This window comes from Malaclemys terrapin, chromosome 1 (assembly GCF_027887155.1).
Source record: "Malaclemys terrapin pileata isolate rMalTer1 chromosome 1, rMalTer1.hap1, whole genome shotgun sequence".
Taxonomy (NCBI): domain Eukaryota; kingdom Metazoa; phylum Chordata; order Testudines; family Emydidae; genus Malaclemys; species Malaclemys terrapin.
In genome coordinates, this window is record NC_071505.1 from 41,831,837 (window position 1) to 41,972,183 (window position 140,347).

At 41.4% G+C, this 140,347-nt stretch overlaps 1 protein-coding gene and 1 long non-coding RNA gene across 3 annotated transcripts; one reads left to right on the forward strand and one right to left on the reverse strand.

Moving 5' to 3' along the window:
* Positions 1 to 27,192: 27,192 nt before the first annotated feature.
* Positions 27,193 to 36,177, reverse strand: LOC128834357 (uncharacterized). 2 transcript variants are annotated; one of them, XR_008444407.1, is made up of 4 exons: positions 36,116 to 36,177; positions 29,700 to 29,786; positions 29,043 to 29,150; positions 27,193 to 28,423 (listed from the first exon to the last, which is right to left on the reverse strand). It is a non-coding gene; the product is annotated as an uncharacterized LOC128834357 (long non-coding RNA). The 2 variants fall into 2 exon arrangements; XR_008444408.1 differs by having other exon boundaries at positions 36,085 to 36,152.
* Positions 35,173 to 116,708, forward strand: WASL (WASP like actin nucleation promoting factor). The gene is made up of 11 exons (XM_054022976.1): positions 35,173 to 35,371; positions 77,921 to 78,055; positions 80,680 to 80,766; positions 81,458 to 81,554; positions 87,391 to 87,414; positions 99,311 to 99,482; positions 103,253 to 103,295; positions 103,766 to 103,919; positions 111,692 to 112,212; positions 113,797 to 113,905; positions 115,584 to 116,708. The coding sequence occupies exons 1-11, from the start codon at positions 35,255 to 35,257 to the stop codon at positions 115,643 to 115,645; spliced, it is 1,521 nt and encodes a 506-aa protein (XP_053878951.1). The 5' UTR covers positions 35,173 to 35,254; the 3' UTR covers positions 115,646 to 116,708.
* Positions 116,709 to 140,347: the final 23,639 nt, after the last annotated feature.

Consider the following 140,347-nt stretch of genomic DNA (forward strand, 5'->3'; position numbering starts at 1 on the left):
GTGGCACAGTAGCTGCCCAGCAGGGTGGCAGTGTCAGAGCAAGAGCTAAGACAGCAGGGTAAGCAAGGTGCCTTCTCCCCCCAGGTTGGGAGGTGAACTCATGTAGATGCATCTCTGAACTCTGGGTCTTCGCCGACCAAGGACAACCACTGTGAGTGTGGTGTGGTAGAGGGAGAAGGGAGGGGCACGCTAAAGGAACTTGTGGTTGTTGGAATCAAGAACCTGAGGCAAAAAACACTGCCCAACTCACTCAGAGGTGGGTGTTTTGCTCACGGTTTTATGTTTATGAACCCTGCATACAGCATTTTTCCCAAATGAATGCTGGGTTACTTCCCTCCTTTCATTAAAAGTTTATTTTCTGCACTCAGATTCTGTACCTGTGAGAAGGGAAGTATTGCCTCTTAGAGGTGCCCAGGGGTAGAGTGTAATTTTCCAAGGTTACTGGGTGGGGTCTTGAGCTGGTTCTCTGTTGTATTATTGAAAAGGAACCCCTATATGTTGCTCCTGGCCCTGGTTGCTGCTGACTCCACCTGGCAGAAGAGTTACACCTATTTGTGCATGTATTAATAACTGGATGTATTAATTTGTGATGATTATTTTTAGTTTGGTGTTGTGTTATGTTTGCATTTGACTTTTGAAAATTGGACATGGGAAGGGAAATGTGATAGTAGTCATCAGAATCAGTAGATACCGAAACCTGCCATGTGACAAAGGTGTACCTGTAACCTTTTGTAACTCTGGCACATACCATGTGACTGGGACCAGGCAATAAAGGCCAGTCCCTTGCCAGCACTCATGTCTGTCATGCCTTTGTTACAACATCTGAAAGCCTGTGATGTCTTAAGACAGTTTCTCAGGACTCTTATTCTGAGTCACCATAAAGTCAGGTGCTAGTACCCTGAATAGAGACACATAGTAACGTCCGCTAACTCATAGTGGTAGGTGGATCTTGTGGGCTCCAGTCATGCTATAAAAGAGGTTGAAGCCTCTCTTGAAGCAGAGAGAATTAGGGGCTGAGTCAGAAGCATTTCTGCAGGGACAGTTGAGAGTCGGGTGATCATTTAGACTGAAGTTTATGTGTTGTTATTTGTATTTGAGTCACCAATAAAAGCAAACCCTTTGAGGGGCTAAATACATATGGTATTGGTATAATCTGTTCAGAGCAGGGTGGGAACTTCAGCTGTCTACGGGTTCTTTACAAATAGCAGAGGTATAAAATAAATAATGAGGGCAAGGTAGTTTGTTTTAAAGTATCTTTCCAAATAAATGCAATCTATCTCCTTCGGAATGCCTAAGGACACCTGGTAATTGTAGGAGGGAAACGATCTGCTACTTGAATAAAATTTAGACTGCCTTAAATTATTGGACCCCTTTATTAACTACCTGACAAATAAATTTAAATTTCTAAATTATGTCTCCTTAATTAATACACTTCACTAATTACTAATCCTGCTAAGGATTTAAGACCCTCAAGAAAATAAGAAATCCTGATGTATGAAAGTCCAGGTTCCAACCTGAGTCTCATACCTGTGTTGTACAACAAATACTGATAAAAATTGATCCTTTGTGAGATTACCTACATGGTCTACATGGTGCATAATACCCTTCTAAGGTAGAAATGATAGTTTCTTTTCTTAGACAAAATTCAATTTAGCCTTTACTATGAAGCCCCAACTGGTGGCTCCATAATTAGGAAAAACATTAATGAATACATTTGAGATAGTGCAGATTCATGAGATCTAAGATTTCCTCAGTTCTAATCCTAGCTCTGACAATGGCTCCCTCTATATTTTTGGTTTCAGAGTAGCAGCCATGTTAGTCTGTATCCGCAAAAAGAACAGGAGTACTTGTGGCACCTTAGAGACTAACAAATTTATTAGAGCATAAGCTTTCGTGGGCTACAGCCCACTTCTTCTGCTATATGCATCCGAAGAAGTGGGCTGTAGCCCACGAAAGCTTATGCTCTAATAAATTTGTTAGTCTCTAAGGTGCCACAAGTACTCCTGTTCTTTTTTCTATATTTTTGGTCAAGTTGATTAGCCTTCTCTGCATCCCACATATAAAATGAAGATAATATATACATATCCCTTTTGGGAGCATTGAAAGAGTTAATTACTGAATGTTTGTAAAGCATTTTAAAAATGAAAAGTGCAATATAGATGTTAAATATTAGTAACATATGGTGTAAAAATAAATAAGGACTAAATCATTCAGGAAATTGGTAATGGGATAGAGCCTTTCTAGTCAAGGTTGGTTTAATCTAGCTCAAGACAGTAGTCACCAAACTTTGCCACAATCCAACAGTTATTCAGTGAGTAGTACAGAATGAATTAGTGTTCTCAGACCAGCTCCTGTACAGCCACGCGCAAAACCTCACATAAACAGAACAGGAACATCAGGCTATATTCTACACCATCAACACATGCAACTCCCATGATTATATTCCAGTGGTGAATTTAACTCAGTATAGTCTGAAATTGTCCAAATCTACTGACCATCAGAGCATATCCATTTACATAGGCTGCTACAGAGGTAGGCTTTTAAGGGAAATCAGTTTTGTATGTTTGGGAAAGGGTGTTCTGTGGACAGCTTCATTTTATTTGTTTTTGCAGTTTATGCCAGGGGCATCTATGGCCAGATTTTCAAAGATATTTAGGCACCTAGTATGATTTTCAAAAGCTCCTAAATAGGCATTTAACCTCCTGGCATGCTTTTGAAAATCCCAGTAGGTGCTTATCTGCATCTTTAGGCACCTAAATTCCTTTGAAAATAGAACCTTGGGTAGGTGCCTCTTTTATTTTTTTGTATAAATCTAAATAGATAATTGTGGGAAACATGAATCCAGGATTAGATGTCCACAGAGCAAAATGAACTCTAAAAATATCTAGGTAACTGTAAAACAGAATAAATTCCCTTCATTCTGTGGGGAATATCACCCCATTGTGACCCTGCAGGAGTCAAGGATGCCAAATCTATCACCACTCTTCCACTAGCAAAGCATTCTCACTTAGTAGCAGGCCCACAACACAGCCTCCACCACTTGTGTCCTACCGCCATCACTCAAGCTATAGGCTCATATCCAACCTGACCCCGCTGATTTATCTTTTCCAACTGCCTGTTTTAGGCTGTTTCCTCCTCATTCTATAGCCTAGTCCAAAAGATGCCAGAACTGCATCCTGCTGAGTTACCAAAGCAGCCCCTGTATGTCACGCTTTGTAGCAGGGCTGAAGTTCTACCAGATGGGAGTGACTGATACAGAGATACTATGTATGACTGGCAGTTTTCCTCTGGACCTATATGGATAAGTAGAGTGAGCCTAAGCAAATCTGCTCCCAGGGAATGAACTGGAGTGGATTAAGGTGTGGATAATAATTAATGCATACCTGTCTCTGATGTAGCACTTTTTGTCAGTAGATTAGGAAATCAGTATAATTATTCCCATTTTGCACATGGAGAAACAGAGGCACCAATCTGGGATCAGCAATCAGAAGGCAGATTCAGTGCTGAATCTGAACAGCAGGTAGCAATGCAGTGCTTGGGTTTATTAAGATGCTTCATAAGGAGGAAGGTCAAGAATTCAAAGGTGGGAAGAAGAGATTAGCTGAAGAGGATGTTGAGTCTGCCCAAGGTAGGGTGACCAGATGTCCCGATTTTATAGGGACATACCCGATTTTTGTGTCTTTTTCTTATATAGCTCCTATTACCCCCACCCCCTGTCCCAATTTTTCACATTTGCTGTCTGGTCACCCTAGCCCAAGGGATCCTAATATGTTCCCATTTAGCCTGTACCCACCTCTGGGCACCTTTAAAGAATTAAAGGATAAAAACACTTCCTTAACTTTGCTTGTGTTTTCTATAGAACCTAAGAGCTATTTAAGACAGAATCTAATGTTAATTGTGCTTGGGTTAATACCTTTGTTTTTCTGTAAGTATTTATTTGCTCCACATGAATGTTTGATTTTGTGAATATCTGTAAACATAAGGCACTTTTATTTTAATTAGAATCTCTGGTTTGACTTTGTGGCTTCTTTTAATCCTAGTCACTGGAGAGGAAAGATCTGGAATGTAAGAGGTATATCATGTCTTTGAACCTAGAGAGCAGAGATCTTACTCTTACACTGATTAAGAGGGAATGTGCTTTGGGAATGCACAATGCATGATGGCCTTTGCAAGCTTAACTGGCACAGAGTGTGGATTTGGGAAAGGATAGATGGTTTTGTGAGAACGCATATTAAATTTGAAAGTATCCAGGGCTCCTCAGCTCCCCATAAACAGGTAAGATAGATAAGAGATAAGATGACTTCCTCTTCCAGAGTAAGTGTCTTTAGAGTTGAGGTTTCCCTGCATACTCTTTACTTTTGTGCGGATATTGCCATTGTCTTGCCATTCCCCAACAGTAAAGAGTTGTGAATTAACTTTCCCTGTAGTCTGTTGAATTTTTATTGTCATGTGGAAGCTACTTGAAGTATTAACTTTGTTTCAGCTCAGGGAATCCATAAAGATCATCATTCTCTTGTATGTTAGCATTGTGCTGGCTGAAAGAGAATAGGTAAGTGGCCTGGTTCCTAGTAGAACACAGGTATGGGTTTTTATGAATTTTTTTGTTCTGCTTCATGCAGGGAGCCTCCCTGGGCACAGACCCAGAAGCTGGTGGAGTTTTCAAAAGACAGCAGGTAACACATGGGAAAAAAATCAGTCAATATATATTTTCTGAAGATTAAGCTAAAGAAAAACCATGACTTCCTGTACATTTCTCCAAAGCAAGTGATGTGTTTATATCATGCAATGAGAAATCAAAAGGTAATTCCTATGGATAAATCATAACTAATCACTCTTTCTCAGACAACTTCTTAAACACTATACAACAGAGCTAGGATCCTACAAAACTCTTAAAATCAAGTTATCCCTGTGTATTCAGAAAGAATTCATTTCATTTTTAAAACCAAGAAATTAAATTAAATTAAATTAAAAGCCATAACAAGAAATTTGTATAAGTGGAAAAAGGTATTTGCCAATAAAACTAGCTGATTCACTCTGTTAATATTCTTGACTACTTTTATTGGTGAACTCTCAGGTGAGTAAAATTTTATTTGCAAGAATGTTCACAGACAGAAGAAACATCACATATACATGTTTGTGAGACTATTCATACTGGCAGTACTCCCTGGCCTTTTCTTTTAGGTGGAAAGTGGGAGGGAAAGGAAGGAATATAGTGGCTGAACTGGGAGATTATATCTTTAAAATGAGCAGCAGTAGCAAAAAACTACTGAGTACCAACACCATTAAGAGAGGTGCAAAGGGGGCCCTAGCCTGAATGTGCTCAATCTGACAGTATACGTGGAGTGCAATTGGGAAGTGAGGAGGGGAAATGATCACCCTGGGATACCCTCCCTCTGGAACCGCCTTTCAAAATGACATGCAGAGATCTATAGTGGTGTTCACCTGGATGGGTCACCACCAACATCCAGGCATAGGGGTGTTTGAACCCACAAGTTCATAGCATCCCAAGGAAGTAATGTGTAATCCACGCTCTGTTGACCACACATTACTTCCTTGGGATGCTATGAACAATCAGAAGAGGAGGCTGGTCCCCAGCAGCAAGCAATAGTGGTGGAAAAGGTCCTCTGATATTGGCATCTGCCAAATGATGACAGTCATTCAGCAAGGGAGCAAGACTTGGAACAATGTGCTGTGCTGATAGAATCATGCATAGGTGCCAATGTAAAATAATATTTTTACATAAGATATTGCCTATAAACCAAATTATGAAACTGTTTCACAGGTGCAGCAGTAGCGGCACTGAATCAGCTGGGCCATGCCACTACCATGACCCCCTGGTTCTATTCCTCTATCTTGTGCTTTTTTCACAATGCATGGAACTCTCTCTCAAATCATTTCCACCATTTCACCTGCTCTACAAAAAGGGAGTTAGTAAAAATAATGTTTAAAAATCTAATTGAATGGAGCCAACAAGATATGCACATTCATTACTGAGCAACTTTGTGATTTTACAATTGTAACCCTTATCTAGCTCTGCTCTTCTCCTCCTTTTTGACCATTTAGAACCCTGCACTTGTCATGTCCTGCATGAATTCTCCAGAGTAGGGACTGTGTCTTTCCATCTTCCTGTGAAGTATCTGTTCAACAAACGTAAACGATAATTTTTTAAAAGTACAAAGAGCAAAAACAAGTTCCCAGCTTCAAACCTAATGGCTTTTAATGTTGTGGGAGTAAAGACAGTAACAGGCCCCACAGAAATGAAAATCCAGTCAATTTCAACGGAAGATCCTCAGTGGCCAAAGAGTAGCTATTTAACAGAGAATTTAGCTCTTGATGCACACTTGCTAGGCTGTGTTGTGGGTGTAAATGTGGGAAACTGAATCACAAGTCTACCTAATTTAGGTTTAATCAATTTTCAATTGTATTTATATAATTTCAGATAGAATTATTGTCACTTAAGTATCTGAACATATATTTATGCCAGACAATAATAACAGACAAGATGGACTAGGTAGAGGGTCCAAGTTACCACATTCTCATTCTCCTGTACTTCATGAAGGTCGTGGCCTACTCTGATCCGTTGGAGTGGTCCTTCAGTCCTGTTCCTTCATTTTCTAGTCCAGTGGTGTCACGGAGTATTGGGGGACTCAGGGCCCTGCACCCCCGGCTTCCTGCAATTCACCATGACTCTCAGCCAGCCAGTAAAGCAGAAGGTTTATTTGGATGACAGGGATACAGTCCAAGACAGGTCTTGCAGGCACAGACAACAGGGCCCCCCTCAGTTAGGTCCAGCTTGGGGTCCCAGGGCATGCCAGCCCACCCCCCTTTGGGGGGTCAGAGCCATCTCTGCCTCCCAGCCATCTCTCCAGCCTCCTTCCAGCCTGCTTCCAGCCTGCTTCCAGCACTCTGCTTTCAGCGACCCCTCCCACCGCCTTTGTTCAGTTTCCCCGGGCTAAGGAGTCGCCTCGCCTTCAACCCCTTCCTGGGTTCTCATGTTACACACTCAGGTATGTGCCCTCGGGCGCCCTCGGGCAGATCCCATCCTGCAATGCAGACTATCCCAGCACACTCCCCTGTCAGCATTCACAGACCACAGTGAGAACAGGCCCAGTTCGTCACAAGTGGTTCTCCAGTTTGGCACTTGGATTTGTATACATTTTCACACCCCAGCTGGTTGCGGGGCGGGGAGCATGGACAGGGGCAAGTGGGGGCATGACCCTGAAAAGTTTGGGGGCCACTGCTTTAGCACACCAATCCATAGCTATATTTTAATGATTTGTAACTATAAAAGCTTTTAATCTTATCATTAGCAATCCTTCACTTTTATATTTCAATGTTATGTCAGTCTATATTATCCTACTTTACCCTTTAATCTGTTAAGGGGAGCGGGAGGGGCTGGAGAGCATGCTAGGATTCTCTAATGTCAACATTTCTTTATCGTCTGCAAATATGGATTTGTCAGGGGATTTTTGTTATCCAAAGTCCAAAGCCTTATATTTGTAATTACCAAATCTTGTCAGTGATTTTCCTGTTACAAATTTTGAAGTGCTTATGTTTTAGAGACTTAATATATAGTTGCTTTTAATAGTAATCCAACAGCTGTATGAAATTTTTGTTACTGTTCTTAAAACAAAAAATACTCTTTGTTAATTTTGAGATAATTTCAGTCTTCAGTTTAAATTTCACAAACGGCATGTATTTTCAGTAGGCCTAAGGCATGATCAGGAGAAATTGGAACTATCATAAGAAAACTGGACTATTCAGAAGGTGTGGAAACACATGTCCCTGTGACTGCAGCTAACCTAATTGAATACGAATACAGCTACGGGGCTGCTGAGAGTCATATAAATGATTGTAGTTGATGCAAATACTTGAAAAATAAGTTAACTGAATGTCTTTCAACATTTATTGGGATGACAATGTAGTTATATAAGGTCCATGTTTTGAATAGGTTCACTGTAAAATTAGATATGCAAAGATTAAAACATAGATGAGGCTTACTGAATCACTTGAGACAAGAAGAATTCCGGTGTGTGGGTGGGTAATTACCACAAGACAATAAGTTGCCTCATATTTGGAGTCACCCACATTTTTTAACCAAATTACCTCTTTCTGTTGTTCTGTTTCTATGATGTGTCATTATGCAACAGTATCACTGATACCAGTTTAGTCACTCTTTGCCTGTTTAGTTTCTCTATTATAGCTAATTATTGCCACGTGAGTAGAAGCAATTTGGATTTTACTCTCAAGTAAACTTTTAAGCGCCCATGAGACTGAGCCCTGGTCTACATTGGGGAAGGAGGAGGGGATCGACTTACCTGGCCGTGAGGACAGCAGTGAGTCGACCGCTGCCACTCCCCCGTCGACTCCACTTCCGCCTCTCACGAGCTGGAGTTCCGGAGTCGACGGGGAGTGAGTTCAGGGATCGATTTATCCGCGTCTACACGAGAGGTGATAAATTGATTCCCGATGGATCGATCACTACCCGCCGCTGAAGAACTGCCCTTAGGTGCTTAAATCATGGTGACCTGCAATAGGAGTTCGGCTCCCAAGTCATTTAAGCACTTATGAAAATGTTATCTCTCTAACTTAAATACACATTCGGTTCCCACTGGTAAAAGGTAGGGCTGTCAAGCGATTAAAAAAATTTATGGCTATTAACTGCGCAATTCAAAAAAATAGTTGCGATTAATTGCACTGTTAAACCATAATAGAATACCATTTATTTAAATATTTTTGGATGTTTTCTACATTTTCAAATATATTGATTTCAGTTACAACACAGAATACAAACTATACATTGCTCACTTTATATTTACTTTTGCTTACAAGTATTTGCACTGTAAAAAAAACAAAAGAAATAGTATTTTTCAATTCACTTCATAAAAGTACTGTAGTGCAATCTCTTTGTCATGAAAGTGCAACTTACAAATGTAGATTTTTTTTGTTACATAACTGCAATCAAACACAAAACAATGTAAAATTTTAGAGCCTGCAAGTCCACTCAGTCCTACTTCTTGTTCAGCCAATTGCTCAGACAAACAAGTTTGTTTATATTTGCAGGAGATAATGCTGCCCGCTTCTTGTTTACAATGTCACCTGAAAGTGAGAACAGGAGTTCTCATGGCACTGTTGTAGCCGGCGTCGCAAGATATTACGTGCCAGATGCACTAAAGATTCATATGTCCCTTCAGGCTTCAACCACAATTCCAGGGGACATTTTTGTCTATCATTTTTACAGCGCAAATCTTTTATTTCAATTATAACATAGAATACAATATATATGAAGATATAGAAAAACATCCAAAATATTTAATTTTTTTAATCACGATTTTTTTTTGTTAATTGCGTGAGTTAACTGCGATTAATTGACAGCTCTAGTAAAAAGTGAAAGAATTCTCCAATAGCCTTACCAAACCTGATCAGTGTTGTTATTTGAGTCAGAGCTGGTAACAATGCCTTCAGTTAAGTTTTCCCTACACTTTTCCATTATATGACCCTATTTTTAGTTGCTTATAACATTGCCAGACTTGAACCATTCAGGTTGAAAGTTTCCTTGCCAGAAGGCTGCCTCGGGATGATTATTTTTGGAAAGTTTCTTAAAACAATTCAACCGAGAGGAAGATTAGGGAAAAAATATGGTTTTGTTTGGGGTTTTTTTGCTCATATTAAGAAGATTTTTACAACCATTTCATTGACAAGCTCTGGGATCTCCTTGCTTGAAATGTGGCAAGGGGACAATGTTCCTTTATCAGGAACGGGCCTTTTGCCATCCCCTTGAAAATTCACCCACATTTGGCCAAGCTATAAAGCTCCAAAAAATCTCAGTTTGCACATGCTCAGCAGAGATTTGTTTGAGTTTGGCAGCTAAATTCTCCGAAAACCCCAACATCCATCTACACTGAGCATGCTCCAGCTGAGCAGAACATTCCTGCAATTGCTGCTCCCAGAGCCTGCTGTAGTGTCAGGCACCAGAGCAGAGTGTGGAGAGGCTCTCTCTCCTGTACTGTCAGTGCTCCCCTGCCCTGGCTGTTGCCCAGGCACAGTGTGAGAGGAAACGGTTACACTGGAAAGCAGTGTTGGGAAATGGTTAGACATAGGGAGAGTGGGTTGCAGAAGCCAGTGGGTGAGGAGAAGTAGAAGGGGAGGGTGGGGGAAGCAAAGGGAGAAGGGGACACTGGAGCTCGTGGAGGGTGGATAGGAGTTGAGGGGGTTGAGAGCCAAGGGGATAGATTGGCACAGAGAGGAAGGGGGACAGAAGCCAAGATGATGTGGCATGCATAGGAGCAGAGGTGAAAGGGGGCAGAAGCTAGGAGCAGCAGGGATGAATAGGTGCAGAGGGGCACTTGAGTTCTGGCATCTCCAAACTTTACAACCTTAATGTTCTTTTCACATCGTTTTTATGGATATAATATTGTCTATAATCAACTGGGACCATAGATTTATTAATCTTACATTTTTTTGTCTTGAATAATGAACTAATGTGCAACCATGACCAGCACTTAACATCCCGAAAGAGCCAAATGTGGTTTAGTTTGAAAAGTGACTAAAAATGGCATTGTGGGCGTATATATTTATTGCCTTTCAATTATTTCTATATTGTATGTACTCAATTTTTAAGTAAACATTTTTTCCTACTGCCAGCTTTGAAAACCCAGTAGGGATCTGAAAGTAAAGCTGGGTTCTTTCCACTTTATTAATCATCACCAATAATGACAATTCTATAAACCAAACTATGCCCTTGGTTACACATTACAGTCTCATTTTTTTTAAATTATACCATCAGTAATAGCTGTGCAGTTCTGCTGTCTTTGCACTGATATAATTCTTTAAAATTTGGTAAACAATTATTTTGGTGAAACATGGAAAGGAACAGAATCCAACTCACTTTTAGTTATGTTAACTCTCCAGGGCTAACAGAAACACAATGCAGTGAAGCTTATTTTTGTCATTCACGCCAAAAAATATGACTGAATTTTGCAGAGGGCCAGCACAAGGCCTACGCATTATTTAAATCCCTCTTAAACCCTATTCTGAAGGCTTACATGAGATTTATGTTGTCCATAGCCCTTTTCACAGGGATTAATTTAATAAAAGTATCATTTTTACATAGTTTTCAGAGTAAAATTGCATTCTAAATTAAGGAAGTGGCACCATCTTGTGGGTGATAGTAAAAAAATTTCTTAAAGTGAATTTAGAGTTCATTTAGTGTTTCATTCTACTCTTCTTTAATTTCTCTCTAATATTTCTTCAAGGCTCCACATAATTCTACAGAGAGGATTAACACAAGGTAAACATTTACTGTTGTCAGAGCCTTTAGAGAATAGCCACCCAAAAATTGATCAGACGTATGCCATTTTGGGAATTTGAACATGGTGTGTAGACTTACATGAGATACTTAGGATGATACACAAAATGATGTACAAAAATCCATTTTTAAGCTATCCCCAGTCTTACCAAAAATATTTAATGACTGCTGTTTAATATTTGACAAATATATTCACTTGATCTTCTGTTCTGTTTTATAAATGCTGTCAGATGAAACATGCCTATCGAGAAACTGTTGGTAGTCACACTGAGCCTAATAAAAATATAATTACAAAGACTTTCTGATCACCTACTCCACCCACTTTTTCACATGCTTCAGTGCTTCCTGGCATAAAGTGAGATTGAAACCATAAGGCTGCTCCTGTGGTATTTTCCGGCCTAATTGCAAACATGAAGCAATAGAAATTGTTCTATAAAACCTATTCTCAAGGGATTCCCAGCCTAACTTTGCACACCAGAGGGGTGTGAATAGTTCAGAAAATTCTTAGATAACCTTCTAGGCTTCCAAATTTTGCCCAAGTCAGTCTGAACAAAACAAGAATTGACCCACCTGAACCTTCATCCAGAATTCAAAGTGAACCAAATCCAAGCTGGTTTTGAAGTTCCCAAATGCTTGGTTAACTTCATTTGTCACCCTGCCTGTCATGTTTGTTAACTGTCACATTAATTGTCAGGTGTTCTGCATTTCCTCATTTTGGGCTACCCTAGAACTGGCACTGGGAAAATACAGCTTCTCTTGCAGTATTTTTGACTTGGCTTAAACCAGAAAGCAACAGAAACTTTGAGAGGAAATCTGTTCTTGTGAGACTACTTCCCAGACAGAAGAGATTTAAAGGTTTATAAACTAAAATTTGGATAAACTTTGCATAAGCCTCCAAACCCAACCAACCTATGAGCCTTTTGAGGTTTTCCCTTCATTAGTTACTGTATTTGAAAGGATCTTTATTATTTAAAAATGAATCGCCATCAGTCTGCCATTCAGATCAAATGCCATCCATCAGTCTAATGGATGGGCAACTTGATTGGATCTGCAAGGTCTTGCACAGCTTTAAGACAAAAGGTGAGTATATACACAGATAGGCCCGTCCTCCCCAAGTGCTCCCTTGCCATTGGCCAGCCTGAGAGATAAGAGCCAACTGGCTCTGGCTTCCCACAGTCATTTATTAAAACCCTGGTCTGGGGTTTTCAGACCTTTTGCCACACTTTTAGCTGAATCCACCCTCCCTCCCTGTAGTCATATAGTATATAACTGTGTTCTCAGGTTGCTATGGGTCTGACTGATCACTTGCTCAAGGAGTCTGGGGAAATGGACAAATAGTGCCCCTCTCCAATGTTAAATTTTTATAATGTTGTGGCCTGCCACTTAAAATCCATCCCTGTGTCTGTCCTCATTCACCTGCGTGTCCTGATCAAAAAGGCAGTACACCTTTTCTTTGACCTTCAGTGAAATGCTTTCAATGGTATTGATAGGTCCAGTTAGGAGTTCTAGATTTTATAATGGGCAGGGGTAGAGCAACTTGGTAGTGAGTGATCTTCAAGCACTGTTAACTGGACAACAACATAGGTCTCTATGGGCCCAAGCCTTTTCACTCAAGTCAATAGTAAAAATCCCATTTATTTCAATGAAAGCAAGATTAGGTTGTTTGGGACGGATGCTCAGCTCATGTAAATTGTCAAAGCTCCACTGAAGTCAGTTTATGCCAGTTGAAGGATCTGCCCCTTTTATCTGTTATATTTTGAATGGTTTGTCTTTCTCGATGAGCGATGACTTGCAACATGCTGCAGCTGTCATTTAATACATGGTTAAGCATCACTCAAAATTAAGAACATCATTCCTCCTGTACGTGGCTCTGATAATAAACTTCCAGAAGGAAACAGCATAATCGTCTGTTGTTGTTTCTCTTATTATAGTCCAAGGCATTTATCCAACGCCCATTGAAGCCAATCTTTCCATTAACTTTAATAGAACAAACCCTAAGGCAGCAAATTATCCTCTTTGGAATTTATGATCTAATGTCTTATTAGTACAATAAGGATTCCCTCCCTACCTCCTCCCTCCCCGATTTATCCTCAGCTAAATTCAAATAAATATTTACTAAATCCAGGAAGTGAAATAGCATGTTGAGTCTCTTCACAGAAAATCAATAGGAAGAAGTTGCTATGCCGGCATATGTACTGTAACAAAATTAAAAAATGGAATGCTGTCTTTAAACTTTTATGAAGGAGACAGTGAAGAAGGTTACTTTTCTTCTTCAGATAATGAATATAAAATAGAAATAATCTCACAACCTAAGCCAAAAACACTCGACTGAAACATTATGGCATTGCTAAAGCAGTCACTAAACTTGAAGATGGGCTTCCACTGTAGTCTCCTGGTTTTAGGTGTTTTCACTTTTTTCTCAGCCACAGCCTTTTCTTTTTTTCTTTTTAAATAAATAGAAATGAAACACAAGGAAACAAGAAAAAATGCTAATACTAGGGTAGGACATCAAATGCTAGAGTCGAGGTTTAAATTCCAATTGAAATCCATACTTCAAATTCAGTCTTGTTCAGATTTATTGTCCCAAGTGGCCTACTGTAGAGATACTATACACATGAGCTGTACTGTTTGGACCTACATCTTGACCTGAACTTCCCCTACAGTCTCATGAGCTCAGATCCAGTGTTCTACACTGAGCTCATCTCTAATTACAGTAACAAAAAGTGATTGAAATTTTGAATACACAAAAGTCAAGAAATTCAGTTATGGTTCCTTCCTGCAGCAGTTCAGTCACATCGCACATGTATTTTAGGGCTTTATCATAAACATTCTGCATAGAGAGACAAGTTACTACATATGGGCAAGGGGATTATTTACGTGTGCCTGGAGCCAAATTCTGATCACAGATACACTGGTGTAAATTTGGAGTGAAGCTAACTTCAGTAGAGTTACACCAACAACTACCGAATCTGTGAGCTGAATTTGGCCTGAGTATCTTTGAATGTCCCAACTTTTGTACGTTTAAAATCTCATCCACAATGATGCATTAAGATACTTATTTGCATTTTATTTATATATTTGTTTCAAATGAAGCTTGCAAAGGAAATAACATTATTTAAAAGAAAAAACAAACATTTTTTTCACTTGTCTTTTGCTGCTGCTCCACCCATTATTCCCACAGGCAAATGTTATTTAAATAATTGCAATTTGTTGGTTCATTCTGTACTATTAGATATCACATCTTTCTGATTAGCTATTAGACGTGCTCTAGCCCAACAACTCCCAACCTTATTAAATTTACATATGGTTATATACAATATGCAAAGGCTGTCCACCAAGATACTGCAGCTTAATGCCTACCCAGCCATAAAATTAAAAAATCCCTATTCTTTAGTCTTTAGAGAGGAAACATATTAGGATATTACATTTAATTTTCTGTAAATGTGGTCCATCCAACACTTATCACAGAGTAACAGATATTTCTTTCCATGGAGGAATGTATTCATCCCTTGGTTCTGGACCAGAAAAGTGAGTAGTGAGAAGAAAATAGACCAAGCTGGTAAACTGTAAATAGAAGATTTTCCTTGCAATTAAAAAAAAAAATGTTTAGCTAACCAAAATTAAGCTCTGCCTTCAATGGTATTATTTACTACAATGTTTATAGACACACTATAGTAAATAATACAGTATAGTATTGGTATTATGGGAAGGCACTTAATAGAATGACAAAAATATATCTAATATATCTGTCTTATATTATTTATATATCAATATATTTTTGCCATTCTATTATGTGCTTTCCAATAGTACCAGTTGTCCCACTGTGGCAGCTAAAGCCTTAATAATCTTAAACTTTTGAAACATTTGTTCAGAGACTAATTTTTCTCCAGGAGACCCAAAATCACTGAGTCATCCATATAATTTAAGACAGGGGACTCTGGACTCCTCCCATTTGTTAAATTAGAGCCTATTTATATTAATACCCTTCAAGCAACAAGAAATCAAAAGGGTAAATAACATTAGGATACAGTGACTAAGGCAGCTCATACATTTCATTGAAAAATTAACCAAAGTGCATATAATGGATTGCATCATGCTTTGATTAAATAAAAACATTATCATATAAAGCAAACAGACTTAAGGAGGCAAATGTTTAGGTAACATCCAAGTAACATGTTATAAATTAAGAGCAAGTTATCACTTATTTCAATAGATCCCTTTTTCAGTGTAAACGTTATGATTTTTATCTTCTCTGCAGAAAACTGCAGATTACAGCTTTAGAATTTGTGGGCCTGATCCTTGTTCCTTGCTTGCATTCTATCTGCTTTGCACCAGTCAGCAGATGAGCTAATCTCCTAGCGTGAGGAAGGTCCCCAGATGGCATAAACCTGATGTAATGACCCTATACTGCCCTCTTTTATAGACCTGTCCTAGCATATGGACATGGCCCGGGAAAAGGGAGGTGTGGCCGTAACACCACTCCACTCCAGTGACCCTAGGCTGTCAAAACGGCTCCTTGAGGCCCAATACAGCTGGACATAATTTAAAGCTGCCTTGAGGCATCTCTAAATTACATCAATGGACAAATGAGCCCCTGTCTGACAGCAAAATTGTTGAGTGGGAATGTGGCATAAAGATTGTATGAAGCTACATTTGCCTCCTACCACATCTATGCCAGACACAGCATCTATGCAGATGAGAATATGAACAAAGTCATGTGCATTCTAGCAAATAAATCTTAGCTAGACATTAATTAGAAACTTATATCTTTATTCCAGCAAAGTTCCATAGTCAAAGCTCTGCATGAGTGTAATTTGTGTTGGCTGTATTTTGGCTCTCCAGATGGCAGTCAATGGCACAAGGCAAATGGCAGCTGGCTAGAGACACAGGGCTTCCAACTTTCTTCTTCTGTTAATATTCAATTTCTCAGTTAATGATCTGAGACACTTTGTGTTTGGTCACTGGAACCAGCAGGAACAGTGGACAACACTCACATATCCAAAATTATCCTCTTAAGGTATAGAAATATCTTTCTCTTTAACTTAAGGATGATCCTATCTCTCATATAACTACCAAGTTACCAGTTCTTGGCTAACTAAATTCTTGGACATATGTTTCTATTTCCCAAACTAAATGTTTACACCTGGTATTTTCTTATGGTGATATTACCATCTACTTTAGCTGGGTGTATGGTTATACCTTTTACTCCACCTCACATTCTCACTCACTCAAAAGCTTACTTTTCTTCCCTTCTGACTTCCTTTTTATGTCTAACTTCATTCTCTATTTGAATGTGTCTCCCCTCTTTCCTTTTCTGCTACTCTGTGAATAAAAATATTTGGCAAACACAAATCTAAGAATACCTTTCCCAACATATACAACTATCATAAGGACTCTTTTGTCTTATGTGAGAAATTTTAGCAAGTTGCCTTCTCATATCTAGGAGTATTCAGCTCAGAATACTCCTTGTTCTTGTAGTAACGGGCTCTCTTCACTCCCCACCAAATCCAAGGACAAACTAGCTGACATAGTTAAAAATCCCATTAACCCTTAGTTCATCAGTTTTGAGCAAATGATTCCACACCACATAGAATGTAGACTTAGTTATTAGGAGGTTTATTGAACAAACATACTCCTCCTAAACAAATGCCACACAGGCTATACTTAAGGAAAATTATTCTCACAGTAATCAGCTGTAAATGCTGACAAACTGGTTCTCTTCTGGGTTTCCTATTTGTCTACCAAACCTCCCTCTGGCTCATTGCACTGACCTCTATGAAAAGGCAATATAGCAGCATTGATGTTTTCCCAGACAGCCTCATTGTCTCTGCTATATGTTTCTAGTCTCCAAGCAACTGCTTGTTTTAGTCTAATGAATTTTTAAATATTCTAAGTCAGCAAACTTGGTGTTATCTATTATACAGATGTGGAAAAATCCAAGGCCACAGAACATCATTGAATAAGTTAAGCTCAGTGTGCAGATTATGGAGTAGCAGCAAACACTTCATCGCTAATGTTCCAGATGAGTTTCCATTATAAATCCAATTCTGACACTCTTCTAAAATCCATAAAACAGTCATATCAGCTCAAAATTAGTAGGTTAGATCTGGGGCTGATTAGAATTTCTGTCAGATTTGAAGTTACTAAGATAAGGGTTTTATGAATTCTGACTCCCTAAAAATAGAGACTTTCACCACAGTTCAAAAGTGGTGTGACATTTATTAGACAATTTTTGGGAGAGGGACGAAGAGAGAGAAACTAATTGACAAGTCTGTCCATCTTGAGCACCCATGATTACTTAATTACTAGCACACTTGAAAAGTTTTAACATTTTAATAGGAAGATCACTGTGGATGTTCATCTACAACAAGCGTAATATTTAGGGCTTTTTGGGATGAACCTTGGCTCTCAAATGTGATTGTTTGTGACCTCTGGACATTACCGTAATACAAATAATAAATAACAATAAGAAGACAAAATAGCTAGACAGTTGCTTGAAAATAAAAAAGCCCCAACTTTTCCACCTCCTTCATGTTGTTTTGAATTAATTGGCAAGCATGTTAAGTGGGCATCTGCATACCACATACTCATTGATATGTGTCGTTTCATAACAATTGTTTATAATAGGGGAGACTAGTTAACCAAGTGTAGTGATAGAGTAGCTATGAAAACATTAGTTAGAATAATTTGGCTGTTTGTGTTAACATTCTTCTAGACATTCATAAGATCTTAAAAGAATTGTGTAATCTTCTTTAAATAAGAATCTTCTTTCTTTTGGAATCTAAACAAGTCTTCCTCAGAAAATGCAGATTTCTCAGACTCACTCAGACTTCACTTAATAACAAGAATGATTGTTGATTTTCTTGCCTCACAGCCCATTCATCCCCAGTACCTAGTAGTCAGCATAACATTTTTGCAAGTGATTTTCTTATATATCACTTTCATCTCCCTTTTCAAGATAGATGTTAATTTGTTTACTTCTTTCTTTTATCCACAGATGAAAAGCTGCCATATTTATTAAACATATTCTCTTTTTTCTACAAAAACGAAGACACAGGAAAGTGTATGTTCTATAGGCAAATTTTCTCTCCTAAATATGGATGTGAACATTTTATCCAATCTCTTGGAAAATATAGCATAGAAGTTAATGCAAAACCGGCCAGAGGTAGACAGTTATTAAAAACCCTTACAAAAATGTTTGAGCTAAATAATACTTAATTATTCTTCTGATATTTTATCAACAGTTCAGGTGAACTTATGTCACATTCAGGGCTGAAAACAGTGCCATTTTTCTTAAGATAAACATTAAAAAGAATTATAGTTACTGTAATGAATGATACCAACAAAGTCAACTATGAAGATCCAACCCGGGGGTGATACTTACTGACTGAACGTCATTACCATTTGACAGCTGTTCAGAGGCCTATGTGAATGAACTAGTGATAGTGAATCAGTACTTAATGGACGGTTTTCACATCATACTTAGTAGTCTCAGCAGAAGTGCTGAAGTTTGAATGGACATGAAGATTATACTACCCTGTCCCCCAACATGTTCCTTCCTGGTTAAGAGAGAGGCAGGTTGGGGTGAGGGGGTATGTGACATTACAAAAGAGAATCCACATTTCAAATCCAGTGGGAGCTCTTAGTTGTTAATGAAATCTTTTATAATATCAGTCTGACATTGGCAAACCAGGTGCCAGCTCTTTCCAAGACTGCTGGTATTAGCTAAGAACTAACAAACTCATAGCTGGAGAGCAGACCAGTTCACCTGTATGTTAGTTTTGCTCAAAACAGGTATTAGCCTTATAAGTATTTTGTGTTTAGACTCTATGAAATGCTAGTAAATTGCTGCATGCACTAATCTCACTTGTACTGTCAGTATTCTATGCAATAAGTAGGGCCCTACTAAATTCACAGTCCATTTTGGTTAATTTCACGGTCCTAGAATTTTAAAAATAATAAATACCAGGTGTTCAGGTATTTAAATATGAAATTTCACAGGGAGCAGTGGGGGGCACAAGGTTATTATACAGGGGATCATGGTATTGCCACCCTTACTTCTCTGCTCCTGATGGCAGTGCTGCCTTCAGAGCTGGGTAGCCGAAGAGTGGCAGCTGCTAGCCAGGAGCCCAGCTCTGAAGGTAGTTCTACCACCAGCAGCAGCGCAGAGGTAAGGATGGCATGGTATGGTATTGTGACCCTTACTTCTGTGCTGCTGCCTGCAGAGCTGGGCCCTCGGCCAGCAGCTGCCACTCGCCAGCCGCCCATTGCCACCCTTACTTCTGCACTGCTGCTGGTGGTTCTGCCTTCAGAGCTGGGTGCCTGGCCAGCAGCTGCCGCTTTCCAGCTACCCAGCTCTGAAGGCAGCGCAGAAGTAAGGGTGGCAATATCATGGCCGCCCTAAAATAACCTTGCAACCCCCCAAAACCTCCTATTGGGTCAGGACCCCTAGTTAGATAACAATAGTCTCCCCTATGAAATCTGTATAGTATAGAGTGAAAGTGCACAAAAGACCAGATTTCACGGTCTGTGATGCGTTTTTCATGGCCATGAATTTGGTAGGGCCCTAGCAATAAGAAAATCCTTATTGAGGTTGCAGGAACAAACCATCCCGATGTGTAGAAAGAATAGTAAATATGGCAGGCGACCAGCTTGGCTAAACAGTGAAATCCTTGCTGATCTTAAACGCAAAAAAGAGGCTTATAAGGAGTGGAAGATTGGACAAATGACCAGGGAGGAGTATAAAAATATTGCTCAGGCATGCAGGAGTGAAATCAGGAAGGCCAAATCACACTTGGAGTTGCAGTTAGCAAGAGATGTTAAGAGTAACAAGAAGGGTTTCTTCAGGTATGTTAGCAACAAGAAGAAAATCAAGGAAAGTGTGGGCCCCTTACTGAATGAGGGAGGCAACCTAGTGACCGAGGATGTGGAAAAAGCTAATGTACTCAATGATTTTTTTGCCTCTGTCTTCACGCACAAGGTCAGCTCCCAGATTGCTGCACTGGGCAGTACAGCATGGGGAGAAGGTGACCAACCCTCTGTGGAGAAAGAAGTGGTTCGGGACTATTTAGAAAAACTGGACGTGCACAAGTCCATGGGGCCGGATGCGCTGCATCCGAGGGTGCTAAAGGAGTTGGCGGGTGAGATTGCAGAGCCATTAGCCATTATTTTTGAAAACTCATGGCGATCGGGGGAGGTCCCAGATGACTGGAAAAAGGCTAATGTAGTGCCCATCTTTAAAAAAGGGAAGAAGGAGGATCCGGGGAACTACAGGCCAGTCAGCCTCACCTCAGTCCCTGGAAAAATCATGGAGCAGGTCCTCAAGGAATCAATTATGAAACATTTAGAGGAGAGGAAAGTGATCAGGAACAGTCAGCATGGATTCACGAAGGGGAAGTCGTGCCTGACTAACCTAATTGCCTTCTATGATGAGATAACTGTCTCTGTGGATGAGGGGAAAGCAGTGGATGTGTTATTTCTTGACTTTAGCAAAGCTTTTGATACTGTCTCCCACAGTATTCTTGCCACCAAGTTAAAGAAGTATGGGCTGGATGAATGGACTGTAAGGTGGATAGAAAGCTGGCTAGATCATCGGGCTCAACGGGTAGTGATCAATGGCTCCATGTCTAGTTGGCAGCCGGTTTCAAGTGGAGTGCCCCAAGGGTCGGTCCTGGGGCCGGTTTTGTTTAATATCTTTATTAATGATCTGGAGGATGGTGTGGACTGCACTCTCAGCAAGTTTGCAGATGACACTAAACTAGGAGGCGTGGTAGATACACTAGAGGGTAGGGATCGGATACAGAGGGACCTAGACAAATTAGAGGATTGGGCAGAAAAAAACCTGATGAGGTTCAACAAGGACAAGTGCAGAGTCCTGCACTTAGGACGGAAGAATCCCATGCACTGCTACAGACTAGGGACCGAATGGCTAGGTAGCAGTTCTGCTGAAAAGGACCTAGGGGTCACAGTGGATATGAAGCTGGATATGAGTCAACAGTGTGCTCTTGTTGCCAAGAAGGCTAACGGCATTTTGGGCTGTATAAGTAGGGGCATTGCCAGCAGATCGAGGAACGTGATCGTTCCCCTTTATTCGACATTGGTGAGGCCTCATCTGGAATACTGTGTCCAGTTTTGGTCCCCACACTACAAGAAGGATGTGGAAAAATTGGAAAGAGTCCAGCGGAGGGCAACAAAAATGATTAGGGGTCTGGAGCACATGACTTATGAGGAGAGGCTGAGAGAACTGGGATTGTTTAGTCTCCAGAAGAGAAGAATGAGGGGGGATTTGATAGCAGCCTTCAACTACCTGAAGGGGGGTTCCAAAGAGGATGGAGCTCGGCTGTTCTCAGTGGTGGCAGATGACAGAACAAGGAGCAATGGTCTCAAGTTGCAGTGGGGGAGGTCCAGGTTGGATATCAGGAAAAACTATTTCACTAGGAGGGTGGTGAAACACTGGAATGCGTTACCTAGGGAGGTGGTGGAGTCTCCTTCCTTGGAGGTTTTTAAGGCCCGGCTTGACAGAGCCCTGGCTGGGATGATTTAGCTGGGAATTGGTCCTGCTTTGAGCAGGGGGTTGGACTAGATGACCTCTTGAGGTCCCTTCCAACTCTGATATTCTATGATTCTATGAAAATATGTAAGTTTTGCTTTATAGCTTTAAAAATATTTGCTCTGAATTTGTGAACCCAGCATGGGAATCGTCTCCATCACTATCCCTCCCTTGCCCATCCAGAAGGACTATCAAAATCAGATGGGCCATCAAGGAACACCACAATACAAATGATTGGTTAATGCACCATTGAAATGCTATTGCAAAGAAGCTTATTCTGGGGACTTGGAAGCTGAATAAAGGAAATAAAACAAAGTTGCAGGAAAATTTTCCATCTCTCTTGGCTGTTTCCACACTCATAGACTCATAGACTTTAAGGTCAGAAGGGACCATTATGATCATCTGGTCTGACCCCCTGCATGCTGCAGGCCACAAAGCCGTCCCTACCCCTTCCCTTGATTCTGCTGTTGAAGTCCCCAAATCCTGTTGCTTAGTGACTGCAATTGGCAGAGAACCCTCCTGCTAGAGATCCCTGCCCCATGCTGCGGAGGAAGGCGAAAACCCTCCAGGGCCTCTGCCAATCTACCCTGGAGGAAAATTCCTTCCCGACCCCAAATATGGCGATCAGTAAAACCCCGAGCATGTAGGCAAGAGTCTCCAGCCTGACCCTTGTTAGCCATTATACTATTTACCTGCCATGGCTCAGTATTCCTTGGCTAAAATCATGTTTTTCCATTAAACCATTCCCTCCATAAACTTATCTAACTTAATCTTAAAACCAGACAAGTCCTTCGCCCCCACCATTTCCCTCAGAAGGCCGTTCCAATATTTCACCCCTCTGACGGTCAGAAACCTTCGTCTAATTTCAAGCCTAAACTTCCCCACGGCCAGTTTATATCCATTCGTTCTCGTGTCCACATTAGTACTAAGCTGAAATAATTCCTCTCCCTCCCTTGTATTTATCCCTCTGATATATTTAAAGAGAGCAATCATGTCCCACCTCAGCCTTCGTTTTGTCAGACTAAACAACCCGAGCTCCTCTAGTCTCCTTTCATATGACAGGTTTTCCATTCCTCTGATCATCCTAGTGGCCCTTCTCTGTACCCGTTCCAGTTTGAGTTCATCTTTTTTAAACATGGGAGACTAGAACTGCACACAGTACTCCAAATGAGGTCTCACCAGTGCCTTATGACTGACATGGCCAGAGACTCTAAACTGAGGCAGAGATCTCCACGAGTTACCCCTGGGTCCACTATGAATTGAATCGACAGATCTCTACAATTCTGCCACTCTTAGGATTGAGATAACTCATCTGTGTACATAAGTTTGCTTGCTTTAACCTGTAAATAACTCTCATTTCTTTTTCCTGGTTAATAAACCTTTAGATAGTTTATTACAGGATTGGCTATAAGTATTGTCCGTGGTGTAAGATCTAGGGTACCAATTGATCTGTGGTAATTGACTCGTCTCTTGGAACTGGAAGCAACCTAAAATTTGAGAGGTTTTTTTTGGTGAAAGTGACCATTTATCACTAAGTCCAGATTGTCCGGGTGGCAAGATAGACTGGAGAGTCTTAGGGGACTGTCTCTGACTCCATGGTAAGCATGTTAGCTTGATCAAGGAGTTTATATTTGTTACTGGCTTGGTGAAATCTAATTATAGAACACATCACCAGCTTGGGGTGTCTGCCCTGTTCGGACAGACTGCCCTGAAGTGAGCCACTCCAGACAATGTGACAATCAGTTTGAGGGATTATTAGACCTATCTGGGAAATTAAATGGCAGTATGCCAAATTTTTGCTGTGGGGTTTTTGGTTATTGTAAATATGCTGATTAGAGGCTGAAGAGGGATTTACAGGAAGGTCTATTTCATTTCTGTATTATTTAAGAATTGTCAACCTTATAGAGAGGAATAGATGCCCTTTTTCACAGATGTGTATATAAATCAAAATAAATATATACCATCAAGCACATAGTTATTGAGTGTTTCCAGGTTTAAAATCAGAAATCACACTTCCACCAAGGTATGAACCAACTAAACAAAATAAGCTGAAAATACAAACAATACGCCAACTGTCCAAAAAATCCAATGGTGGTGTGCTGATGTGTGGTGGGGCAGGGAAAGAAAAATACTTCCTTCCATGCTGTAGAGTGGCTGTTGAACTGCTCCGCAAAGGTTACTGCAGACCAATGGCCAGGACACTTGTGCAGCTCCTATGCAGGAAGGGTGTAGGAGCAGAGATAGGAGGTTCCTTCTAACATCAGATTTTCTGTTCTTTCCTTATCACTGAACAGGGGGCTCATGCAGGCCCAGGCTCCAGGCCATTCAGGGACTCCACATGGACTCTCCTGGGCTATGGAGAAGTGGGCTGGATTTGCCCCTTAGTGATTCTAGGGTCAAATCAGTATCCCCACTAGGTTTATTCTTCAACAGTACATTCCAAGTCAGTGAAATCTTCTGGCTCTATAGGTAAAACTAAATTGGTGTTGTCTTCTGCTGAGCAAACTGGAATGGGTACAAACATGGAAATTCCTCCTTCTTTATCTGAAAATAAACAGATCAAGGTTTAAAAGGTATAGCCAAAAGATACAGTAAGCAGGAAGAAATGAACAACAGGCACAATTAAAACTCAGCTCTAGCTAGCACCCCTAGCAGTATTAATGAAAGGTGATGAAAAACCCTATTGTCCTACCACACCGAGTCTCAGACTTCAGTCTGGATACTCTGCAGATCTGTCAATGTTCAAAAAGAAATGCTTCCTGCTAATAGTAACCCTGTCCAGGACTCTCAGAGAATTATCCATGGCTTTATTGACTAATTAAAAGAAAACATAACTGGCACCCATATTAACCCTGTATGGCTGTTTCATGTCTTTCTGTGACAGGAGTTTCTCTGAAATAAATTCAGTTAAGAGCGAAACCTGCATACCACAATCTACCCAACTTTTATTTCAAAGAAAGAAAATAAAATCTCCATGGGAAAAAGAATACAGTGATTATATCTGAACTGAACAATAAAATGGTAGATACTTCAGAGTTGCTTCTGCAACAAGCTGGCATTTCCTCATATATTTAAAGGTTCAGTACCCAGAGAGTAAAAAAGTGAATGAATTAATCTCCTGACAGTAAAATAACTATATACTCATCTATTCAATAGCCTCATTGATTCAATAGCCATTTGAATGACTAGCTCTGTCAGACAAATTCTCTCTTGGGGGAAAAACAATACTGTTTTCCTAAAAAGAGAAGTGTTTATTGTCACAGCTCAAACCGCATCTTCAACCACAACTGGAGTTTTTTCTTGGTTACCACAAGTGGTTTTGGAGGAAATGGAGTAACGTCCTCCACAAGGACGATGAGGGAAACATGGCCCCCCTTACACTCGCCCATTTTTTTACTATCCTGTTGATGTCCTCTTTCAATGTGGCTGCAATAATCATACATTCTCACTTCTGGTCTCCACCAATCATATTTATGTGGCAGCAACTATGATGTTCTTGCTCTTCATATGTTGTGTCATTTAGACTCTATCTTCTCTGAGATCTGAAGATGTGAGATTTGAACAAAAAATGTTTGTATTAAGATCTTCACTGGCCTTTGATTTTATTTGTTCTTGTGGCCAAATCACTTATCTCTTGGTCTGCTGGAAAAATTAAAAAACATTACTCTACCACATGTAGCAGTTACCTTGAATTCCTGCTTTAAAAAAATTACACTGCCATGTAGGGCTTTAACACATTTTGATAAAGTTCACTTTACCATTAGAGTAATGGGGGAAATGAAGTGAAGGGAAATTTGGCTGAATAATAAAAAAAAAAAATCCTCAGTGAGTTTCCAAAGGGATGTAATGGACGTCACTTTGGGCATTTAAAACTAGACCTGACAGAGCATTTAAAATATTCTATGAGTAGGTCCCTACCAAATTCATATTTTTGTAAATTTTACGGTCATAGCATTTTAAGAATCTTGAATTTCACGGTTTCAGATATTTAAATCTTAAATTTCACATTGTTGTAACAAACATGAATCTGTATTTTAAAATGGCAAAATATAAACATGTAAAGCCCTTAAGACTACGCATTTCTCAAACTGGGGGTCCTGACCCAAAAGGGAGTTGCAAGGCTACTGTAGGCGAGTCACGGTATTGCCACCTTTACTTCTGTGCTGCCTTCAGAGCTGGGTGGCTGGAGAGCAGTGGCCGCTGGCTGGATGCCCAGCTCTGAAAGCAGCACTGCCACTAGCAGCAGCAGCACAGAAGTAAGGGTGGCAATATTGTGACCACCCCACACAATAGCCTTCTGATCCTCTTTTGGGTCAGGATTCCCAGTGTTAGAAATGCTGTGTACTTTTGTATACTTTTACTCTATAGTATAGAGTACTTTTATAGTATAAAGTAAAAGTACACCTCTACCCCGATATAACGCTGTCCTCGGGAGCCAAAAAATCTTACCGCATTATAGGTGAAACCGCGTTATATCGAACTTGCTTTGATCTGCTGGAGTGCGCAGCCCCGCCCCCCAGGAGCGCTGCTTTACCGCGTTATATCCGAATTCGTGTTCTATTGGGTCGCGTTATATCGGGGTAGAGGTGTATGCAAAAGACCAGGTTTCATTGTCGGTGATGTGTTTTTCATGGTGTGAATTTGGAAGGGCCCTATTTATGAGACAATACACTGCAGGGAGATTGACTTTAATATTAAACAGGCTTCTCCATCTCTATTCTCTATGTATGTTTTCTTTAATGTTATTTATAATTTCAGATTAATTCTGACATTCAATTCACAACCAATGACAAGTCATAAAATATTTTGTGGAGATTAATAACCAGAATTCATAGAATCATAGAAATATAGGGCTGGAATGGATCTTGAGAAGTCATCAAGTCCATCCCCCTGCACTGTGACAGGACCAAGTAAACCTAGACCATCCCTGACAGATGTGTGACAGGTTGGGTCACAGAGACCCCCTTGGGACTGTCACCTGATGTGCTGAGACTACCTCTGAGCCCATTTTCCCTGCCAGTTTGGGACTTCAGTACCCTGTCTTGTTGAGCCAGACATGCTAGCCTGCTGCAAACACAGACCCAGGGTCTGAACCACGTCCCCCAAAAGCTGCAGACTTAATTGAAAACAGCTTAAGAAGTGCTCCTGTCTCTAACCCGACTCCCAATTGGGTCCAAACCACAAATAAATCTGTTTTACTCTGTATACAGTTTATACAGGGTAAACTCAAATTGTCCACCCTCTATAACCCTGATAGAGAGATATGCACAGCTGTTTGCTCCCCCAGGAATTACTTACTTACTCTGGGTTAATTTATAAGCAAAACGTGATTTTATTAAGTATAAAAAGTAGGATTTACATGGTTCCAAGTAATAACAGAGAGAACAAGCAAAATAAAATAAAATATACAAGTCTAAGCCTAATACAGTAGGAAACTGAATACAGATGAAATCTCACCCTCAGAGATGTTCCAATAAGTTTCTTTCACAGACTAGACTCCTTTCTAGTCTGGGCCCAATCCCTTCCCCTGGTACAGTCCTTGTTCCAGCTCAGGTGGTAGCTAGGGGATTTCTCATGGCTGCAGCCCACTTTGTTCTGTTCCACCCCCTTTATAGCTTTGGCACAAGGCAAGAATCTTTTGTCTCTCTGGGTCCCCACCCCTCCTTCTAATGGCAAAGCACCAAGTTTAAGATGGATTCCAGTACCAGGTGACATGGTCACGTGTCTTGGGAGACCCCAAGCCTTCATTCTTCCTGGCCTGACTCACAGGAAGGCTTGCAAGTAAACAGGGCCATCTTCAGTCAATTGTCCTGGTTAACGGGAGCCATCAAGATTCCAAACCACCATTAATGGCCCACACTTTGCATAATTGCAATAGGACCTCAGAGTTATATTTCATATTTCTAATTTCAGATACAAGAATGATACATTCATACAAATAGGATGAACAAACTCAGTAGTTTATAAACTTTGTAATGATACCTTACAAGAGAGCCTTTTGCATGAAGCATACTCCAGTTACATTATATTCACACTCATTAGCATATGTTCATAAAATCTTATGGAGTGCAACGTCACAAGATGTTTGTCCAAGTTTTTCTCAAAAACCTCCAATGATGAGGATACTTCTTGGACTATTCCAGAGCTTAACTACCCTTTTAGTTAGAAATTTTTTTCTAATATCTAACCTAAATCTCCCTTGTTGCAAATTAAGTCCATTATTTCTTGTCCTACTTTCAGTGGACATGGAAAACAATTGATGACCGTCCTTAATGATTACTAATGAAAGTCATTAATGAAAATATTTAATAGTACAGTGTTGCATGTTTTTTGTTCATTTCATGTTCAATATAGTCCTATGCACCTTTAGCTGTTTGTTATTACATTTACTGTTATTAGTACAGGTTAGACAGGTGTGTGTCTTTAAAAAGATTAAATTAGTCTGAGCAACCATTGCTCGGGGGATGTCCTTTATAGAGACAGTCAAGGTGCAGTCTTTTCTGTGCAGAGTCAGATCTTTGGATCAAGACCACCAGACCAGGCAATCGGATCAAGATGACCAGCAGCTGTAAAGACATTGAAGACTATTAACATCTAGCCACTTACCTTAAACACTGTGTTCCTGAGTTCCAACTGTGATGGGTTAGATCACAGAGCCCCCCCTTGGGAGCTGACACCTGATGTGCCAAGACTACTTCTGCCCCTGCTTTTCTGTCCTGTCAGCTTAGGACTTTAGTGCCCTGCCTGGTTTGAGCCAGACTCGCTAGCCTACTGCAAACCCAGACCCAGATTTGAATCACGTCCCCTAACAGCTGTAGGCTTACCTGAAAGCAGCTAACAGAGGTGTTCTTGTCCTTAACACTCAGATGCCCAACTCCCAATGGGGTCTAAACCCAAATAAATCCATTTTACCTTGTATAAAGCTTATACAGGGTAAGCTCATAAATTGTTCACCCTCTATAACACTGATAGAGAGATATGCACAGCTGTTTGCCCACCCAGATATTAACACATACTCTGGGTTACTTAATAAGTAAAAAGTGATTTTATTAAATACAGAAAGTAGGATTTAAGTGGTTCCAAGTAGTAACAGACAGAACAAAGTGAATTACCAAGTAAAATAAAATAAAACAAGCCAGTCTATGGCTAATACAGTAAGAAACTGAATACGGATAAGATCCTCACCAGTTCCAGAATGCTTCCTTTTACAGACTAATCTCCTTTTAGTCTGGGTCCAGCCATCACTCACACACTTTACAATCACTGTCCTTTGTTTCAGTTTCTTTCAGGTATCTGTGGGGGTGGAGAGGCCCTCTCTTTAGCCACCTGAAGACCACATGGAGGGGTCTCCCCTGGGCTTAAATAGACTTTCTCTTGTGAGTGGAGACCCCCTCCTTTCTCCTATGCAAAGTCCAGCTACAAAATGGAGTTTTGGAGTCACCTGGGCAAGTCACATGTCCATGCATGACTGAGTTCATTACCAGCCAAGCCACATTCCTAGGAAAGCCTAGATGTGGATTGGTGTTTCCAAGTTCATTGTTGGCTTAAGTGTTTCTTGATTGGGCAGTTACTGAGAATAGTCTTTTCTCAGGAAGCTGACCAACTGCTTCACTACAGCCTACTTAGAATCAAACAAGTATGAAGCCAATATTCATAACTTCAAATACAAAAATGATACATGCATAGCAATAGGATTAATAGATTCAGTAGATCATAAGCTTTACAGAGATATGTTATATGGCATATGTAGCATGAAACATATTCCAGTTGTGTCATATATATACACTCATAAGCATACATCCATAAAGCCTTATGGGGGGCACCATCACACCAACATCTTACCTTTGGGAATAGTCACCAGGATCCTGAGGGCTCTCACCTTTGGGTCCCACTACTTCAACTTCCACATCCCATGAGCCCATGGATTACCTGTGAAGACAAATGCATCTTAACCTCAATCCTGCTGGCTAAGAAAACCTAGAGACAGTAAAGTATCTTGGGGTATTCTTTTATTCAGTTGTTGCCAAGGTTCGGGTTAGTTGGGGCCTGAGCTTTATACTCGCCTCTGTTAAACCACAACTCAGTTGTTATTTGGTTATAGTTCATGATTTTCCCGTTCCCGTTGTTACTTCCCTTAAATAAATCTGTTGTTGTTTTGGAAAAGTCCTCTATCTCTTTTGTCCACTACACTTCACAAGGGAGGTAGGAGGCACACCAACTTCTATCTAACCCCAGGTGATATATCCTGAGGGGTGAAAAGATCCCGCTGCTGAAACTAGAATTGTAGCTGGCCTATTTACTCTGAGTTTCAGGTTAACAACTGGATATAAGCAGTGTTCCCTCTAATTTTTCCACAACATGTGTGGAATGAATTTTGTTATGTGCATCAATATGGAGGTGATTTGTGACCTTCATATTAGTGCACATAACAAAATTCATGTGGTGGGGCCAAGAGGTTCAGAGTGTGGGAGGGGGCCAGGGCTGGGGCAGATGGTTGGGATGGGGGTGCAGGCTCTGGGGTGGGGCCAGGGATGAGGGGTTTCGGGTGCAGGCTACCCCGGGGCTACAGCAGGGAGACAGGACTCCCCTCACCTCTCTCTCCCCTCCGCAGCAGCTCCAGGAGGGGGGTGACAGGATAGGCACCCTTCCCCTGGCCACGGCAGGTCAGGGGCTGGGTTGGGGCTGGGGCACGTCTCCCACAGCCGCGTCAGGTCTGGGTCGGGGCTGGGTTGGAGTCGGGGTGCCCTCCCCCGGCTGGTCTGGGGTTTGGGCTGGAGGAGGTGCACTCCTCCCCCAGCCATGGCAGGTCTGGACAGGAGCTGGGTTCGGGCCAGGGGAGGGGTGCCTCTCCCCCAGCCACAGCAGATCCCAGCTGGGCAAGTTCCCTAAGTGCCTGCATGGCGCTTAATAGGCTGCCGTGCAGCCGCACAGCTTGCAGGGAACTTAGGATATAAGACTGATCCCTGATGAACTCCCACTAGATACACCTTCCCAATCTGACAGCAAACCATTGATAACTATTCTTTGAGTAAGGTCTTTCAACCAATTGTACACCCACCCTATAGTAATCTCATCTGCACCATATTTCCCTAATTTGCCTATGAAAATGTCATGTGGGACTGTGTCAAATGTTTTACTAAAATCAAGATATACCTTACTACAATCAAGATATTAACAGATATGTTTTGTTTACAAAGATAAGTCCTCTAACAAGAAATAAAAAAATCACTAAAATTTCACATTTAGAAAAAGCCTACAAAAATAATTGAACTTGCTCATATTGAAGAATGTATGTCATGGTGTTATGCGATGGGCACTTTTATAAGTAGGTTCAAAAACAAATGCATTTGTATGACTCTAAGAACAGCCACCAGTTACCACAAACAGTGACAGAGTTGTAGTCACTGTCACCAGCAATCCACTCAGCTTGAATCTTAAGAGGACAAGGGAGAAATCTAGAACAAAGCCCAGCAGAAACAAGAATAGAACTTTTCAGGAAAAAAAATCTAAGGTTCAGAAGCCCACCTGGGCAGTATATAGAACAGCAATCCCCCTAAGAGCTTTTCTCAGCAGCCTTGCAACCTCTTAAAACAGTAGCCCATAATTCTGGTTGGTGACTTAGCTGGAGATTTATTTGGGACCGGGGAACAGCAGCTCTTTGTTGGTGGTGCTGCAAATGCCATTATCAGAGACAAAAAAGTGATCCCCTGATCCCCTGGCCAATTACTGATATTTTCTATCCCACTGCTATGCCAATGCGTCAGGAACAGAAGAGAATTTTGCATAGATGGGATTCACACAATGATAGTCATTTCCCCTCTGCCTATCTACTACAATTAAAACAGTAAGTAAGATCCTTTGGGTGAGGACCCTATAATAACAGAGGTGGAATATTGGAGTTTGAAGGTTCTATGACAGTTAGGAATGATTGCTGAACAGCTGGGTTGACCAAAGAGATGCATGTGGCGGGGAAGAAATAATGCCAGTAGCATCAGGACTCTCAGGTGTGGGAGTGGATGGAAGAAATACAGGAAATGAGGAACAGTCAATAGGAAGTGGAGAAAATGTCAGAACAGTCAGGCTGAACAAGGAACAATACAAAAGATGAATCTGCCAGGTTTTAATGGCCAGAGGTTTGTCCAATTTCCAGTACATGGTTTGGCCAGCAGTAAAGCCAGGTTTATGAATTTATCTACGGTAGCTATTGGCTACAAAACAGTGCACTATTTGTAAGACAGAAAAAAGCTGCAGTAGCTTGTAAAGTATTTCCATGTGTTATCATCTGTGTATATTTTCAGTCAATGTGATGCTGCCAACATTCTAATAAGGGGCTTCCACTAAAATGTTTCTCTCAGCATGTGTCTCAAGGGTGCATACGCTTACACAGAAGAGGGATGAGGAACTGCAGTATCTATATAATAAAATTCCAGGATCATCACCTGTCTGCATCACTCTGAAGCCTAGAATGTCTGTTGAGTCAGTGTGAAGTGATGGAAATAAGCAGGGCTGAGGGTTCTTTTTGTTCAGAACATCACCAGGTTCAATCATCACTGGGATTCACGGTTTGTTGCCGTCCATTTTTTAAGTTTTCAGCCATTTTGACTTTACCAGTTACACCCGTGCGACAGCAAGGCATGTATCGATGCCATGCCACATCCTAAGCCATTGTGATACAAGAAATAACTCAACCAATCACCACCCTTACTCTACAGCTAATTTGCATGCAAAATTTAATTGATTGTATGAAGGAGACTGCACAGATGGTGGATTACTTGGCCCAACTGCTACACCCATGCAACAGCACAGGCTTTCAGCTACAAGTTATTGAATGTTTTTGAAGGATCAGGGCCTAAGCTATTTGTTTTCCCTTTTAAAATAAATTACTTTCTCATAACCATGGCCCAGGTCATCTCCTCTTCCTCCAGAGATCTGCACTTCCCATGCATTGATCTCAATCTCTCCACATCGGAGACTCAGGACTTTCCACAATACTATGCCTCCCTCACATTCCCAGACGCCACGATAGGCTCTCTTAAATTTGAACCTATTAATTTTTTGTGGTTTTCCCCCAAGCCTCCTCAGTTCATTTTTATCCAGGCAAGTGCCAAACTCCAACAAAGAGAGGGAAGCTGACACAATATTCCCTTTAAAATGCAGAGAAAATTTTAGCTAGGGGCTCTGATTGACACCTGCTTTCATCTCAGCCCTGGTGGAGGCTTGACTGTTTCCCCTTTGCAATTGGGGGCTATGTGAATTGTTCTAAAGTGTGTCTATAGCTGTCTTAAGCCTCCATCTCACGAAGACACCCCACCCCTGCCATAGGGAGGGAGGAGAAGCCTAATTGAAAAAAGTAATGACTTGTGTATCCGTTTTATGATGATTTCTAATAGCTGGTCCACAGAGAACCTAAAGGATCTATTGCCATTACTACTAGCTAAAAGGAAAGTTTCTTTGCTTCAAATGGCCTGTGTTTCAGAGTCTAACATCCCATTATCCTACTTCCTCCTCTCCACATATGTGTGATTTATTATAGAGTTGTAATAGCCTCTCTACACTTAGGGTTTTATTGGGAAATGTATACAACCCTATTTTACCCACACTACAACTTTGGTTTGGGAAATTATATTGGCTTGAAAATTTGCCAGATGTATTCTGAAAAGAGAATTTTCCTACAATGAAAGAAAAAAAATCATAGGATTTTTAAGTTACAGGTCACTACAAAATTACCTTGAATTCAATTTTTGACTTCTATCTAATGTTCCCTTTCCCCCTTTCACTCAAAACCAATACCCCTTCAAATACTCTATAAAGTAAAACCTCCTTGAAAACTCAGACACCAATTATAGATAATGAAAATAAGTTACAACTAAGAAAATGTATCAAAGTCTTTTTAGTGAATAGTTCTTGATGCAATCACACTCCAGTTAATTTTAATGGGGCTTAAGGGTCAAATCTCTCTCCCTTGCTCCTTGGAGTTGTTGAGTTTTTGTTGTTGTTGTTGTGCATGCTATTGACATCAGTGGGAGCAAGATCAGGCATCCTGGGTTTGATTTACAGAGATGCTGAACAACCGCAGCAATCATTGACTTCAGAGAGAGTTGCCAAATCAGGCCCCAAACCTGTGTGTGATGTTACCTGCGACTGTCACATTGCAGATTAGAACCAATATATGGATAGTTCTATAGCAGAGAGCTAATACAGAGCTTCATTAGAAGAAGTGGCAGAAGTCATTAGCAACCCAGGTTCCCTCACCCCATACCCTCCCAGGGCATTTGCAACCCAGGCTTCCTCCATTGCCTGCCCCCCTTGTCATTTGCAACGCAGGTTCCACCATCCACCATTCCCTCCCCCCCAGACCATTCACAATCCCGCTTCCTCCATCCCCTGGCCCCTCCCCCCAGCCATTCACAACCCAGGGCTTCCTCATCCCCAGGCCACTCACAACGTATGACTTCCTCATCCCCTAGTTTCAGAGTAGCAGCCGTGTTAGTCTGTATCCGCAAAAAGAACAGGAGTACGTGTGGCATCTTAGAGACTAACATGCTCTAATAAATTTGTTAGTCTCTAAGGTGCCACAAGTACTCCTGTTCATCCCCTAGTGATTCTCAACCCAGACTCCCTCATCCCTTACCCCCTCCCCCTTGCCATCTGCAACCAAGGCTCCCCCTATCCCTTGCTCCCCAGGCTATTCGCAACCCCCCCCCCCCCCGCCCACAGAGGCAACTCACAACTGCTCCCCCCTCCCTGCCATTACCAACCCAAGCTACCCCATCATCTGTGCACCCACCCAGGCATTAGCAAAGCAGCAGGCTCCCCGCCCAACCCAGCCTATTTGCATCCCTGCAAGCGCCTTAGTCCCCGAGACAAGAGCCCAGCACCGCCCCAGGCCCCTCTCGGCTCCGCCGCGCTCGCCCGCCGCACCGGCTGAGCAGGTCGGACCAGGCGGCGGCGGCGGGGCAGGTATTTAAGGGGAAGGTGAGGGCGGCGCTGCTCACTAGCGGCACCAGTTCCCAGCCAGCCAGGCGCGGCCCAGCACAGGGGCTGCAGGCGGAGCCGGGCTCCGTCAGCGTGTGGCGGCAGCGGCGGCGCAAGTCCCGGCCTCCCCTCTTGCTCCGGTGCCGTGTGGTCTCGCCCGCCCCCGCTGCCATGTTGGATTGTGCGGCCGTGGGAGCCGGGGAGAAGTTGGAAGTTTAGTGCTGGTCCGACGGGGTGGGGGCGATCGGGCCGCGGGAGCCGGTGCTGCCCCGCCCCGTGCCGGGCTGCCGGGCGCCGCCAGCTGCCCCCAGAGGAGAGGAGACTTCGCTATGCAGCCGCTGTGAGGCCGCTGGGCCAGGGGACGCGGACGGCGAGTTGCGAGAGGCGAGGGCACCGCGGAGCCCCGGCGGCCGGCCCCGGCCATGAGCAACAGCCAGCAGCAGCCCCCGCCGCCGCGGAGGGTCTGCAACGTGGGCTCGCTGCTCCTCACCCCGCAGGAGAACGAGAGCCTCTTCGGCTTCCTGGGCAAGAAATGCGTGGTGAGCCCCGGGCGGCGAGGGCAGGGAGCGGCCCGGGGCAGTGGCAGCAGCCCCTGGGGAGGAGCCGAGCGCAGTGCTGGGGGCCAGGGGCTCGGGCGGGTTCATTCATCCCCCCCGAGAGGGGCCCGGCCCTGCCCGGCGGGCTCCCTGTGCTGGGTGCGGGCAGTTCCCTGCCGCGGCCTTTCCCCGGGCCCCTTGGGCAGCTGCCTCGCCGAGGTGCTCCCCCGTGTCCCAGGGAGCTGGCCCGAGGAGGCACCGGGACAGCTCGCTCCCTGGGCGGCTGGGTGCCCTGCTCAGGGGGCTTCCTGCCTCCCCCGAGGAGAACCGGGGGAAGGGGCGTGAGGAATGAATGAAGCTGGGGCGAGGGGCAGCCGCCGCCGCCCCCGCGCTACCCGCCTCCTAGCGCTCTGCGCTGCGGAGGTGCTGGGCGCAGGTGACTGGGCGCTTCTTGCCGCTCCCGGGGCTCTCGAAGTAGGAAATGCCGCTGCTCTGCTTCCCCCGAGCAGAGCACGGAGGGCTTGTTTCCCCGAAATTCTCCGCCAGGCCTCGCCCTCTCCCCCCCTTGTTGGCTCCTGGGATGCTGCCATGCGCAATGGAGCCAGCGTCTGCGCCTGCTGGTTCTGGAGGACTCGGGAGTTGGGCCAGATTTAGGGACTTGAACTGCTGAGGAGATGGCAATGTCATTATGGGAAAGGGGCAGGGGTATTCATTACACTGGCCTGGGTGGTGCAGATCTGCTCAGACCTGCTTTTTCAACGGCTGGTCTCGGAATGCTGTCGGCAGCTCAGTTCCTCCTCCCCTCTCCGTCTACCTGCTGCTGATTACTTTTGTAGGTGTGTGTGACCAGGGCTTGCCCAGTATGCAGTGCAGCTAATCTATGACTTGGTATGGGAGCTAGTCAACAATAGAGCTATTGCAGCATCCGGTAGAAAAGTTTAATCAGTTGACAAGGTTGAACAAATCTGGCAGATTGCACCTGTAGTAGGACAAAGCTACAGGAAAACTCTTAGCAGAGCTGGGTCTAACTTGTTTTTAGCTTGTCTGTCCACGTGACTTTGTTAGCCTAAATCAGGGGTCAGCAACCTTTCAGAAGTGGTGTGCCGAGTCTTCATTTATTCACTCTGTTTTAAGGTTTTGCGTGCCAGTAATACATTTTAACGTTTTTAGAAGGCCTCTTTCTATAAGTCTATAATATATATAACTAAACTATTGTTGTATGTAAAGTAAATAACATTTTTAAAATGTTTAAGGAGCTTCATTTAAAATTCAATTAAAATGCAGAGCGTCCCCTCCTCCCCCCGGACCGGTGGCCAGGACCCAGGCAGTGTGAGTGCCCCTGAAAATCCGCTCGTGTGCCGCCTTCAGCACGCGTGCCATAGGTTGCCTACCCTTGGCCTAAACAATGGATTCAAACTTGCAGATGCAGTAACTCCGTTGCTGCGTTCATCCCTGCAGGAAAAAAAATACAATAAAAAGATTTTAAAAGCCATTCATAGACCTGGTCCTAGCCACCTTAATTAGTTTCAGGTTTCCTAAATGACATCTTGTATTCTAAAGGTAGAGGATAAACTGCTTTGGGGCTACAAAAATGGAAAGGTTACTGTTCAGATCTTTGCCAAAGAGGAATCAGATCTATGGAATACGCCTCATAATTTTTGAAGGTTTTCAGAATCATCCCTTGTTAATCTGGTATAAAATTCATTGACAGGCTATAGTATAGTACATTGACTTGATGCTGTTCTTTGTATGTCGTGCCTAGAACATCAGTAATAGGCACCTAATATTTTTATAATATATTTTTATTGTATGTATGGTTTTATTGTAATTTAATACTTATTTTTAAACAGGGTATCATGCACAAGTCTTAGCAGAAGTCACAAAAGTTACACATTTTAAGTGAGGTCTGATCAAACTGACTACTTTCTAAATTGTAAGGAAAGTGTGGGAAATATGGTGATTGAACAGGAAGTATGCAATATTTGCATGTAGGCAGACTACATAAAATTATAGTAATTAAAGTACTATCACCTTATTCTAGGTGTTTAGATGGTTCAAAATGTGTAGTCATAAAGCATGAAAAGGAAGAGAAAAGACAAGAGAAAAGATTTATAGGGTTAACTTAGGGCCAGCTTCACCCAACTACTTGAGCTACTCACTCGTAAATTATGCCTATGCATACTTCTGGGGTCTAGAAATAAGATTTGATTAGGTCAGTGAATTCATATATGCTTGATTACAGAAGAAAACTTAGTGGCTTGGCTAACAAAAAAAAAAAGCATACGAATTACTCTTTAAAAACAAAAAGAGATACAACTCTACCTCGATATAACGCTGTCCTCGGGAGCCAAAAATTCTTACCGCATTCTAGGTGAAACCGTGTTATATTGAACTTGCTTTGATCCACCGGAGCACTGCTTTACCGCATTATATCTGAATTCATGTTATATCGGGTTGCATTATATCAGGGTAGAGGTGTACTTCCTGGGGAAAATTGTTGGTTTACAAGCCATTCTTCTACACCTAAGACTTTCTAACTTTTCTTAGGGGAAGGGATAGCTCAATGGTTTCAGCATTGGCCTGCTAAACCCAGGGTTGTGAGCTCAGTCCTTGAGGGGGCCATTTAGGGATCTGGGGGGGGGAAAGAAAAAAATCTGTCAGGGACAGTACTTGGTCTTAGTGAAGCCAGGGGACTGGACTTGATGACCCTTCAAGGTCCCTTCCAGTTCTGGGAGATAGGAATATCTCCATATAGTAGTAGTAGTAGTATTTATTTTTTAATTATTAGCCAATAGTTTGCTCTCCTATAGTGCTTTCTCTGAGGCACTTGGAACTCACTATAAACACTGATGAATTAAGCAACTTCTGAGGTAAATACCACTAGTCACATTTTGCAGACAAGGAAACTGAAACACAGATAGTTATTTGAGAGTGTCAGGATGTCCGTGCAGATGGCAGCTCTTTTGGGTTGACTTTTTAAACCGTGGTGGCCAAACAACACTGGATTTATCCCATCTTTTCTTAGATTCTATGCATATTTGTGGCATACTCTGAATCTTGGTTATTTTTTAAATTGGTTGAAGATTTTAGGAATTTAAGAAAGATTATGATTTTATTATGGTCTGACTAGTAGGGCTGCCTAGAAAACAAGAGTTCCATTTTGCAAAAACAATTGAGGTTTCAGCATTTGGTTTTCTTCTGTAGCAGAATGAAAACTAGGCCTAAAAAAATTTTTTTTGTAGAAAAAAAATCAGATTCCACTCTGGAATAGCCAATAGTCCAGTGGTTAGGGTACTAACTTTGGATAATAGGGAATTGAATCTGGTCTCCTGCTCTAAATTAGGCAGAGCAGGCACTTGAACCTGGGTTTCCCACTCCCAATTGAGTTCCCTAATCGTTAGGCTCTGTGCGCATGGTTTTTTTCTTTTTTTTTTTTTGCTGGTTTTGACCAGAAATTCCATCCTGGATCTGCAAGACATTTTTGATAAAAAAAAAAAAATAAAAAAAAAATAAAAAAATTGTCAAAACAATACATTTCCACAGAATTTTGGTTTTGCAAATCAGCATTTTCTGATGGAAAAAATGTTTCATCTAAAAATTCCCAACTAGCTCTATTGACCACACAGCACACTCCAGTTTGCAATTAGGGACACCTTAATTATTGTTGTCGGGACCTGTAACTAAAGTCTGCCTAGGGAGTCTTCTGGATTAGTCTTTGGACATCTTGAGTGTAGTGCTCTGGATGCATTAGGACCATCCACTATTCCACAACCATCATCCTTAACGCTGTCTCCTTCTGTATCATCCTCTCAAATTGCTGTGCTATGCATCTATGTGACAGATGAAACATAAGGCAGAGGCTAGAGTACTGGTGACCTGACAGGCTTCAACATCAGAGTATTTAAAGTTGTATGCTATGCTGATGCACGCTTTCTTCTCTGTAACATACATAGTATTTTTTCACTTTTCTAGGTGATGAGCACTTGCCATTTTCTGGAAACAATCAAGTATTTCTCACTATGACAAGTTAACCTAACTTCTTGGGATCTGAGATCACTTGGATTTAGACTGGATTAACTGTGCACATGGGTTTGCGTTCAGGTCCAAGTCTAGATGGGATATACATCACTAGTCTGTTTTTACCAGTGTAGCTCACTAATACGTTGTATTAGATGTTCTGTCAGACTTCAAGCTATTACTGTTTACACATCTAGTAAAATCAAACTAAGAGGTATGGGGTGCATTGCTGGTGGGGAATGTCATTGCCACCCTAAACACTCTTTTATATTAATAATAGATTTAGGGCTAATCTACACTGGCAATGTTAAAGCACTGCCGCGGCAGTGCTTTAACATGCCTTGTGTAGTTGCAGCAGAGCATTGAGAGAGAGCTCTCCCAGCACTCGTTTTTTTTTTAAAACACCTCCATGAGGGGCATAGCTACCAGTGCTGGGAGTGCGGATTCCAGCGCTGGTGCACTATCTACATTGGCGCTTCTAAAACTTGCTGCGCTAAGGGGATTGTCTTTTCACACCCCCGAGCGAGAAACTTGCAGCACTGTGTAGACAAGCCCTTAGACGGTACTGTTGGGGAAAACATGGTGCTGGCATCTCAAATATGTGGGTTTATTATCTGGGGCCTCATTACCATTGTTTGATATTAACTCTTGTGCTAAACTTTCAGCTGTAAAGTTTTAACACTCCTCTTTGGGACAGATTTATTTGAGAAGGTGGTAGGTATGGTGTCACCTGGAGGGTTTAATCCGATGCTAGCATATTGACACACAGATGGCTTTTCGTTGATTATCTCTTCCAAGTGATAAAGGTGTAGGGTGTCCATGTTGAGGTCTTAGATTTGCTGGTAAAGTTGGTAATGTTGACCCTTTCAGGATGGTATGGCCTAGTGTGGCTGTGTTATCTTGGAAGATGTCTTTGTAAGTGCTCTTACACTTTGCATGTTCTGTTACCTATCGTGTTACTCAACGTGTATTGTTGACCAGTAAGGAGATAGCAAGGTGATTCAGAACAATGGACATGCAGATTGCCAGCAGGTTTGTCTTTCATTGGACGCAGACACTATTGGTGCCTGACAGAGGATGGATGACAACAAGGTAGCGGAGTCTCAGTCCATACAAGAGAGTAGATCTTGTTCGGATAAGCATCTAAAGACGATGATGATGGCAATGTCTGCTCCATCATTAACAACAAATGAGTTTACCTGTCATTGAGAGTTGGGTTTAAAGGTTCTCATGTGGTCTGATTACTTCTGATGGTTTTGATCTATAAAAATACCTGTTTTGTTGGAAACTGGCATTATATTAATGGCTTTTATGAAAGAAGTGGTCATAGTCTTCCAGGTTAGACTATCGTAATACTCTCTTAGTAGACCTACGTTTGAGATTATTTGGGAGCTTCAGCTGTACCAAATGTGACTGCCTGCTTGTTTAGTGTTAGTTTTTCTGTTTGGCAGACTATGTTGGCTTTTTGTTTGCTTCCAGGGGCAATTCAGGGTGCTGAAACAGTTGCTTTTGGTCCTTGTTTGCACGCAATCACATTTGCCCTCCCTGTGTGCCGCCACAACAGTTGAGACTACCTGATGAGTTCATGCTAACAATATTGCATTCACCTAAATTCATGTGTCCGTTTAACAAATGGAAAAATAAAATTGCACTGCTAGGTAACTTCATTACGCGCTTGTTCAACTTAATGAACATTTTAACAATAGATTTAAAGCTTATTTTTTCTCTGCATTGATCTTTTTTAGTGAATATTGCTAGTCTTGCATTTTGTCTTTCAGACAAATCTACTGTTAGTTTTTATTTATATATTGTATTTTAGCTAGTCTCTAATGACTTCCTGTCCATGGCTTTGTTATAAATTCAGTTTACTGGTTATTGCTTATCTTCTAAAGTCACAGTTGGGCTCGATGGAAGACATTTTGGTGATCCTAGGTAGAGATTAATAAAGGTTAGCAAGGCAGGTCATAAACATTACTGCTGAAATTAAGTGCATTTATTTATAAGCCTGTAAGAAAGTTGTGTGTGTTGGGGGGGGAGGGTTGATCCAAAAGTTGGGGCTACAATGTGTTAGGCTGTATGTCTTGAACTGCAACTTTATCTTCCAGAGTAGGGCAGCAACACAGAAGAGACACTGTCTCCCACTTAAGTCTAGAAGGCAAGTGTGAAGGAGGGGTGGCAGTGCTGAATTTGAGCAAGTGGCTTTGGAACCTGGTGTGCAAGAGTGGAACACTAGTCAAATTTACAGCAACTATAAGAAGGTGTGTTGTGTTGCAGTTTCTGCAATAAAATCACAACCTGTGACTTTTGTACAGCCTTATTTACTGTGAATGATGCCAGAATGATGTTACTAGGACTAGAAACTGAAGTCCTATTGTCATAACTATAAAGGGAAGGGTAACAGCTCTCCTGTGTACAGTATTCTAAAATCCCTCCTGGCCAGAGACTCCAAATTCCTTTTACGTGTAAAGGGTTAAGAAGCTCAGGTAACCTGGCTGACACCTGACCCAAAGGACCAATAAGGGGACAAGATACTTTCAAATCTTGGGGGGAGGGGGAGAAGGCTTTTGTTTGTGCTCTTTGTTTGGGAAGTCGTTCGCTCTTGGGACTGAGAGGGACCAGACATCAATCCAGGTTCTCCACATCTTTCTAAACAAGTCTCTCATATTTCAAACTTGTAAGTAAACAGCCAGGCAAGGAGTGTTAGTTTATCTTTGTTTTCTCAACTTGTACCTTTTACTAGAGTGTTTATCTTTGTTCGCTGTACTTTGAACCTGAGGCTAGAGGGGGGTCCTCTGAGCTCTTTAAGTTTGATTATCCTGTAAAGTTATTTTCCATACTGATTTTACAGAGATGATTTTTCCTTTTTTCTTTAATTAAAAGCCTTCTTTTTAAGAACCTGATTGATTTTTTTCCCTTGTTTTTAGATCCAAGGGAATTGGATCTTGATCCACCAGGAGTTGGTGGGAGGAAGGAGGGGGATGGTTAATTTCTCCTTGTTTTAAGATCCAAGGGGTTTGGATCTGTATTCACCAGGGAATTGGTGAAGAGTTTTTCAAGGCTTCCCAGGGAAGGGAATTAGCTTGGGAATGGTGGCAGCGGACCAGATCTAAGCTGGTAGTTAAGCTTAGAAGTTTTAATGCAGGCCCCCACATTTGTACCCTAAAGTTCAGAGTGGGGAAGCAGCCTTGATACCCGTACTTCAGAATAGGCCTGAGCAGCCAAGGCTCTATGCTATCCTACCAGTCCTGTTCTGGAAACACTACATGCAGGGCTGTGAATAGGTAAGCTAAGTCTTCATGGCCTCCGTCATTGGTCTGTATGCTAAAATGGAAAATTCAGTGCCAAGTGGGCAGATTTCTCTAGACAGGGAGGATGAGGTAGAAGCAGTTCCTAAGTCAACTATTGCAGAATGTAAGTTGATTTATTTTAAACCCACATAGTTATGTAGGTAACTTGCCCTTTTGAAGGGGAGAGGGAGGGCAGGTGGATGAGCCAGGCTAACATGCTTTGGACTTCCAATTACCATCCTAGCAGTTATTGACAGGAACCGTTTACACTCAGCCAAATATTTACCATTATTTAGCATTGGTGGATAACATATTGGCTGTATGTTTCATTGTTGATAACTTCAGCTTAGAAATCATAGAATCATAAGACTGGAAGGGACCTCGAGAGGTCATCTAGTCCAGTCCCCTGCACTCATGGCAGGACTAAGTATTATCTACACCAGTGGTTCTCAACCAGTGGTCTGGAGCCCCCTGTGGGGCTGCAATTGGACTCACTGCGGCCCAGGGCAGAAAGCCGAAGCCCCACTGCATGGGGCTGAAGCCTGAGCAATGTAGCTTTTCAGGGGGCCCTGTGGTGTGGGACCCTGAGAAATTATCCTGCTTGCTACCCCCTAATGCCAACCCTGGCTTTTATATGCAGAAAAAACGTTGTTGTGACACAGGTGGGCCTTGGAGTTTTTATAGCATTTTGGGGGGGCCTCAGAAAGAAAAAGGTTGAGAATCCCCGATCTAGACCATCTCTGACAGGTGTTTGTCTAACCTGCTCTTAAAAATCTCCAATGATGGAGATTCCACAACCTTATAGTTAACAAATATTTAAATTGACCCTAGATTTCAGAGTTAACAGCCCATTGAGATGAATTGTGTAATTAAGAACTCTTATAGCTGTTTTGTGCTGTTTGATCAAACTCTCTGACAACTCTCCATGGGCTTATGTTCAATTCGTGTTTGTAAGATTTCCTCTGCAACCAAAAGAACTAAAAGCCTTTTAAAATGATACCTTAAGTTCTTCTCACACAGCTGCAGGTGTGGGTTCTGTGCTTACTCCACAGCCATAGAATATGTAGGGCCCTTCCTACATATATTTCAAAGCTTTCTAATAGATTGAACCAGTGCATTCAAGGGTTTATTACAAGGCATTGAAGCACCTTACATTTTCTTCATATTCTGTCCAAATAGAAAGCAACAGTCTGCAGAAAAGACCTTCGTTATAAATTAATACTGACAATTTCAAAATCACAATTCTTATGTGCCTTTAATGAAAAGTTAATACCATTAAAATTACATGGGAGGGATGGGAGCAACAATATATAATTGTTTGGATCATTCGAGCTGGTTGGAATAATTCGGATAACATTTTTTTGTTAAAATCTGCTGATTTAAAATCCCAGATGCTGTTACATTTGACTGAATTTCTGACGGAACACTGCCTGCCAGGCAGATTTCAGCACCTGTCTAATTTCCTGACAGTTTCTCCTCTTCCTTCTCCATCTCTCTCGAAGGGGCTCCTCAGCAACATATATTATGGGCTGCTAAGGAGCCTGGGCTGTCCTGAAGCCAGGGCTTCCAGGGTTCACTGCTCTGGAGCAGGGATTCCACTCCTTTTTGCAGAGAATTCTGAAATTTTTGAATTTTGATCCAAAGCAGAACTAAACCATATTTTAACATACTGAAACAGAATGATCTTTCTCCATCCAGCTCTAGTCATGAAAATAAAGTGATTGTTTAATTTGTGACACTTTTTCTGAGCACTCTCATATCAGTGCAGTATTTAATGTTAAAGTACTAAGTGCTAATCATAAAATAATTTGAAGCATTTAAGTTCTTTCTTCTCTCTGATATTCCATATCTTTACATATCTGGAAATGGCTTCAACATAGTTTAAACTCAAGCAAACTAGTATTGATACTTTGCTTCTAATCTTCATTTTTACAAGCATTCAGAGGAACATGAGCAGTCTGTTTTCATGTTAGTACAACATCTAATGTAGTGGGGCCCCATTCCTGATTAGTCTCTGGGGCTCTATAATGTGGTGCATTTCCACCCATAGTGCTGGAGCAGCACATTGAATCTGACAGTCATCTTGTCAGTTTTGCCTTTTTACTCTTGCCAATGTCATAAGCTGTCCTTGACAAAGGAAAAGTTCAAAAGAGGAATTGCTCCTGCAAACCAGGAGGAAACAGAAAACTAGGGAGACCTAAGTAACTGACACATGTAGATGCTTGCATGTGTCACAGTTGCAGGGCTGGCTGCATCTGTCCTCTTTTTGATTAGTTGGAGTACATCCCCCTCAGGTGTCTATCCTTGTGACTTTACCTTTCCTGGGATGAAATACCACAATTCTCCCATTCTTACACAGTGTACTGGAGCCCAGGCCCTGGTGCATCAATCTTGCTTATCCAGCAAGTTGTGCACTTGCATTTCTTCCCTTTGTGAATAGTGAATACAGTGACCAAGCAGCCTTTTTTTAAACCAAAGTATTTAATTTTAATAGTAGATTAAAAGTACTTGCAAGGAAAGGATTTTAAAACAATAAATAGTCTAACTACACATCTGTTTTACCTAATGCTCTACCATATTGCTATGGTAGCCTTGGCAGGCTTCACTTCTTCAGACACACTTGTGGAACCTGGCTTTCCCCAAATAACTATCTCCCTTTTTGAGAGAGAGAGACCCTCTTGTCAGTTCCCGGAATTTTGGCTCAGTTTGTCAAAACTGGGTCTGTCGGCTCAATGGGAGGCTGAGCCAAGCTCCTTGGAACCATATGTTATTGTCCCATAATGACCCTCAAATGTTTGCTAAGGGGTAGCTTATCCCTAGCTTATTCTTCATCCTTCCTGCTTGTTTTCCTTACAGCCTGCTAGTAAACTAAACCAGCATATTTCTGACAATAAACATCCCAATTACCAGGTCAGCACATGGTATTCATAAAATATTTCAGAGGAGCTCCATGTGTGTCGTAGCGTGTTTAGGTGAAAATTTCTCTTGGTGTAGACCCAGAGTGTATCACTCTTGCATGCCCTTCTGATCAGCTGAAAGGAATATGGACAGACTCTGGACAGGACTGGGTGTGATTCATTCCAAAGGGAGAGTCGATGGTGTGGGAAAAGCAGAAATATGAGAAACTGGCTTCTCTGTCCCTTGCTCCCAGGCCCCCCTGCTGTCTCTGATCTGCATGTGTAGAAGCAGCTGGGCAGAGTGCACTGTGATGGTGGTGAGTGGGAGCCAGCCCCAACAATTCCTCACAGCCCTTCTGGGATTCTTTATCTCTGCCTCCTAGAGTGCAGCGGGGGCAGAGAAAAGGGACACCCCGGGCAGTGCTGGAGCACACTGCATCCCAAGCCGTGGGTTGCACTTTACGGTTCAGCCGTTGGCGGCAGGCGGGGGGTGTATGTGTATGCTTTTTCTTCTGAAACCTTTATTTTACAAATTTCAAAGCAAACAATAGTAAATAAAAAAGACAGCCAAACAAAAACACCTTAATTGAACATTCCATTTTAAAAATTAAGAATTGCAAAGTTTAATTTTAAGTTTCTCAGCTCTAGAGACTGATGTCCTTATTATCTTCAGAGTCAGGTGCACATGGGCATTTTCCTTTCAATGTGACTGAGTTGAGGCGAGTAGCGCAATTCTCAATTAGATTGTCGTTCAGTATAAAGCAGTCATTCTATCGAGACAGCCATCAAAGTAGCTAATTAAGCACTTTATGTACTCATGTTGCACCTGCGTCCCATCAGTAGAACTATCAAAGTTATGAAACGGTGGGCAGTAGTTTTTTCCCATAGTACAACACATTCGTAGGGCTAGAGTGTCAACATCGGAGTGGTGGCAGGCACTAGTCTCTCTGGGATAGTTATTTTGTTTGACTCAGATCTGTGCACTGCAATATGTCCACTAGAGCCATAGGTTTAAGAATGGGTCAGAAAATCCTTAAAATAGAGTTAAAATGCTGTGTAGATTTTTCAAGCCTAGTGTTCCCTGACTCGAGTCCCACTAACCTTAGGCTTACATTGCTGTGTAGACATATCCAGTAAGAGGTATCTGGTCTGGGTACTGCCGTCCAGTAGGTCTGCAGAGCTTGTGGACTCTTTTGGATTAGCTTGCAGACCCCTTGAAACTTCTGCTGCTTTCTTGAAGTGGTCAAAAATGTGTGTACGTCTTGAGGAGGGTGCTAGATAAATCTCCCACCTTCCCCACAAGAGTTTAGAAGTGTTAGTATCTAGAGAAAAGATCAGCCACACTCATGGTAGTCATCCCAGAATCCTGAGACGCACCACTGGAATTTAAAGGGAAGAAGCTGGACTGCATCTGCAGCCCCTTGCATCGTAGACTACTAGGGCTTTATAGCCTGGTGCACTTTAATATGAAGGCCTTTACTCTGGTCCATTTTCTTCCTCAAGAGAAATGTTGGAAAATGTTAAAAAAAAAAAAAAAACAAAAAAAAAAAAAAAACACAACTTGGCTCCATGTTGGGTACAGGTAGGGTGACCAGACAGCAAGTGTGAAAAATCGGGACAGGGGGTGGTGGATAATAGGACCCTATATAAGAAAAAGACCCAAAAATTGGGACTGTCCCTATAAAATCGGGACATCTGGTCACCCTAGATACAGGCAGCATTTAATGCATGTGTGAATATAGAAGGCAGCTGACTATGCTCACAAAGCACTTAGCTGCAAGCATTGGGGTTTCACCAAGAAGTCCAGAGAGATTGATGATCTGCCTTGCCCTGGAAGGAATTTGGGAAACAAGTGGTGGCTTCTTTGCCTTTTGAAAAGGAGACAGAAGTCACACTCCGATTTCTTGAGCCTTTATCTCACTCATCTACCTTTTCCTCCATGGGAGGAAAGAAAAAGGCTGTGCTTTGTACCTGCAGTATTGGAATATATAGAAGTCCTGCGAGATGTAGCTGAACTCAGTGTTCTTCCCCATGACAGGATCCAGAATGTTGCTAGTCTGGTAAAAAGGGTGAGCATGAGTCAACAAATGACTGGTCAGACCATGCGTTAAAAGTTGGGTCTAAAGTTCATAACTATTAATGTACATGGCATGTCCCCTTGTAAGGCAGCCAGAGTGGAGCATTAAATCCTAGTGAAAGCCACCATGACAGGTACTCTTGCATTTCACGTGGTTAATGTCCTACTGTCAATTCAGGGACATCTGACAGTTGGGAATGGACATCCAAATTGATTCAACCACATGTGCATCCAACTTGATATATGGGAGCCAACACAGTGGGACACCACACCCAGATAACTTGATTTTTCCAAAAATAGCAGTTGCACATAAACTTCTAGAGATGAGGGTAGTCTGTATGGTTTAATGACCTTCAGAGATCTGGAATCTCTAGTTGAAACACTTTGTTTTTACATAACAAGGAAGTTACCAGTTCTTGCCTACTGGATCGGGAAGCGCTGCAGATCTGGAAATGAGCTCTGTGTCACAAAACATTCCTTGTTGCTATATTCTTGACAATGAAGAAGGACATTAGTGTGACTGATTTCAATATCCTTAAAAACCCTTATTGAATTAAGTTTAAGTATCTTTGGAGTCCAGTGCAAAGGTTCTGTATTATTGTGGGCCTGAAAAATCAGAGGACTATATTGAACAATGTGGCAGACAAGAATGGTTGGTGTTTTTTTTTTTGTTTTTTTTTTTTTTTTTGGACAGTACGTGTGAAGTGGATTTCTTGGGAAGTATCTAGTAGTATGTGAAAACCCACTCTTTTGATGCTGTCCCCAGAGGAAAGGACCACTGTCTACTGATTACCCATTCCCGGAACCTGAAAATCCTAAGCAAAGGTTGAATAAAGGAAACACTAATTTATGTATGGGTATGCTTGCTCTGAGTTAAATCTGTTATGAACTTGTTGTAACCACAGAAAAACCTGCTGGTGGGGTTTGCAGGACTGACCCTTACTGGAGACCTTGTTGGAATTGGGGGTGATCTCTGGTAAGCTTATTAGCATGCATGCAAGTTCTTTTCTTGTTTTAATGTTTTTTTCTGTAATGCTTTCACCTTAAGAATAAATGTGCTTGTAGAAAGAGCTGTGTGGTAACTTATAACTGAGGCTCAGATTTTGTCAGAGATCTTTTTAGTAAAAATAAGGGACAGGTCACAGGCAATAAACAAAAATTAATGGAAGCCCATGATCTAAAAAGTTCCCTGACAAAATGGGGAGGGAGGAGGGTCCAGCACCCACAATGGTTGGGGGCTCTGGGATCCCCTCTCTCATACAACCCCCACAGCAGCTGGGGTCTCTGGGATCCCCTTGTTCCCCTACACACACACACAGCGGCTACACTGCTGCAGAGGGGCCCCTCGCCGCCTGCTGTCACTGGGAGCTCCGGGGTCCCCCTGCAGCCTGGCTAGGAGCTGCTGGGGGCCCACTGCCAGCAGCAGCCGAAAGCTGCGGGACTGCCTGCTGATAGCTCCAGCCCCAGGGCAGAAAATGTCACGGAGGTCTCTGGAAGTCACAGATTCCGTGACCTCCATGACCTAATCGTAGCCTTATAACTGTGGGCAATTACACTCTTGATAGCCTCTGGAGAGAGCAAAGTACTGATGCTGGCCTGTTCAATGGGTCGGATTTGCTGGGAATAACACTGTGTAGGCGGAGAAATGTGTGGCCTGGAAACCCCCAGTTAGGAGCGGGAGTGATGTGGTTCTCTGCCCAAGAAGTGTGATGGCTGAGAAACTTAGGGGCTGATCATGATTGTGGGGAGAAATACTGGTGCAGTTTCCCTGAACTATAACAGGTATCAGAGAAGTGGAATTGGTTCATGATAAATCCTTGCAAGGGGTTCCTGAATCAGGGAGAAGCAGATCAGATTTTCCCCCAGTGGATAATGGCTATGCCACTTCTGTCTGTATAGGGCTCCCCTGTCTATTCTATATGCTATTCTAATACATCCCCCCCCCTTACCATAGCATCTGAGTGGCTTCAAATAGTGCATTAAGTGACATGACTAACATCAGTCACCTGTGTTTTGTTTTCTTTCATTCTCTCCCTAGCAGGAGAATTGTATGTGCAATATAGTTTTCTTTTGGTAGGTTTTTAAAATGTACATGCTGCTATTTGTTGAACAGAGAAAGCAGGTCAAAGAAGTGTGCCTTGCACTTGAAGTGGAAGGTGGTGAAGTTTATAATCCTACCTTAGTTCATGTAGGAGTTGATTTCACAGTCTTAGACCAGCCCTTGAGAAAGCTCTGCACAGATGAGCGTTAGTTTTATGGTAGAACGTTCCTTTCCACCTGAGAAACTGAGTTGTTGACCACTGTCCTCGTTCCCATGTATTAAGTGTTCTTTTAGCTATCCTGGGCCATGACAATTCAGTGTCTGGAAGATCAGGGCTAAGACTTTGAACTTGATTGCATAGGGGGAGGGATAGCTCAGTGGTTTGAGCATTGGCCTGCTAAACCCAGGGTTGTGAGTTCAATCCTTGAGGGGACCACTTAGGGATCTGGGGCAAAATCAGTACTTGGTCCTGCTAGTGAAGGCAGGGGGCTGGACTCAATGACCTTTCGGGGTCCCTTCCAGTTCTATGAGATAGGTATAGCTCCATTTTAAAAAAAAAAGAGAGATTCTATAAGAAGCTAGTGTAGAGAGAAAGGACAGGTTTGATGTGCTTGCAGGACCAGTATCCTGTGTTGCTTAGAAGACAGTGCAGAACTGTGACCTAGCTGTAGTTTCCTGAAGGCCGATGGCTTCGTAACCTCATATGTTGCATTGCTGTAGTCCAGATAAGAGGTGAAAGAGGCATTGCATAACTGAGGCCAGGTCATTATTGGAATCTTATAGCTAATCACAGATGGTAGAAGGTGTTACTTATTACCTTGGGATAGAGGGAATTCTCCATTTGTCCAGTTTGACTAGTGCACAGTGAACAAACAGTGCAAAGCAGACTAAGTGGACCTGAGACTCCAACCTGGGCTGTGATTTTTTTTTTTCTTGACATTTCGGAGGCAGTGTACCAGGAGGGCCAAGGGGAAGAGGATTGTTTGCACTGTACTACTCCTGTATGGCCCCCTTACTTGTCCCACGCAGCCTGCGTCTAACTTAAGTATGTTTGGCTGCTAGCTCAACCTTTCATGAGTGAGTTAATGGCAAGTGACTTTTTTCTGCAGCCCCTTGTCACATTGATGCAGAGCTAGACATCTTCAGAATCTCCTATTAAAAAGCTTCTTGTGTTGTGGAATATTAATGTGGTCCTGAAAAAGGTGATGAAAGCTTCTTTTGGACCGTTCAGTTCCTTTGAGCTTATTTTGGGGTGATTTTTTGCATCACGGCTCACTGTAACCAGGAAAGTGATTTCAGTTTGCAGGGTTTCAGGCCCTAATGGCAGATTCACTTTGTTTCAGATTTTACAAGGATAAAGTAGTGCTAAGAACTCATGCTAGATTCCTCTTAAAGATTGTGATGGTATTATACACTAATAAGCATAACATCCTGTCAACATTTCTTAACAGCTGTACCCCCACTCCATTGAGACCTTTATTCTTAAGCTCTATATCAAAAGATCTTAGTGTTCTTGTATTGCGCAGACTAAGGCCCTTAATATCCATCCAGCTTTCTTGTTTCATATAAATTTGCTGGGCAGTGTGGTTGGTGGAGCTTCTATGGTTTTGATATGGCCAGTCTAAAGCTAGAAGGTTGTGTCAAGGCTCATGGTCAAAGGTGAGAAATATTCCTCATAGGTTTTCCATTTTTTAACGTTAACATATATTTTCACATGCTCATAATGTTAAAATGTCCTTTTGTGTAGAAACTTCTATACCTAGCCATAACCCAAAAAGTGAGATTTTTTTTCTCATATTTTGAAAAACTAAGCGAACTTTCACGTAGCTGTTTGAATTCTGTAAATACGGAAAAATACCTTTCCTATTTTTTTAAAGTAGAGTTTTTAGACTGAATTGTAGGAAAAACACCTGAAACTTAAAATTTCCATGTAAATAACCTTCAATAAAGAGTGTCTTTTTGCTAATTTCTCAAGGAATTTGTAAGTTGTTGTAGACTAGTTATGCCAGTAAAATTGAACCCTTTATATGTCAGATGACTACATTGTGTCCTTTAGAACCAGGCTTTGTACTGACCGACTTAAATTTAAAATATACAGTAACTCCTCTCTTAACGTCGTCCCGGTTAAGGTTGTTTCATTGTTACGTCACTGATCTATTAGAGAACAAACTCATTTAAAGTTACGCAATGTTTGCTTATAACATTGTTTGGCTGTGGGGGCTTGGAACCAGGGTGGACCAGCAGCTCCCCTCCACACACTCCTCAGCGCCTCCCGCCCACCAGCAGCTGGATCAGCAACGCCTGCAGCGATCAGCTGTTTCGCAACATTCAGGAGGCTCTGGTGGGGGAAACGGAGGAGCAAGGACGCAGCACGCTCGGGGGGGAGGGGTGGACTGGGGGCGGGCCTGGGGCAAAGCTGGGGGTTGAGCACACACCCTCTCCCCTGGCACTTTGGAAAGAACAGCAAGAGGAGCAGCCGAACCAAGCTTCACAATCATCATTGCTGATGTTTAAAATGTATACTCTATATGTATATAATGTCCTTTGGTGAAAAAAAATTCCCTGGAACCTAACCCCCCATTTACCTTAATTCTTATGGGGAAATTGGATTCACTTAACATCGTTTCACTTAATCACATTTTTCAAGAACATAACTACAATGTTATGTGAGACATTAATACAAGAACTAAGGGTCATCAAATGAAATTAATAGGCAGCAGGTTTAAAACCAATAAAAGGAAGTTCTTCTTCACGCAGCGCACAGTCAACTTGTGGAACTCCTTACCTGAGAAGGTTGTGAATGCTAGGACTATAACAGAGTTTAAAAGAGAACTGGATAAATTCATGGTGGTTAAGTCCATTAATGGCTATTAGCCAGGACGGGTAAGAAATGGTGTCCCTAGCCTCTGTCTGTCAGAGGATGGAGATGGATGGCAGGAAAGAGATCACTTGATCATTGCCTGTTAGGTTGACTCCCTCTGGGGCTCCTGGCATTGGCCGCTGTCGGTAGACAGGATACTAGGCTAGATGGACCTTTGGTCTGACCCAGTACGGCCTTTCTTATGTTATTACTGTATGCCTTAAAGTTAATACAGAATGTTAAGGTTTTTATCAAGTGTATAAAAACTTGACTTACCAGTAGTACATTAATGGAACGAATATTGGATGGAAGATGGAGCAACAGCTACTTTTCAAGATGAGATTTGAAACCACAGAATTTTGTAGTATTGCTTGAATGTAATGCAAGTTATTTCCTGTTTTTGTATTCTCATGACTTTTATCTCTTTCTCTAAGATATGGTCAGACTTTGTATGTAGACATTCTTCCTTTGCTCACTCTTGCCCCCAGCAGAAGCCAATAGAAACATCATTTGGTTTGTGAACAGACTTGCACGGATTAGATTTTTATCAGTAAATGTTAATTTCACTGTACACATTCAAACCCAGACAAAATATTTCCATAGGTGGTGATTGAAATGTACAGATGAGCAAAGTAAGAAAAATACTACATGAAAACTTACTAGAATTTGATTTAAGGATATTTGTTTTGTATATTTTGCAATGTGATGCTTACAATTTATGTTTTAACTGTTGTAAAGACTTAACTTTTTGAATCTCAGCATGTCATTAAATAATTCTGCCCCCCCCCCCCCCCCATGACGGTCCCCAACATAACTTCCTGCAGCTGTGAAAATATAAATCAAGAAAAATAAAAAATGCTTAAAAATAAACATTGACATGTCAATTATAAAAAAAAAAAAAATCTGCCCAGCCTATTTATGATGCTAAATAGGCACAGCCACATCTGAGAAAGCTCCTCTCTATTTAAAGCCCAAGTTGCTTTTTTTGGTTAATTGAAAACAGCGAAAGAAAGTTATGAACCTCCTATGGTGGTGTGGTTTTGTGGTTTGGTTTTTTTAAGTGAAATACCACAGATTAGCTTCCTCCTTCAATTGTTAAAAGGAAGCAGTAGGGTCAGAAAAATGAAACTATTCAAATGTCTTTCCTACTGACTTCAGTTGATAGTTAAGAGTATATATCAAACAAAGCCTTTTTCTCCTAGAGGGAAAATGAGACTTAAATGATTCCTTCAGTCATTTCACTAGTCAGTTAAACTTATTATTTTGTATACTTAGCAATTGCCATGTACCTATTTTGGGAAGGGGAAAGTTGAGGTGATCAATTTAGGAATTAGTCCCAAGTCTACACTAATCAGGCTCTTTCATTAAGAATGAAGGAGTTTAGGCCTACAGTAGAAGTAGAATATGCCTTATGGTTTGACCTTCCTTGGGCAATAACCTTGGCCTTCACCTTTGGGGCATTATATTCCCCCATTCATTTCAGTCTATGAATCTCTATTTTACCACAAACCAAAGTTCCAGTTTGCATTGTAGACAATTTAAATGTCACTGCAGAAATATGAATTGTATTAGCTTGATTTCTGGCAGCCCAATGTTGATATGATGAATCAATTCTTTAAATTAGAAGAAATGAATGATGTGTAGTTCTAAACTTGAATGATTAAATCAGCACAGATGTGGGTTCTTAATTGATTAAACCAATGAAGCAGACTGTTGCACACCTGAGATATTGCTGACATGCAATTTGTACATCTGCCACAGTAAAGCCACTAAAATTTATTTCTAAAGTCCTCCATTTATGCAAGGAGTGACAAGCCCTTGACCGGTCTCCAGTACTACTGCTGTATTTTCTGTTGCGTCAGAGAGCCACTAATCATTGAAGAGTCGCTCATCAATTTCAGTAAATTAAGAAAAGATTCCAGTACTTGCACAAATGGATATAGAAGTATATAACACTTCAGATCTAAAATGTGATTAGTATGCATTGATATTCTTTGGACTTGTGATACTTGCTGACTAAATTTCCATTGAACTTCAGATTGAAAATTTTGTTTTCATATTTCATTCTGACTATGGTACAGAAAGGAGAATATTCCCTAGGAGTTATTTGGCTGTAGAATTGAAGCCACAACACTAACACTCAGCACTTTTTTGCTTCATGCTGTAGTCTGAATTAACTAAAAAAACTCAAGACTAGCCCAAAGGAATAGTAAATAGTGAAGTGTGAATGGAAATCTGTACTTAATGCAAAAAAGTGGTGTGGTTTTGAGTTCGGTTTTTTTGTTTGGTTGAAGGTATTGAGTGTATTTTGTATTCAGAGCTTCATGTTTTTCCTAAATTGAGTGAACTTCAAATGGTTTTTATGGGTCAGAATAGTAAAAACGGGAAGCTTGTTGTATTTCTAATTTGTGTAATATTTTATTTCTGTGGTGTACTGGGTTACTAGTACAAACCTGAGTGGTGTTATTGACACCTTGAAGGCTGTAACCGTACCTGTTATGGGAAAATTCACTTCTGGACAAAACTTAAATTCAGGTTGGTTGTATGTTTTATGACATAATGTACAGTTGTAATTCACTAATCAGTATGTTGCACAAAGCTGTGAAGGCTCATGAACAGGTGCAGTGGAAAACTGCAGAAGCTGATAATGCATTTTCCTGTTCTTGAATGGTCAACCTTAATTCTGGATTTCCTAACAATTGAGTGCTTGACATTGAACCACAATTTTCTTTTAACAAAGTTTATATAATATCAATATATGTGCAGCTACTTAAATTAATACATAGTCTTAACCTAGGATGCAAATGTGATTGGTTGGAGTACTAGTCTGCTTTGTAAGCTTTCCTTAAGCTAGAAATCAAATCTGTCACATACTAGTACACAGTATGGTATATTAAGAGTGTCATTGATGGGGTGTTTTTTTTCCAAGTTGAAGTTTTAAAGTTGCTTAAATGTATTAACACACTTACGAGAATCATATTGAAGCCTGACTACTATATTACCTCTTCTGTGCTCAGTCATATGCAAATTAGTTTGCTATTACAGTATTGCTCATTAGTGCTGAGCTGCTAGTGTTTAGCTGCCTGTCTATCTGAAACAGTTGTAGTTAGCAGAGGCTCACATTGATACTATCATCAGTACAGAGAGTCTGCTTTTTGTTTTGTGATGGTACATTGTGTTGTAAGGTATCAAAGCTAATACCTGATATGGAAAAACATCTTATAATTTAGCATTTTAGCTAGAAGTTTCGCAAGTAGACCTATGTTCTCCTAAACAGAAAATTCCTTTTTTCTTTGTGTTCGTGGCTTATGGCTTTAAATTGCTGCACATATTCACTTTTCTGTAATTGATAAAAGAAGATTGGCTCCATTTTAAAGAAACAGAATATTCTCCAATGGAATAAGCATTCTGTTTAGAGTAGCCTAATAAGGGGGAAATATATCAAAGCCACACAAAATAACAAATGGCAAATGAAATAATTACTCTTTTGCATGACAAGAATCTAGGAATAAAATTGTGAAAGGCTAGAATCTTAAAATTTGATTAGTTAAAAATATATGTATTTCTTTTAGTTACTCATTAACTTATTGTTACAAAGTAGCACTGAGACAGAGGTTAGTAGGATTCAAAAAATGAATAAATCCAGAACTCCAAAATTCAAAACTAGAACTTTTTCATAGTTGTTTGTGCCTGATAAATGCATAATGATACAACCCTCATGCTTCATGGTATAAGCAAAACAGAAACGGTTAGTGTTTGGATGAAACTTCTGTTGGCAGGTTATTTCATAATTCTCCATTTGATTGCTGATCCTGGCTGCTGTTAGACAGATGGACTATCACTTGGATGTGGATGGCAATTTCTAAATATCTCTCATTAGACCTCATGGTTTCCTTTCTAAGCCTCCTCTTTCCTTTAGGGCTCTGCTTTAATTTTTGTTGTGTCAAAAATTTCCCCCGTGGGTGTTTATAGAGAGTCCTGGTTTTTGTGAGGAGGGTTCAGGATGGTTCTGGTCCTTTGGTAATTCTCGGTGTTTCATCACTTGGTTTTGAGTCTCCTCCCTAATATTCTTGCTTCCTCAGTCTTAAGAAAAACAACCAAAAGGATTAGGTTGAAGTTGTATAGTGTGGAGGGAATTAATGAACAATGTAACAAAATTCAAAAACATCCCAGTAAGTAAACCCACAGTTTCTACAAAGAATTTAAATTTGTAGTACATATTACTTGAAAAGGAATTGTAGTACTTTTCTCTTCAAACTTGTTAAGATTTGTACAAGAACAACCACAAAGGGCTTATCTTCACGGTGCACAATGCACAATAGCTTTTGAATTCAGTCAATGATGTAATTATAACTGCTAAATTATCTTTGCTACTTTTTCCAAAAGCACAGCTGCCCTTCAAAATTTGTCCTTTGAGGATGGTTAGGCATCTTAACAGACTCAAACATTTTGCTATAAATTGACCCTATGTACATTTACTGACTTGCTTATCTCTCATTTCAGTTAGTAACAAAGCAATTATTGTACATTAATTACTGAAATAAGAGTTGGGCTTGCTGAAACCTTTCCTAACTTTTGTATATCCTAATGTCTTTTATATACACTAATTGGGTTTGCTTTTGAGTGAGCTGTCAGGACACTAGTGGAATGCTTATATCTTTAGCTGTCATTCATAGTGATTTTACTTTTAGTAGCCTTCTCTGGAAGTTGGTTCATATTAAGAAGGGGTGTGCTTGTTTGTGTTGGCATAAGTGATAGCTTTAATAAATAAGATTTAGTTGACCAACATTTTCTCTTTATAAAGTACTCTGAGCTGTTTTTTATTCCAATGTTATTGAAGTTCATGGAGTCAGAACTCTTGAAAAGTGTTCCAAACCCCCTAGGAATATTAACCATGTTAGACACTCTGATGCAAAGAACTTCACGGAGCAGCCAATGTGTACCTCACCTTTGTGATGTAATCATCTTCACTTTTTAAGTCGGAAACGAATTAAGTAGCGTGCCAAAGGCACAGGCAGTTGGCTCCTGAGCTAGGATTATGAGTCAGGAATTCCTGGTGTTCAAACTTCTCACCACCTCCCACTAGACAACTTAACAAGTACAGTATTGCTCTGGACCCTTAACTTGGTTTTTATTCACACTAGTATAAGCAAGTATGCGAACATAGGGTACGCCTATGAGAAATTTGTGCCTTCTCTTAATTGGGTCTAAAGGTTTTAAAAGAACTTTTGTGCCTATTTTGCTTTAATATGCAAGGACGGTATAAGATGTGTGTGTATTTTTCCCCGCAAAGGTCTCTTCTGCATGTCTTTACATTCTGGCAGACTCCACAGTGAATGGGAAACTAGTGAGAGGCGTCTGGAGAGAGATATACCTTCTAGTGAAAGGGAAGGATTTGATGGAGACAGAGGGCAATAAGGTGCCTGCTGGCAGGAGGGTAAACTTGACACTTGGCAGGAGGAAAGGGGAAGAAATGTGGGGAAGGGAAGGGTTTTGAACTATATGGGCTGTGAGAGGATACGAGGGAACTGCTATGGTCTTTGGGCAGATTCCTGTCACTTGAAGAGAAGGGTTATTCTTCTCCCACAACTTTCTGGGAAAAATTACTCCACTGTTGCTAGGATAACAAAAAAATTGTTACTCCCTGTATTTCTTTCCCATCAAATAGAACCCAGTTGAAGGTTGCTGTACCAATATTTTTTCAAAGCTCTGCACAGTACACAAACTAACCATAAGGAGAGAATCTCTGTTATGACCATGACCTCACATAACAGTGGTTTTTCACTGTAAAAAAAGTTGTGTGTCAGCAGGAGACAGAACTCTCACAGCAGCTGGACTAGGAGTATGAAACTTGCTGTGGTGCAATTAAAATGACCCCCCCCCTTCTCTGTGTCCAGACCTGAATGCAAAACCCATCTGTTTGACTTAGCTTTCCCACAATAGTAGTTTAAAACACATCAGCATCTTCATGTTGTGTGGGTTATAGAACTCTTTTAAAAACCCACTTTACAATAATCTTCAACTTCTTTGAGTACTGTCCCTATGGGTGCTCCACTGTAGGTGTGTGTATGTCCCCACGCTGTCGGAGAATTTCAGTAGCAGTCCGTACTGGTTGTGTGGTACCCCTCCGGCCATAAGGATAGCTGATGTGTGCTGGTATTCCCTCCTCAGATTCTTCTTAGCCACTCTAGTCTAGAGATGGAGCTAGAGCTGTCCATTCATGTATAGTTCACTTCTGTAGTTTTGCAAATGGTTGCTTCTTTGAAGCACCTTTTCTCTTACTACTTAATTTTTGGGGGTTTTTTTAAGTTGGCTGTGTCAAAAAAAGAAAGGGTTTGCCTACCGCCAAGCCTGGGGGGGGAGGAGGAGGAGGCGGCCCTGGACAAGGGTATGTCTGGCTCCCAGGCTCAAAAAGTGTCAGAACTGCAAAGAATTCATCCCAGTAATGGTGGGCATTCACAGTGTATTCGCTGTCCCGGGGAGAAGCACAATCCATATGTGTGGTTGCTGCCATCAGCTAAAACCCAGGTCCAGGAAGGACAGAGTTATGGCTAAAACTCCTGCTCATGGAGTTGGCCCTTCAATCTCTGGAGTCCCAGCGAGAGCTGTCACCGCAGTCTTCTACATTGAAGGCAGGTGATTAAGAAGATGTGCCACTCACTAAAGACGTATAAGAAAAGGTCTCCGGCTCAGTGACAACACCGAAGCCACCTACAGTTTGTACCTATGCAGGGTACCGAGTTGGTAGACAATTGGAGCTTCCGAAGACCCAATGGGCATGGGCAAGGAAATACCGGGACTGTAGGGGCATGAGAAACAGATATTCCGCCCCAGGGACAGCTATATTCACAAGGCCACCAGCACTGACCCCGGTGCGTGTGGGCACTGACGGACCATATAACCAGATCCATGTCTCCGACAACCTTGGTACAAGCCTCCTGGCACTGGCAGTCATTGGCACAGATACTGGTACCATCCACACTGATGGAATACAGGTGCGCATTGGACCTTTCAGTGTCCCAACACACCAGACTCTCCCCTTCCAGCACCAGGCTCTGGTACAGAGTTCGCCAGGACTAGCGGACTCAGTGACATCTCCAGGCCGTGCACCGCCTCTCTCCTATTTGGACTCAAATAGTGAGCCAGAGCACTTAGGTTCTCACCGCTCATATTATCCACCTTATGGGCTTCATTCTCACCATTGACAACAAGCGTACCAGCCAGGCTCTCAACCTCTGTGGTTCGGGAAGCCATGGTTACCAGCCGCCAGCCCCCTACCTGCAATGGCCGTAATGGGACCCCTGGCAGGCCCAGAGACAGCAAGCCTCACAGGTTCATAGCATTGTATACCAGCAGGCAAAGAGGTATCCTCCTTCAGTAGCAGCATCAAAGGTGTTGGACCCTCCTGAACTATTGGGGGGAGGAAATGGAGGCCAAGGCAGAAAAGGAAGATGCTCCTTAAGCCCGCCTTTCATCGTCCTCACCTGACAAGGCAGTGATCTCCTCCCCCTGCCATCTTTGGCAGATGACTTTAAATTAGTGGTTTTCAAAGTTTTGTATTGGTGACCCCTTTCACACAGCAAGTCTGAGTGCGACTCTCCTCTTCTAAATTAAAAATACATTTTATATATATATATATATTTAACACTATTCTAAATGCTGGAGGTGAATCAGCCTCCGTCCCCATACCCCGACAGCTCGCGACTCCCACATAATAACTTTGAGACCCCCTTGGGGGGGTCACAACTCCCAGTTTGAGAACCCTTGCTTTAAATCATTTCAGGACTTAGCTCAAAGAGTGGGTGAAGCCCTGCAAATACAACTGCATGAGGTGACTGAGCCTCATCACAAATTGGTGGACATTCTCCATTCTTCCACCTCTATCAGGATGGCTCTCCAGGTTAATGAAGTGCTCCTAGACCCTGCTAAGGTCATATGGCAGACCCTGGTATCCATCCCGCCGACATGCAAGCAGGCAGATAAAAAGTACTATGTGCCGTCGAAGGGCATGGAATTTTTATTTGCCTACCTGCCTCTGAATTCCATCATAGTGGATATGATTACCAATCCAAATCTATCCCATATGACTGTGACAGGAAGCGCTTAGACCTGTTTGGCAGGAGAGTCTCTTCTTCAGCCATCCTCCAGTTTACAGTAGTGAATTATTAGGCTCTTTTGGCCAATATGACTATCAGAACTATGCAAAGATGAACTATTTTATTGACCAACTCCCGGACTCTTGCAGGGACCATTTCTTGGCCATTATCAACGAAGGCCAGCTGGTGGCAAAAACGTCTCTGCAGTGCACACTGGATATGGCAGACCTGGCAGCATGCTCAGTCTCCATGGCTGTGGTTATTGAGGAGTGCCTCTTAGCTCCATTCGTCCGGCTTCCCTAAGGAGATCTAAACAGTGGAGGACCTCCCCTTTGAAGTAACAAAGTTGTTTGCCGAGAAGACCGGCATCCCTTCACACGCTGAAAGACTCTCAAGCAACCTTTCAGTCCCGGGGATATACATGCCGGGCTACAAGAGAAAATACAGCCCTCAGCTATAGCTCAAAATCAGATCATCACAGTACACATCTCAATATGCATCTCCGAGATCGTACAAGCCACAGAGAAAGAAATCAAAATTCTCTAAGGGCGAACAATTGGGGCCACAACAGTCTTCGATTCATCCCTGAGCCTTGAAGCGGCAGTTTTGATGGATTTGCCGAGGTGCCGATAGAACACTTTCCTTGTCCTCTCACGCTGGGAATCCCCTCTCCTCCCATTCCACAGCACCTGGGAGCGGATAACCTCCGACAAGTGGGTGTTAGAAATTGTCCAGAGTAGATATGCCATCCACTTCCTCCCTTCCTCCTCCCAAGCACATTTCCCTGTCCCTCTTCAGGGACCCTTCTTACAAGAGTCTACTATATCAAGAGGTGAACCATCTCCTCAGGTTAGGCGCTTTAGAGCCGGTACCCATGCACCTCAGGGGCAAAAGTTTCTACTCTCGTTATGTCCCGATACTGAAGAAAAAGGGAGACTGGAAACCCATACTGGACTTCAGAGCACTCAACATACATAAGTGCAAAAAGTCAAGATCATCCCAGCATTAGGAGGAGGAGACTGGTTCTTGGTCCTCAACCTTCAAGACCCATACTTTCACATCTCCATCATACCGAGGCACTAACGTTACCTCAATTTCATGCTAGGCCAGAACCATACCAGTACAGAGTACTCCCTTTCTGCCTCTTATCAGCCCCCAGAGTATTCTCCAAGGTCCTTTTGGTAGTGGCGGCCCATCTACACGCTCAGGGCATCATGATTTTCCTTACCTGGATGATTGCCTTCTCAGGGCACGATCCTTTGCATAGGCCCAACACTCAGGTCACATGGGACCTTTTTCTGAGTCTGGGCCTGCAGATCAACAAACAATCTACCTTAAGACCAGTTCAAAGACTAGAGTTTATAGGAGCAACCTTGACTCTATTCCAGCGAGGCCACTCATACCACATCACGGATTTCTCAGTCTCTCCTCGTTGATAGAGATGATACAATTTATTTCTCAAATCTCGGCCAGGCACTGCCTTCAGCTTCTGGGGCACGTGGCCGCAGGCAAATCGGTCATTGCTCATACCAGCCTACATGTGAGATGCCTCCAAGCATGGTTTGGTTCAGTATGCAGACCAAACAGACAATATAAGCAAGCTCCTTTCAATGAGCACTAGAGTCAAGCAATCATAAGAACATAAGAATGGCCATACCAGGTCAAATCAAAGATCCATCTAGCCCAGTATCCTGTCTTCCAACAGTGGCCAATGCCAGGTTCCCCAGAGGAATGAACAGAATAGGTAATCATCAAGTGATCCATCCCCATCACCCATTCCCAGCAAATCCTTAGACTGATGGAAGGACCCAGTGAATGTCTGCACATGGATCCTGTTCACTCAGTCAGCCCCATCCCTTCTCCTGACCACCAATCCGTCCCTCATAGGCTGGGGAGCACATGTCAATGGTCACATGATACAGGGCAAATGGTCCCCATCAGAGACTACTGTAACGGGTTAAAAAAAAATTAAATTCATGGAGGATAGGGGCGTCAATGACTGTGGGGATGTATCATCCCTACACCAACCTAATGAAAAGTTCCATGAGGAGGTAAGGGTCACGATGGGATACTTGCCAGGTAAACAAACATGGCCTTATGTAAGGCCCCCTGGTGGTCTAGGATTATATAAGATGATCATGGCCTTATGTAAGGCCCACTGGTGGTCTAGGATTAAATAAGATGATCATGGCCTTATGTAAGGCCCCCTGGTGGTCTAGGATTATATAAGATGAGGTAAACAAATCATGGCCTTATGTAAGGAACGGTTGAACCAATCGGTGTGGGGCTATACATGTGATAAACACATGATTCTCCTTCTTGTCCAATCCGTAGATGTGTGATTATAGCCTAATTGTGTTATGTAATGTTGAGAAAAACTATAAAAGAAAGCTTGCAATAAACAGAATTCGGATTCAGCTTGCAACCACATTGGTCGTGTGCTTTATCCGCTCCGCCTGGAACGCCACAAATGGTGACCCCGACGTGATTCGGCTTGGACATCGAGGCAGCCGACTAAAGCGTTCGGTGAGAAAAGGCGGAGGTGGCAGCCGCGACAGGAGGTACCGGAGAATACCGGCTCCTGGTCGTCCGAGAGAGACGTTCGTGAGCTCACAGCCGACAGAAGCGTTCGGTGAGGAAAGGCGGAGATGGTAGCCGCGGCAGGAGGTACCGGAGGATACCGGCTCCTGGTCGTCCGAGAGAGACGTTCGTGAGCTCACAGCCGACTAAAGCGTTCGGTGAGAAAAGGCGGAGGTGGCAGCCGCGGCAGGAGGTACCGGAGGATACCGGCTCCTGGTCATCCAAGAGAGACGTTCGTGAGCTCACAGGTGAGCGGCTGCATTTAATAAAATGGGCTCTGCTTTGTCTGCAGAGGAGGAGACGGTGCATGATTTTTTATTACGCATCGCTAAAAAGCGGGGAGAGAAGCTTCCCTCTAACGCGTTGTCCCGTTTGTTGAAATGGGGGCAGAGACGCGGGTTTTTTGTTACTCCTGATACTGTCTTTAATAAGGCAGTCTGGGAAAGTCTAGGCTCTGACCTCTGGGAGTCAGTCTCTCACGGCAACAAGGAGGCCGTGTCATTAAGCCAAATATGGTGCAAATCTAAGAAACTGATAGAGACGCTTGCGGCAGAAGCTGAGGTCCAGTCGGCCATTAATGACCTCTTTCAGCCAAAAGAGGAGCCGCCTTATGTGTTGCCGGTGGGAGCCCGTAAGTTCTTTGGGGGTAAGGACACTATCATACCACTCATCCCCGGTGTACCCAAAGCTGATCCTAGTATTGTCCCGTTACCGGACGACCCCGCGAATAAAATGGAGGTCTCAAGCCCAGAAGGGGATAAGTTACAAGAATTTCGGGCGGAAATGTACAAACAGGGCCTTCAGCTACAGGACATGCTGAATCAGTTGTCCCATTTGGCCGGTAAGAGCCATCCCCCGCAGTCCCACACATTGCGAGCCCTGAACCAGCCCGGCTTTCCTGTCACCAATGATGTTTGTACCCCAAAGTTCCGGGTGGAGTTCCCGGGGCAGGGTGAAAAGTTGCGGAATAGGTTGAAAAGAATGGCGGAGCCAGGCTTATCTAACTTTGAAAGGACATATAGGAAAAAACCGCCGGATAAGATCCCTCCGGCGAATGATGTAGCTACCCCCTGTCCTCATTGTGGTTTGTGGGGCTGCGCGATTGGGTGCACTGGACGGGATAACGTGTCCACGCACCGGCCACTGGATGTCGCCAACCCGTTTGCTCATCCGATGTTTCCACCCTGCGACATGCTTCGGACAATATCCCGGGCGGCTCGGGCCCCCCGGACTCCGTACGGCGTTGGCACGGACTTATTAGGGAAGCCCATATAGAGGGGGAATTTGCGCCCGAGGCTTATCCAGTAGTGACACCGGATCCACAGGACCCCGCAGCACCGGACCTGCACTTATTGTTTGTCACAGCCTAGACACCTGATAATGTGGTACTTCTATTTGTTCGGACTCCTTATTATAGGAGCAGGGGTCTTTGTATGTCCAAACTCTGTACCTTTTGTTAACCCACGACAAAATGTTTGGATCACCTGGGCGAACCAAACTGGCCAAAAAGCCCTTTTTGCTTGTTCATGGCCACCCCATCGGATCCCCAATGGTTTTCGTGGGTATTTATGTAATGTTATGTTTTTTAATAGTTCCCAGTTGTTAAATGTCACCTGTCGTCAGTTTTATAGGTTCAAAAAAAAAGTAGTCAGGTGGCTAGTAATTGTCCTAATGTTAGTTGGACCCTCCTATAGGCCTTATTTAAGAAAAAGGGGGGAGGTGTGGGGATGTATCATCCCTACACCAACCTAATGAAAAGTTCCATGAGGAGGTAAGGGTCACGATGGGATACTTGCCAGGTAAACAAACATGGCCTTATGTAAGGCCCCCTGGTGGTCTAGGATTATATAAGATGATCATGGCCTTATGTAAGGCCCACTGGTGGTCTAGGATTAAATAAGATGATCATGGCCTTATGTAAGGCCCCCTGGTGGTCTAGGATTATATAAGATGATCATGGCCTTATGTAAGGCCCCCTGGTGGTCTAGGATTATATAAGATGAGGTAAACAAATCATGGCCTTATGTAAGGAACGGTTGAACCAATCGGTGTGGGGCTATACATGTGATAAACACATGATTCTCCTTCTTGTCCAATCCGTAGATGTGTGATTATAGCCTAATTGTGTTATGTAATGTTGAGAAAAACTATAAAAGAAAGCTTGCAATAAACAGAATTCGGATTCAGCTTGCAACCACATTGGTCGTGTGCTTTATCCGCTCCGCCTGGGACGCCACAAATGACTATTAGCCAGGATGGGCAGGGATGCTGTCCCTAGCCTCTTTTTGTCAGAAGCTGGGAATGGGCAACAAGATGGATCACTTTATGATTACCTGCTCTGTTCATTCCCTTTAAAGTACCTGGCATTGGCCACTGTCGGAAGAGAAGATACTGGGCTAGATGGACCTTTGGTCTGACCTAGTATGGCTGTTCCTGACGGTATTATGTTCTTTCTTGTCTCCACATCAACCTGCTCGAGCTCAGAGCAGTTTGAAATGTATGCTCTCGCTTCCTCCCACTGATCAAGGACACGGATACGAAGATTGTGACGGACAACATGACCTGTATGTACTACATAAACGGGCGAGGAGGATCCAGGTCTCATTCCCTGTGCATGGAAGCACTGAAGCTATGGAACTGATGCATCTCCCATAACAACCTACTATTAGCAGCCTACCTACCGGGAATACACATGACAGCCGATTATCTCAGTCGCAAATTCCCGATTGCCATGAATGGGAAATAGAGCTGACCATTCTGCATGACATATTCCAGCAATGGGGGGTGCCGTCGATAGACTTGTTCTCAACTGACCAGAACAAGAAATGTCCACAGTACTGCTCCAGAAAGGGGATCGGACAACAGTCCAGAGGAGATGGTTTCCTCCTCCTTTGGGATAAGGGTCCTCTTTATGCCTTTCCCCTGTTCCCTCTGCTGCTGGAAGTTAAAGATAAAAAGGGAGAAAGCAAACATCATTCTGATTGCCTTCACCTGGTCCAGATTGACATGCCAGCTGTGATAGGTAAGGGATCATTAAGTCCACTGCTGACCCTACCGATTACCCCTTACCTCCTGTCACAGAACGAAGATCACATCCTCCACCCCAGTCCACGGGGCCTACATCTCAAAGCATGGCTCCTTCATGGTTCCACAACATAGGCATCTTGCTCTGAGGAAGTACAGGAGGTACTGTTGCACAGTAGAAAAGGTGCTATTCGTCATACCTACGTACAAAAATGGAAGAGATTTTAGATATGGTGCTAACTCAAGGGTGCTTACCCCTGATTCAGCCATCCTCCTAGTGGTCCTAGACTACCTGTTATCCTTAACAAAATAGGGTCTCTTTGTCAGCTCGCTGAGGGGTCACTTAGCAGCAATCTCAACCTTCCACCAACAGATAAAAGGCTACACAATCTTCTCCCACCCAACTACGAAGAAGTTTCTTAAAGATATAGCAAACCTCTTCTCATAACCCAGGGCCCCCACTCAACTAGGCTGAGGTCCCATTGCATTCAAGGGCCTGACTAGACCATCATTTGAACCCATGGCCAGTTATTCATTAACTCACCTTTCTATGAAGACAGAGTTCCCCATCACCATTACCTCTGCCAGAAGAATAGGGGAGATAGCGGCAGTGATGGCGCATTCCCTTTTTACTGTTCTTCCCTGACAATGTCACACTCAGGCCACATCCAAAGTTCACTCCTAATGTGACTTTTGCATTTCACATGAAACAACTTATTCAGCTCCCAGCATTTTATCCAAAACCTCATGTGGCTAACAGGGAAGCAATCCTGCATACGCTCGATGTGAGAAGGGCCTTGGCCTTCTACTTAGACAGAACAAAGACCTTTTAGAAAATCTGAGACACTTTCTCTACAGTGCAGATAAGTCAAAAGGTGCGGCGATCTCAGCTCAGCGACTCTTCAAGAGGGTCTCTGGCCATATTAAACTCTATTAGCTGTGTGTGGAGGGTAACACCTCCATCTTGAATATGCGTGCATTCCACAAGGTCAGTCTCCTTGTCGATGGCCTTCTCTGAGGGTATCCCCATATCCGAGATCTGCAGAGCAGCTACATGAGCATCTGCACATATCTTTGCAGTTCACTATGCCATCCTGAGTGATTCGGCTTCAGATGCCCAATTCGTGCCACAGTACTATCCTCTATATCAGACTAGACTCCGAATCCCAGCCTCCAGCGGTGAGTACTTCTCAGGAGTCTCTATTATGGAGCACCCATAGGGACACTTTGAAGAAGTTACCTAGTGCAGTAGCAATGACTCTTGGAGATGTTGCCCTGTGGGTGCTCCATGATCCATCCTCCTCCCCTCTATTTCAGAGTTCCACTGACTCTGTGGTAGAGAAGGAATTGAGGAGGGAATGCCCATACACGTTGGCTAGCCTCATGGGCAGATGGGTGCCATGTGGGCAGGCAGGCAAGACCGACTGCTGTTGAAATTCTCCAGTCAACAGCATGTGGGCTCACACACACCTACAGTGGAGTACCCATAGTGTTATGCTTATAAGAAGCGCACAGAATCTTTTTAAAGGGGATAAGGCAATACGCGTGTTCATTGAGAGTACAATTTAAGCATTGAAATCAGCATATGCTTCCATTCTCTCTCTCACACGCAAGATTCTGCAGCTGGATCTTATAGTTAACAGTCTTTACTGTTGCTCAGTCAGTTTCAATGGCCAGCTGAAACTGCACATGAGGGAGGGGAAGCTGGGCTCTGTCGAACGTGTTTGAAGCTCTCACGTTAATGCAGAACAAACCCAAGTCCCATGGCAATACACCCTTCTTTTATAGTAATAAGTTCCCATACAAGTCTCTGGACCTTGCTGTGTTACACCGGAGCTGTTCAAGGTTGCTCCAATCAGCATTATTTGGGTTGTTACTGGGAGTTATCCGCAGCCGTTTCTTCATTCACACCAAACAGTAAATAAGGCAATTGCAGCCATAAAACTTCTAACCTTCTAAAAACAATCATTAACACAATCAGTAAAGAATAAATTCAAAACAATTTCTTCTTACTAATTCAAAGCTAGCAACATAAGCAAAATGGAGTACAATTTTACTTGAGACAATTTTTTCCCATTAGTGTTTTGGCCTTCTATAGGGGGACACATCTCGAAGAAGCATCGTTCCTGCATAAGGTGAGTAACTTTTTGCTCCTGCTGGCTAAGCTGGCAAAGAGAAACTTGAGGGTATTTTATTGGGTTTGTTTGTGGAAAGCACTACACAGTGGTATATGACTTTATTAAAACTTAAAGATGTCTTAGATAACAAGGCAGAGTCTGCATCTTGCTAAATTATACCTGACAAATCATAATTATACTTATTTTGGGGTTTTGTCTGTTTTTTACCAAAAAAAAAAAGTTTTAAGCTATATTTTTTTGAAAAATGGGATTTTAGATGAGAGCCACTCATCACACACATAGCTGTTGAAGGAGTAAAGGAATGTACTTGGAGAAATCTTGTCACATTTAAAGAGATCAACACTGGAACCTCGTGATATTCTTCAAAGATTGCCTGCTTGGTTACCCAATGTAGGGAAAGTGCATATCCTCAGTTCTGGAGCTAAAATCTTTCTGGATGGAAGTTATCTTTTTGCCTGCCACCCAAAAATAGTAGGCTAATAGATGGATGAATAACAATTGCAGCTAACTGTAACTCTAGCTAACATCAGGCAGGAATGCAGTTAGAGAAAATTGACTCTGTTCATGTTTTAACTAGGTAAGGTAATTCACCTGTACTTTGGCACACTAGCTCAGTGGTTTGAGCATTGGCCTGCTAAACCCAGGGTTGTGAGCTCAATCCTTGAGGGGGCCATTTTAGGGATCTGGGGCAAAATAATCTGTAAGGGACGGTACTTGGTCCTGCTAGTGAAGGCAGGGGGCTGGACTCAATGACCTTTCAGGGTCCCTTCCAGTTCTGAGATAGGTAGATTTCCATATATTATTAATTAATTAAATAAATAAATTACCAAGGTTTGTGGCTGTTGAATCTAAGGGAAAGAAAAGCTCACTGAGCTTCTGTTTGTTGTGGGTCTTGGTGCCCCACTCCCACATACACTTGTCTTTTGGGATTCAGGTGAAGTCCGCTATCTTTAAGCTCTGCCTCTGCTGGGACGGCTCTGTCCATGATGGGCAAGCAAACTCCATTCCAAGACAGAACAGACCCCATCTCAAGCACTGCTCTGTGTGCTACAACTTCTACAAAAGTTGCAAGCTTGAAGGCAGCCATATAGAACTTTTGTTCTGTTTTGTGAGGGATTTGATGTAAAATTATCCATCCAGGTCCACTAAGTATAGTGCTGGCAGCCAAATGTGCTACATGGCCAAAGGCTTAATGTCAGGGTTTGGGGCGGTCTTTATTAATAAAATGGTGGCTCAAAATCCTTAAATTAACAGAAAAAAGTTCAAGGAAATGTTCTTTACTTCCTAGATTTAAACCCCATATCAGAAATTGTCACTTAAATATGGCTGAATATCCAGTGTTTTGAAAAAAAGTTTTTTAATAAGGCAAGGCATATCTGGACTTCTTAGAGTGTTAACTATATACTCTCTATAGCGTAGGAAAGAAGAGCACCTGCAAGGTACATATGTTCAATCTAAAATGTCAGATTTTTTTCACTTGGAAGTAACTGAAACTTAAAACTTCAGTAGCATGAGACAGCTATTGTATGTCATGTGTGCGGCTACAAATTTTGTCTATTCATATCTTCTAGGTTTATAGGCAGGAACACAATATACTTGAGATTATATGGATGAATGATGTAAACAGGTCTTTACAATATTCACATGACACTCTATTGGTAGAAGGAAGTCAAGCTGGTATCTAGTGTAGTAAATCTTTGTAGACAAATTGGCAGACAGATGAACTAGTCAAATACTTACTGGAGAGCTTTGAGTGGCATAATTATACTGGAATGTGTTTATGGTTACATCCTGTTTCTGGAAGGCTTCAGTAATACTTGTTTTCTAGTTTGGGATTGAGGTTGTGCGCGGGGGGAGGGGGGGGGGTTTGCGGGTAAATTATGCTTTGTTTAGTTAAGGGTCTTTTTGTTCCTTGAACCAATCCTGGGGTTGTCTGATTTGAACTGAAGTTTGGTGTTTTGTCTAGCCACATCTTAATTGTAGGACTTTTGTGAACCACAATATGAGCAGCTCTGGTAGTCTGAATATTGGGGAAAGTGATGGAGATTGCTATTTCCTTGAATATAGCAGGTTGAGTGCTTATCAAACGGCATTAATAACATTTTGCAAGTTGTGTAGGTTATATATGATCAAAAATGTGAAGGTAGTTTCAGAAAATGTGGATGTGATATTGCTTATCTTATGGCATCTTCTCAAGGAGGAATTTTTGGGGTGTATATGGTAACTTTCTTAATAGGTGACTTAAAATGTACAAACATCCTGAAAGCAGCTTCATTGAAAAATAAGCAGTATGTTTAATTTATGGAGTAGATTGTGGATATGTTTCTGCAAATAAAAGTATGAAAACAGTATCTCATTGAAATAAATTGTGTGCTTTCTCTTTCCCTGTGCAAAAAATCCATTTTAAAATGGGCTGTAATTTCTTAGTCTGATTTTTTTTAAAGGAATTGTATGCTTTTTTATTTAAATTTTTATATCCTGGACTTCTAGATGTATTCATGTACAAGGTGTCTTAAAAACTTCAAAGTTAAAAACTAAATACAAAGCATCACAACTGTTAATTTAACAAAAACCTATAGATAAACTATGCAGAGAAAACACATCAGCATTAAAATCCATGACATACCTACCTTTTCAACTTCTCCCAAAAAGAGAGCGCTCCCAGTTAGAAAAAATTTGGAACATTGAAGGCGAAGGAATCTTAAAATAGTCAATCTCAACTTTCCATTTTCTTCAGCATTAACCTTCTATTGTTTGAGTTACATCTCCAGCCACTCCTCTTCCTTTCCTCTTCTTCCCTCTTTTCCCCACCGTGGCATGACTTTATGGTCATTGGGGATTTCCACAACCAGGGAATTCTGAGCAGGGAACTTTTGCAGGTGATTTCTATTCCTATTGTGTTGATTGGAGCAGCACTGAGAATCGGTTGCAAAGGGTTGGGTTGTCTTTTTGTTCATCCCTTGCCTTTTATTTTTTTTAAATGTTTTGTCTTCAGGGTGAATGTGTTGGATAAGACTCCTGTTCTAGCCCTTCTTAAGATCCTTCACATTTTGAGTGACCTGAAGTATTGTGGTGGCTCTCCATTGCACTTTCTCAATCACCTTTATTTGAATGGTGACGTAAAAGGTTGCAGCATCCTTTTATGTTGTGGACTTCTCTCTCAATAAATACTCTAACTTCAGACAGAAAAATTGGCGAGCATAACAGTAAAGAGAGTAAAAAGTCATATGTGCAGTGTATATTCACAACACAACTTTCAAGTAGAGCAGGCATTTCAGGGATGAGAGACAGGTTGTCTTAAATTAGAGTCCACAACAAAGGTTGTCTAGTAAAAATTCTGTCCGCTGTGTTTTAAGGCAAATGCATTAAGGGGGACTGCAGTTGAAGTGTGGTGTTGGTTTGTTCATTTAAAGGCTCAATCTTGTCCCTCTCCTCAGCAATCAATTTAAACCACAATTAACTTAAAAACACAATAAATACTAGCAAGTCACCTGAAAGTGAGAACAGGCATTCGCATGGCAACACAAATACAATGCAAATATTTGTAATAAAAAATAGTGTATTCTGTGTGGTAATTGAAATCAATATATTTGAAAATGTAGAAGACATCCAAAACTATTTAAATAAATGCAATTCTATTATTGCTTAGCTGTGCAATTAATTGCAAATGGTTTTTTTTTTTAAATCGCTTGACAGCCCTACTTTCTACCAATTTTCCCTCATCCCCAGGATGATATTCAAAGTCAAATGAGACAGACCTGCTACAGGTGTCCAGCTGCTGCCTATCCAGCTCCCAGGCTGCCTGGATCTGGTTTCACAGCACCATAATGAGATGCTTCAGCCAGACTTGAAGTCCCTGTTACTGACAGCCTGATGTTTAAGTACCTCAGACAGGGTCTGCTGTAAACAAGTCCAGGAATTCCTGATACAGAACAAGACACTGAGCAGCGACTTACTTCTCAATATAAAAAAAGTTCTTGATATGGGTTGTGAAACATACCTTGTGCAGGCTACGGTTCTGAAGATGGTCCTCAACTACTTGTTGCAATAAAAATACTCTGACCTTTTGTTCAACTCCATTAAGGTCCACCTCACAACATTCTCAGCTTGCCATCCTCCTATATAGTTGTGCTCAATTTTCTCTCACCTGTTTTGAAGTTCAAGGGCCTACTACGTTCTTGCCAACTGGTCAGAGAACCTGCTCCTGCCTAGGATGTCAACATCATCCTCTTGAGACTTGCAAGGCCTCCCTTTGAGCCACTTGAAGAATTCTGCTTACTTTATACTCTGAAGATAGTCTCCTAGTTGCTATTATGTCTGTCAGGAGAGTGAACTTCAAGCACTTATGGCTGACCCTCCCTTCAGAAATTGGTGCTGAAATCTCACCTTAAGTTCATCCCCAGAGTTCCATATCAATCAGTTCACTTGTCTTCTTCCCGAAGCACCATGCTATGTCATGAGAGACAGAACTACATACTAGCTGTTTCCTGTGCCTTACTTTACTACATTGTCAGAATCAAACTATTCAGACTCTCTCTCCATTTATTTTTGGCTATAAATGGCAGTTCCAAAGGCCAGTCCATCTCATCACAAAATATCGAAGTGGATAACACTATACATCTTACTGTGCTACTAAATGGCTTCCACCGAACATCAAGACTCGCTCCACCAACATCTGCCTGCCTGCCTGCTTCAGAAATGTGCCAATTTCCCAAATTTGCAAGTGAAGTCAAGTAACCCACTGACATTTATCAAACCTAATGCATTGGACTTAACTACCAAGTTCAGGAGAGCAGTATTACAATCATGGTTTGACTGATATAGCTGGTATTCCTCATTCTACCGTATGGGAGGAGGAAGGAGTACTACTTGCCAATTATCTACTGTGGGATCCACTCTGTCATCTGAGAGAGAGAGAGAGAGGTTATCTACTCTACAGTAGGGGGTTTTTTCCAGATGTTGTCACTGTACAGCCCATGACCCTCCCTCAAGCTCCAATTTAGGAGTCCTCCACTAATACAGACTTCATTTTCTGATGGCACTGGTGGGGGAAGGGTGTGTGTTTGTGGCTGTTCTGCCCTCACATGGGAGCAAAAGGAGGCAAAGGGGGCTCATGCATGGCCCTGATAGACACCATGGATCAAAAGACCATTGATCCTGAGCACATGCACACCTATGGTGGGATTCAAGCTGACATCTTGAAAAACCTCAGTTACTATATGGTAAGCAGCTCTTCTGTCGTTAATTCTTGCCCAACACAGAACTTATCAGAGAGCTTGGATTAGGAAGGTGAATAAACCACCACTCCTCAGATGGGTTTGTAGAGCTGCTAGGTATTTTGATAGCTTGTAATTTTAAATTTGATGAATAAATTGCATAATTAAGCCAATTAACTAAGTAAAATGGTAATATTTGAATATTCCTACACGAACACAAATAATTTTTCCAGGTATTTAGAGGATTATACAATAAAAAAATATTTGTGTGTAGTATTATGAACCGTAATTTGAATCTCATGCTCATTAACTTAATATCCAGGAAATAATTGCACATCTAACCTGTATTTTAGAAATAAAATACAAAATTTAATGAAGTGTAAACACATCCCTCTACTTAGAAACCTTTTTGTTTCTATGTGGTTTCCAGTCTGAGTAACATTTCTGCCCTTATTTAAAAAAAAAAAAAAAAGTTTGCCTCTGAGTTCAGGAGTAAGGAGTGGGGTTAAAACTCCCACTTTGTGGTTTTAAAAATATCTGGAATTACCATGAACTAGTTGCCTCCTTCTTATAAATGACTGTTTTTTCTTTTCAAACAGTAGTTTAGCAAATGTGTAAGCTTTGACTCTCTCTGATTTTTATATTTATACATATTGCAAAAATATTTGAGCTCCTTGTCTCAAGGTAACATTAGAAATGCTTTATATCTTATACCTACAAACGTGATTAAAATCCAGATTGTATCTTTCTATAAGAGGGCTAGGAATAATCCGTTGTTATGATCATGGGGTTGCAAGTTATTGATCAGCAATTATAATATCTAAACAAAGCTTTGTGTTGGTTAAAGGAGGGTGGAAATCTGTCTTTAAATGTGAAGTTCAGAGCCAGTCTTTCACCATCTCAGTGTGACACCAGCTCAAAAACCTTAACGGAGATTATAAAAGACTGGGTTTAGATTTCTTGAAGGGTATAAGCATATGCAATTCATTAAAAGTTAGAGCTAAATCTATATAATATCCCATCAAGCCACTCTAATTGAATCTATTTGGGGTAGGGTGTTATAGGACTAGAGGTGCTTTTTAAGTTGACTGACGTGGCACCCAGTTTATCTTGAGTACAATTCAAGATGCTGGCTTTGACCCAAAAAGTTCTTTACGGTTTGGGTTCTTTGAATCTTGAAGACCAGGTAACAAGTGAAATCAGCTGTGACATCCAAGCTGAAAATTCCTAAACCAGTTTATTGAGAAGTCATGGATATGTGCCCTCAGTAGGGGGTTCTCTATTCTGGGTCTGCTGCTTTTTCCTTTTGCTCTCCTTAAGTCCAACAGAACCAGCTTCTTGACATTCAGGGCATGTTGCAATGACTTCATATTTCCTGGGAGTAAGGAGGTTTGAAGATAGTTTATTAAAGGGACAGTCAACTTGAAAATCACCTATTAATGATAATAGGTGTCAGTAGCACCTAATCTTACGATAGCTGAAAAAGCTAGCAAAAGTTATTTATTTTGTATGGTTGGCAGCACTCTGTGTACAGTCACTCTCACTGTTTCCCCTATTTAGTTAGTGGTCCACTTTCTCCCTTGCAAAAATGTCCCTTAAACATAAACAATGAAATTTATTTTGCGAGAATTATTTTTTAAAAGGGCATGCTTTTTGTAGGATATGTGACGGGTTGTACCCCTGGGGGGACCCAGGAAGCCGTTGGAACCATTGTGCCCCCAAACCATTCAGCTGGGTTGGCCTCTGCCCCTGCTCTGCTAGTGACTTACAACCAGCCCCCTCTGGACCCTGTTATCACCCAGCACGACAGCAGGTGGCGCCACACACCCAACTGAGTCACCTGAGTGCTTTACACAGGCCACTCATGGACCGACAATGGAGGCACCAGCCAATTTCCCAGCTCCCAGCCTTGTACCCCCTACAGGAGTATAAACCCAGACTTACACTGTCTTGCACTGCAAAGAGGTCTGTATGATGCAAGCTCACTTAAATTAGTCAGTTACCCCTTGATGTGGGGAAGATATGCAACAGCCTTTGTTACCAGAGCTAAGATTTCCAAACACTTCAGTCAAAGACACACTGGTTAAGATAAAACATAAAACAGGTTTATTAACTACAGAAAGATAGATTTTTAGTGATTATAAGTAATAGCAAACCGATGAAAGCAGGTTACCTAGGAAATTAAACAAATTTGCAATCTGTCTCATACAAACTAGATAGGATTTGAATCTGTAATATCTCACCCTGACTGATGATACGAGCAGGTTTTAGCTTCCTTACACGGGCAGGGCATTCTTCTTTCCCACCTGGAACCCCTTCTCCAGTTCAGTCTTTGTTCCTCTGGTATTATCTTGTAGGGAAGCAAGTCCTGGTCATGATGTCACTTCCTCGTATAAAGTTTTTCTATAGGGTGGGAACCCCTTTGTTCCAAGCCAGGTTTCCAGACCTGTTTGTAGAAAAGTACAGGTACTAGAAGAGTTCAGTATCATGTGATCTGGTCACAAGCCCTTCTGTGCTCCCGATGAGTCATGGCAGCCATTATCCAGGTGCTCCCAGGTGAGGACAAGCCTTTTCCATGGTCCATTGTCTTTGTTGATTGGCCATTAGCACTGTCTAACTTTTTCATTGTTGTACCTGAAAGGCTAGTTGTGAGTGTTTCCAACTTTACAGTATCTTTCAGTGACACATATATAGCAAAACTTTATAACTTCATACAATGACATACAATCCAATGAGATATTAATGTTTAGCAGATCAGGACTTTTAGAATAATACCTCAAGGCATATTTTGTACAAAACATCATAATTACATCACCATGGTAAATATGGGATGCTTTGGAATGCAGAATGTCACAGGATGTTTTGTCAAATTGAACCCTTGAAATCAGATGAATTAAAAAAAAAAATCGGAGACATCAAGCAACATACTTCAAATGAAATTATGTGGAGAAAGTCAAGCAAAGACCAACAAAAGTGACTAACGGTCTAGAAAACATGACCTATGAGGGAAGGTTAGGGGGGGAAATATGGGTTTGTTTAGTTTGGAGAAGAGAAGACTGAGAGGGGGCATAACATTTTTCAAGTACAGAAAAGGTTGTCACAAGGGAGAAGGGAGAAAAATTGTTCTCCTTAACCTCTGAGGAAAGGGCAAGAAGCAATGGGCTTAAATTGCAGCGAGGGCGGTTTAGATTGGACATTAGGAAAAACTTTTACTGTTAACATAGTTAAGCACTGGAATAAATTGCCTAGGAAGGTTGTGGAATTTCCATCATTGGAGATTTTTAAGAGTAGGTTAGACAAACACCTGTTGGGGATAGTCTAATACTTAGTCCTGCCATGAGTGCAGGGGCTGGACAAGATGACCTCTCGAGTTCCCTTCCAATTCTACAGTTCTGAGATATGTAAAATTAAAACTTGGTTCAGTGTTCTCAGGCTATGATACATGCGGTTCTTATAAATTGGAAAAATAAAGTGGTTTTGAAGTTAGACTAAAATAGTTGATATTCATAGTGGTTGACTTGCAACATCTATTGGTACAGTAAACATTAATAAGTTAAGAGCTTTGCCAGCTTAGATTGTAAGTTTCCAAGTCTCTGGACGCTGAAATGAGACTAAGAATTACTTATACTATCAGTCTTGCAGAAATTGAGTAATGTGGAGTGTCAGTGGAATGAATAATGCCATGTGAGGCCCTCAATGGTGGTTGATGCAGAAGAGTAGGAATTTGCTGCTTTTCCCAAGATGCTGCCGAAAAAAGCAAAACTTTCTGAAAAATGAAGCTGTTTCTTGTCTTTAAAAATCCCATTGGAGACACCCCTCAATTGTTTTTAATTGTGTGTTAACTAACCTCATTGTAAATTCTAGAGTTCACAGGACACATGTTAATTAACATGTAAAAACATTATTAAAACTCCTAGTGTAAGCGAGTCCTAATTGAATCAATTAAATTCTCTACATTGAGTGTTCTAGCTTTTGCATTAACTTTTGCATAGGTGCTTTGCCAATTGATGCTAACTCCATCAGCTACACAATCACCCCAGTTACCTATCTGCCTCTTGCTTGTATTTATTTCTACTAGCTGGTGTCTGGTTAAGAATTCTCAAAATCCTATTCTTTTTAAAAGAACATCTAAAGGAGCTTACATAAGGATATGAAAAAAATAAATGCTTAGATCTTCTGAGCTCTGCTACAACTGGTGATTTGTTGCTGCTGCCTGATCCATAGAATCAAACTAGGTGTAGGTTTCTCTAGAAGGAGGAATGTGGAACTCTTAATTTTAAGCTTTAACCAATGTGAATTTTCTCATCTTCTTTTTTTAGACAATGTCTTCAGCAGTTGTCCAGATATATGCAGCTGATCGCAATGCCATGTGGTCAAAAAAATGCTGTGGAGTAGCCTGCCTTGTAAAAGACAATCCACAAAGGTCTTATTTTATCAGAATATTTGACATCAAGGTAAGAAACCTTTCTCTATCTTAATTTTATTTGCTAAGATAAGGTCATTTTATATTAAATGTGATATTTCCTTGAATTGTTCGTATGAATTTCATAAAGGGATGTTATAAAGTGAGTAATGCAAGAATTATGCATAGTAGAGTTTAGTAAGACTTTGATAAAGTCCCATATGACATTTTGATAGCAAACTAGGAAAATATGGTCTTGATGAAATTACTATGAGGGGTGTGTATAGCTGACTGAACGACTGTACTAAGAATCAATGGCTTACTGTCAAACTGGGAGGACCTATCAAGTGGCATTCCACAGGAGTCTGTGCTGGGTCCAGTAATAGCTAATATTTTTATTAATGACTTGAATGATGGAATGGAGTCTTCCTATAAAATTTGTGGATGAGACCAAGCTGGGAGGAGTTGTAAGCACTATGGAGAACAGGATTGTAATTCAAAATGATTTTGATAAATTGCAGAATTGATATGAAATCTACACTATGAAATTCAGTAAAGACAAATGGAGAGTACTTCACTTAAGTATGAAAATCAAATGCCAAATACAAAATGGGGAATAACTGGCGAGGCAATACTGCAGAAAAGAATCTGAGTGGTGTAGTGGGTCACAAATTGAACATGAGTCAACAGTGTGATGCTGTTGTGAAAACGGCAAATTTCGTTCTGGAACGTATTTAATAGGAGTGCCATATATAAAACATGGGAAGTAATTGCTCAGCTCTGCTTATCACTGGTGAGGCCTCTACTTCAGTTGTGGGCACCACACTTATAGAAAGGATGTAGACAAATTGGAGATGCACCAGAAGCCAGCAACAAAATGATACAAGGTTGAGAAATCATGACTTATAAAGAAAGGTAAAAGAAGAAACGTGCAGTTCTAGAGAAGAGAAGGCAAGGAATGAGGGAGACACAAGTTTCAAATATGTAAAAGGTTAACAAAATGGACAGTGATCAGTCGTTCTCCCTGATCAAGAAGTAATCCTCTTAGTTTGCAGCAAGCAGGGGTGAAAGTAAGCTGATATGGGCCAGTTTGGCATGCCGGTAAAAAGTGGCTGCTAGTACCGGCCCATACCCAGCTGACCTTAAAGCGCTGCCCCTTTTGCGCCCCCCGTTGGCAGCCCTGCCAGATCCCTACCGCGCTGCCATGGCAGAGGATCCTGCTTAAAGCGCTGCCGCGGCGTGGGCCAGGTAGTGCGGATGGGCTGGCTGGGGAATGCTGACCCCCCAGCCCCACCCCTTCCGCCCAAGGCGCTGGCCCCCGTACCGGTAAGTCCTGTGTTTTTACTTTCACCCCTGGCAGCAAAGAAGATATAGAAAGCTCTTCCGAATATCTAACCTAACCGTAAGGATAGTTAAGCTCTGGAACAGGTTACTAGTGAGGTTGTGGAATCCTTATCCTTGGAGGTTTTTAAGGACAGGTTAGGCAAACATCTGTCGGGGATGATCTGGGTATACTTATTCCTGCCTTAGCACAGAGAGATGGTTTAGATGATCTCTTGAGGTCCCTTCTAGCCCTATGTTTCGATGATGGGGAAGGGGAGGAAATTGTAGGGGGCATTTTTCATATTTAAGTATGCTGTATAACTATCTGATAGTTTTAAATTCATATTTTAAATTAAAATATGTGACAAAGACCATTTTTATTTCTAAGCAGCCTTTCATCTGAGCCATAATTTTAAAGAGAGGCTCCTGTGAGCTGTTTCTAGAGGAAATCATGGGGAGTTGGTGCAGTGTCACTGGTATGCCAACTCTGAGCAGCTGTCTAGACCAGGGATCAGCAACCTTTGGCACATGGCCAGTCAGGGAAATCCGCTGGCGGGCTGCGACGGTTTGTTTACCTGCAGCATCCGCAGGTTCGACCGATCGCAGCTCCCGCTGGCTGCGGTTCGCTGTTCCAGGCCAATGGGGGCTGCGGGAAGCTTTGTGGGCCAAGGGATGTGCTGGCCGCCGCTTCCCGCAGCCCCCATTGGCCTGGAACGGTGAACCGTTCCAGTGGGAGCTGCAATCGGCCAAACCTGCGGATGCTGCAGGTAAACAAACCGTCCCAGCCCACCAGCGGGTTTCCCTGACAGGCCACCTGCCAAAGGTTTCTAATCCCTGGTCTAGACCATGTAAGCGTCACAACCTGAGAGTATCTGTTTTGGAAAGTGCTGAATAAACAAAAGTATACCCTATAGCACGTAGCTGTACAACAGATTTTCCCATTCTACACTGTCAGTGTGTCTCAATTCAGACACACAAAGCTTTCAAAGATGCCTAAATCCCATGTTCGAAAGAGACTTGAGCACTGAGGATCCATACGTCTGTGATTTTTGTCACTTGATCATTAGTCACTGGATTGAGACCACCTATTCTTTGGATATTGAACTCTTGTATAATATAGTAACCTGTACGAATAATTTGGCTTTCCTGCAAGCTCCAATAATCATCTGACTTAGATTGTAAGCTCGGTGGGGAAGACACCATCTCTTCTTCGTGTGTGTACGGTGTCTACCAAAATAGGGCTGTAGTCTCCAATTGTAGCCTCTGAGCACTATTGCAATACAAGTTTGTCTAGTCAGTCTTTTAATAATTACTATCTTCAGTTTTCAATATCTGCATTTCTTTCCTTTCCAGGATGGGAAACTATTGTGGGAGCAGGAATTGTACAATAATTTTGTATATAATAGTCCTAAAGGATATTTTCATACCTTTGCTGGAGATGTAAGTTTCAATATTTACTTAATTCTTGAATAGCTATTTTTAAAATGTTTGTCCTGCTTTTTTTCTTTGTACAATAGCTTCTTTTAATATCTCATGTTTTTCACCTTTCACTTTGTAAATCACGTAATTGTATAAAGTACACTATTACCTATATCTTCTTTCTAGCAACTTGTTGCAGATTTAATTATAAATAAGAACTTTTTCTAATGTCAGTGATAAAATAGAAAATCTAAACTACAAATGGAACAGGAACACCTCTTTAGTGTGCTCTTTCTCTGGCAAAGAAATAACACCTTCAAACTGACAGTTGCTTCATTAGTGTCACCAAACAAGCATTTTCAAGTACATAAGCAATTTTTATGTACCCTTAATATAAAATTTTCATTTTTGTCATTCTGTGTATTGGAAATATTGTTAAGATCTGACAAAATGTGGACTTCACACATCTTGTTAGGAAAAAAAAATCCACAATTTGAATATATTTTTTAATTGGACGTTAATATTTGCTTCTACATTCTTCACTTACAACTATAAGGTGATGAGTTTTAATCATTTCCAACTTATTCCTTCATAAACCAAATCTGTTCACTTAATGTTTAGAATATTTCATAATTTAAGCTTTTAAAAAAAATCTTTTAAACAACTTTCTTGATCTCTGTGGGAGGGAAAAACTGATGATGTCTTCTTTCAGACATGTCAGGTTGGTCTTAATTTTGCTAATGAAGAAGAAGCTAAAAAATTCCGGAAAACAGTAACTGATTTGCTTGGACGACGGCAAAGAAAATCTGGTAAATATTCAATTTAACATGTCATTAAATTGAGGTTAGGCTAGGGGTATAGGGGGGATTAGTTGATACTTCTATATCTGAAAGCTATTTAAGGACTTAGTGCCATATTCAGAAGTTAGTTTCCCTGTGTAAGCTTATTTCATGTGTGTGATACAGAAAAATATAGAGTACAAATTTCATTAAGGGAATACAAAAATTGGTTCATCTTAAAGTCTCTTTGCAATTTGAGGCTCTGCTAATATGTGCTATTTGAAAGAACAGAGAGGAAGGGGTAAAGAAAGTTTACTTGTGAACTGGAAATCTTTATGTAAATTGTGGGCAAATTAAACTAACCAGCCATTCAGTTCTGGGGTTCTCTTAACTAACTCTACTGTTTAAATTTGGCCCAAATGATTAGTAACTGAAATCTCTTACTATCGGGTATGTCCAGTAGTCCATGTGAAATTGATTGTTGGCATCAATCCAGTTATTAGTGGAGAAATGTCTTATTCACCATTGGTAAGGCTACCTGTGTGTTATGGCATGAAATAATCACAGAAAATTTGATACTTTTTTTTCTTCTTTGAGTTTTTTCTGTGTCCGTGTCTCACCCCGCAGTGGCGGCTTCTGCAGCTCCTCTGTCCCTGCTCCAGGTGTTGTCTTAGAGCACCAGGTCACAGCACTGCTCAGGTATGGCTCAGTCATCCCTCCCATTATGACGGAGGGTTGGGTGAGTGAAACCTGGAGGGTACTGCAACTCCACGTGCACCTGGTTGCAACACCCAGAGCAGAGTGCTAGGTCCAGCCCCAAGTTTAGGGTTGTGGCTCCAGAGGTAGATGGTGCTGCTGCGAATGATTGATGTCCCTTGATGACACAAAGAGGATATTTATCAAAAATCAGATGGCAGTCAAGTGACTCTTCCTAAATTTACTATGACTGCGCCATTATTTTTTATTTAAAAAAACCCAAAAAAATATCTGCTGCCCTAACAATTGGTAATCAAATCAGAGGCCAAAACCTGAATACATTTAGAGGCAGAGCTCATTGCAGGATTGGAGCCTACATTTCTTTGGGTGGGATTCCCTAAATTGTGTAGGTTCCTAAATCTGGGTTTAAGCACCTAAGTCTCAGTTTTAGGCTGTGCTTCAATTCACAAAACTCCTACCAAACTCTGTAGGCATCTAAACTTGGCACCTGAATTTTCAAAGTAAAAGTTCCCTAAACATTTAAGTTTCTGCCTCTGGGTATATGCACTACTGCCTCGCTGTAGGTGTCTGGATACCTTCTCCCATCTCAGCCCCAGAGAGATTCACAAACTGGAGGAAGATAAGTGGTTGGACGCCAATCTTGCATGCAGGCCTGCTCTGGTAGCTGTGCTCAGAAGTCACCTACCAGATTGGATCCCATTCAGAATCTGATGGAGGAGATGGTAGGGGTGCCCCTTATAACTTTTAGCTTTTGTGGCTAGAACACTCACCCGGGATATGGGAGACAATACCCAGGTTCAATCCTCCTCTGTCTGAGAGAGAGTGATTATTTGAACAGGGATCCCCCATTTCTCAGAATTAGAGCTCAATGATTAGAGCAATGGGATATTCTGATGTGGGACTGCTTCAGTCTCTCCTGTTCAAGTTGTTCCACTTCAGATAAATAGTCACTGGAGCAAGGGGTCTGAACCCTGTGTCTCCCACCAAACTCCAGGGTCATTCCATAGCTTTTGCACGTGCATGTGCCTAATGACTCTTTGACTATTTTATTATTAATTATAAATAAAATAATGAGCTAACAGTGATAAGATGGGCACCACCATCACCTCCTGTTTTGTGTGAAGTGAGGCAGGCACCTAGTTCCTTCTCACAACAAACACCTTGGGTGCCTTTGCCTCCTGACTCCAGGAGAGAGTTCCCAGCTGTGAATCACTGGTAGAGAATAGGCACTTATCGCCAAGAGAGGATCGAGACATAGAACACACCGATTTCATTGGCATCTCCCATTGCTAGCTTAGGTGGCTCCTCACTGACCAGGCTGGCTTTTGTGAATCACTGTCTATGGTGCCTGTCTCAATTCATTCATTTTATAGGAAGCCTACGTGCCTAATTCAGGCTTCGAACTGCAGCGTTGTTCCTGAGATTATCTAGGCACTTAAAAGTTAGGCATTGTGACACTTGACATCACAATACTTAAGTCCCTTTGTGAATGTCCAGAGTTAGAACATGTTAGTGGGGTACAGTGGTGGAAACTTGTAGGAATGGTGCCTTGCTTTAACTATTCATTGGGTAAATATGTTCTCCAAAGCTATAAGCCTTGCAACTTTCACAAGCCCAAGGTTTCACTTTCATAAAGATACTACTACAAGCAAAGCAACATTTTAAAACTCTAAAAGCCTTTATTCATATATGGCTGCAGAGCAGACTTCTGCATGATGTTGGCCATGGTAAACTTTCTTCAAAAATACAGAAAAAAGATGATTTCATAAAAATAATGCTAGTTTTTAATATAGTATTTCTTTCATGTAAAGACACTTTTACTTTAGCACACAATATAAGCACGCCATTATTAACCTATACTGCTTTGTGTGCTTGAATTTCATGTTTTATGCACCATAATAACACTGACTTATTCATCCTTTTTGTAAAGTTTCTCTGTTTTAATTAAAAAGGCTACATAATCAACAGCTACTTTTTTTACGTTTTCGTTGATTGCTGTTCGCCTTTCTAATTCATTTCTAGGGTTTTTTTTCCTTTCATGTACAAAACTCGTGAAGTTCTCTGATCAAGCCACCAGATGGAGTTCTGAATTTATATACCTCAGACAGGATTTTATCTAATTCTGGGTGTTTGAATTAATAGCTACTGTATTTTTCACTTATCTAAAGACTATACAAGTATAGCTTGATTAGTAAATTGATATGCTTACGTATGCTTCTGATGAGTCTCCACCTTGATTCATCAGATGTAGAAATAAAATATTCTAATGCTCTTAGTGCTGTCTATGCACATGGTATTAGAATAGTCATAAAAATTGAGCAGTCTTGGTAACGGGTGATACTCTAGACTTCCCAGGAATTACTTTGATAATGCCAAACATTGGAATGTTAATCTTTTTCTGCTTTTTACAAGAATCCTATCACTCTAAAATATCTCTCAGAATAAACTTCACCTGGAACAGGTGCCACCTGACATATTGGCAAGTGGTCACACTGCAAAAATACTCCTGGCAGGCTCTGACTAGCCCACAGGACTACTAGGAAAGTTTCCAGTTGTCCCTTCAGGCTTTTCATCATTGGAAGAGACTGTGCAGAACAATTCTATGCTCTTGTGAACTAGGTCTTGGAGCTGAGGCTTGCACGTAGAATGCCTACTTGCAGCTTCCTGCTCTTCCTCGTTTTCTGCCAGCCTCTTCCTACTAGAAGTGCTGGGATGTGATAAGGACACTGATCTTTAACAGAGGTGCCCAGGACCAGCAGCAACAGCCACCCAGAGGTGCGCAGGAACTCATCTGGCAAGGCTAAATAGAGATTTGGAAGACAGGAAGAAGAGGGGAGGCCCCTGATGTTCCTTAAAAGGGAAAGAACATTGTGGAGGGGAGAGTGTAGCTAAGGTCTGGTAGGTCTGAGTGCAGGTAAACAAACAAACAAAAGAGGATAGATTGACTGGGTAGTAAACAAGAGGAGAAAGAAATTGAGTTGAAGGAATGGATGGATGGATAGAAAGAGAATCTGGGTGAAGGAAGGAAAGAATAAAACAAGAGAGGTAGGTTGGAGGGAAAGAACACCAATTACCAAACATGTTCTGATTGGGTGATTGGAGGTTTTTGGTGGTGCATGGCTGTGACTGACTCCTATTTAAGCACAGTTGAGAACTCCCACAAAACAAAAGTCTTAAGCCCATGTAGCTAAATGGATAAAACAAAAGGAAATAGGAGCAAAGAGTCTTTACTGTATTTTCTACCTCCACACCCAAGCAGTATTGGTTTGTGGAGTGTTAGGGAGAGATTTTCGTTCTAAAATGCTACAGGTTTTGGCTGGGAAGATAATTTAACCTTCTTGTAGACCTGCAGCCGTGTCCTTTGCTTCTTGTCAGCCCCATCTCCCTTTACCTCTCCTGAAAAGATATCCTTACCTGCCCTCACCTTAATTTCTGAAGGAACAGAACTAGAAGTCTTACATCGTCTCCCAATTTAGATCTCTAGAGTCATCTTAAAAGCCGCCCGTCCATTTCTAGAGTAACAGCTGGGAGCTTTTCTTTGAACATCTAACTGCGGGAGGAAAGCTGCCACTTCCCCCGCAATCCAGTTGCTACTCACCAGAGCTTTTATGATCAGTTTGTTGTCTTACTTGAAAATAGGTAGCTCTGAAAGTTTTAATTAGACATCCTGCTTTGAAGAAGTTAGTCATCTTAACTCCATACTTAATCAAAAATGCTGAGTACATGCCGCTTCAGTTGACTTCCTTTGTAGTGTGGGTGCTCAGTGCCTTTAACATCAAGGCTGCTTTCATTTAGATGACTAATTTTAAGCCAGAAACTTAAAATTTAGCTGCCTGCTGCATTGGGAGGGATAATCAGGAAGCTAATCTAGATGAATAAAAACACACATCCATTTGTGCAATAAAGTAAATCTAAAATAAACCTTCCCACTTTAATTCCAAAAAACAAATGAACTGATCCCAAATGTCTCACACATAAGCATTTACAAACAGAAGAGTGCATATGGGTGAAGAAGAGAATAATATTGTTGGAGGGAAAGCCATTTTAAATGGTAGAGTTCAACATCACAGCTGACCCCTCTGGTTGCTAGTTAAAGCTGTAGGTTGGTGGCCAAGTTGGCCCTATTTGGCTTGTTCAGCTTTAGACCTATATGAAATACTTGCAATTAAATTCTAATATTTCAAAATGTAATATTTTTTGCTTCAGTGGGGGACAGTGTTTCTTAGTGGATAGAACACTGGACTGTGACTTTGGGAGACCTGCATTCTAACCCCAGCCGAGCTACTGGCTTGCTGGGTGACGTTGGGCAAGTTGCTGCACCTCTGTGCCTCAGTTTCCCCATCTGTAAAATTGGGGTGATGCCTCTTTTATAAAGTTCTGAGATCTATTGATAAAAGCACTATATAAGCGCTTCAGATTGTGAGTAGTTTCACATAAATGACTAAAGTTGCATGAAGTCTGTTAAGAGAGGACTCTACTGAGTAGAGTGCATTCTCTTTAGAAGTTGTGCTTTAACAATCTTTGCATCAAACACGTTTTTTAATTTTTTGTTTGAAAACTAACATTATGTGAATACTTCACCGTACAAAATGTTAAGGCCTCAAATTGGCCTGAATCAAATTTTCAATTGGGGAAAAAAGATAGCTAGTTCCACACAGTCTTACTTAATGTAAACTGTTCAAACAGCTAATTCTTTCCTAATGTGGGTTTTATAGTTTTGTAACTTCTAATTTTGCTTGATGATTAGGCTCTCTGTGGCATATAATCTAAAGCCCTGACTCTCCAAAGACTAAGCATATGCTTAGCTGTAAGCATGAGAAGTCCCAATTGTAAACTCTTATAGGATCGGGGGCTCTTTTGATATATAAATGATTTCACTGATCTGTTGTGCTAAACTTTGTGTTTCAGTTTTAAGTCAGTTTATAAATGACATAAATCTGGTATTCTTTCCTCTGTTCTTGGACGATAGAACTGCTAAAATAAAACAAAACGGCAATTATGGATAATTTGTATATTACTAGAAGAATAAAATTTAGATGTAGGAAGTCTGTGTAGTTTGTAAAACTACAAATTATGGAGATGTGTGTAGTGTTGAAGAATTCAGTTTTACCTTTTGAATAAATACTTTTTTGTTTTGTCTTTTTAACAGAAAAAAGACGGGACCCACCAAATGGTAAGCTTTTGCATAGGGTTACTTCAATTCTTTTTCTTAACTCCTTCATGTTTAGACATAATCACTGACTTTTGGCTCTCTTTAACGTAACCTAATGGTTGTATTAACGTAACCTAATGGTTGTATTAAACAGTCCTGAAAGGATCAATTCCAGGAAATCAGAATTTTAATGTTTACATGATTACTTACCTGTACAGTAGTTCATGATCACTACCAGTGAAGATGAGGGGCAGCTATTGAATGAGATCAGAACTGAGGTTTGGAATTGTCTACAAGTAAGGCAAACCATAGATTCATATACAAACTGATTCCAAATCGCAGCAATCAAGTTGCAAACAAAAATAAAATCAGAGGGTGGGCCTTTTATCTTAAACAGGAGTGCTTAAGTCTTAATAGGCAGTGATATATTTTTTAACTGCGTAAAATTGACATTTTCATCTTTCACAAGTATCCACAAGGTTCTGAACTGCAACAATGAAATTGATCCAATTCTTGTCAGTTTTGTGCAGCTGCTTGTAAAACTACCCATTAATTTAGGAAGACAAAACTGCTATAGTTTACTTTGTAAAGTTGACTGTCTTCTCAGCTCAAAGTGCTATTAGAAACTTGAGGGCATGTGCTCAGCCTGACCTTCCAGAAAACTCTTTGAACCTATTTGTAGCATCTAAGATTACCATAACTGCAAACCCAGCAAAAAATCTACTTTTCTCAGGTCAGTTATTTTATGCACTTGACAGCACATTGTGTACAGTTGATTTCTCTGTCATGCTGGTCGTTTGCACTACCTTGTCTTCATGCTCAGTACTTATGAGACATCACTCTTGGCCCTGCTCTGAGTGGGAGAGCGCACATGCACAATTTTCTCAAGGCACTAGAGTTGCTGTTTGAGTTTAAGACTAGAAGAGTGTCTCCTTATCCCAGAATCTCTGCATGGAGCCAGGAAGTAATGGGCAGCCAGAAAAAGTCCCTTTTTTCGCTTCTCAGGCCTCTGTCCAGGGTTGAGGAGTAATGGGAGCCTGTGTATATTCAGAAGTCCCTCTTCAGTTTCACACAGCGATGGCAGTAGGGTGACCAGACAGCAAATGTGAAAAATCGGGACGGGGGTGGGGTAATAGGAGCTTATATAAGAGAGCGACCCAAAAATCGGGACCCCTGGTCACCCTAGATGGCAGTGAGGAGAAATGGGGGCTGGATGACTTGCCCCTTCACTCCCAAATATTTTTCAAGGATTTGGGGAGCATCTAGCACTAAATGGGGTATGCATAACAACCCTAGACTGCTCCATAGGGTCTGGGGAGAAACCTTGAACAGTCAGGTCAGGACAGATGCTTTTCTTTTTCACTTCTACTGCTACCATGGACTGGGAGAGAAGGGAGGCAGTGGGTGGTGTGTGGGGATGGAATCCTCCATAGATATGGAGAAGGCAGTCAGGCATTAGACTGCAGGGAGAAGGGAGGCATGCTATTTCCACCAGAAAGACTTGAAGACAGAAGTGGGGTAGCCGTCAGCCTCTCCAGGGGATTTGAGGAAACAAGCAGTTACATAAGGGGTGGATCTTTCTGTCAGATGGTAGGAGGAGGCACAAGTATGTGCACAGGTGGAGGTGGGGGAGGGGATTACCCTCCACCTCCTCCCCCCCCCCCCGATATCGAGCACACTGGGAGCTGAATGGGATTGAAGCTGGAAAGCAGTGATTCATGGGAAATGATTTTCCAAGAATGTCGTGCAGGAGGGAAGCAGTGGAACAAGTCCTGGGGAGGAGTTTGGAACCTGGTTGGTCTCATGCCAATGCTGCTGCTGAAGAGGCTGCCACATAGGAGGCCCCCAGGTCTGGGGAAGAGCTTGAGAAGGAATGGGCCGAGCATATTTGATGTCTTAGGCCTGCTCAGTCTTCCCTGCTGAAGACATGTAAACATCAACATCAACAGGGAAGCGGAACTGTCCCTCATTCTTCTTTTTAAAAGAAGAAAAGATTTTAAACTGTAACACTTATTGAAAGGTTTTGCTATCAGAATTCTTTAAAGTAGCTGGTAGCAGAAAAATCAGACAATATTAATTTCATTCCAAAAAAGTTTTCTGCAAAATTTTTTGGTTTAAGCCCCTCATTAATTTCACAGCTGTCCTTGCATTTTGTGGAGAGCTCACAGAGACCAAATCAAAAAGACCTTTGGACACTCAAGGAGACTTAACCCTTTGCTACATATAAATGTTCTAGAGCTTTTTGATTAGCCTGTGTAGCTTTCCTGCCTATGATCCAGGGCCGAGCTATGACAGATAATACTGCAGCAGTGTTCTACATGAACAAGCAAGGGCTTGATTGACCTCCCTCTCTGTCAGGAATTGGTGCATTAGGCCATCACATCACCTCATCTGCTAGGGTGCCAGAATTAGACACCCTAGCAGATCACTAAGCAGATAGTTCTCATGAGATCGCAAATGTTCAGTCGAGGATTCCAACCTACAGAACACTTCCACCAGTGAGATCTCCTAGTAGTGGACTTGTTTGCCTCAGAAGCAAGTGTCAATTTCTGTTCCAGGGAAGGTCTGAGCCCTGGATCACAATCAGTTGCTTTCCTTATCCCAGGAGACTTGAGGGTAATGTATGCCTACCCACCAATTGCTCTAACATGAAGGGTCTTGAGAAAGCTTAAGAAACCTCTCGTGGTAATAAATCCCGGAAGCAGCAACTTGGCCCAGGAAACTTTGGTAGGCAGATCTGATGAGTCGATTCAGCCATCACTAATGCTACCGCTAATTCCAGTTTCCCAGAACAATGAAATACCCCAATGACCGCAGCTTCCTGATAGTCTAAACCAGATGCTAGACGCATGTTCTATGTCACCACATGGAATGCGTTAACACTGAACAGCATTGGGTACAGGACAGTTTGTCAAAGAACTCACCCATTACAAAATCATCATTGTCACAGAGGCCCATTTGCCATAAAGCAATCAAGTTACTGTTGAAGAAGCAAAATTCCTCCACTACTGAACTCAGGGTGTGATATTAGTGCAAAAGTAGAAGCATGGGAACAAAAAGGCATTTTCTGGCCCATTGTAAAACATGACCATGAGATCTACAGCAACCCCCTGGCTGATGAAGCAGAGGATGGCCTAAGTACAACAATCTACATCTTGCCTACAGAACCATCAGCTCCCTGGCTGGCAGCCGTAAAAGCCTTCTAACATCATTAGTATGAAACCAGATTGCTGTCCCTGCTCATCAGTGGACGAAGTTCTGGACAGATGGAAAATACATTATGAAAGCATGTTGAACCACAGAGCTGCTGCTGACTGTCCAGAGCTATGTGACCTGGCAAACCACACAGCTTCAGATGCTCAAGTGATAGAGGATCAGTGTTAGTCCCTGGAATTACAAAAGGGCATCCAAAAATTGCAGAACAGACTTGTAGCGGGACTTGATGGTATTCCACTCGAGCTGATCAAAGGTGCCTTGGAACCAGTGAGCATTGGCCTGCATCAACTATTGTTAAGTGTGGACATCAGAGTAGCAGCAAAATGGAAAGATGGCATCACAGTGTCCCTGAACAAGGGCAAGCATCTCGCACATTGTGGTGCACCTACAGGCCAATAGCATTAATGGTCCCTGGAAAGGGGTTCATTCACATTCTGCTTGGTAGGATGCAGGTGCTCCTTAATAGGTATTGTTTGTGTACAGCAATCAGGTTTCACTGTTGGATGGTCAATGATGGAAGCTGTTCTTACCCTCCAGCTTCTGGTTGAGCTGCATCAAGAATTTAACCACCTGCTTCTCCTGGCATCTGTCAAAATTAAAATGGCTTTTCATTCCATCAGCAGGTCAGCACTTTGAATCATACTGATAATTGGCATTCCAGATATTCTAGGAAAGCTAGTGCAAAACCTTCACACCAGTACCGGTGCAAGAGTATGCATTGGTCCTCAGTTTTCACCACTTTTCTGTACAAAATCAGGTGTGTGGCATGGATGCATTCTCACCCCGCCACTATTCTGTTGAGGTGCTGACTGGATATTGGAACTTGCTGATTCATACATCAGAATCAGTTTGGTCAAGAAACACTCACCAACCAAGATTACATTGACGACACTGCCTTGCTTGTGGAAGAGACTGAGACCTTGGAGGGTAGATGCTGTCCATACTATGGGATTAAATGTTCTATGGCAAAAGACCAAGGTACAGAACCTTGGAGTTGGGCCACCAGAGCCCTCAGAGGAGGGGTGCTTGAGTACTGTGGAGAGCACTAACTAGTTCATCTACCAAGGCTGCAAGTAGAATTCAAATAGTTGCAGCAAACCAGATGTTCTTCAACGAATAGGGCTTGCTGCTTCTTGTGTGAAGTCCATGTCTCATTTATGGATATAAATACGTTTGAGCTGAGACAAGGATCTATCAAACCTGCGTGCTGCCGGTATTGTTATGCAGAAACGTGGGCCCTCTTACAGGCAGACTTGGATCAGTTAGAGGCATTCCATACACGCTTTGAGCACAAAATCCTGAGCATAGAGTGGTTTGACTTCATGTGAAACTTCATGATCTCGCTCATTCTATTCAGAAGTCATTTTGCATGCTCTTCAGATGAAGGAACATAAATCCACACCATGTAGAGGTCAAGCATAGGAGTTTATTACATACAGCGCTGATGGAGTGTTACCTTGCTTATTAGGCTCAGAGACACTGTCAATCAATTGATTACAGTAGAATATATGGCTTTTCCATGGGCGGGGGGAAAGTGACGGGGTAGGCAGTTCCACACACCCCGGGATAGGTCTAGCAGCAAGACAAGATAACAGTCGCCAATGGTTAAAAGGTTACATAATGTCTCTGCCCATGGTCTCAAGTTAGCAAGTTAACATTTAATTAATACTTTGATAAAATATTAGTATAAATATATATACATGTTGAATTCTGATTTGGGGTCCATAGGAATGAAGCAACTCCTTTGATTGTCCAACAGGTACATTCCTAGGGGTTAAAGCAAAGAAACAGTGAAAGTATATGGCAATAAAGATTGTCTTCCTTGTGTTTTAAGGCAGGCATTGGTCCCTGGGAAAGGGAGTTGGGAGGAGGCCCTATCTTATACTGACATGTTCCATCTTTCATAAACTCAAGGTTGGATGTGTGGGAAGAACTTTTCCCTACAGGAGAAACTAACACAATAGGAACAGGGATTCTTTGTTCAATTTGCATCTCGAATCAGACACAATTATTTAGTTCTCCGCTCCAACACCTGGCAATTTGCTGACTAGTCTTATTTTAGCAAAACAAGATTATCTCTTTACCCCAGCTTTCTCTTAGCTGATCACTGTTTGGTAGGCCTCTGGTCTCTTGACCAAACTCTGGACTTTGGGTCTGGAAAAGAGCTGGCACAATCCATATACCAGGTTGTTATATAAAATGCACATGGATTTTAACCCTTCATCAGCCATCTTGCCAGAATGGACAAAAACACCCTAGCCACTAGTCTCAAACTCTCTATCAGCATACAAAAGGGGGTATGTCCTGACCCCAGCTGTTGCCACCTGCAGGACCACCCTAGAGATTTGTGAATTTGCAGGATTGAAACAGATCTGTGAACTTCACTACATAATGTGACACCATCAACCGTGGTCACTCTGGCTGATGCAGTGGTCTTCAGTACACTATAGGTGTTTGATCACCCAGTTACAAAAAGGCATACTGTATTCTCACTCACAAAGGTAGGTAAGTTCCTGAGGGGCCTAGTCTACTCATTTCCTCTAAGCTCCTCTTCCTTCCTGGGATCTCAGTGCACTTTCCTCTCTCCGGGAAGATGGTATTCCTAGTGGCAATTACATCAGTCTGCAGAGTAAGGAAGTGCAGCCACTCATGAGTGGGCCGTCATACACTGTCTTCCATCAAAAACAAAGTTCTCCTTAGGCCTATCCTAAATTTTTACCAAAGATGTTCTGTCTTCCGTCTGAATCAGATGATCCATTTATCTTCAGTCTTCCTTTGGTTGGCATGGGAATAAGGGAAGGATAGACTTTACACCTTGGATATATTTGCGGCCCTCTCCTTTTGCCTTAATGGAACTAAATTATTTGGGGTCTCCCCAAGGCTGTTTGACCTTTATCCATAGGATGTCAAGCAATATCCAACTAGACGCTTTAAGTGGGTCGCTAATTGTATTGGGGCATGTTATAAGCTAGCTAAATTAGACCTTCCTTTACACACAGATCTTCACCTATTCTGAGAATGCTCGGGCATCCTCTGCAGCTTCTTTGAGAAATGTACCCACTTCTGATATTTGTAGGGCAACTGCATGGGGATCATTACATGCATTTTTTTAGGCATCTAGGTCAGATGTCCATTTTGGCAAAGCTATTCTAGAGTCACTATTCAGGTAGACACCAAGCACCCTCCTTATTTACGTCATTTCACTGTTGTAAGTCACCAAAGTGGAATACACATGGAAAAGCACTGAAAGAAGAAAACCGTGATTTACCCTACAGTAAGTGTGGATCTTTGATATGTTGTTCATATATATTCCACAACCTGCCCTCCTTCCTGCTACTACAGAGTCTGATAATACCTGGATTCTGTATTGGTGAAGGGCCTGAAGGCTAGTTGGCCCTCTCTACACTTTGTTCTCAGGAGGAGGAGGTACTAGGGTCTCAAGGTTCAGGGATGGCCACAACAAATACTGCTGGTCAAAATATTCTCAACTTGAGATGTGCAACGGGTGCACCAGAACGGAACACCTATGGACAACTCACCTCTAAGAACCACAGTTACTGTAGGTTAAGTAACTATTCTTTCCTATAACTTCCTCCAGCTCCTAGAAGGGTCTAGTAAAAAGCAAAAATACATTTCCTTTTTCTAGGAAAAAAATTATTTTACTTTGTTTCTTTTCAATGCATAACTATATTTTTATAAAAGATTTTGTGAACTGGAATATAACCATTTTTTTATATATATAAACACACACACATAGTATGAAATCCTGGCCCCGTTAAAGTTAGTGGTCATTGATTTTACTGGGGCCAGGATCTCACCCAAAATGTTTCTCTGAAGCTTTCTGCACATGTAGAGAAGGCTGATTGTAGAGCTATACTTCCAATAAAAAAAATCCTCGGTTTTGGATGACCTTTTTGATATTAAGGATTTAAGATTTCAAACAGAATTGCGGGATTAAAACCAAAGTAGCATTAATGGTTATGTAAAATGCATTAGCCAGTAATTTCCTGGGATTTGTTTTACTCTCATTGGTAATAGCAAAGTCTCTTTATGCAAATTGAAGGAGTTGCCGTGGTTATACTGACATCATGGTAAAATTCTGGATCAGAAAAGAAAGGGATTTGTCAGAGAATTAGGTTTTGAGAGATTCTAAGAACCACGTGGTACAATTTTTATTTCAGCTCTAATACATTACTACAACCAATTAAATTTATTCTAGAGTTGTCTGCACTCTGGGACAGATGACATGCAAAGCTTTAAAATACAGAGAATTCTATAAAATACAAAATACTGAAATGTTTTGTACTACTTTTTCTGGAGTCTCTTCTGAAGATATCACAGATATTAACATCAGTGGATGCTTAGGGCCACTATATTGTCAAGTACTTCCAAATGATGAGCTCTATTTGCCTCTCTCATCTTCATTTGTTGAGCTGTCTACAGCTGATGGGGAAGGTGCATGTGTTATGATGGGGAAAATTTTGTTGGATATAAATATGGCAGTACTAGAAGAAAATGATAGTTCATTCAGAGGTTCCTGTATTCCTCATGGACAACTAAGGTCTAAACCTGGTGGTAAGCATTCTCATATGGCTAAAAATTATTCAGTGAATTTTGGAATGGGTATTGTTAATATCAGGGAACCTGACTAACATTTCAAATATTACAGCTGAATAAAGATTAATTATGAAATTATCTAACTCTTTGAATGGACAGCCATTTATAGTTATAGCATTTTACATACAGTGTGTGGGCAGAATATATTCAATATACTGAATATTTGAAGATTTAATCTTTCTGTCAGAAAAGGTGAGATGAAATGTTTTGATCTCAAAAGAAAATGCAATACATTTCCCCCTGCTCCCCCAAGACAATGTTACAAGTTCCATTTGATTTTTGGAATAATTCTTAAGAGTAATATATTAAAACTACTGCTATCATGCAAATGCATACCCATAATCATGAAAACTAAGAGTAAAATCAATAGTTAAATAAGATTTATGTAGTGACTTCATTTTGAAATTCATCTATATAAGGAAGCTTGTAATTGTTAATGCATCATGTAAATATAAATGTAATTTCATTTTGGCTTAAGATTTGGCTGTGAGTCAGTGAGCTTCTTTTAAAATACTGGTTTTAAATGTGATCTACAAAATCCTGTCAGCTATAGCAGTATGTCCTCACTGCCCCAGTATCCAAGTACTGAGTATACAATTAGTTTGAATCTTATCTTTTTTTCATTTATATTTAGTAAGTCTCTGAAACAATAATACACAAGCTTTCTTTCAAAGGACAGATTTCAGGAGTCAAACAATATTTAACATATTCAAGGCTGTTCAGAGAAAAATCTTTCCCTGCTAAGGAAAGTCCACTAAAAAAACAGGCAACTAAAAAAGGGGACCTATTAGCTAATACTACCAAAAATACATTTGAATAACCTTCTTATCTTAAGGAAAATGTAAGATAATTCCTGAATTCATTAGTATCAGGAATATCTGTATTTGAATGTAGTCAGTTGCCTTCAGAAAAGAAGTTCTAGTTAAGCTGAAAAAATAGAGCACTCAGTATTATCAAAGTCAGATGTTCAATTTATATTTAATATTACATCCAAAACAACTCTTAGAAGAACATATGCTAAAGTTGCAAAGTCAAGTACCCAAAACTTAAGAAATGCCAGAATTAAGGTTTCTTGTGCAACTTTAATCAGTCACCTTGTGTGATTGTATTTGCTAGACAGCCAAAGAATATTGAGACTAGTGATCCTAGGTTCAGTTCTAAATTCTGGAGAGGAATATCCTGTAGTGACTACACACTGTTCTGTTTGTGTCTCTTTTCTTCCTCCGGCCTGGTCCCTTCTACCTCCTCCCTGCCAGCTTGTCCAGTCTTCTTTCTGTTCCCCCAACCTCTTCCCTCATCCATCTGCATTCTGATGAGGCTGCTTCTTTCTCTATGCAGTCTGGGAGCCAACAGGAGGGGCATTGAACAAAAGAAAGTCTTGCTCTCATTTCTGGTGCCAGTACCACAACAGCCCTCAGTTGCGGTGAGGTCCAGTTGTTGAAAAAGTCCTGGTCAGCCCTGCAGCTTCAGGATGGAATATGCTCAGCCACTCTGGAGATGGCGCATGCGCCGACTGGTCAGCACTAGGAGCAGTGAGGGATGGATTTTGGCTGCCAGCCTCTAACAAACCTCTATACTGAACATGTGCAAACCGACTTTTCAGTGGCTTATAGCTTGGATAAACTTGGGCAGACTTTCATGGGGACTGTAAAATGCACATCCCTGGTACTATGACAACCCGCTGCCAAACTTCAAACTCCTGCTCCAAAGCATAGAGATGTTAGTGTGTCAATGAAAAGTTGTAGGAATTTAACCTGGGTAAGACCAATGTTTTTCCCAAATTTTGTTTTCTGAAATGGCTGAACTGTTTTAGCCAATACTTTCCAAACCCAGGTCTGCCTGAAGCATATGTGGTTTCAGCCCAAAAGATTAAAGTTTTCTAAAGTTATAAGCAAATGAAAATAGGGTCTTATAATGCAAAGTGTTGAGCAGCCTTAACTTTCAGCTTTGCTATCAGCTCCACCTATAATTAATTGAAGGTGGAGAGAAATAATAGACTTCTAGAAACGCAGACAGGTGTATTTGGAAGATGACTTTTTTCCTACAGTGAGAGGTATTCTAGAAAAACAAGCTGCAGATTTACCTTCGTTTCCGTACCTTCGTTATTCAGTTTTTATCATATGATGTGTTCAAATTGCCCATGGTTCAAACAAAATTTAAAAATTGAAGCATTTCTAACACTATAAAGGATTTTTAAGGATATCTGATACATTAGGTTATATTCAGTTGACAGTCATTTGATCCACCACTGCCGTACCTTCCTGAGCTTGAGCAGGGACTGGCTAGAATGATCTTTGTGGCTGCCATTTACTTACAACATTAAAGCCCAATCCTGTGAACACTTGTACTGGAATCGAGGAATTGCCTTACTTAATCGGACCTTGAGGCTCATCTAGTCCAGTGTCCTGTCTCCGATAATGGCCAACAGAATTCAGAGGAAGGTGTAAAAACACTGTAGGAGGTATACGTGGGATAATCTGTCATATTAAGTCTTGTTCTGGTATCTAATAGTTGTAGATTAGCTTGGGCCTTGAAGCATGAGTTTTAATGTCCTTTCCCAAAAATTTTCATGTGGATTGCTGAACTGAGAGAGTAAATGTTTCGGAATCAATGGGACTACCCATGGAAGTAAGCATAAAACTGTCTCATATGTCTCCTTCCAGTAACCAGATTATTCACCAAACCCTGCTTTTTAAGGCTGCTGCTTCATCTGAATCTGTTTTTTCTGCATCTGTTTGTTTGGTCAGTTGTGCTACAAGTGTATATTACAAGGAGTAAGTAATTCTGAATAGCTCTAAGAGCTTAATTGGGCAACTCAAAAATAATTTGTGGCACATGAGGTGTGACCACTTTACTAAGAAGAGTGCTTCTGTAGAACTCTAGTTATTTCCTAAAAACCTATGGCCATGGAGAAATAGATCTGTCTTTATAAAGCCCCTTTAACTTGCACTGATGCATCATCAGTTGAACCACTACATTAATATCCTCCTCTTGATTGACATAGTACAAAAGAATGACTCACTATCAGCATTGGTTTGTATAGATGTACAGGTATATCCTCAGCTGGTAAATTCTCATAGCGCCATTGACTTCAATAAAGAGATAACAGCTTACACCATCTGAGAATTTCATAGAATATGAGGGTTGGAAGGAACCTCAGGAGGTCATCTAGTCCAACCCCCTGTTCAAAGCAGGACTAATCCCCAGACAGATTTTTTGCCCTACATCCCTAAATGGCCACCTCAACGATTGAATTTGCAAACCCTGGATTTAGCAGGCCAATGCTCAAACCACTGAGCTATCCCTTCCCCCACATGTCATGACTCTCCTCTACCTTAGTATCCTCTTTATTATAGTGGAAATATTGATTGGATGAGTCGGAGGACCAAATCCCTACTCACCTTACTCGTCAATAGGGCCACTTATATGAGTAAACTACGTTGGAATTGGCTTTGGGAGAGTTGTTTAATTTTTGGCTGTTCTCAATCGGAAACAGAGTAGCTATCTGGCTATCTACTATCCTTTTTAAAAATAGATTGTCTAGGGTTTAGTGAACATCACAAGCGTCCATCACAAAAATTTCAATCACGGGCTAACACTCTGGTAGTCTGAGGTTTCTTGTCTCTAGAGATCAGTTGTTTGCCATGATATGGTGATAGTGGTAGTACACTGCTACTGACTATATAGGGTTTAGTGTTCCCTATTTGAAACAGATCTATGTGCAAGCAAATCTTACTGTTATGCTTCAGTGAAAATCATGGAATGAACGCGTTTTCTTACTCTTGATTTGTTTGATTTCTTCTATACAAAAATGACACAAAACAAATGTCCTGTTTGTGAAATTGTTGTGGCAGTACCCCCAAATCAGATTAAAGTTCAGTCCTGTATAATGAATAATTTATCTTGAGCCTCTCTACTGATTCGTAATCTACTTACACTCAGAACTCAAGCAAAGTACCACGTTTGGGGAGCAAATGGGTGCAATATCTATATGTCAGCAATACAGAATGATCCAGTTGGTAGGTTAAATGTGTGATCCACTTTGGTTAAGTATAGTAGTGAAATCCGTGTCCTCTCTTCATAGGTCCAAGTCTACCAATGGCAACTGTTGATATCAAAAATCCAGAAATTACAACTAACAGATTTTATAATTCACAAGTCAACAATATTTCATATACCAAAGAGATCAAGAAAAAAGGAAAAGTGAAAAAGAAGAAATTGACAAAGGCAGATATTGGAACTCCAAGCAACTTCCAGTAAGGACACTTGTATTACTGTTCATTTCCTGCTTAGAAAAACAGTTCAGCCACATAAATATGGCTTGTTTAAATGGTTGTTAGCAAATTAGCCCTAAATTTCAAATTGACTGCTTAATCAACAAATCTCTTAACATTTTGTTAGGTATCATATCTTTTTATATAGCTTAACAGTTCTTTTCTAATTTAATTTCTTTTTACACATGAAATATGTTAGATCCTATTTCACATATTATTTTTCAAATTTCACAGTCATACTATTTTAGGTTAATTCTTATCAGTTTCCTGAATTTAACAGGATTTAATTTCAATGCTTTTTAAAGTGCATTATCCACTCGTTAGAAAAGGAGAAGTAATGACAGATAACACCAAGAAGACTGAGGGGTTTAATGCCTGTTGTGTTTGTCTTCCCAAAAAGGTCCATCGTGACCCAGATGCTTAACACAGTATTAATAAGGAGGAAAGGAACACAAGCTAGAGTAGGGAAAGAACAGGTTAAAGAATATTTAAATAAGTTAGATGTGTTAGTTTGCAGAGCCTGATGAATTTCACTCTAGGGTACTTAAGGAACTAGCTCAAACAAACTCAGAACCATTAGTGATTTTCTTTGAAAACTCATGGAGGACTGGTGAGAGTCTCAAAGGACTGGAGATGGGCAAACATGGTAGCTATCTTTACAAGGTGGAACAGAGGGGACCTGGGGAATTATAGACCAGTCAGCTTAACTTTGATACTCAGAAAGACATATGAATAAATTGTTAATCAGAAGATAATACGGTAATAGTAGTATTTGTCAAGAATAAAGCATACCAAACCAACCTAATTTCCTTCTTTGACAGGTTTACTGGCCTAATGTATAGCGGGAAGCAGTAGAAATGATATATTTTGATTTTTAGTAAGGCTTTTGACACAGTCCCACATTACATTCTTATAAGCAATTAGGGAAATGGGGTATAGATGAAATTACTAAAGGTGAGTGTACAACTGGCTTAAAAAAAAAAGTACTCTGTAGTTATCAATGGTTTACTGTCACTCTGGGAGAACATATCTAATAGTCTTGCCAAGATCTGCCCTTGGTCTGGTACTAGTCAATATTTTTGATAATTTTGGATAATGGAGTCGAAAGTATACTTATGAAATTTTCAGATGACACCAAGCTGGGAGGGGTTGCAAGTGCATTGGAATTCAAAATGACCTTGACAAATTGGAGAATTGGTCTGAAATAAACAAGATGAAATTCAGTAGATACAAATGCAAAGCACTACACTAAGGAAGAAAAAAATCAGATACCCAAATACAAAATCAGGAATAACTGGCTAGGCAGTACTGCAAAAAAAAGAATCTGAGCATTGTAGTGGATCACAAATAGAACATCAGTCAACAGTGGTGATTCTGTTGCACAAAAGGCAAATGTCATTCTGGTATGTATTTAACAAGAACATTGTATGGGAGACCTGGGAGGTAATTGCTCAGTTCTACTCAGCATTTGTGAGGTCTCAGCTTGAATTGTGGCTACCAAACTTAGAGAGAGATGTGGGCAAATTGGAGAGAGTCCAGAGGAGAGTAATACAAATGATAAGTTTAGAAAACAATCTGTGAGGAAACCTTTTTTTAAAAACAAGAATGTGCAGATTTTAGTCTTGAGAAAAGAAGACTGGAGGATGGGGGAAGACTTGGGAATAGTCTTCAAATATGTAAAAGATTGTTATGAAGAGGATGATGCTTAATTTGCAGGGAGGAATATTTAGGTTAAATATTAGGGAAAAAATTCTGACTATAAAGATAGTTAAGTACTGGAATAGGTTACCAAGGGATGTTGTGTAGTCCCTGTCATTAGAGATTTTTAAGAAGAGGTTAGACAAACAAAAACCCAGGGGAGGTGGGGTGGACTAAGTGACCTCTCGAGGTCTCTTCCAGCCCTGTGTTTCTACGATTATCCACTAGGCTTCATAGTCATATTATAGCAATGGGAATTTAAAGAGCCTGAGTTAGCTACAGAAGGCATCCACTTCAATTCCCTTACTACAAAATCAAGGTTTTCTTCAGTGTGGGCTTATGCCCTTGTCCAGCAATCCTGTTTTATTGAACCCTCATCCTCCATCACTAGTATGCTGGGATAGCCTGGTAAACTTTCCCATGGAACTAGTAGCACTACCGTTATAGTAATCTCATGTAATAGTGTTTGGAAAGAATGTGGACTATAGTGAGAGCTCAATAAAGGTGAGGAAAGAGAGGATAAAATGTTTTTTTTCCAAATGTGATGCTTAAGTTCTTTGAGGCAGGAATCATTTTATCTGTTTGTACAGTGCCTAGTACAATGGGGTCCTAGTTCGTGACTGGGGCTCCTAGACTGGACCAGAATACAAACAATAAAAGAAGCACTACTGCCAGAAAACCAGTCTTTTGAGGAGCAGTGTGAAATATGCAACTAGCTTAAATGTTTAATTTCTCTGATAATTTCAGCTGACTTTATACAATAAGTATTAGGAATAAACTGTATATATAATTATATTTCATATTGATATGAGACAGTAGGTTTATGTAAATACTTGTAAAATGATTAAGTTAGAGATCGCTCATGTCACTTCATATGAATGTTTAGAATAATAGCATGATTAATAAGGGGTTTTTTAGACTAGACTTTTGTTCATTTTGCCTGTCTTGTCTAAAAGACTTCTAATTATGCTGTGTAAAAATGGTCTTTGTTACTTCTTGGTCTTAATAGAATTTGTATCATTCTTGTAAGGGAATATTTGTATTAGAGTAGCACCTAGAAGCCCTAACCAAGATTGGGACCCCAGTGCGCTAGGCACATATGAAGGTAGTCCCTGTCTTGATTAACTTAATCTGAAGTATGCTGTTTGTCAGCTGGATATCCCCCCTGATGTATTTTTGTGACTATCATGACTTACTCAGCTTGTGCAGAATCTCAGCTTGATTTTTAAAAAGGTGTTTTTAAGCCCTTGTTTTTGTCGGAAGATGTTCCAAATATGAAATGCTTGTAAACTAATGTAGTGCTGCCTTCCTGATTCTGCAGGCAGCCTGAAACAATGGCTTGGAGAGGTGTGAACTCTTGTCTTCTATTAATCTCATGGGAATGTCAAATAAAATGCTGGCACATAAATGTCAACACTAACTATTTTAGTGGATGGAAGGGTGTGGGAGACTGAGAACTGGGAATTGCTTAGGGAAGGAAATGCAGCGTAGAACAGAAACACTAAGAGAAGGAAAAGGAGAGAAATGGAGAAAGGAGCAGTAGGTGAGGAAAAGGAGCAGAGCAAAAATGGTGGTGGCCTAAAGGAGGGCCAGCATACTTTCCCACTGTGTGGTATTGAATGTGACAATAAATAACTTAAATGATACTAGCCAGAAGTGTAGTTACTGTATAAAAGCCAAAAGCTATCCTTGATTTTTGTGCAAGCCTTCAGTTAATGTCAATGTATTATTCTGGGGTATGGAGTCCTAAATTTATGCCACACTCCATAACCAAAAGTAGTGGAATTCGATCCTCTCCACCAAATGAGTGTGACTCATGTTCCGGATGAACAAGACAACAGGTGGGAGAAAAACTATTTTATAGTGCATAATACAAATGGAGAGCTGAAGCACTGAGAGGTGTTAATTGTTGACTTACCCAGTGTCTCACAAAAAGACTGGCATAACCTGGTATTGAACCCAGAACTCTTGGAGTTCTAGTCCAGTGTTCTAACCACAAGACTGTCATTTCTCTGACATGGATTAAATGGATTTCTTTAATTTTGCTTTTTTAGACACATTGGACACGTCGGTTGGGATCCAAACACAGGTTTTGATGTAAGTAACTTCAGTATTGTACTTAACATATCAGATGGTTAAAGGCATGTTTTTGACTAAGGTGTCCAAGAATGGTATCAAAAACTAAAAGTTCCATCGCAAACCATGCAAATCATGGCTACTGTGATGCTACAGAATGATGCACTCTGGAAAAATTATATGTGGAGGGAAAACACTAAAAGGATTTGGGGGTGGGGGCGGATATTTGTAGAAGACTAGCTAATCCTTAAATTTTGTGCTTAATATTTTCTTTCCACACCAAGAAAAGTCTGTTCTTATTAAGGAATTCAACACAGAAATCTGTGCTTGAGTCTCATTTTTTGTTTAGCTGTTCCTCTTAGCTAGATGGGATTTTTTAACCAAAAAAATGGTTTATAAGTAAAATAAGAATCTTTCTTCTATTTGTTTACTTCAGGCGAGAAAAAACAGTATCCATAAATAAATTATAGTACTAAGTGTCTGATTTGCAGGTGAACAACTTGGACCCGGAACTGAAAAAACTATTTGATCTGTGTGGAATTTCAGAGGCTCAATTAAAAGACAAAGAAACATCGAAGGTGATATATGATTTCATTGAAAAAACAGGAGGAGTAGAAGCTGTTAAAAATGAGCTGCGTAGGCAAGGTAAATCTTCAGCAACTATTGCATCAGACTGAGCTATTTGACTTACAGATTAAAAAATGTTACTCATGTGAAGCAGTTTCTGGAAGTCTTCTCATGTCTTTACATTGGAATAGAAATTGGATATTGAGTTTGAGATTTCTGTGCATTATAGTATACTACATAATTGTCCCAGTGTCACCCATGTGTATAGTTCTAAAATATTTTTCTTTATGATCAAAATGTTTTGCATGTCATAAGTATTTTTTACTTTCACTGACTGCAAAGCTATGCAATATTTCCCATTTGAATTTTTAAAGTCGTTTCCATTGCATATTTTATTTTTGGTCTTGCAAAATCATAAATATTTAAAGATAGAATTCAAGAAATCCATTGCTGCTGTCAGTTCAAGGTAAAGAACTTAAGCTTACTAATACAGTAGGTAATGAACCTTCTAATATACAGAGGCCTGCAGATTGTTCTCCTTTTAACTCGGGTAGCAGAACTATTGCTTGGTAATCAAAGGGTCTCTGAGTTAAGTTTCTACTGGAACTTTATTCATAAATGAGCCATTTCCAGCATAATACTACTTAATGTATTTAAGAATGGCCATACTGGGTCAGACTAAAGGTCCATCTAGCCCAGTCTCCTGTCTTCTGACAGTGATCAATGCCAGGTGCCCCAGAGGGAATGAACAGAACATTCCCTGTGTGACAAACAGAGGCTAGGGACACCATCCTTGCCCATTCTGGCTAATAGCCCTTGATGGACCTATCCTTCGTGAACTTATCTAGTTCTTTTTTGAATCCTGTTATAGTCTTGGCCTTCACAACGTCCTCTGGCAAGGAGTTCCACAGGTTGACTGTGCGTTGTGTGAAAAAATACTTCCTTTTGTTTGTTTTAAACCTGGTGCCTATTAATTTCATTTGGTGACCCATACTTCTTGTATTACGAGAAGAAGTAAATAACACTTCCTTATTTACTTTCTCCACACCAGTCATGATTTTATAGACCTCTATCATATTCCCCCCCTCCCCCAGTCATCTCTTTTCCAAGCTGAAAAGTCAGTCTTATTAATCTCTCCCCATAAGGAAGCCATTCCATACCCCTAATAATTTTTGTTCCCCTCTTCTGAACCTTTTCCATCTCCAATATATCTATTTTGAGATGGGGTGACCACATCTGCATGCAGTATTCAAGATGTGGGCATACCATGGATTTATATAGAGGCAATATGATATTTTCGGTCTGTCTTATCTATCCCTTTCTTAATGATTCCCAACATTCTGTTAGCTTTTTTGACTGCCACTGCACATTGAGTGGATGTTTTCAGATAACTGTGCACAATGATGCCAAGAGCTCCTTCTTGAGTGGTAACAGCTAATTTAGACACCATCATTTTATATAGTTGGGATTATGTTTTCCAATGTGCATTACTTTGCATTTATCAACCTTGAATTTCATCTGCCATTTTGTTGCCCAGTCACTCAGTTTTATGACACCCTTTTGTAGTTCTTCGCAGTCTGCTTTGGACTTAACTATCATGAGTAGTTTTGTATCCTCTGCACATTTTGCCACCTCATTGTTTACCCCCTTTTCCAGATCATTTATGAATATGTTGAATAGTACAGGCCCCAGGGGGACACACCACTGTTTGCCTTTCTCCATTCAAATATTTGTTGCCATCATATTTATCTGCTGTTTTTCATAACATATTAATGTAACTATAGTGGTGGGAGGGTGTAATATGACATGTCATTCTGCTAAAAATACATTGATATCAAAATTCAGAGTAATTCCCTGATTATTTTTCAAGGCGTACCGATATTAATGCTGTTGGAATTGTAGCAGTTTCAGGCTGCTTGGTAAATTGCTACATTTATTCTCTAGGTCCCCCACGTTGGAGTGGTATGTATTGAGCTGTCATTTAAGCCTATATCACTAAAAAATGTTATGTTGTGATTGCGTGACCCTTACTTAATGGATCAGAAGCGTTAGGCCAAAAACTCATTTATTAACAATAAAATACACAGTAATTGTGACACTAAAAAAATCTAGTCAAAAACTACCTTTCTGTGTTGGTTTACCATTGAAATTTGGCTTGGATTAGGACTTTTTATATCAAAATATTGGATTTGCAAATTTCCAATTATATTTCTCTCCTTTAAAAGTTTGAGTCTCCTTTAATCTTAAATATGTATAAAGTACCGAATTTTGAAACTGCCTGACCATGTTAGTCTTTGAGTTGTTTCTTTACTTGTCCTTGGTGTTTTACAGATAGCGTACAATGCTAGCTTTTACAACGTGTACATTAACTTTAAAGTTCCACCACTTTGCATGGGTGTAGTTAAACAAAAAGCTGCTGCCTCATGTTAGCATGCATGACAAATAAGATGGGGGCTTCCTTTGTGTTAGAAGTAGCTCAATAGTCCTTAAAGGTCTTAACTTTGTCAGCTAGAATGTTTTTATCTATAACTATTATACATAATATACAAGATAATGTTTAATCTTGACTGCAGTTTGAAGTGCATTCTGATTTTTTCACTGAAAAAACCACCTCTCCTCCTCCCCTCCCCTTCCCCCCCCCCCCCCCCCAAATTTTTCATTTTCTGTGTTTTATTGCAAGATTCTCTGTGCTTATGGATGGCATTAGGCCTGACAGGATGCTGGGTAGAGGTTTGAGTCCATTCTGCTGCTAGCTGATTTTGAAATAGGAGTCATTTGTCTTGGGTTTCTTTCCCCTAACTCTTGCAGAATTGATGGGGGGGCTTTAGCAAGGGGGGTTTTCATTAGAAGGTTTTAAGAAACTTTGAACATAACTATTTGCAAAAATAGAGTAATTTGGTTCAGTTATATCAATCTTGATAAAACCTATCTTTTGCTTGGAATGTTTCACTTACTTTTTTTCTCATAAACCTCTGATATACTCTGTCATTCTGTTTTCTGGTGTGAGGTTACTCTCGCTCTTTGAGTTGTACAGTTTTGAAAATCCATAAGGCATTCAGCCATTCCCTTGGTGGTATGTAACATTTGTTCAACAAATTGCTTTCTTTGCATGCAAGTGAGCCTCATAGAACCTCGGACTCTTATTTCCAGTCATCAGGTTGGTGGTTTCACTATACTGTCTGGGATATGGCATGTTTTTCCCCTCTAGATATGAATCTAATGCATGTGGTAGATAAGTTTTCTCTGTAAATCAGAGAGATTTTAACACCACTCTGTCAAGGAAAGTGGACTGCAATAAACTATGGAGGCAGCACAAATTCTGAAGCATGGCAAAGTTGTGTATTTTTCTAGTAATCCAGAAAAATATACGTAGCTATTACTGAAGATGTTGCATATGGTGACAGTGACATCTAGCGGCCAAAGGGGAAAATTCCCCCAATACAGCCCATATTCATGATACCATGGGTGTTGGCAGCATTGATTTCTGATGCAATAGATCTATGAAACTGAGGTGTGGGCAGGGAGTAGAATATCTTCCTTTCCTCCTTTTTGGAAGGAAGGGGGAGGTAATAGCAAGGAGAGATCCTCCCTCCTTTAGAGGAGAGGAAGTGAATGTTGAACTCTGTTGGCACACACCTTTTCTTGTCAATGCTATTCCTGCTTCACGTACAGGAGGAATGGTTGGGAGCCCCTGAATCTTCCCAGTGAGATTCAGGGGCTCCCAGCCAATCTTCCCTGTGCCTCCTGCAGTTCCTGCTTCAAATTCCTCTTCCTGGTGATTTGACTATAATCAAACCTCATTCTTCAGGGCATCAGCCAGTCACACACAGGGGTCAGGAAGCTCCATCCCCACCCCCTGTGCATAATTGGCCAGATGTGTTCTGGTAGTTTTTCCTTTGGAGCATTGGGAATTGGCCACATCTGAACTCTGGACACAAGATGGGATGGACCAGTGCTCTGAGGAGGTACAGATAATGATCTTTCTCAGATGCCTGTCTGGTGTGTCTTGCTCACATGCTCAGAGAGAAATGATCAGCAGATATGGGGTCTGGAAGGAATTTCCCACAGCTCATATTGGCAGGGACACTAGGGTTTTTTCTAGGGCTGTCGATTAATCGCAGTTAACTCACGCGATTAACACAAAGAAAATTAATTGTGATTTTAAAAAATGAATCGCAATTAATTGCACTGTTAAATAATAGAATACCAATTGAAATGTTTTAAATATTTTGGATGTTTTTCTACATTCTCAAATAAATATATTGATTTCAGTTACAACACAGAATACACAGTGTACACTGCTCACTTTATATTATTTTTTATTACTAATATTTGCACTGTAAAAATGATAAACAAAAGACAGTATTTTTGCAATTCACCTCATACAAGTACTGTAGTGCAATCTTTTTGTTGTGAAAGTGCAACTTACAAATGTGGTTGGGGGGTTGTTTGTTTGTTTTGTATTTTTTGTTTTTGCATAATTGCACTCAGAAACAAAACAATGGAAAACTTTAGAGCCTACAAGTCCACTCAATCCTACTGCTTGTTCAGTCAGACAAACAAGTTTGTTTATATTTGCTGGAGATAATGCTGCCCGCTTCTTATTTACAATGTCACCTGAAAGTCAGACATTCGCAGTGCACTGTTGTATCTGGAGTCACAAGATATTTATGTGCCAGATGTGCTAAAGATTCGTATTCCTCTTCATGCTTTAGCCATCATTCCAGAAGACCTGCTTCCATCTTGATGATGCTCGTTAAAAAATTGATGCATTAATTAAATTTGTGACTGAACTCACATGGAGAATAGTATGTCTCCTGTTCTGTTTTACCTGCATTCTGCCATAAATTTCATGTTATAGCAGTCTCGGATGATGACCCAGCACATGCTGTTCTAAGAACACTTTCACTGCAGATTTTACAAAAGGCAAAGAAGGTACCAATGTGGGATTTCTAAAAATAGCTTCAGCACTTGACCCAAGGTTTAAGAATCTGAAGTGCCATCCAAAATCTGAGAGGGTTGAGGTGTGGAGCATGCTTTCAGAAGTATTAAAAGAGCAACACACTGATGCAGAAACGACAGAACTTGAACCACCAAAAAAGAAAATAAACCTTCTGCTGGTGGCATCTGACTCAGATGATGAAAATGAACATGCGTCAGTCCGCTCTACTTTGGATTGTTATCGAGCAAAATCTGTCGTCATCATGGATGCATGTCCTCTGGAATGGTGGTTGAAGCATCAAGGGACATATGAATCTTTAGCACATCTGGCACGTAAATATCTTGTGATACCAACTGCAACAGTGCAATGCGAATGTCGCACTTTCAGGTGACGTAAATAAGAAGCAAGCAGCCTGATCTTCTGCAAATATAAACAAATTTGTTTGAGCAATTGGCTAAACAAGAAGTAGGACTGAGTGGACTTGTAGGTGCTAAAGTTTTACATTGTTTTGTTTTGGAGTGCAGTTATTTTTGTACATAATTCTACATTTGTAAGTTCAACTTTCATGATAAAAAGAGATTGCACTATAGTACTTGTAATGGGAGAATTGAAATACTATTTCTTTTGTTTTTTACAGTGCAAATATTTGTAATGAAAAATATAAAATGAGCAGTGTACACTTTGTATTCTGTGTTGTAATTGAAATTAATATGTTTGAAAATGTAGAAAACATCCAAAAATATTTAAATAAATGATATTTTATTATTAACAGTGCAATTAATTGTGATTACTTTTTTTTAATCGCTTGACAGCCCTAATTTTTGCACCTATCCTTGTAGCATAGATCGCTGGTAGGTTTGTGTGGGCTTATCTCACCTATTCAGTTTCCTGACATTGCAGGTACTGCAAGCATTGGTAGCACCTCAGTCTCTCCTGTTCTTTCCCTGTGGCATATAACAGCTTGCTCTTTTGAGGACTGAAATGCTTTACTATAACTCAAGTTATTGACTTAGGTATAGGGGCAGCTGGATGAAATTTAATGGGCTGTGATGTACAGACTAAATTAGTTAATAATGGCCCTTCTGGTCATAAACTTATTATTATGAACTCCCCCTTCTTGTGAGGCAGGGAGGGAGCTCTAGCTCTGCATTTCGCAGGACAGAGGAGCTGAGCTTACACCTTCAACTCCTCCTCTTGTACTTCCCCCTTCCAGAGCCCAGGACTTCACATAACATGACTTCTTCCAAAGCATAACAAATGAAAAGAATGCACATTCTTCTCAAACAACCTAAAGACCATCCATCTAGCTAAGTATTTAAAGTACACAAACTATAATATCATACGAGCCATTAGAAGAAGCCCAGTTGAAAGTAAAGTGATACTATGCTATTGAAGATAACTATTGTTTAAATAAACTCATTTCAATATAAAATTCAGTTAAGCTAAAAAGTTATCAAAAATGTATTCAGGCGGACATCTAAAAAGTCGTTTCCTTCTGTCATTCTTTCACATAAGGATATTGTTATAAAGAATAAATTTGTCATCTGAGCAAGATGAAAGGCAGTTCAAAAAAAAAAAATCCGCATCTATAAGTTAATTATAACTTCAGATTCACTTTGAGTGATGACACTCAAACTGTAAGAGTTGAAACGTCACATGGGCAATAGAGCATTTTTTCTATCAGATAAATGGAGAAGCATCAAAATTAAATTTTCCACAGTTGTGTCTGTCCATTCAGGACTAATGTTCATCTGTTCAAGCACTTCTGGAGAGCTCAGGACACACAATCACAGAAAAATAAGATCTTTCCAATGTGAAACTCTCTATACTAAAACTTGTCTCAGAAAAAGCCTGAGTACAAAGATGGGTTATTGAATAACATAAAATATGCTGAACTATCAAAATGCACATATGCTGTCTCTAGGACAGAGTATTTTCAAATATGGAAATTAGAAGCACTGAAATACTTAGACAAAACCATAGACTAACTGGCATATAATCCAACTTTGTGCACATAATCTGTGGGGTAGAGGACAGGTTCTAATAGACACTAGTTTGGGAGGTATATTACATGCCATATTAAAAATAAATGTTGAACAAGAAACATTGCCTATAACTTGAGATGCTGTATCTGCAGTACTGTTTAATCCTAACAGGTTTGGTTTAATGTGCATTGCTGAGAGTAAATTCTTAAGATTGCAATTGTTTGCTATTGGCCTGCACAACAGCATAACTGTACGTGCAATATTGTGTGCCGTCTTGTCTTAGCAAGAAAGTAATTATGGTCGCTCATGTTAGTATTATCAGAAAAGTGTTACAGAATTACTAACAAGGCATGCTTTTAAAAATACACATTTCCCTAATTTGAAAAAATATACTATTCTCTCCATATTTAGGGTAATTACTAGGTTTCCATTTAATGAGTATTTTCGACCTGCTCATCCTTAACTTAGCAAAGACTAAATAGTCTTGAAATCTTACCTGTGTATCTGAGGTGAATGTCTTGGAAAGATTAATGTTAACTTCCTAAAATATTTCCCTATACAAAAAGGATTATGGATATTCAGGGAAATTCATACCCAATGATAACACAAGCCACTCATCGACCCAGTTTATGGTTTATAGCTTATTTGTTTTTTTTACAAACATAGTGCAGTGCTGATAGCTGGTATTATCACTTCTTTTCTTGTAAAATACACGAGAAAGATGACACATGGACAGTATTTTTCAGCGTACCAAGATCAGGACTAGTAAAATTTGTATAGGCACAGAGATCCTTGTAAAAGACATGGCACAGGTGTTTTGGCACTGTTACATTTTACTCCTTCCTATGCATCTCAGCTGGAATGACTTGGTACAAGAATTTTGTGTAGTATATAATTAGGTACTATCTTGTGTTTTGTTTCAGCTCCACCACCGCCACCACCATCCAGAGGAGGACCCCCTCCACCACCACCACCACCTCCACATAGCTCAGGTCCTCCTCCTCCTCCTGCAAGGGGAAGAGGAGCCCCACCACCTCCTCCTTCAAGAGCTCCCACAGCAGCGCCTCCACCCCCACCTCCATCTAGACCAGGTGCAGCAATGCCCCCTCCTCCTCCAAACAGGATGTATCCTCCTCCACCTCCAGTGCACTCATCATCTGCACCGTCTGGCCCACCTCCACCGCCTCCACCACCAGCAAGTGGATCAGGTGTACCTCCCCCTCCTCCTCCACCACCTCCCCCTCCTGGTCCTCCTCCACCACCTGGCTTCACTTCAGAGGTTGATAACCAATTTCCAGCTCCTGCAGGAAACAAAGCAGCACTCTTAGATCAAATCAGAGAAGGGGCCCAGTTAAAGAAAGTAGAACAGAACAGTCGACCTGTATCCAGCTCAGGAAGAGATGCACTCTTAGACCAGATACGACAGGGTATACAGTTGAAGTCAGTAAGTATCTACTGTTTGTCGTCTTCTAAATTTCCAAAACTAATTTAGAGCAATAGTCAATGGGTTGGGTTTTTTTATTATTATTATTATTTGGTGGGGGTTGTGGGGAATTGGCATGTTGTATATTTGTTTTTGGGTTTTTTTGATAAATCCTTGGGCCACCTTTCTTTAATGTTATGGCTTGGCTGCTGCTACACCATAATTAAAATTGATTCTCCATTTCTAATATTTATGACTTTTGGCCCACCTCTGAAATCCTTAAAGGAGATTTTGGCTACAAAACTCTGGTGTGATCTATGATTGTGTCCATCAGAGAATTTTTCCATTATTTTTTAGGCAAATCAAATCTTTTTTCAGTGACATTTTAAATAATAATCATTGAATAATTCTTCTAGATTTTAGTTTTAAAACAGAAATTAAAATTTAATTTATTGGAATTATCTAGTATAGATTTAATGTGCAGTCCCATACCTCTGACGTTGCAATCAAATTACATTTTTTATTAAATGTTGGTTTACTAATGTCAGCATGGCTCATGAGGTTATGGTGACCTTTGCCAGGAGCATCCATGCTTTAATAAAGTTTTCTGAAGAACTGTAGAGGATGAGTTCCATGGGAGACAACACCCGGATTTCTCCTTATGCTCCACTTCTCGTCACTGTTTCCCATCCTCATAGCTCTACTCCATCTTTCAACTCCTCTCCTAATGCATGTGTGTAAACACCCTTCGTTCTGGTCACTTTTCTCAATCTGTAGCTCCAACAGTCCCTCTTCCAGTGCAGCAGGCATATTCATTCTTGTCAGATCCCTTCTCAAACCACTCTGCACCATCTCTCATCTTGCTGTCAGTCTTTTAAAAAAAACAAAAAAACAAACAAAAAAACCCACCTGAATTTGTAACATTTGTTGATAGTGCAATACTCACATAATATTTGTTTCTTTCTTTACCCTGGATCCTTGCCAGGTCTGCTTCTAGGTTTTTCTGAGCATGTTCTAAGCATTTTGGGACAGACCAGGTCTTTCTGTAAAGCACCATGCAAAAGTATGGAGAACTATAAATAATAATAGATTTGTTAATACATGGGTGCAGTACCCAATTTTATAAATCCCTACTAGGGAGATGCAGGATTTATCTATGTAGGCTAGGACCTAGTCAACAAACTTTGGCAAAAAAATTTCCTAAGTTTTCTGTTATCTGGAACATAGAGCATTATGCAACTGAACAAGGCTTGCTATTTAGATACATTACAGAACTTTCCCTCAGCTGTGGAGGTCTCTTCCTGATAAGACTTGCCGAGTTTAGTTGTATGTATTTAATCATCACTGTGTCAATCACAGTATTGACTAACTGGAACTATGTTGTCATGCAAAAAACAGTGGGAGAACTTGTATTTAGAAAACATGGAGTTTCCGAGCTTTCTTTTTTCTTAGTTTTCTTAGCTCTAGCTATATCTGAGCTTGTACAACAAATTTCTAATCTCCCTCCATAATTGAAAATGTTTTCAATTTTCTAAAAGAGGATTTGCCTGGAAATATAAAGGTTCTCCATTTAATTATATCATAGCATTGTATTCGTCTTTCAAGGTATCTGATGGCCAAGAGCCTGTGCCACCCACAGCTGCACCCACCTCAGGAATTGTGGGTGCATTAATGGAGGTTATGCAGAAAAGGAGCAAAGCCATTCATTCTTCAGGTAGGTTTGTGGGAACTTTTGCTTTGGTTTATCAAAGTGTAGGTGTTAATATACTGTGGACCATGAAATGTTAATGACATTTGTTTTATTCCTGATGGCTATACTGAATTCTAGATGTATAGTGAAACAGAATATACCAGACCTAGCCACTGGCCCATCTGCAGTAATCTAGCATACTTCATCAGGCAATGGCCAGTGTTTTGTACTTTGCACTAATGCTGTATTGCAAATTACCAGTTAAGACTAGCCACCACCTGATGTAAAATCTTAGAATATAGAAAGTGATTACTAATTATGTCTGATCTTAAATATAATTATTTTGGCCAGCCCAGTGTTTGGTGCAATACCAGATTAATGAACACTGCATGCAGGAGTCCTTCATTCAGAAAAACCTTTAATTGCCAGAGAGTCTGTTTCTAACTGAAGATGCATCTGTTAGAACTGTAACTATGCTCTTTGAATGTCACGTGCTGCCCAACTAACAAGTGACTACCATCACTTGCTCATGTCTGCCTTGTTGCAATTTTTAATGCTTGGGTACATGCAAAAGGTAATGTTTAGGTTGATAGTTTTTGGCTAGTTTTCTCACTATCTTGTTATTAATGCTGTGGTTACAGCTGTTTTGCTGTATCGCTTCATTTTGCCAAATTTTCCCTTGCTGCCTGCAGCTACCCTTACTTTGATATCCACGAGTCACTTTGCAGTTTGATTCTGTGTGTGAACATTTTGATTATTTTGGTTCTATCTTTGTGTGGGAACCTTCTAATTTTGATGTCCCCTGCAAACTTGATCACTATTGAATTTACTCCAGAGAAACATCACAAGGACATTAAGCACAATACTATGCCCTCCTTAGCTGATTTAAAAAAAAAAAAAAAAACTTCAGTTAATCAAAAAAATAATTCTAGCAATTCTGGACTGCACTACCATGAGCAGCAAACAATACTATTTGAAGACTGATACATATTTCACGCTTAGGCAGATATAGCTTCACACACAAGTTAGAAGTATTCCATGAACCACAAGTGCTCTGTGGACATGATAGAAATACTTTTGTCTGTTTTTGAAGGGAGAAGAAACCCCTTTGGTAGGAGTTTAAATTTGGAGAGGCAAACATCTAACTTGCTTTTTTCATCTTTGCAAAAGTAGAAAACCTAATTTAGAACATGTTTTTCACCCTGCCTCACTCAAAGAAAAAGCGGGAGGGCAGGAGTATTTGAAAATACATTTTTTACATTTACACCTCTGCCTCGATATAACGCTGTCCTCAGAAGCCAAAAAATCTTACCACGTTATAGGTGAAACCGCGTTCTTGAATTTGCTTTGCTCCACCAGAGTGCGCAGCCCCGCCCCTCCTCGCCCCCCAGAGCACTGCTTTACCACGTTATATCCAAATTCATGTTATATCGGGTCGCGTTCTATCGGGATAGAGGTGTATATCTAAAAACTGTTTTTTGTTTTGTTTTTGTTTTTCTTCCTTGGAGAAGAAAACACCCAGAACTGGAACTCGTATATTAGGTATTGATAATAAGAGCAATTTAGAGTTGTAAATTTCATTTCTTGTGATGCTAGTAACTATACTTCAGCTATGCAGCTACTGGATTGATTTCTAATGGAAAGGTAATATTTTTTGTCATGTAAATTTTGTATACTCAAATGACTGTTGCTCCTCTTCTAGATGAAGATGAGGATGAAGATGATGAAGAAGACTTTGAGGATGACGACGAATGGGAGGATTGATCAATATATTATATTATTATTATATATATATATATTTTTTAAGGTGAATGAAATACTACTAAACACTACTTTCTGTCTATGGATTCTGTAAAATTATCATGTAAATGTTCTACCAATTTGCTGTATATTTTTGTTGCCTTTTGCTTTTTTATTAATCTGTGCAATACCTCATTTAATCTGTAAAGGTTTGTCATAATCCTCTACAAAGGATTACTCCCTTTTAATGTGTGCAAGTTTACATCTGGATGCTCAGTGTACATGTGAATACTTTCCATTCCATCAATAAGGGAGTTTAAATGTAATATGTGAGACTGACAAAAACCTTAATGTAATTTAGTTATAATGCAAGAAGGAAAACACTATTTTCATACCCTACTTTTCTGTATCTAAATTTTCTTATTAAAAACTAGTATAGTACTACATTCTTTAAGTGATGCAGCTCTTAGTTTATTTAGCCCCTTCATTTCAAATACAATGCTACATGAATGTTGAGGCTGATTATAATATTGTACGGTTTTCAATACATCACAAAATTGCAGTTGTTTGAATCTTTGCAGTATGCTTTTCGTAAAACTACAAAAATACACAGCTAGTTATGAAAATTAATAACTTACCATTATACTGTAGCAATATCGTCTGCTATTGGATAGCAGTGATATTTGAAGGCTTTAATTAGGGAACTCTCTGCCTGAGATTAAACAGGATGGCTTTTTACTATAGCAATGGTGAAGGCATCTTTGATGCAAACCAGTTTAGTCCTGTTGTCTTTCAGAATGAGGAAGAGCCTAAATTGCTGGGGTTATACTGTAATCTGGCTGTTGCTACAGTCATTTGATTTTTTTTAAATCAATTTTACGTATTTGGGGCTGAAGGGCTGCGTTTAATGCTTGCTTCAATAATGTTGGGTTTAAATTCATTTTAAAATGTGTAGGGCACTGGTATACTAATAAAGTAAACTTACGTGGTGTTACTTTGCAGTCTTTATGGGTTATGGTAATACCAAACACTAAGACACCAGTCCTACACTTAAAAAAAAAAAAAAAAAAAAAAAAAAGCATATAAATCAGAATATACACTTTAAATATGTACTGAACTTTATTATTGCAATATTCTGTCTGCGTACGTTGGCTTTAAGACCAAGAGTTGTGATAAAAATCAAGGGCCCTATTCATAAGAATAGTGTTTGAGTACATAATTGGAAAATGGGTTTCTTGTTTCACAGCTTTCACCTTTATATAAGATGTACTTAATAGTGAGGTAAAAATTGGAGTATCTGCCTATTAAAATACACTACTCTGCTTTAGCCTGGGTATTTAATGTCTGCAGCACTAATTATTGTACTTGCAGTAAGATTTAGGTAGAAACTCTTTTTAAAGAACCATATTATCTCACTGATACAGAATGTTTAGTTAAGTCAGTCATATTTGGAGTATAGTTAACACATAGTATCTTGAGACTTTCTGACTATAGTCAAGGTACCAAACTACATTTAAGTTATCCAGAGTTGTATTGACTGAAACCCAGTGTTGGCCTGATCTTGACAGGCTGGACCTGCATGATGTGGCTTGGGATTTCTAACCCAGCTATCTAGTCTCTAGTGATCAAGTACTTAATCGGGTGAGAAGAAAAGAATTTAAAAGGTTATGTTGCTGAAAACTGGTGTGAGAGGAGTTAAATCATTCCAGCGATGCTAACTCCCTTCCAAGTGTAACTTAAGCATGTAACTTGGGAAATCTCTTCCAAGTGGTCTCATTTTCTTGCAGTAATATTCACATTGCCCTCTGCTGTTAGCAATACTTCTACTGGCTTTGCTGCTGTAATGGCTTGAGCGTTCTGAGTTGACTATGGGTGAGGCCTGGGGAAGCTACTGTGCAGTGGGCTTAAGAATGTCCATATGAAGAATATTCTATGGCTTTGATATAACTTCCAACATTTTCTCTCTTTTTATAGCATTAAGGGCATTTTAAAGTTAAGTGGACAAGGCCCAGATACTCTCTTAATACATTGCTTAATAGGGCATGTTTAACCCCTATGGAGTTGGGATTTCTGTCCTTTAATGCATAATTAGCATTCATCAAGAAATCTCCATTCCCTGTGTTGGCAGAGCGGGAAGTTAAACACTGTATACTTGGGATAACTGTGTTTGATCCATGGATCACTTAGCAAAGAAGGCATTTGATTCTGATCTTCTATAAAAATATATCCACTTTATTGCACAAAGTCCAAATTAATATTTGCTTAAATCTAGGCATGAAGCCTGCAAGTGCAATTAAGCTAAAATAATGTCATGGCTGCATGTTTCAGAGCTCCACCACTTGCACTATGGGCAGAAGAGTGTTTCATGCGATTGATTCACTATCACTAAACATTGTAAAGAAGGCCTCTCTATATACTCCAGTTAAATGACTCTGTCCAGATAGCCTTAGCAATTAACAAACTAGCATGAGGCTTTTAGTATCTCCACACTATGTGCATAGACAATATCAGCTAGCCACTTATTGTACGTATGGAATTCATAAGAACTTCTCAATCATTCAGTTTTCCATTTATCAAATTGAAACTTTTAGTATGTTAATTTTTGAAATGTACAGTGAATAGGATGTTGCACTGGTGGCAATTCATCATTGAGCATAATAAAATTAATTTGACCCAAATAGTGTAAAACTGTGTAGTTTTTTTAAGTGCTAACTGTAGCACAGCTTTTAAAATAGCTCTCCGTATTGATTACACACTTTAAAAGTAATTTCAATTGCTGAGCCAGGACCACAAAGCAGTAAATAGTGTCCTCAAATCTGAATAGTTCTCATGTCTGGAAAGTTGGATTGTGCCACTGAATAAACACATTCTCTTACTCATCGTAACACCCAGTCCTGCTGGCAAATGTGACAGCTGCTCAGCAGCTCCCTTGGAAACAAGTGCTGCTACAGGCAAGTGCAATAATGAATTAACACTTCAAGGTCAAACAATTGTGGCCTGACTAGTCAGCATTCCCAAATAATCCCCAAATGTTTGAGGTTTTTTGTCACAAGTATTGTATGTAGTTTGACACACTTTTCTAGATGTAAATCCAAACTTTGTACCTAATATTGCAATGTGTGAATTTCAGAAGACCACTTCTTACCCCAATAAGCATAAAAAGAGTTTGGGACCTTTTCTAAACTATGAATTGAATCCCTATCCTCCCATGTTTGCAGTCTCACACCTTTCTCTGCTGTAATCTAAACATCTCCATTCCTAAACTTGGAGATCCAAAATATCTCCCAACAATACTAAGTGTATGGCAAGGTACATTCAAGTTTAGTTTATGTATTTTAAAAACAACATACTAATGTTAACATTCTCTCAATTTAGTTATTATTGAGAAATAAGAATGTTTTTATATTGAATGACCGTATTCACTAGGATTACTTTCAAGAGTTAAATGTGTGTAGGAGTCTTGGGTTTTTTTGCCTTTTCATCACAACAGCTTTTATCTAATCGTTAGAGGAATTCCTGGTCTAGTTAGTAAAGTTCCTGAAGTTCAAGTACAGTGATAACGGCTTATTTATAGTACAGCAAAAAATTGTTTAAGGGATGTTTGGGAGACATTAACACTTGGTTCTTTTTTCCCCCACAATAGGACACTGTCATGTTACAACATCCCAAGACAAGGTTAAGTTATTGTGTATTAGTTTCCTGTCTGAGGCTTGAATTAGGGTGGCAGTGAAAGGAGAGAATTGAGGCTGGGAGAGTAAAGAATAGAATTTGAACTGCAGTTTTCATTCAGTTTGATGGTGCAACACTGGCATCAACCTTGCTTTATATTCTGACCATCTGTTTAGTAGTCGGCTCCTTAGAGCTGTGGTCCAGTGTTAGTAGTCTCTTGGTCTATCCAAGGCCGTGATCAAGTGTCTTGATGTTTTTGGTCTTTTGGCCTCGGGATGAAAACCTTGCCTCTGCTTCTGGGACCTCGAAGTGAAAAAAAATTCTCTAAGTTATTTCTGCACATGTTTACATAGTGAAGGAGGAAGCTTTTTTTTAAAAAAAGAAAAAGCTCTTCACTAAGGAGAAGAGGTAATAAACTTCATCAGTATATGCTACTTTCAATATAATCAGCAGTTGACTGAATACAGTAAGGTTGCTTCATGGATGTTTTATAAGCAGAGATTTGAAAGTAACAAGAACATTGAGGGTAAAATAGAAGCATTACACATTCTGCTTATTTCACTGCTTCATTGTCAAGAAATTGAGCATGGCTGGAGTTATTTCTATATAAAAGATACTTGTGCTGAATTTTAAAGCCATTTGCAGAGTAGCCTAGTAGGTAGACCACTTTTATGGTGGATCAGGACACTTGCTTTCTCCTCAGCTAGCCTGCTGTATGTTTGGGCTTGGGTAACTTGCACAGCCTCTGTTCCTCACTTTTACCCTTCCCTAAAATGGGGAATAATACATACCTTTCAGACACGTTGAAGCTTACTATTTATAAAGCATTATGTACTCAGTAAGTGCTGCAACTATGCTAGTAATAGCTAACGTTGACTCTTTAGTTCAAAGCCAGTATTGTCAATGGTGTACTTTTTGGGAAAGTTATACATCTTGGGCTAAAATTGCTTAGGGAAGCAATGACTGTATAGAAGACTTAAGAAAATAATCATGTTATTGTATGTAACTGAAATTAGAAGTAGAAAATTTCTTACCAAACTGCAATTTAGCTAGACCATTAAGGGGGACACCTTCATAAAGAAGTTCTGCAATGAATAGGAATCTCTGGGACTTGAGTTTGACATTGCATCTGAACAATGGCATTTCCAACTATTTCCCCAACTGCTTACTAGGCAGGGTAGTGGTTCAGTGGAAATTGGGAGAATACCATCTCTTGAAAGCAGAACCTCCTGCAGTATTTAGAGGTTTCCTTCAAGTGCTGCTCACTTTCTTGTACCAAAATTTCCTTTTCCTCCACCTCACTCCACTATAAAGAAATTGCAAACAATCGCATGTTTACTTCTCTACATGAAAATCTCAGTTGTTTGACTTGTTGTACATATATATTCCATTGTCTGTATCCATGTGCCAAACACGCTCAAGTTTGGGTTCTTTTGGCCAGCAGTGTCAGTTGGGGACCACGGCTGCAGCCTGATTGTTCTCGCCCTTCCAGTCAAGGGCGAAAAAGCCGGGTGATCCCAAATGCCTTCAGTTGCTGCTCACCGCCAGTGTCTGAGTTGAAACTTGCAGTCTTCAAGCCTCTTCGCTTGCTGTGTAGTTTACCCATTGTTTTGTAACCTGAGACTTAACAGTTAATTTCCTTTCCTCTTAAATAGAAATCTTATTTATTTTCCCTGAAAGTCTGCTCTGGTAATGGGATCAGTCACAATAACTAAACACAAATCTCCAGGCTTTAAGAATTGTCCTTAATGTCAGTCAGTAATGCCTCTTAATGATGGTCACACTAGATGTTTAGTGTGTCTGGGCTAAGCTGAAAGATGTGCCATATATAAATCCTTTTCTAGGAGACCTGAAAGAGCTAGGAGTCTAGTGTGAAAATGTTTCTTCCGCTGGAGCGGTCAGTGCAGACTTTGGAATGCCTTGGGCAGAAACTTCTGAGCAATAGGTGCTCCTGCTCTGGGAGAAGAACAACAAAGGGCACTCAGACCAGAAAGAGGAGAGATCAAGGTCTCCTGCAAAGGCTCCTTCCTTAGAAAGCCACACATCCTCTTACTCCTTGGTTGAAAAGGATAGCACAAGGCCCAGCAGGGGTCTCTGATACTCCTGATACCCAGTCAGGTGCCAGTGACTGTGCCTCTAGACCATGTTCCATGATGCTACAAAAATCACCTCTTAGCTCCAAGGCTCCCGGTACACTCTACTCTGGTACTGACCTCAACCACTCATCTGACTTAGGCACAGACATATTCAGCACCAAATTCCTATATGCATCAAAGGACCTACTGGTTAGTTGGGTACCACACTCCCCACTAGTGGCAGTAGCTAAGGTATCTCCATTGGCAGTATGTTCCAACACCAGTAAAGAGCAACGTAAGTGACACCAACCAGAGAACAGTTTGAGGATGCTCCAAGCACACCATCTGGTACAACTTCTCTTGAGGAGGACTGTTCATTCTCATCTCCAGTCTCTGAAGCCAGTAGGGAGGTTTCCTCAATAGACAGCTTAGAGGAACTCATGAGATGAGGTTGAATTTTCATTGTTTGTGGTGGTGTAGCCATGGTGGTCCCAGGATATTAGAGAGAGAGAGAAGGTAGGTGAGGTAATATTTTTTTTTTATTGGGCCAACTTCTGTTGGCGAAAGAGACAAACTTTTGAGCTACACAGAGCTCTTTGTCAGGTCTGGGGAAAATATTCAGTCACAGCTTAAATACAAGGTGGAATAGATTGATCAGTATGAGTAACTCATATTGTGAGAGGCTATTCAAAATGAAGTGGCCCACTAACATCTCTACAGTAATAGGACAAAAAAGGGGAGTTGGTGGGTTAGTGTTGTAATAAGCCATAAATCCTGTGTCTCTTTAGTGTCTCAAGCAAAGTTAAGAATTTAAGATCCCAGGCTCGTCTTTTGAAGGGTAGTGCAGGTTTCCTTTGAGGACAAGGACTGAGGTTGGATATGGAATGATTGCATTTGTTTGCCCACTAGTGCTGTGGTGGTTTTGTCTTTTATCATTTCTCTGTGTGAGTGTGAGAGCATAGTGGTTTCATCCTACAGCCAACTCTCTACAAGAAACTCACGGATCTCCACACTTCACAAATCCGTAACAACCCCAAACACTAAGCAATGTTATCTACAGTCAGGCAAGATACCTTAGAATGTGCTCTGAGGAGAAAGTCTGGCGATACAGACCTTAGCACGCTTAAAACTGCCTTCAGCAAACAAGGATGCTCCACCAGAGAAATAGAGCTCATCGTGGAACAGGCCACTTAAATAGCTTGAGAGGGGGAAAAACCCTCTGACTGCACCCCTGTAGTTATCACCTACCACCCCGCATTGGAATCCATCTGGGGTATCATAGAATCATAGGATTAGAGGGACCACAAGGATCTAGTCTAACCCCCTGCCAATGCAAGATTTGTTGTCTAACCATCCAAGACAGATGGCTATCCAGCCTCCTTTGGAAAACCTCCAGTGAAGGAACTTTCACAATCCCCAGTTCATTCCATTGTCTTACAGTTAGGAAGTTTTCCCTGAGATGTAATCTAAATCTGCTGTGCTGTAGTTTGAACCCATTGCCTCTTGTCCTGCCTTCTGGGGCAAGAGAGAACAACTTTTCTCCACTTTTTTTTTTTTTAATGGTAGATTTCAAGTATTCATAGAGTACTATCACATCTTTCTCCTCTTTTTCCAAACTAAACATACCCAGTTCTTGCAACCTTTATCATTAAACAATTACATTACGTACTTAATGGGGACTGCATTCTGAAATAAATCTTTCCTGAACCCCCTTTTCTGGCCTTCAAATAATCTCCCCTCCTGCCCAACCTTGCCAAACTCATCGTCAAAAGCAAGCTGCCCGCAGACCAGGACACACCAACTCAAAGTGGCACCCAACCCTCCCATAACGGATGGAAAACCTGCAGACATATCTCTAGTGCTGTGATGATCAACACACACACACACCCCACATACATACAGATACACAATACACTTTTTAAGATCCATGGGTCTTATGTGTGCCTATCACATGTGTGTACCTCATCCAGTGCACTCATTGCCCCAATAACTATGTAGGTGAAACGAGACGATCCCTATGCTCTCGAATGAACTTGGACAGAAAAATAATAAAAGACGAAAACACTATCACCCGTGGGTGAATATTCTTCACAAAACATCACTCCATATCCCCCTCAGGCCTACACAAGAAAGCACCAAAAATTCCACAGGAGAAAGTCATCCGCATCCACCATCTTGGCTGATCATCAGCCCTTCATCATCATCAAGGCAGCAGATTTGCCACTGTTGCCATCACAGATGTCAGTGACAGATATGTCCCCACTGGGGAGCCTACTTAGACAACCTTCAAACACAGGGCATGTGGGCTCTTCAGGAAGCCCAGCTTCCCATAAATAGCTTGCCACAAAGGGCCATTCGTCAGTTTTCCTCCCAGTTTGAAAATATTGAACAAGTGAAATCATTACAGTAAGCCATTTTTATATACACAAAGGGGAGTATTTCCTCATGATGGATCTTGGGGTGCCCTTGTTACTACTCTGCCTCCAGAAAGAGAGAAACTTGCTTATGCTTACCTAGCCATCCGTGTTAATCACCCAAACTTACCTATACTTGCTGCAAAGCCATGGCCAAGCATTAAATAAATAATAATAATAAGCTTCACACCCTAGGTGCTCTTAGAGGACACTCTATTCAGATAGAACTAAGCCATTTAAGATGTCCCCCAGATTGGTCATAAGTTATGGAGATAGGGTAAAAGATCAGGCCATATTAACACAGATGCTGTAACTGGATTAAGCTGTACAGTAGAACCACAGAGGTATGGACACCTCAGGAATGGAGGTGGTTCGTAATTGAAATGTCTGTAACTCTGAACAAAATGTTATGGTTGTTCTTTCAAAAGTTTAAAACTGAACATTGACTTCATACAGCTTTGAAACTTTACTATGTAGAAGAAAAATGCTGCTTTTAACCAGCTTAATTTAAATGAAACAAGCACAAACAATTTCCTTATCTTGTCAAATATTTTTTTAAACATCCTCTTTATTTTTTAGTAGTTTACGTTTAACACAGTACTGTATTATTTGTTTTATTTTGGCTTCTTCGTCTCTGCTACCACGTGGTTGCGTACTTCCGGTTCCAAATGAGGTGTGTGGTTGACCAGTAAGTTGATAACTCTGGTGTTCGTAACTCTGAGGCTCTACTGTACTATGAGTTATCCAACATAGACCCAGCAGGGAGAGTGAAGGTTCAGTCTGTGAGAGTGCAAGCAGCTTCTGAATTTCTTTGAGAAATGTTCCAAAACTAGAACTATGTAGGCAACTGCTTGGGGTTCAGTGCACACATTTACCCAGAATTAATCCAAGTGTCAAGATCCGATGCTCATTTTGGTAGAGCTGTGCTACAATAATTGTTTAGGTAGACTCCTATCACCCACCTCCTGTGGTCTGGGTCACTGCTTTTGGGTCACCAGAAGTGGAATCCATGTGACAAGCACTCGAATAAGAAGCTGTTACTTATCTTACAGTAACTGTGGTTCTTTGAGATGTGTTGTCCATGTGTATTGCATTTCCTGCCTGCTATTACAGAATCTGATAAGTCATGGAGGCTGCTGGTGAAGGAACTGAGAAGTGATTAGGTCATCCTGCTCTTTATGCCCTGGGTGGAAGCATGAAGACACTCAAGGTGCAGGAATGGCCCTCAACAACCACTGCTGGGCAAAAGAATCCAAACTCAAGTGTGTAGGATGCATGTGCACCAGCAATAGAATATAGGTAGAAATGATGCATCTTGAAGAACCACAGTTACTGTGAGGTAAGTAACCATTTCTTCCCTCATCAACCCTAGCCCTGCCTGCCACATGGCACACACATTAAGGGCCAGACTTTGCAAGTCTTTTCTATGTATATGCAATGTATGTGTCGGCGGGCAGGGACAGAGTCATAAGAGCTTTCCCCTCCTGCCCATGTGGTCCGTAGAAAAGGCAGGCTGAATTTGACTCTATGCCATGCCTGCATCCCCTTTCACACTGGCCTGCAGAGCATGACTGGCATGGGGGGGGGGGGAGAAAGTGAGCTACTTTTCTGTGCATTGGTATCAGGCATGTTGCCTTCTTCAGACAGAATGTCTCCTGGTACAAATTCAGGGGTGGTGCATCTCTGCACAGCCCCTTGCCAAGGACCGTGCCTATATGGCATAAATCAGCTTTAATTGTAATTCCATAATGAATGCCTCAAGAGTGAATTGAGTTGCGGTGAGCCCCATGTATCTGAATTTGCTGACTTCTCTGGCTATCCTAGGGAAGAATGGTCTGGTGGTTAGAGCACCAGTTTAGGACTCAGGAGACCAAAGTTCACGTTTCCTGCTTTGCCACAGATTCCACATGACCTTGGGCAAGTCATTTAAGACTTGTCTACACAGTACTTTAATGGGCACCATCAGGGGGGTAAACTCAAATGCACACCAATGTGTTGCATGCTAACTGGTCCATGTGGGTCTGCTGGCATGCACTGAAAGTTCCCTAGTGTGCGTTAATGCAGGACTGTTTGAAATTTTTAGTGCATGCCAGCGGGGCCCACATGAGCCCGTTAGTGTGTGAGACACTGGTGTGCATTACTATTGACACCTCTGCTGGAGCTCACTGGAGTACCATGTAGACAAGACCTTATTCCTCTCTGTGCCTCAGTTTCTCATCTGTAAAATGGTTATAATAGTATTTAATCAGAAGTGATGAAAAATGAGTGCTGATAACTACATTAGGCTGCGAGACACTCAGATACTGTGGTAAGGGGAGTACATTTTTAAAAAATTTAATCTGATTTCATTAACCTTAAGCACATTTATTCATAGAATGGATCTTACCTAATGTTTTTGTTCTTTCTTGCTACTGGGTCTCATTCTCAGAAGCAGCAATTATTTCTAGGCAGCTCAAAGCACTGCAGGGTGCCAAACCATGCAGTTAAACTGGGCAGTTACATTATCCATGTCTGGAAATACTATGTCATGCTCCAATCAGTTTGTTGGGTGTCCAGTAACTTAGAAACCTAAGGCTGGATGAGCAAACATTAGCGCCTGAGTCAGGCCACTTTGACCTGTTAAACTTTTTACTTTCATTTTCTGACATTTTCAAAATCCCTTCTCCCAACTTTCCTGTATGAGCAGAATCCTGGAGAGCCAGTTGCAGTACATTTCCCAGTGCATTTAGTTTTACCGAACTATATGTAAGGACGTGGAGTTTCTGTGAACCACGTTTTTGGCTTTCAATTATAGAATCAGTGCTAATCCTGCCTGCTTATAAGTGAAATGGACTCTCTGGTTTCTGTAGCAGTTCATGTCCCAACCCACCATACCAGATGTGCCTTGGTATGATTGACAGTATCAGAAGTTGAGGTTTAAACTTGCACACAAAGTCCTCAGAGAGGATGATTCCCTCCTGCTCAAGGTTGTGATTACAGAACCAGTATTCGTCTAACTTGTATCATCTCTTCCCATGTCCCTGAGCGCTGTGTATGTAATAAATCAGACTTTTCATTAGGCTGCCATGAACTGTTGCCAAAGTTTCTCTTCGCCAAAGATAAAAGAGCAACATCACATTTGACCAGGTCTAAATCACTAAAGGATCAATTCCATTTCCGAACCCTCTAACAACCGCAAAACCAAAGCAGGCAGTAGTGGTGCATCTAAAAACTAAAGGGCTTCTGGAGGTTTTAAGTATAGAAGGTATTTTGTTTATAGGATGGATTTAATACTGGCAGCTCTGTGTGGGTTGGCCCCTGCTGGTTTCACCTTACTGCCTTGCCTGTGCCTATCGTTCCTGGTTTGAAAGGGGCCATCCTGTTTTCATCTCTATGCACGCTAAAGCTCTGACTTTATTTGAGCAAGGGCAGCCAATAGTTCTGAAGTGTGTGATAACATTTTTGCTGCATGATGACAGTCACAATCTATAATCCCCAGCCCCTCAGATCATCTTAGGACACTAGGGGAAAAATCATTCTGGATAGGGCTGAAATTAGATTGATTTCTTTCCTTTTACATTCCAATATAGTTTCCTACCTACATTTGATACATTAAATATTACAGTGGCATGGTAAAAAGGTCCCTGATCTCTGTTTCAACTGAACAGCTTGATCCATATAGTACTTCAAACTGTCAGACTTGCTATATATTCTGAGAACCAGCTACAGAATTTATTAATCTTTCTGAATAATTTTCTGTGAACAGCTGCACTGTCGATTTAGAGACCGGGAGTTCTTCCAAGAACCACAAGGGCAAACAGAGCACTTTAAATCTGACCTACTGGTTTTATTATTACTAAGGCAGGGAGGTTCTAATTTAGTAGCAGCCATTTTGCAATACTGGAGAAAGAAGAGGAAAACAAAATCTTTGCCCAGGCCTTCTGTGCTGCTAACGTAAGGCAAACTGGCAGCATGCTCCTGCCCTGTTCAGGAGAGCTTGCAAAAAGGAAGATTATGTATATGTTAGTCACAGAGTTTTTAACCCATTTTAATTACTGATAAGCCTTTGCACTTCTGTAGCACCTGCCATCTCAGGATCTCTAAAGCATTTTACTAACACTCATCAATTAAGACTCAAACACCCTTGTAATCCTGTACAGAAGCAAAGCATTATATTCCTTGTTTTACAGATGGGGAAAACCGAGGAACAAAGGTTAAGTGAATTGACCACAGTCCCAAAGGAAATCTCTGGCAGAGTCCAGAATCAAGCCAATTTCTCCTGATGCCCCATGCTATGCTTTAACCACTGTGCCATCCATCCATGGAACCTTCCAAAGAAGCACATGATTAAAACTACGAAATTAAAATGAAATGCTTGTGCTGTCTTGATCAGTTAAATTCTTGGACCGCTGTACTGATAGAATGGGAATTCCTGTGCAGAAAGAATCCTTCATCATGCTTTATTGCATTTACTGACTAGTATGGTTTGGGCATGTGTGTCTGAATTTAAAAATTTGTGCTTAATTGGTGTCATACTTTAAGTACAAGCTTGTCAAAAATTGGTGATATTACCATCCGTTGAGAATTCCAATAGATGTTTCCCTCTGTTCAGTATTTATAGTGTACTGTACATATCTTTAGGTTTCAGAGTAACAGCCATGTTAGTCTGTATCTGCAAAAAGAACAGGAGTACTTGTGGCACCTTAGAGACTAACAAATTTATTAGAGCATAAGCTTTCGTGGACTACAGCCCACTTCTTCGGATGCATATAGAATGGAACATATATTGAGGAGATATATATACACACATACAGAGAGCATAAACAGGTGGGAGTTGTCTTACCAACTCTGAGAGGCCAATTAATTAAGAGAAAAAAAAAACTTTTGAAGTGATAATCAAGCTAGCCCAGTACAGACAGTTTGATAATAAGTGTGAGAATACTTACAAGGGGAGATAGAGTCAATTTTTGTAATGGCTCAGCCATTCCCAGTCCTTATTCAAACCGGAGTTGATTGTGTCTAGTTTGCATATCAATTCTAGCTCAGCAGTCTCTCTTTGGAGTCTGTTTTTGAAGTTTTTCTGTTGTAATATAGCCACCCGCAGGTCTGTCACTGAATGACCAGACAGGTTAAAGTGTTCTCCCACTGGTTTTTGAGTATTTTGATTCCTGATGTCAGATTTGTGTCCATTAATTCTTTTGCGTAGAGACTGTCCGGTTTGGCCAATGTACATGGCAGAGGGGCATTGCTGGCACATGATGGCATATATCACATTGGTAGATGTGCAGGTGAACGAGCCCCTAGATTGCTTCCGTCGACGTGCAAAGGCTGAAATTGTGGAAAAGCAACATCACTTGCCACATAACCTCAGCCATGCTGAACACAATGCCATCTACAGCCTCAGAAACAACCCTGACATCATAATCAAAAAGGCTGACAAAGGAGGTGCTGTCGTCATCATGAATGAATTGGAATATGACCAGGAGGCTGCTAGACAGCTCTCTAACACCACATTCTACAGGCCATTATCCTCTGATCCCACTGAGGATTACCTAAAGAAACTACACCATCTGCTAAAAAAACTCCCTGACAAAGCACAGGAACAAATCCGTACAGACACATGCCTAGAACCCCGACCAGGGGTATTCTATTTGCTACCCAAGATCCATAAACCTGGATATCCTGGACGCCCCATCATCTCAGGCATTGGCACCCTAACATCAGGCTTGTCTGGTTATGTAGACTCTGTCCTCAGACCCTACGCTACCAGCACTCCCAGCTATCTTCGAGACACCACTGACTTCCTAAGGAAACTACAATCCATCGGTGATCTTCCAGAAAACACCATCCTGGCCACTATGGACGTAGAAGCCCTCTACACCAATATTCCACACAAAGATGGACTACAAGCTATCAGGAACAGTATCCCTGATAATGTCACAGCTAACCTGGTGGATGAACTTTGTGATTTTGTCCTCACCCACAACTATTTCACATTTGGGGACAATATATACCTTCAAGTCAGCGGCACTGCTATGGGTACCCGCATGGCCCCACAATATGCCAACATTTTTATGGCTGACTTAGAACAACGCTTCCTTAGCTCTCGTCCCCTAACGCCCCTACTCTACTTGCCCTACATTGATGACATCTTCATCATCTGGACCCATGGAAAAGAAGCCCTTGAGGAATTTCACCATGATTTCAATAATTTCCATCCCACCATCAACCTCAGCCTAGATCAATCCACACAAGCGGTCCATTTCCTGGACACTACTATGCTAATAAGCGATGGTCACATCAATACCACCCTATACCGGAAACCTACTGACCGCTACACTTACCTACATGCCTCCAGCTTCCATCCAGGACACACCACACGATCCATTGTCTACAGCCAAGCTCTAAGATATAACCGCATTTGCTCCAATCCCTCGGATAGAGACAAGCACCTACAAGATCTCTATCAAGCATTCTTAAAACTACAATACCCACCTGCTGAAGTGAAAAAACAGATTGACAGAGCCAGACGAGTACCCAGAAGTCACCTCCTACAAGACAGGCCCAACAAAGAAAATAACAGAACACCACTAGCTGTCACCTTCAGCCCCCAACTAAAACCTCTCCAGCGCATCATCAGAGATCTACAACCTATCCTGAAAGATGATCCTTTATTCTCACAGATCTTGGGAGACAGACCTGTCCTCGCTTACAGACAACCCCCCAACCTAAAGCAAATACTCACCAGCAACCACACATCACTGAACAAAACCACTAACCCAGGAACCTATCCTTGTAACAAACCCCGATGCCAACTCTGTCCACATATCTATTCAAGTGACATCATCATAGGACCTAATCACATCAGCCATACCATCAGGGGCTCGTTCACCTGCACATCTACCAATGTGATATATGCCATCATGTGCCAGCAATGCCCCTCTGCCATGTACATTGGCCAAACCGGACAGTCTCTACGCAAAAGAATTAATGGACACAAATCTGACATCAGGAATCAAAATACTCAAAAACCAGTGGGAGAACACTTTAACCTGTCTGGTCATTCAGTGACAGACCTGCGGGTGGCTATATTACAACAGAAAAACTTCAAAAACAGACTCCAAAGAGAGACTGCTGAGCTAGAATTGATATGCAAACTAGACACAATCAACTCCGGTTTGAATAAGGACTGGGAATGGCTGAGCCATTACAAACATTGACTCTATCTCCCCTTGTAAGTATTCTCACACTTATTATCAAACTGTCTGTACTGGGCTAGCTTGATTATCACTTCAAAAGTTTTTTTTTTCTCTTAATTAATTGGCCTCTCAGAGTTGGTAAGACAACTCCCACCTGTTTATGCTCTCTGTATGTGTGTATATATATCTCCTCATTATATGTTCCATTCTATATGCATCCGAAGAAGTGGGCTGTAGTCCACGAAAGCTTATGCTCTAATAAATTTGTTAGTCTCTAAGGTGCCACAAGTACTCCTGTTCTTCTTTTTGTACATATCTTTAGTATTTATTTGCATGATAGGGTCTGGGAGCCCCAGTCATGGATCAGGACCCCACTGTGTTAAGCACTGTACAAACACAGAACCAAAAGACAGTCCCTTCTGCTAATCAAATCAGCTTCCAATCAAAGTTTAAGACAAGAATCAGCAGCCGGTTACAGAAAGACCGACAGGAAGTGCAAGGAAACAATGAGACTATATCGATCAGCATGATGATATTCAGTGGTCTCAGCACACAAGCAGCCTAAGGAGATGTTATATTAGTGTGTCTCTGCTTTTCATCAGTATTTCTTTTCCTCTATGTGTCATCTTCCCAGAGAGAGCAGGGCCAACATACAGGTTGCAAAAGTTAGCGAAGGAGCTGGGAGAGTATTAAGGAGTCTGCACACTATGTACAATTCAAACAACTAAACTTATCTGCAGCGCATATGAGCACTTGGCAGACTGTGTAAAACAGAAACAAAGACTGGAATTACAGGAGTGATAAGGGGTTTTGTTGCATTATCTCAGGCAGTGCCGATTACACACATGTATAGGAATGAAATCAAGGCTCATACAAACATCATCCTTGACAAGGATACATCAGGGAATCCACAAGTTCATGCTACAGTTTTGGTAACTCAAACCACAAAACACTATTGATTGTCTTCAACAGTAGTTGTTGCAAAAATGGGAAAGGAAATGAGGAAATAATAGAAAAGTGCCAGTAGCTAACCAGATGTAATCAAAGACACAATGTAGTGGTAAGGTCAATGTGAGGATTTAGAGCTTTGAAGTGGGAGGTTATTTATTTGTAGTATGTTGTACACTACTTCCTCACTCTACTACTTTAAAAAAAATCCTTCGGTCGATGCACACAGGGGCCCTGGAACAATGTGTATAGTGGGTGTGCTGAGAGCCACTGAACTAAATTGTAAACCCTGTATATGATGGAAACCACTTCAAGGCAGGTAGTGCGACAACACCCACAGCACTACTAGTTCCAGCACCTTTCGATGCACAAACTACTAGTACATCAGGTTTCGACTTGCTAGAAAAACATAATGGAATATATCGTTATCAGTCATTGAGCAGAATTCCCTTAATGATTTCAATGGGGAGGCCTGCTCCAAAACTGATGAGCTGAGCTGATCCAGGGAATCTTGCCAATGGTAACCAAAATGTTTGAATTTGAAAACTTCCTAGATCATCTATATTACCATGCAGATGATGATATAGATACGGCTGCAACAACAGCTCCAGTCTAAACCCCAATCTTTAATTTCTTTAACGCTGTCTTTAATAAATTATCTGGTGGTTGAACTGCCTCATGGTTGTTCCCAGCTCAAAGTTCCAACCAAGTCAGATGAGCTGCTTTTAAAATTGTGCTGGTCTCTATAAAAGTTACGTGTTCCTGTTTCGAAAAGGGGTCTAACATTCTGTACTCAAGTAACTTGCTTTAAAATGTCAACCTTACTATGGGCTAAGGCCTCAGGGAGGATTCAATGCCTTTGGCATATTTGTAAAGATTTTTGTTTTAAAAATCAGAATGTTATGAACCCAGTGAATGCTTACAAGGCAGCAACACAGAGCTTATCTCAACACTTGGAGCAAGTCCTCTGAAATGACGTGGCCTTTTAGGTTATACCTTCATGGATAATTTTCTAAAATGCTCCCATTGTCCCAATGCTGCAGCTCCACCAACAGCAGTTCTGGTCTACACTGACCCTCTCCCCACCCCGATACTTGAACTCCTTCATTGCAAGTCTAGCTCAGCACCCCTACTAGTGCAGTGGTGGGAGAATTTCAGAGAATTGACAGCTCAGGCAAGGCGGGGGGAGAGAAGTTCTGGACAAGCAAAAGCGGATTAGGGGTTTGTGGGGCCCTGGGCCCACCCCTTCCACCTGCAGTCTGCCTGGTGCTCCTGCGGGGGCAATGGGGTTGGGGCACGGGGGCTTCCCCTGCTCTCCAGCAGGAGCGCCAGGGGGAGTGGGCAGGAGTGGGGCAAGGGGGCTTGAGTGGGTGGGCAGGAATGGGTTGGGGTGCAGGGGTGCCCATTTTTCTGGGGAACCCCAATTGTCAGGGGCACCTGGGCATGGGTCCCTCTGGACCAGTGGCTAATCCACCACTGTGGACAAGCAGTCTCTCAAACCTTCAGACCTTTGGCTGTCCTACAGCCCAGATATACACCTGCTAACGAGCTTAGACTTGGTACTCCAGTTACTCACTGCATAACCCTTTTCTGAAGTTGCAGCTGTATATCTATCCTGGGGTGAAGACATTAGAGGAGTCCCAAAGCTCTAACTGAAGCAGCAGTGGCTGGATGCTTCAGAACAACTGATGTCATTGGTCTGATCATGTCTAATTACATTGTGTAAAGAGGATTGGGCCCAATTAGTATTTGAATGGATGACGAGCGTCCTTTTCTTTTTATGGGCCTGTTCAGCTCCCACTGAAGTCAATGGGATAATCACACGTAACCTTTTATATGCTCAAAACATTGCACAGATAGTAACCGATCAATCCTCCCAACACCCTGTGTGGAAGTGCGTGAGTATTATCCCCCTTTTACGGATAGGGAAACTAAACCAGAAAGACCAAGGGACTTACTCAAGGCTACACAGTAAGCCAATGGCAGAGCACAATGGCTTGTTTATATTTTAATTGCTGTCCTAGAACTCCAATGACGTGTGGACATTAGGGGTTTGATTCTGCAGCGCGTTGAACTTTCTGGCAGCAACGCATTTAAGCAAGAGTTTAATTTTAAGCATCTGGGTAGTTAATGGGACTGCTCGTGTACTTAAAGTTAAGCACATGCTTAAGTGCTTTGCTGGTTCAGGCCAGAGGGCTCAGCACCTGGCAGAATCTAGCTGTGTATAAAGAAAATGTATTGCTGAAGGCAAAATATCTTGTAAAGCTTCCACTGGTGGCCCCTTTGAAAATGCTATTGCAAATACAAATAATTCTGATACTGAAGAACTGTGAACTAAGAGGGTCACACTGTAAGGATGATTGGCTAGTCTTGGTCTTCTTTGGTCTGCAGACTCAAAGATGCTCTAATTCCAGAGTCTTCCATATGTTTTTTGGCAAATCTTCTCAAGAACATCATTCAAGGGGGCCCAATTCCTGCCCACCCCCAACCAGGATCTGCATGCTACCCTCCACGCACGTGTGCAGAGTGCAGCACGAAGACCATGCTATTACCCAGAACCTTTACGTGAGGATATACACATGGGATTAGAACAGAAATTATGAGGTTTTTAAAAAGATGTGACGTCAAATCTCATGTACCCTATAGGCTGCCTTTCTGCCTATAAACCTCAGCCACCTTTCCTGGACTATCAGATAACTATGTGAAAGCTAAAGGGCCAGAGTCTGCCAACATTGCTCACGTTGTGTACTACTCTACTCCCCCAATTCAATGGGGTCGCACTAGAGAAAGGTACTGCTCAGTGTGAGTCAGGGTGGCAGAATCTCCTTACTTTCCTTATTCATCCAACTGCAGTATCTCTGCTCTTCAGTGGCTCAGTCATTTCAATGGCTGATGACAGGAAAAAGTAATGTAAGGCATTCCTAATGGAGTGTAGTGTGCGAGTCAGCAATTCTGCACCTAGATCCTTCTCATTCTGTTACAGCCCAGGCAGAGCAATCTTGGTTACCTTGTCAGCTTTTCCCTGCAGTTCTTACTCACGTGGACCATCCAGTTGATTCAATAGGGAAAGGTTTGCTAGATCAGACCCCTTTTACTATGCAAGTGCTTGCTTTGCTTTGAGTGTGATCAGACAGGTGGTCCCATAGCAGCACCACCATCATCCTGCTACGAATCTCAGGAAATCAGATAAGGAACATACTTGCATTGCTGGACTCCATTGTAAGGTACTACAATCAGCTTCATGGAGAGCAGATTACTGGATACACTGCAGTTGACCCAAGGATCACATTCTTTAGAGGTCAAACAGGAGGCCGTCAGCTTTCAGAGGAAACTATTTGCCTGCCTTGATGGGGAAGACTCAAGGGAATAGTACAGAATGTGAACTAAGCCTGCAAGCAGGAAATGGGCCCAAGGAAAAATGCAAGCTTCTGGTGCTGCTTGTTCCCCATGAGATTTTAAACTAGGTAGTAAAATAACCTTGCCAATATTTCACTTGTGTGAGGCTTGCAGACCCTTACATAAACTCTCAAGTCTCATTCTAACCTAAACAACATCTCCCAGAATGTTTTTGTGTGCATCTCATTTGGTGCAAGCGGGTCTAGTTAAATGCAAACAAATTATTCTCCAGCACCATTTGTAAGTCACCTCTGGAAGGGAGAAGATAGCAACATCAACAGAACGAGCAAACTTCTTCTAGGTAGGGAAATCATCTTAACCTTTCCTGCAGCTGGGTGGCAAAATATTAACTAGGTGTGCCCGGAAACCTTCCTGTCTAGCACTAGGGTTACCATATTTCAGCAAGCAAAAAAGAGGACGGGAGGAGCCCCGCCCTAGCCCCGCCCCTGCCCCTCCCACTTCCCGCCCCCCCAGAACCCCCAACCCTCCCCCCGTTCCTTGTCCCCTGACTGCCCCCTCCTGGGACCCCTGCCCCTAACTGCCCCCCAGGACTCCACTCCCTATCTAAGCCTCCCTGCCTCTTGTCCCCTGACTGCCCCAACCCTTATCCACACCCCCACCCCCAGACAGACCCCTGGGACTCCCACGCCCCATCCAACCACTCCCCACCCCCTGACAGCCCCCCCCCGAACTCCCAACCCATCTAAACCCCTCTGCTCCCTGTCCCCTGACTGCTCCGATCCCTCTCCGCACTCCTGCCCCCTGACAGCCCCCCCCAGAACTCCCAACCCATCTAAACCTCTCTGCTCCCTGTCCCCTGACTGCTCCGATCCCTCTCCCCACTCCTGCCCCCTTGACAGCCCCCCCCAGAACTCCCAACCCATCTAAACCTCTCTGCTCCCTGTCCCCTGACTGCTCCGATCCCTCTCCCCACTCCTGCCCCCTTGACAGCCCCCCCCAGAACTCCCAACCCATCTAAACCTCTCTGCTCCCTGTCCCCTGACTGCTCCGATCCCTCTCCCCACTCCTGCCCCCTGACAGCCCCCCCCCAGAACTCCCAGCTCCCCACCCCCCTGCTCCTTGTCCCCTGACTGCCCCTTCCTGGGACCCCTGCTCCTAACTGCCCTCCAGAACCCCACCCCTAAGCCTCCCTGTTCCTTGTCCCCTAACTGCCCCCTCCTAAGACCCCCCCCAACTGCCCCCCAGGACCCTACCCCCTACCTGTACCCTGACTGCCCAAAACTTTCTCCACCCCCCCCCAAAAGCCCCCCCCCCGTTTCTTGACTGCCCCCTCCAGAACCTTCCTGCCCCCGGTCCCCCTTACCCTGCTGCTCAGAACAGGGTGTTGGGCTCTGTGCGAGCCGAGCCGGACACGTGGCTGCGCTTCCCAGCACAACAAAACCCGGTCCCTGGCCCTGCACAGTGCTGCCGGACCGGGTTGCAGGAGAGGCCAACTCAGAATGCAGGGCGGCTCCGGCTCCTCTACGGCCGCTCAGGAGTCCAGCCCGGGATTTTTCTGCAGCCCTCCCAGCCGCTCGCTCTGCCGGGGGAGGGGGAAATCCCGGACATTGTGAGTGCTTTACAAATTCCCCCCGGACGCTATTTTTAGCGCGAAAAGGAGGACATGTCCGGGTAAATCCGGACGAATGGTAACCCTACTAGCACATCTGTGAACAGAGGGCAGGCTTTGCAATTTCTTCAGCTGAAACAGAGACATTTAGGTAGGCAGAATGTAATGCCCCAGATTTAGAATTTGACCAGGACACAGGGGAACACTTCATCATGAAGAGTGCCATGGGATCTTGAATGACTGTAAGTGATCAGGGCCGCCTTGTTTTTACATTTTATCTATAATTCTCACCTGTATCAGCGCAGTTGGGCCCCAGCATTCTGCAGGCATATTGAACAACTTGTCAGCAACTATAAGGGTCCATGTCCGTTTGCCTGCCCCCGTTATGGCAGTTAGAATAAATGAAGTGTTTAAAATCATGGATAAATTAAGCAATGTTTACTACTGACCTGAAAGCTGAGTATTTGTTTTCTTGCTTTTTCTTCCCTTTTTCAGGTTTTCCATTCCCTTCACACAAACACTTTTTTTGCCAGCAACTTTCCCTCATTTCTTTTTTCTGTTTGTTTTCATTTTCTGTACTTTTTTTCTCCCTTTTTATTTTCTCCTCTTCCTCTCCCTGTTGGCTTACGCACTGCTTGCTTGCCTTTTTCCTTTCAACCTCCATATCTTTCTTTACCTCCAAATTTCCTACACTGCCCTTTCCCTGAATCCTGCATTTGTACTTCAGTCTACTTTCCAAACACTGGCTTGCCCCCTCCCTATTTGCCTCCCATTTCACTGTAGCTTATACTTACTTCAGAATGGGTTCCTGGTGCAAAAGATCTTGGGCTCGCATGCCTCCTCCTGGTTGCAGTCTGTGTTCCAGTGTAAGGTTGCCATATTGCATCCACCCTTTAAGCATCCTGATTTCAAACCTCCATGGGCTTGAGGGAGACTGTGGATTGTGCCTTGGGCCTCAAAAGCCTAAAGAATTGTAGAGGTTTCCAAAGAGTGGATAATCAGACAGACCATATTTATTGTGATACTGAGGCAAAAGGGTAAGTCATGGAAGGAGCCTCAGTCATCTATCAATTGCTTTTGGTGGATTATACTGTATATTATAAAAGCAAGTAGAAATGGAAAAGATCCATTAGTTTATGTCGTCTATCCCCCCTGCCAGTGTACGAGTATTGTCCACAACATAGTATTGTATGCTTCGTCCATTCTGATTTATTTAACTCAAGCAACCTGTGTCTTTCACCTCCTGCCTAAGAAGGATAGACTATATCTCAAGAATCTCATAGTTTAAGAATATTTCCAGAACTTTAGTTTACATTTATTTTTTCAGTTTCAGCTTGGGACAACATAAACAATTGTTTTGTGTTTATATCCTTCCAATACATATAAAGAGGTAGAACAGATATTATTTAATATTGAAACAAAATAAACATATTTAGTTCTTTGTTTTCCTCACAAACTCACATCCCTTTGAACTTAATGTCTGGCTAACTTTCTCTGAGTTCCCGCCAAATTACACTGGTCTACAATTTTTGAGAAGTCGTCTGCTTCAGAGATAAAATGTGCTATTTATTATGTATTTTGATGTGCTGAATTCAAATATGACAATTAAAACAACTGATTGGCTACTGTTTCTAAGATATTTAAGTTTTTACATTTTATGTCTATGTATATTGTGTAGATAGAGTTTTAATCATAAATTGTAAACCTAGGTCTTTTCATGTGTTTAAGGTTGCTTTACATTATAATATTTCACCTGTCCTGTTTATGTAACACTTTAAAAATCAGCAAAAGGGTTATATAAATAAAATTTATTATGAAACAAAAGGCAAAAACTATTATGTACATAGTTTAGTCCTATTCAGTGTCTTCTTGGCTTGTCTCTTGTATTCATTAAATGGAGCATCTCTTGTCACTGTCCAGCAATAGTCTGCAAGCATTGATGGGCTCCATTTGCCCTGATAGCGTTTCTCCATTGTTGCAATGTCCTGGTGAAATCGCTCACCGTGCTCGTCGCTCACTGCTCCGCAGTTCGGTGGAAAAAAATCTAGATGAGAGTGCAAAAAATGTATCTTTAGTGACATGTTGCAACTAAGACTTTTGTATGCCTTGAGGAGGTTTTCCACCAACAACCTGTAGTTGTCTGCCTTGTTGTTTCCGAGAAAATTTATTGCCACTAACTAGAAGGCTTTCCATGCCGGCTTTTCCTTGCCACGCAGTGCATGGTCAAATGCATCATCTCGAAGAAGTTCACAAATCTGAGGACCAACAAAGACACCTTCCTTTAACTTAGCTTCACTTAACCTTGGAAATTTTCCACGCAGGTACTTGAAAGCTGCTTGTGTTTTGTAAATGGCCTTGACAAAGTTCTTCATCAGACCCAGCTTGATGTGTAAGGGTGGTAACAAAATCTTCCTTGATTCAAGAAGTGGTGGATGCTGAACACTTTTCCTCCCAGGCTCCAATGACTGTCAGAGTGGCCAATCTTTCTTGGTGTAGTGGCAATCTCTTGCACGACTATCCCATTCGCAGAGAAAACAGCAGTACTTTGTGTATCCAGTCTGCAGACCAAGCAAGAGAGCAACAACCTTCAAATCGCCACAAAGCTGCCACTGTTGTTGGTCATAGTTTATGCATCTCAAAAGTTGTTTCATGTTTGTCATAGGTTTCCTTCATATGGACTGCATGACCAACTGGAATTGATGACAAAACATTGCCATTATGCAGTAAAACAGCTTTAAGACTCGTCTTCGATGAATCAATGAACAGTCTCCACTCATCTGGTTCGTGAACGATATTGAGGGCTGCCATCACACCATCGATGTTGTTGCAGGCTACAAGATCACCTTGCATGAAGAAGAATGGGACAAGATCCTTTGACGGTCACGGAACATGGAAACCCTAACATCACCTGCCAGGAGATTCCACTGCTGTAGTCTGGAACCCAACAGCTCTGCCTTACTCTTGGGTAGTTCCAAATCCCTGACAAAGTCATTCAGTTCACCTTGTGTTATGAGGTGTGGTTCAGAGGAGGAGGATGGGAGAAAATGTGGGTCCTGTGACATTGATGTTCAGGACCAGAAGTTTCATCCTCATCCTCTTCCTCGTCTGACTCAAGTGAGAATGATTCTGGTGCATCAGGAACCAGCAGTCCTTCTCCGTGGGGTACTGGGCGTATAGCTGATGGAATGTTTGGATAATGCACAGTCCACTTTTTCTTCCTTGACACACCTTTCCCAACTGGAGGCACCATGCAGAAGTAACAATTGCTGGTATGATCTGTTGGCTCTCTCCAAATCATTGGCACTGCAAAAGGCATAGATTTCCTTTTCTGTTCAACCACTGGCGAAGATTTGTTGCACAAGTGTTGCAGCATATATGTGGGGCCCACCTCTTGTCCTGATCTCCAATTTTGCAGCATATATGTGGGGCCCACCTCTTGTCCTGATCTCCAATTTTGCAAAATAAAGGTGATAGGC

Excerpts from the sequence above, each read along its gene's own strand:
- WASL (XM_054022976.1), top strand. The coding sequence starts at position 35,255 with ATGAGCAACAGCCAGCAGCAGCCCCCGCCGCCGCGGAGGGTCTGCAAC. Across the intron at positions 87,415-99,310 it reads AAGACGGGACCCACCAAATG|GTCCAAGTCTACCAATGGCA; the intron begins GTAAGCTTTTGC and ends CTCTCTTCATAG. Across the intron at positions 113,906-115,583 it reads CAAAGCCATTCATTCTTCAG|ATGAAGATGAGGATGAAGAT; the intron begins GTAGGTTTGTGG and ends CTCCTCTTCTAG.